Here is a 144,179-nt window from a genome sequence, read left to right on the forward strand (position 1 = left end):
ATACGAGTCCTCACTATATTTGTTGTAATCATAACTCTATGGATCATATTCAAAGCATATAGGCTTGAATTTTCATATTTGAATTGTAATTTTTTTCTACGAATCTAAATAATTTAAAATTTTAAGCGTGTATCTTAAAAAATAGAATAATCTAATAAAAATATCAAAAATGGTTTTTGCAAGAAATAAATTGACCAAAATAACCCTGAAATGTTTTGGGGGTATTTTGGTCAATTTAGTTTCATAAATTATTTTTAAAATATTTTTATTATATGCACTTTGATGAGAAGAATACATGTATAAAATTTCAAATTATTTGGATTTTTAGAAAAAACATTAAAAGTAAAATTAGAATACGAAATATGATTGTGACTGTCAGATCAACCTAGATTCAATCTGGGCCGTTAGGTCCACAGGCTGACAACTACAATGTCAGCCAATGGCCCAGATTTAATATGAGCCTAATCAAATGGCTAAGATCTCATTTCGTATTTGAACTTTCATTTTTTTTATATAAATCCAAATCACTTGAAATTTTGAGTCTAATCTTCAAAAATAGGAGAATATAATAAACATATAAAAAAATAATTTGTAAAATATAAATTGACTAAAATACCCCCGAAACTTTTCGGGGGTATTTTGGTCAATTTAAAATTTTCAAATTATTTTTTTTATATTTTTATTAGGTGCCTTGATGAGAATAATGAACGTCTAAAATTTCAGGTGATTTGAATTTGTGGAAAAAAACGAAAATTCAAATACGAAATAAAGTTGTAACTGTTAGATCGACCCAGATTGAATCTAGGTTGTTGACTGACACTATAGTTGTTAACTTGTGGGCTAAGAGGATCCATTTCCATTTATATATATATATATATATATATATATATATATATATATATATATATATATATATATATATATATATATATATATATATATATATATATATATATATATATATATATATATATATATATATATATAACAATATTGGGTGCGCCCACTAGCTCATGGAATAGTATAAGCCCACGGCCCAAATTGAATCTGGGCCGATCTGACGAACACAGATGTTTGATAGTGTTTGAATTTAATATTTTTTCTACAAATCCAAATCACTTGAAAGTTTAGGCGTGTGTTCTTCTCATCAAGTCGCACCTAATAAAAATATAAAAAATTAATTCACGAAAAACAATGACCAAAATACCCCCAAAACATTTTAAGGGTATTTTGGTCTATTTATTTCATATAAGATAGTTTTTTGATATTTTTTGAAGATTCACATATTTTTTATATACACAAGCTCCAAATTTCAAATGATTTGGATTTGTAAAAAATTAAAATTAAAATTCAAACACTACCGGACATCCGTGATCATCTAATCGGTCAGATTCAATCTAGGCCATTGGGCTCAGTTTTTCCTATGATCTAGTGGGCTCACCCTAGTATCTTCCTATATATACTGGTGGGAGGAATACTGCTTTGACAAGGGGTTGCGGTATCCTTCTTTTTTGGTGAGTGGCCCTTGGAGCTCACTTACCTTTCCCTTTCTTATTGACAGGGACATGTTAACGTGGCTGGTACGGTCTTGGTGCCATGTTTTCTTGTCGAACTACCTCTTTTTTTAGGGCTTTCATCCTATTGCGCCCTTGGTAGACCTGCCAAGGTTGAGATGTCGAGGTTCTTCTAAATTAGAGGCTTCGAGGGGTGGACCCGCGCTTGGTAGTGTCACTTTGCCGGTATCAAGAATTGTTGAATCGGGGCCTTCATTAGTGGGTGCCGGCAGCATCACAACTACCTAGCCATTAGTTGTGAGTTTTCTTAACACAGTCATGAAAGCGCGACATTATGAAATGTCGTGTCCCCTATAGTAGTGGTAGGGGCACCAGAGGTTCTCGCACCCTTGAGCTATGCATCTCAGTTCCTTGAGTGGAAGCGGATGGATCATCTCATGGTTAATCAACATGTCGAATAGCACGGGAAGGAGTTAGGCGGATAGTTCTCTTGGGTGTATTCCCCGAGGCTGCTCCTCTTCAACTGTGACCACATGGGAGGCCTCGGCCGCCTCGAATGCCTTTTTGAGATTGTCTAAATGAATTTGGCCCTTTTGGATCAAAGCGTCGATATGATCTTTAAGGGTGAAGCAATGTTGAACCACATGCCCCACCATGTGGTGATAAGGATAGTACCTCTTGTTATTTGTGAGGCTAACCTCATTAGGTCTTCTCGCATTGGGGAGGGCAATCATCCTTTGCTCCAACAACATATGAAGGATTGTTGAGACACAATCCCTATCAAAGCTAGACTTCTTGTTCTTTCTTTCTTCGAAATAATCCCTTTGATAGAAATTTGGAGGCAGAGGCACCCAGTTATAGGCTTGAGGCTGCTGCTTCCTTTGCTGGGGCCCTCCTTGGGTTTTCAACTGTGGCATTCCTCGAGAAGTGTCCAAGGTCTGGAGGGTTGCTTGGTCAACATGTGGCTTAGGATTGGTTGGTGTGAACTAACAAAATCCGTTTGCTAGTTATTGTGGGGGTTAGAACAGTCATTGGAGGGATGCGATTGGACATATGGTGATCGAATAGGCTCTCGGTGTGCATTGCCTTGGAGATCATGTCAAAAAAAGTTAAGGGGTTCGATGCTTCAACATCGAGGGAGATCTTTGGTCGCATGTTCTAAATGCAGGTCTGGACCGCATCCATCTCAGGCATGAGGTTGCTTTGGTATATGGTCAGGTCTCTCGATATCTTGGCGAACTTGTCAACTGACTCATTTGGACCTTAAGTCATCATGAGAAGTTATATGGCATGAATGTCCCTTTCGACTTCGTAAAAACGCTTATAGAACAAGTGTTCCATTTCATCCCAATAGTGGATGGAATTCAATGGCCGGTGAGCATAACACTTGAAAATCATCCAGCGTCTCCACAAATCGATGAAGGAGGAGTCTACTATTGGATGCCGACTCTTGATGTGCCACATGTTGTTGGGGTGAGTCGGTGTCATTGAAGACCGCATGCTGTGATTAACCATGGCCTGAATATCTTCTTGAGTGAGTGCAGGAGAAGCAGTTTGCGGAGTCGGCATGGTTCGAGTATCTTAGAGAGGAGGGGTCTGTGCCACTGAAGGTAGTGGTGTTCTTTGCATCTCTTCCATAGATGGTGGCACGAGGGGTGAGCGGCCCCCATAATGAGAAGAATTCACCGGTGGTCTGGCATTTTCGACTTCTTTGAGTCTCTCCATGATCTATTTGAGAGTCTTATTGATCTGGGCCATTGGGTCTTTCGGTTCGTCATTGGCTTGGCTGATCACCATAACATCAGCCCTCTCTTCAAGGAGGGGTGCCCCGAGTTTAGTGGGGGCCTTGTGCCGTTTGGTACCTCGATTAAGGAGGCCAATCATAAGAGGTTGAGGAGGCCAATCATAAGAGGTTGAGGATGCCTCGATCAAGTTTGGGCTTGACTTAGGGATCGAGTCATCACCTCTTCTCGATGGTCTTGGGACCGTGGGATCTGGTGACTCGGGTCTTAGTTACCATGCACTGGGCCTTTCCCTTGATCTTTTACTCTGCTGCCAGCTACAATGGGCAGAAAGGTTTCTTTCTTTAAAAGGTCCAGTGGCTCAACCACTGTTGCTGCCTTTCACTTCTTAGGGGGAATCTTCATGCCCTTCTTGTGCTGGATTCTCAAGCTCCAGTACCCTCTCTCCCATAATCAGAATTGAGAGTGAGATTCTAGCCGATTATCCCTCCTTAGATAGGTATGCGCCACATCCATCAGCTGGGGTCGGGTATGGGGACCTAGGGAAGAAGGTTTCATTGCTACTTTGGACAACTCATGGTGAGAAGAGACAGGGGTGGTCCGACTCTCTTGAGAAGAGGGGCTTGGCCCCAAGCTTTTCCTCAAGCACTAGTGGGCACATGGGACAGTCGGGGAGATGAGAGAAGGGTACTTGGGGGGGAAGTTTTCGAGTACCAAGTTGGAAGGAGATTGGGAGGCATAGGGGGTGCGCAGCACCGACCTTTGCCCTCAGAGCTTGGGGAAGTCTTAGGGTCATGGATGTGTGCACGGTTCGAGGGGATGGTCCAGGTGGCTTTGGAGAGAGGATGGTCAGGCCTTAGTAGTGTCTGTCTCACTATGGAGTGTTTATGATGGGGTGACCTTGTGGCCTCTACTCACAATGCGTACAGACATGTGCGGTTGTGACTGACGACTGAGTCATCAGTCATGCACTCGTTCAAGCATAGCCTTTGAGCTGCCCCGAGCCAGGTGATTGACATGTCGTGTGGGTGGGGTGGCCTTTGGGTGGTCCTTGAGTGTGGGGCCAGATCCTGAGAGGCCCGGCTTCTCAAAGAGAGACGAGGTGACCCTTAGGTTGCCCCAAAATGTCACGCCGGCAGCTAGGTTGCTAGTCCTTAGAGGTATGTTAAAGGGAGCGGCCCTAGGGCCTCTTCCTTGTGTCTGACTGGTGATTGGGCTGCCAGTTCAAGTGGATGAGTGTGGGGAGTGACCTTCAGGCAACTCAGATGTGATGGGCCAACGATTGAGTCACCGATTTGATGTGTGTGGAGGGAGGTGTTAGGAAAAATGCTAACACACACATGAGGATGATGAGGTGGGCCTTTCAGCTGCCAACAGGAGCAATGACTGGCAGGCTGCCGATTATAGGAAGGTGAGGGGTGGCCTTTTGGCTGCGATGAGCAACAAGACTTACAGATGAGCTATCAGTAGCGAGGTGGATATGGTGAGTGGTGGCCTTTGGACTGCCAATGCAGGTGATGCCAACGGCTTGGCCGTTGATGCCGAGAGATGGGGATTGAGGGACCTGAGGGTCCCCTCTCACATAAGGTCGAACCGGAGCCCAGGAGCGTGCAACTTGGTTTGCATGCGGAAGGGGCGAGAAGCGAGGTTTTAGAAATCCCGTAACTTGAAAATAGAATTGTGATAACTCCAATGCTATGTTACCATGTGTATGTGGTGCGCAATAAATTGACAAACTAACTAGATCAACTTTGGGGTGGTGTGTCCCTAGCGGAGTCGTCAGTTGGTTGACCCTCAATCCCATCGCGACCAGGGATCCGATGTGAGGTCTAGCGTGAGATCGCTTTCTCGAAAACCGCAGTGCGCATGTGCGTGCATGTGCGGCTAGAACTAATAGAAAGAAAGATTTAGGGTGTGAGGTGGGATAGGCTTAGGTTCGTGACATGCCCGGGCGCTCAAGCTGCCCTCTTAGATCATGAATGCAGAAAGCCCCCTGCCTCTTGGCCCAGTTTGGCTCTGGTTCCCTTGCGCTGCGTTGCGCTTTGAACACACAGTTAAGAGATGGCTAAGTAAAGGGGTCAACAACCTTGGCTTATCCTTGGAAAGAAGTTTGAGAGTGGTAGAGGGGATAAGGTTTGGGCTAAAGTAGAAAAGTGGGGAAGGGGAGAAGAAGAGGAGGAGATTGAGGGCAAAGAGAAGAGAATGAGATCACTCATCAATCTGACAGCCTTCCGGCGCCACCTCTCCTAAGAGGTATTACCGAAGCAACATAAAAAGGTATTAGACTGAAGTCCGAATACCCTGGAGGATTCACAAAGTGCTATGTTAAGGGATGAACCCACTGCAACATGCATCCCATAAGAGCCTAACAAAGAGTGATTGAACAAGTCGTGAGTGAAAAGGTACTTGAAAGCGAAGGAGGAGTCAATGAAATGAAGAAGAGAGAAGAAGAGATGAGAAGGGAAGGGAAGACCTCTCAATACTCGGACAGCCTTCTGGCGTACCCCCCTCTCAAGGGGTATTACCTCGACGGAAAGGGTATTAGGTCGAAGTCTAAATACCCCAGAGGATTCACAAGGAACTATGTTAAGGAACGAATCCGATGCAACATGCACCCCAGAAGAGCCTCACAAGAGCAATCTGAACAGAAAGAAGTGGAGCAGAGGATGAAAGAACGATAAAGAGAGAAGAAGTAGAAAGTAGGTGAGAAGAGAGAGAATAAAAGAATATGAGGGAGAAAAGAGGAAGGGGGAAGAGAGGGATAGGTTGAGAGAGAGAAAGGGGTGAGAGGGAAAAAGAGAGATTGAGTAAGAGGGAAAGAGGTCGAGAGAGAGAGGGGGAGATCAAAATTATAGGGGAAGAGGATGATTGAGAAAGAGGAAGAGAGGTCGAGAAAGAGAGAGGCATGAGAGAAAGGGAGGAGAAGAGAGGGAGGAGAGAGAGAGGAAAAGAGAGGGAGGAGAGAGAGAGGAAAAGAGAGGGAGGAGAGAGAGAGGGAGAGAGAGGGAGAGAAGGCAGAATCGGTGGCTTGGCTATCGATTTGGTGGAGAGAGAGAGAGGGCCGAACCAGTGACCTAACTACTGGTTCGATGTCAAGAGAGAGAGAGAGAGAGGGCCAAATCAATGGCCTGGCTACTAGTTCGGGAGAGAGAGAGACCAGGAGAGAGATAAAGAAAATAGAGAAGAGAAAGAAGAGAGGGAAGAGAAAGAAAGATGGGAAGAGAGATAAGAGAATGAAGAGAGAAGAGAAAGAGAGATGAGACGAGAGAAGGGAAAGAAGAGAAAAGAAAGAGAGAGAATAATCAGGTACTTACTGGCGAGCCGATGGCTCGAGCCCAGGTGCTAGGTTTAGTCCCGATAGCCTTTGAGTGCTCCTTGAGTGTGGGCTTGGGTCTTGTTATGGAGGGTTAAGGTATATGGTTGGATGGATATGAACCTAGGTGAGCTAAGGTGGATAAGATTTTGAAGGTGTAGGTCTTTGATGGTCTATGGGCTATAATGAGGTCAAGTAAGGACTATGGCTCATGGTAGGGAGTTTGGTAGCCTATGGAGTATGGTAAGGTTAAGTGGGGACTATGGTTTATGATTTGGGATTTAGTGGTCTATGGAGTATGATGGGGTGTCTATGATTTGGGTTTAGTGGTCTATGGAGTATGATGGAGTTAAGTGAGGACTATGGTTTAGGGTAGGAGGTTTGGAGGTCCAAGGTTATGTGCTCAAGTTAAAAAGTATTCTCTCTCTTCTCTCTTGAAGTGAAAATAAAAGCACAAACACACAAAAAATCTTTATCTCAATCTGAATCTCAATTTAGCCAACTTTTCAATTTAGCCTACAAATGAGGAAAAAGAACTAATATCGAACGATCCCATAACAAGAGTGGATACTCAAAACTATGTCTAATTACCAAATAATACATTAAAATAAATTAAAAAGAGAATTTCATTTTTATGTGAAAATGATCATTTTGCCCCTCCATACTTTTGTATAAATGACAAGGCCAGCCCTAAAAAGGGGCCGCTTGCCTTCCCTATGGTTCAAGCCCATTTGTTATGCATTCCGGTGGCATTCTGAATGAACCAATGTCATAGAAACGTTGGTCCTCTCAAGACGATCGATTTAATATGCATTTTGAGGATTGAATTGAACTTTTGATGATGAACTCAAAATCCGGCTAATCCTTAAACTTGAAATCTTCAATATTCAATCTTGCATGCTTTGTCGCGTTTTTTTGTCATTTTTCTCATCATAAATCAAAGGGGAGGTAGTTGTGAATATTTGGCAACGAAAACCCTTGATTTGGAGTCCATTTGGTCCCTTTTCTAATTTTCCTGGTTGTCGAAAAATGGGATTCTGGTGACTGAGAAATGTGCTTCTTCTGAGTTTGAATGGGATACTTTCTAGCCTCCATTTCAAGCAAATAAATACTCAAAACGAAGCCTTTCGAGTGAAGATCGCAACAGACCTAACCTTGAAGTCGTAGGAGTCTAAAATCTATCGTTGGAGTGATGATATATGTTGCTAGAATTTCTTGCAATTTAGTGTTTTTTAGCTAACTTCTCTCTAAGATTTCTCATTATCCTGGACTCCCCATAATACGTACCACTTGCCAAAACGTTGGTCTCGATGAGAGGAACAACATACTCAAACTTGGAGTCTATCCGCTTCAAGAAGAGAGAGAACCAAGCTTCACAATTTACCCTGTTTTTGCAAAACACAGTTACTATAAATAGTAATTGGTTCAAAGGGTTTCAAGTGAATAGTAAAAATCTTGTCATTTTTAAAAAATAGGACCTAGAAAAAGTCCATTCGAGCTAAAATTTGGAAGGGGGACCATTTTCGGTCTTCTTAATCCGTTGGCGGTGGTCCCATAGTCACTAAAAGTATCTAGAGTAGAGTTCTAGCTGTTGGACATCGTGGTCATGCTAATAGCCTGGGCTAAAAACTGGCTTTGCACCTATTTCTTCTATTTATACCCGAATTGGTCAAAACTTGGAGGCTACCTTAGAAAATCATAAGAAGCTCATGTGCTCGATTTGGAGCTAAAAGGACATCGTTATCAAGGATCGTCAAAATTAAGATTATTGAATCAGGGGCCTCCATAGTCCCTAAGCATTTTTGGTACCTGTGGGACTAGGTTGCAACTGGCTCCTCCCTTATTCGTACCGAAGATACAATGCATCAAAAATACCCTACTAACAACTTTGCATGATATCCATATTTAAGATGGATGTTCGTGGGTCAATGCGCTCTTACACCCACTGAGCCATGAAAAACTTTTCCTAAGATAAATTCTTTTTGGCAGTTCAAAGTTCTAACTAAAGAACGCTCAAACAGCCATCGTGTTTAAGTGAGGCCTAATATTTGAGGACTGCATTTAAATAATATTTTGTGTTTTTCTCAAACTCCAATCCTTAACCTAGACAGGTGGTAGGTTTAGAAAAATTAAACTATTTACCATTTCACAAGACTCTAATGGGTCGTTTGGGACCTTGTATATACAAAACCTAATTTGTATATTCGTATTTGTAAGTCCGCCAACCTATTTGGATCTACTTTTGCCACCAAAACCCGGATTTAGCAATCCTCAAAACACAATAAAATGACGGTTAGCTCATTTTTTATAAAAAAAAAATTGAAATGAGCAAGATCGCGTTTTGTAAGGGTGCGGTTTCTATAAGGTTGCAACCTTAAACAATCCAATTAAAGCGCACCTCCAAAATTTATCATAACATGTAATTTTGATGAAAACAATTCTTAGATATATTTGAAAATCTATTCTCATGTCTAATACTTATAAAAATTCAAAACTCCAAAAATGGCTAAAATCAAGTAGATCTACAAACATATAAAAATCTTGAAAATGGACGGTTTAGACAATGTTTTGTAAGCTGCACTATTTATGGGACTCAAATATATTTTTTTTCCATATTCATACATCTCGATGACGAGACTATCAACTAAAGGGCATTTCAATATTAAAATAATACTTTTCGGATTTTTGAGGTGCATCCGTAATTCTACGTTTTAAGGTTGCAACATTATATAAACTTTTTCCTTTTGTTAAAGGGAAAGGTTTCTATGCTTCCCCTACAGCATAGAAGTTCTATCCTCCCACTACCATCCAGCCATCCAATTTTGATCAAGGGAGCCACTCACCATTTGATCTTAGATCTGACATCTCAAAGTATTTTATTTTTAGTTTTGTTTATACAAATTGTATGAATATGAAATTTGATACGTGTCATCTTCTCATTTGGGCGCACCTATAAAAAATACTAAAAATAAATTTTTGATAAAATATAAGGACCAAAATACCCCTTGAAGCTTTCAAGGGTATTTTGGTTATTTTATTTTATTGGAAATATTTTTTTTATATTTTTTGCTACCGCAAGTTTAATAGATGAATGGACATCCAAATTTTGGTGTCAAAATAGTTTATATAAAAAAATTTAAAATCAAATAGTGTAGAGGGGTGATATTGTGATTGGGTCAATCTTAGCCCTCCATTCAAAATGGACGGTTGGATAAGGGGGAGGATAGACCTATGCTGTAGGGGAAGCATAAAAAGCTTGCCCTTTGTTAAAGACTAGTTTTCATTGAAAAAAGTGTCGCCCGTTGCAGCTCGCAGACATCTTCTCTCTCTCGAACTCTATTTCTTCCCCACCCTTCCTCCGTCGTTGCAGCTCCTCCAACCCAAACGCTTGTCTAGTTTCTTCTCGGTTTCAAAATCCACTCTATTGTTATAGAGGTTTTTGAAGCTTTTTGGTGCACAGAAAAAAAAAAAATTTTTTTTTTTTTTTTTTGAGTATATCTTTTAACTGTGGGCATCAGTTTGCATGAATTGGTGTTGATAAGGTTAAATTTAGGAATTAAATAGGATAAAGTTAAATCTAAAGGGAGTTTTATCCTTCATGCTTTTAGGATTTGGATAAAATGTGAAAAATCTTATCTTTTTTTTGGTACATGATGGGTACGTGATGGTTAAAGAACGAAGATAAAGATGATCAAGAAAAAAGGTTAAGGGAGATAAAATAGAAAAATCAATTGTTTATCTTTTTTTTTTTAAGTCTATTTAAAGGGAGATCTCCCTTCATTTTAAATTAGTAAATGAGTTAATAAAATTTGGTCTCGTTAAGAGATTATTTTGGGATGGATTCCCTTGCAGACCTTGAGAGAGGGTATATTCTCTCAGCTTTTATTTTTTTTGTTTGTTCTTTTTCCTGTGTTATTTTCTCCCTGCATCAATTTGCATCGATTGGTGTCAGAGCAAGTTAGGTCCAGAGTTTACAATACCACTAAAAGTAAATCAAGCTAATCCTGCTCCGACTATAGACGATCGTTGAGGAGAAATTTTGACTAAATCCCTAAAAGATTTTCGAGCTGAAGTACATGAGATGAATCAGGAGATGAATTGATGAATCAGAGGTTGCAATGCCTAGAGGATTTTCGAACTGAAGTACGTGAGAGGAATCAGAAGATGATCAAAGAATGAAACGGTTGGATCAGAGGTTGCAGCGGTTGGAGAATAACCTTCTTCTTAATCTTGTACTAGTAATTCCACGACAAACCCAGAATGTTGATTTCAAGCGTACTGAAGAAATTAGCAGGCCAGATCCACATCCTATAAAGCGCGCACGAGATTTTAGTATTAAAATCAATCTCCCAAAATTTCATAATCAAGAGTGTTCATCAATTGAATATAGTGATTCTTTGGAGGTGGATCCATTCCTAATTAGGAATAATTAGCCCAAGCTCAGATTCAATTGGTAAAAAGTCTTATATTAGTCTTGAAGAAATTGAAGAAAATATGCCGAGGCGCATGGTGGGATTACATCATCAATTAGCAAATGGTGATTACCTTCAAGCTCGAGGTTGAGCTTCTCTCAACCCCGGGAGCCAGGGTCAGAAATCAATGGAGCTTTTCACTTTTCTCTATCTATCATTTGTCTTCTCGTATTTCTATGAATTTGACCTCTTGTATCTTGCAATATCCACTTTATCGATGTTTTTGAGGTGTTCCATTACTCAAGGGACTATGTTGACCCCAATATCTCCTTTTCGCCAGGCTTGAAACTATGATTTGGGAATGGATTTCTTTGATGGATCATAAAGATTTACAAGCGTGAATGAGGAAGATAAAATGGGTTTCTAAATATCTTTGAGAGATTGAAGCCATGGAAAAAGTGCTGCATCTCTCTGTTTTGGGGCAGAGAGAGGGAGGTTTCAGGGCATATGTCTTTGAAGAATTGAGACTGAAATTATGATACAGAACTCCAGCATAGAAACCGGGTGCTTCAAAGAGGAAGACACCCAAATAAACAGGAAAGATGAGAACAGGAAAGGAAGTACTAAACAAATTCAACAAATCTATAATTTAACACACTAAAATATAGACAAGGAAATTTTATCTTGTGATACAAAAAGCTTCGCCTTTTTTTAAATTTCCAAATTCATCTCCCTCTTTTACATGTGGGTGCAGTCAAGGCCGTCTGATCTTCTAAAGAGGTCTTCCTCTTACTACCAATGTCATTAATCTCCTCTTTTGAATCACAGAAGACATTTCTGTTCTCAACTGAAGCGTTCTGTGATCCTGCATAGGTAAATGTTGAGACCACCTTATATAAATAAAATGAGAAGAATTAAAATAAGTGAGAATATACGAATTCTAAACAAAATAAGAGAGAATATACGAATTCTAGACATTTTTCTTTTGTGTGAAGAGTAAAGAGAGAGGACACAAGCTAGACAGAGAGATAGGCAGATGTGCCCTGTTTCGACAAGGTTCGATGGAGAAAGCAATTAATAGACACACACAAGCTCAATCAAAGCAAAGATACCAAAGAATTTCACGAAGTACAACTCACCTCTGCTATCGAGGACACAGAGAGGCCTCCCATCAACCAAAATAGCATCGTGCAGATGATTACCAGTCGAAAGCCCCTTGGCCTCAAAGAAAGAAAGAATCGATCTCCAAGGAAGAGAAGAAACAAAATCAGAGTCCCTGCTTACAGAATGGCCATTGATCTTCACAGAACAGGGGTCAAGCCCAAAGCTCTTCGCTATAAACCCTAAATCTATCCTTTCATATGCCGACACCATAAGCATCAGGAACTTGGTTTTGCAGTGGAGATTAATGGCTATGTCCCTGCAATAAAAGCTATGATTATCACCGGTAATACGAGACATTGTAAAGGAGCCTTAGAGGAGAAGAAGAGCACCATTTCACTTTATTTTCATGGCCTCAGTTCAAATAAATTTCAGGAAGCTTCAAGTGAAGAGGTGGTGCCATTTTTATCCGGACCCGGTTTCTATGCGCCAAACCCGCATATGTAGAAATGCGGGCCTATTAAAGATGGATTTTTAGACTTAAGTTTTTAAAAACATGTAGTCCCTAATATGAAGATCATGTGGCAGTTTTATTCGGACCCTGTTTCTATGCGGCCAAGCCCGCATATATGGAAATGCGGGCTTATTAATAAATCTATTTTTGAGATGGATTTTTTGGACTTAATTTTTAAAAACTAAAAATAAGCATTCCGGTAAGAAAACATTTGGACCTTTAGTTTTCATTATTTTTATATGTAACACCTACTTGCGTCCTTTATTTTTAGATGTAACACCTACTTGCATTAATAGATTGGGAAATTACATTTTGAAGGTGCTAATTGGCGGGCTTATTAATAAATCTATTTTTGAGATGGATTCTTTGGACTTAATTTCGGGCCTATTAAAGATGGATTTTTAGATTTAATCTTTAAAAACATGTAATCCGTAATATAAATATCATGTGGCATTTTTATTCGGACCCGGTTTCTATGCGGCCAAGCCTGCATATGTAGAAATGCGGGCTTATTAATAAATCTATTTTGAGATGGATTTTTTGGACATAATTTTTAAAAACTAAAAATAAGCATTATGGTAAGAAAACATTTGGACTTTTAGTTTTCATTATTTTTTATATGTAACACCTACTTGCATCCTTTATTTTTAGATGTAACACCTACTTGCATTAATAGATTGGGAAATTACATTTTGAAGGCGTAAATTGGAGGTGCCAGCGGTAGGAATGGATAGTACAATGTAGTAATTGGGTATTGGAATGCTACCACCACGACCACAACCCCTTTCCTTACCTACATCCATCTTTACGATGGATGTTTTACCTTTTTTAGATTGCATATGTAGTCATCCAATCCGGCCAACATGAAATAAATTTTCCTTGTTTTTCGGAAACGGTTAGCATGCGGGCAGCTCGCGTATTGTAGAAATACGAGTTTGGCCATAAATATATATTTACATATAATTTGATCTTAATTTTTTGAGTATATATAGTCTTTAACATAATGATCGAATATAAAAAAAAATATATGAAAACTAAAAATAGTATTATATTAAAAAAACATTTGGACCGTTAGTTACAATTTTTTTTAGATGGACCACTTATTTGTACCCATCTTTAAGATGGATGCTTTATATCTCTGGACCGTATAATGTAGAAATGCGGTCCAATCCACATGAAACAATTGTTTTTTTTATTGGACACTATTTGACGATAGAGGAATGATCCAATGCAACCGTTGTATCTTAATATAATGAGGCGGTGTGTTGGCCACTTTTTGGCCATTGGATTCTATTGAGTCCACCTCATGCCCGCCTCTATCTACCGCCTAAGACATAAACCAGAGGAGTTGAGAGAGAGACATGGAGACCATTGGGAGGGAGACAGAAAAAGAGGGAGGGGAGACATTTTCTACAGCCATGCAAAAGTCTTTATTTCTTTCTCTAAGTACTCTCTCTATCGGTACTATCTCTTTCGCTCTCTAGATTTGCGGCATTTCTCTGCATCTTCACAGGCCAACACGCCATTACCACACCACTCCAATCTTTCTTCCATTTAAAAAGATAACAAAACCGTTGTTTCTAAGACCAGGTTTCTTTGAAAGCTTTTTTATCTCATACATTGATCGTCAACGTCCATCTCAACTTGAGTCAGTTCATATCCTCTAGCTTCTACTGTATGCCATAGTCTCCATTTCTCATAGGCTTCTTTAGTTGCAGAGAGAAGAAGCACTGTTATGATCAAAACATGGCGTTGAAAATGAAGGATTTTTTAGTGTTGAATACAGTAACTTCTACAAAACGTGTTTTACAGAGCATTAGGTGAAGGGACCAGGTCCTGTTTGAAGGCTTCTCATCTCCATGGCCACACCGTCCACCTCATCTTCCGAACGGTTCAAATTTCTCTGTTCCTGCTCTATATGTGCTTTTAAGATCCATTTGAGCATATGAATGAGCACAAGGGGTTCATAGTTGCAGAAGAAGATGCGTTTTTTAATACAAAAATGGCTAGCAAATGAAAAGATTTTGACTGTTTTGAATCAATCTGTACAAAAATTACCCGTCTATTTCAGGGATCATGGAATAAATCAGTACAAAAAGGTACAAAACTGCTTTAAAACTCAGGCTACTGTATAGTTTTCTTTTCAAAAAATGGAAGGAAAGTCTGGAATTTGGTGTGAAGTATCTGGTTTTTAGTGAAAAGTTAGTGTTGAATATTAAGAAGGAAGGAGATATCGAGGTATGAGATAACTAAATTAATACGGTTTTTTTGTCTATTTTGGTATTCTTTATGTACTTTAATCCTTGAAGTTGAGATTTACTCCTATGCTTGGATTTCACTTTTGATTTCAAGGGATAAGACTAAACTATGCACTTTTGGCAAGAAAATGTCAATTTTCAAGTGTAATTTACTATGATTTTCACTGCAAAGGATATCCAACTACATTTCTCAAAATATGTTTTGATCAGTGTTTCTTTTCACAGATTTTAATCTCTGCAATATGCATTTATTGTTCAGTAAAAGTTATGTAACTTTTGGTAGCAACAATATGCATTTATTTTTTAGAATCTCGTGATGCTTTTGGCATATAAATATAGGAAATTTAAGCAATATCTTTGCCAGAAACCTTGATAGTACTGAACTATTGATGTTGCTTAACATGAAATATCTCTTTATAGCGTTAAATAAATCCGTTTTTGAACTATAAATTGATAATTTCACTTAACCTTGTTGAAATCTGTAGAAATATGGAAGATATAATGGCTTCATTGAATATAGGAGATTGTTCAGGGTTTAATTTTTTGGGTTTTCTTTTCTTTTTGGTTTTTCTTTCTTATGAATTGAGGAACTTTGTGATTTGTTTTAAGGTTTTTTTTTTTGGAATTTTAGTGGAATGTGCTACTGCCTTTATCCTAAGGAAAACATCTAATGAAATGTAATACCCCAATCATTCTGATTTGTAGTTGTAGAGTAGAATCAACAATTGATTCTTTTCTTTGATAAATTACATCCAATCAACATTTTGCCCCCCAATATGCAAGTTTCCTCTATGTGGCAGAAGCTTAAGGGTTGGTTCCTTGGGAAATACGTGAGTTATCGCCAGAATTTTTGAGAAGTGTGATTTTTTAATGTTTATTGAATGTTTTTGGGGTCTGTTTTTTTGTAGAATGAGTTTAATGGCATGCAACTATTTAAAGGTATCTATTTTATGTCAAAGCTTAGAGATTTCTAGGAACTTGTACAATGTTCTTGGTGAGTTTAACCTAAAAATATTGCTGCAATGGAATTCAAATGTTTTTTTTTATCAATTTTTCATAAATATCCTGACAAATTGGTAGTTCTGCCAAGTTATATTTTGGATCATTCAATGCATTTATTGGATCTTTGTAAACTTTTTGGCGAATTTCTTTTATGGTTTGTGCATGAAGTTGATTTGTTTTATTTTCTTCTATCATTGCGAAACTCCTAAATTTTTTAAGCTCCCCATTATTTTCTTGGTATTGTATTCGGAAAATTTAAAAATTGCAAAGTCCTCATGGGAATGATGTTTTTTGCATAGGTTATTATTGCATACATATTGTCATGGATATTGACAAATATCAGAGTCATGCTGTCACCAATGCTGTTGTAAGTTACAATGAGATGAATTCTTGGGCCATTACTCCTATTGTAGGTGAGGATGAGTATACAGTTGAAAATATGGTGGAAGCTTCTCATTATGTCAAAGATGATGATAGAAGATAGAAAATTCTATGGTAAAAGTTGTAATTGAATCTGACAAAAATTTTAAGTTTGAACCATTTGAAGGAATGGAATTTGAATCTCAAGAATCTACGAAGGAGTTCTATAATGAATATGCTAGGAGGGTAGGCTTTAGCATGTGTGCCAGTAGCCTTTATTATACGCATGATGGAATTGCTAATGCTAAAAGATTTGTTTGTTCAAAACAAGGATTTCAAGAGAATAAATATATGGACAATGAAAATAGAATTAAAAGACCACATGCAATTACTCGAGAAGGGTGTAAGACAATGATGATGGTGAAAAAAATTGATAGTGGAAGATGGGTGATTAGGAAGTTTATAAAAGATCACAACCATTTGCTAGCTAAGCCAGAAAAAGTTCAATATCTATGATCACATAAGAAGATGACCAACACGACACAACATATTATAGACACAAGCACCAGTGCAGGATTACATCCGCGTCTTACAATGTCTGTGCTTAGCAAAGAAGCGGGTGGAAGTAACAATCTTGCATTCACTGATCGTCATTGTTGAAATCACATTGCCAAAAATCGGCAAAAGAGATTTGAAAAAGGAGATATTCAACTTGTCCTTGAATACTTTAGAAATATGCAATTTGATAATCCGACATTTTTCTATGCGATCCAAGTAGATGAGAATGGACATTTGACTAGAATATTTGGGTTGATGCTAGATCAAAGATGAACTATCAATTTTTTGGGGATGTTGTTGTGTTTGACACAACTTATTTGATAAACAAGTATCGAATGCCTTTTGCGTCATTTACAAGAGTAAATCACCATCGTCAATCTGTGTTATTTGGTTGTGTTTTACTAGTTGATGAAAGTGAAGAGTCATTTGTTTGGCTTTTTAAGACATGGCTTCAAGTAATGTCTGGCCATCATCCAACTTCAATAATTACTGATCAAGATCTTGCTATGGGAGCAGCCATTAGACGAGTATTTCCAAATACTTGCCATCGCCTTTGCTTATGGCACATTTTGAAGAAAGTACAACATAAGTTGTCTCGTGTATGTGCGAAACATGGAAAAAGTTTTAGTGATGATTATCACAAGTGCATCCATAATTATGAGACAATACAAGAGTTTGAATCACATTGGCAAACAATCATTGATCGCTACAATTTAAGAGAGAATAAATGGCTAATCAAAAGATATGGCATTCGTGAGCAATGGGTTCCGGCATTAACACGTTTTTTGCAGAGATGTCTACAACCCAACGTAGTGAGAGTGTGAATTCATTTTTTTATTGCTTTGTAAATGCAAAAAACACTCTAAAAGAATTTGTTGAGAATTATACCCTTGCATTAGATAGTCGGTTTAGAAAGGAGAGAGATGTGAACTTTGAAACAATTTACAAAATGAAGTTTTGAAAACTTATTTTCCAATGGAGAAAGAAGCATCATGTATTTATGCCAAAGCAATGTTTGAAAAATTCCAAGAGGAATTGTGTCGCAGTATCGAGTATGTTGCGATAGAATCAAAGAATGATGGAGAAATCATTGTATTTAAAGTCTCAAAATATGACGAAGAGAAAAAGGTATTCATTGTTACATTGAAGTACTTGAAATCAAAGCAACTTGTAGTTGCCAATTGATTGACGTCGTTGGATTACTTTGTGGACACATTTTAATTGTTCTTAGAATGAAAAATATTTTTAAAATCCCAACTTGTTACATCTTGAAGTGATGGACAAAAATCCAAGAAAGGGTGCGCAATAGATGAACATGGTCATACAATGCATGTTGATTTGCATGAATCCTTGACTGTGCGACTCAATGAATTATATAGAAGGGCGATAAACTTTGCAGAGAATGGAGCTATGCATAAAAAAACATTTCAAGAAGCAATGTGTGTTCTTGATGAGGGCTTCAGAAGAGTTGCAATTGTCGAAGAAAATATTTATAAAATACATCAAGAAGCAGCCCAAAAGATTCCCAAGTTTTGCAATTAAATGTCAATATAAGTAAAGATGTGAATTTAATAAACAATAAGAGAGTGCTTGACCCCATGCCAGTGAAGACGAAAAGGAAGCCTCCTAAGCATCGGTTGAAATCCTTCTTAGAGAATACACAAAAAAATGATAGGAAATGTACCATGTGTAAAGGTAGTGGTCATGATAAGAGGAATTGCCCAACTTTGAGGAGTATTCTGAATACCGAAGAATGCAAATCAAGAGGTACTTAAATTCACCCCTTTTTTAAATCCATCATTTTCAATTGTTGATGAATTTGTAATTGATCTCTCTCTCTCTTTCTCTTCCCCCCTCTCCCCTCTCCCACCCCGCCACCCTCAATTAATTAGCATTTTGTTTGTAACAGATTCAAGTGACAATCATGCTCCTTATGTTTGAAGAGTATTGGAGAAGTTACATTAGTAATTACCGGTAATTAAGGTTTACTGCATTGTTAACTGTTATTGTAAATTGGTTTTGTGATCTCAAGTATAAAAACCAATTGCATGTTGCAGGAAGTTGCTATTTTGGTCTCATGAAAGTCAGCTTATTAAGAACAATTGAGGGATCTCTCATTAGCACCACTTCTTGTTCTCAAGAAATTTCTCTTTTGATAGAACTTGTGATCTCTCATTAGCACCACTTTTTATAAAGAATGCTACCTCAAGCACCATTTTTTTTTGTTTTGTACATGTTGCCATTTTCTAAAGGGTACTTTATTTAATAGAATGTCGCCTCAAGGACTATTTTTTGTATATGTGGCCATTTTCCATGGGGCCTCCAACACATATAATTTTGGACTAAATAGAATACAATCCAAGGTTTACTGCATTGAATAGTTTCTCTACAGTTGGTGGTAAACTTTTTGTAAGTCAGTTACATTGAATCAATAGATGAAAAGCTTGTCATTTGCTTTGATTTGCGATCCATTAAATTTATGATAAGATCTCTCTTTCTTTCTCTCTCTCTCTCTCCATGTTGTACAGAGCATCATCATGTTTTATATCTAAAACAATCTTCTCTCTCTCTCTCTCTTCATGTTGTGTAAAGCATCATCAAGTTTTATGTCCAGAATAAACACCCTAATTTCTTCAAACCATCAATGAAATCTGATTTTCTTTATAATAAATTGTATTTAACATAACCCCAACTGTATAATGAAGTATGGTTTGTCACATATAGGGACCACACAATTGCATGAATGAAATTCTAGTTGTAAAGAATAGAATAATCCAAATGAAAATATATTGATAAGAAACTTCTTTACAATGAAGTAATGAAACATAATTTAGGCTGATCACCACTAATTTGGATGAAATACAAAAAAGGAAAGGGCAAATTGTTTAGTCATTTCTCTCAAGTACTGCAATGTAGACTTTTAACACATGCCCTCTTTTCTTTTCAACACATGCTTCCTAGAAACCCCTTGCAAAGCCTTCCTCTAATATTGACAAAATTCCTTAAGAGAGTTGCTTGATGGATTGGTTTGGAAGATAAGCAACCAACTCATGATTGTCACGTGCAACCAAAAAATTGATATCATCATGAAAGAACACTCGATAGATTTTCTTAGGATCCACATTGATAACTTCCACGATACGTAGATACAAGTATTTAGTCTCTTTTCTTCGCTTTGGGATAGAGATGTTTAACAACAAATATCAGTAGAAAATACCATTAAGATCATGAACCATAGTGTGGACATTCCTCACTAACTGTGAGAAAAATTTCTCTCTCTTACACACACACTCAAATAACTAGAGCGTTACTAATTAACAACCAAAAGGCTAGTCAAGCACTACTCAAGCAAGTATGTTTACTAAGAAAAGGGATTATATTACACATTAGATAAGATAAATTTGCAAGCATGATCTGGACATAAGAACAAATTGAGAAATAACTCTAAATTCTCAACTCTAATAATAACTACTTTTATTTTCCAACTGTTTAACGGTAGCGCAGGGTTGTCGCATCACTTTTGGAAATTAATAGATGAAAGGAAAAAAAAACAAGTAAAGAGAAAATCCAACTAAAGATAAATAGAAAATGAAATTTTGTATCCCTTTACTAAACCATTAGCAAGTGTAACCTTCCGATTTTAGCATAAAAGTTCCTCTGCAGCAAGTTTGTTAAGAAAATGATTTATAGGATACATTAAATAAGATGAGTTTGTAAGCATGACCCAAACATAAGAACAAACTGAGACATGACCCAGCAAATCAGATGATGGACTGTTTGATGAACTATCATGCTTCCAGATTGTTGAATCAATGAAAGAAGAAACAAACCTATATTGAGCATCTCAAAGAGGACCTCAGTTGCCTCACTGATTTCTTGGGTCTTGCAAAACCCATGAATCAAAGCTTTATAAGTGAACTGGTCGAGTTTGAGTCCTCCTTCCAACATCATATTTCTCCAAGCAAACACCATGTCCGCTCTCTTGGAATAGGCATCGATCAAAGTATTGCATGAAGTATGCCTAAGTAAAACTAACTAGAATTGTGCCTAAGTAAAATACCCCAAGGCATAGAATGTCCTAAGCGAGAAGATAAAAGTGTTGTCTCTAACAAAAACTCAACACAAGCCCCATTAAAGCACTTCAACAAAATTGGAGAAAAAAAGAAACAAGAAAGATGGCATACCACATAGATTGGTAATAGCATTTGAAATGGCCAACGCCGTGCAGACACCCTTTCCAGACCCTGACATATTTTCACCGAGCAAAAGCTTGGAAAACCTTTCTTTCTTCATCTCGATTTCTATAAACCCAAGTAAGAATCAAACGAGTAATATTGGGCTAAAAAATGAGAAAGAAGAAACAGAAGAAGTGAAAGAGAGTGAAACCCAGCTAGTTCTTCTTCAATTCATGTGAAAATTCCATACCAACTGAAAAAAAAAATCCACTTGCCTAGAGAGAGTCAAAAGCTTGGGTGCTTGCCTAAATTCAAAACATTTATCAAAAACCCAAAATCCCATCATATCTAGTTTTATAAAAAATAAGGGTTCTTGCCAAAAAACAGAATTTTAAGGAAAAGCCCAAAACCCAATTTCTTTCTCCATTACAATAACTAGCGAATAAATGATAAACGTTCATACAAAGCTTGAGAGAGAGTCTTCAAAATGCCCAAAAATTGCAGATAAAATCAAAAAAGAAACTCACCTGAATACTTGAGTTCATGTTTCTCACTCTTCACCTCTTTAACAACACAATCTTCCTCACCCAATAGGTGGGGACTCTTCAGAGCAAGTACTACTGCAACCTTCATCATTTCCATCTCTTTGCTGCTCACTAGTTGAAGCCTCAGAACAAGTGCTACTCTCTACTATAACCTGCCCTCCTTCTCTAACTCTATCACCATTAGCAATCTCACCAACTTCCACCCACCAGTGGATCACATCCATCAATTTCCACCCCATTCGTTCAATCCCCCACCTCCCCCATCTTAAAACCTCCAAATAAACCCTAATATGAATTGGGTCTCTTTGAAAAAGCTCAAAATCTTCCTCAGCTGCTTTCAAAAGAGAAAAACCAAAGGTGGGCAAGCATAAGCAACCATTGCAAGCAAAACCCTTCAAATATTTCGATACCTAGAAACTCAAAACCTGAATACAACTAGAAAAGGGAGAAGGCTTTCTGTTCACCAGATATGAGAGTTTCAATGCTTCTTTAATGGCGGAAAGGTCTTTGTCATATGCTACCCAAAACCCAATTAGTAGAACATGAAGTAGGGGACGCATATGCCTTTGTGGAGCTTCGTACTGCGTATAAGGCCATGGTTTAGGGTGTGAAAGGCGTGCATAGAGCTCAAACAACACATGATAATATTCTGGATGTGAAATGACCATGAATACTGATGAACGCTCTGCCTTATTCGACTCCTCCATTTTCTCTTTTCCCACCTTTTTTTCTCTAAGAAATCAGCAGAGAGAACCCTTGGTGGTCACCATGGAGAGAGAGAGAGAGAGAGCACCCACCGTTCGTCACGGGGAGAGACCCCACAGGTTTGAAAGAGGGATTCCACTTCAAATTCAAATTTTGAAATTTATAGAATAACTTTTTGTTGGTTACATGTGGACCATCAGATTAAAGTAGATCATATGGTTGAAATAAAGCCACGTCACCCTCTCATTCTACTATAATGCAACCGTTGCATTGGATCATTCCTCTTGACCATAATGTCCATGATCTTCTCTTGAAAGGTCTCCTCGGACATAATCAATGAATAGGTTTTGCCCTTTGGCCTTTGGTCTTTTTGGAAAATGTTGTTTAGTTGAGGATGATATTATACATTGACTTTCTCGGGTACAAGACTTTGGGATCTTTTTTTTTAGGAAAATATCTCTCAGCACTTTAGTTTGGTATACCATTTTTTATTTTTATTTTTGACAAATTCAGAATTTTTAAAAATTCTTGACAACATAGAGGTTACATAAAACATCTTTTCTAACCCCCGACCCAATTGACACTTTCTTTTTTTGACAATTTTTTAGCGCAAGAAAAATTTAAACAGATATTTATTTCTTTATAAACCTCTCTCTTTTTCTATAATCTCTCTCTCCGTGAACCTCTCTTACTTTCTCGAACCTCTCTCTCCTGAACTTCTTTGTCTCTCTCCATCTCTCCGCTCACATTAATCCCCGACAGCTATGGGTTTAAAAAAAAAAAAGAGGTATCTTTTTAAATTTTATTTAGGCAAAAAAAGTGAAATGAAAATGAGTCATATGGGTAGAAGATGTATTTTTTGAAACCTCAATGCCGCTAAAAAGTTTTTAAAACTCTATGTATATTGGGGAATGGTACACCAAAATAAGATGTACGAAAGATATTTTTCCTTTGTTTTATATTGAAATTTTGAGAATGATTATTTTTAAAAGAAAATAATTTAGATTTTGAGTTTTTTAATATTTAGATCTCACCCTCTAGAATTTGCATGGCTTCTATTCAATCTTGAGAGTTTTTTTCTTTCAACTACAGTGTGATTTGAAGACTTTTTATTGAGATCAGTCTATATCGAGGTTTTTTAAAACTGGATCGATGATCGAGATTGACCATCCATAAAACAGGGTTGGACCGGTAGATTGAAGGTCTAGATAAGAAAAATGGCTGATCCGGCCTTAAAAAAAAACAAAAAATACCAAAGTTCCTTAAAAATATTGTTTTTGAGTTTCTAAAAAAGGGCTAGTGCATTATGTAGTTTTATAATTTTAAAAAAATACGTGAATATTGAGACATCATTCCCTCTCTGAATGTCCAGTTGACATTACATTCACATCATTTCAAAAAGGAGCTTACGGTTATCGAGGATATAAATACATGATCCAAATTGGAGCATACAACTATTGAAATACAATTTAAAATAAAGGCGGCTTGTGTTGTTAACATTCATTAAAGTGTCTAAACAATTAATTTTAATATAATTATATTATTTTTTGCAAATTAATTATGTATAATTTTTTAATTATATGTAATTTAAACATAATTATATATACTTTTATTTTTATAAATCACAAAAATAAATATCATTAATTAAAAACCTAATATAAGCTTCAATTAAAAAATCCTTTAGATGAAAAAATTTACATGACCCAACCTGAGGGATTTGAGGAGAAATAGAAAGAGAACCTAATATGCAAACTTAATAAAACCCTTTATAACTTGAAACAAGCATTGCGAAAGTGGTACATAAAATTTCAAGAGACTCTTACTCTTACAGGGTTCTCTACAAATAATGAGGATTATTACATATATCAAAATGTCAGCAGGAGTGATGTGGTCTTTATATCATTATATGTGGATGATATGCTAACTGTTAGTAGCATAATTGCTCTAGTAGTATAGATGAAAAATTTTCTTGCATAACACTTCAATATGAAAGATCTTGGAGAAGCTTCATATGTATTAGGAATCAAGATAATAAAAAATAAGAGAGAGAAGACTATCCAACTTTTCCAAGCAACCTACTGTAAGAGGATACTGGAAAAGTTTGATATGAGTATGTCTAAGCCCATGTCTACCTTAATAGACCAAAAGATGAAGCTTAGTAATAAAATGTGTCCTACTGAAGACATGGATATAAGATGCATGAAGAAAGTGCCATATAGGAGCGCAATTGGGTCCCTTATGTACGCCATGACGAGAACAAGACCTGACTTGTCGTTCATCATGAGTTTGATGAGCCGTTTCCAAAGCAATCCAAGAGAGGAGCATTGGAAAACAGTAAAAATAATTATCAAATATTGAAAGGGGACTGTAACAATCCTAAACTTTCAATATATATATATATATATATATATATATATATATATATATATATATATATATATATATATATATATATATATATATATATATATATATATATATATATATATATATATATATATATATATATATATATAATATAAATAAATAAGTAATTCTTTATAGTGTGATGGTCCATATAAGTATTATAGTCCTTAGGGACCATCACCACTTTTGTTAACTTTTTCCTTTCATTACCACGTCCTTTAGTGGACGTGGGCTTTAAACGTTTCATGTCTAATATAATTGTTACACCTCATGTATGAGGTGTAACTTAATAAAATAATATAATAAGGTATCTTAAGAATTTAAATAGGAGAGGCGAGGACTCCCACCCTAGAAAATTTTTGAGATCTTTCTCTCTCTAGTCGAAACGCAGTGAGCTCTTTCTCTCTTTAGCCGAATTTTTATCGGAAGCTCCCTCTCAAATATTTTAAGTAAGTGACTTCATTATCTTGAAAAATAATATGTTCTTTTTAAAAATGAAATGAAATAATTACTTCTGCTTATTATCATGAATTTTAGGCGTGATAAATTTTATGCGCAAGCGACCTCATTATTTTGAAAAATAATATTTTTAATAAAATTGTGATATTTTATCTATGTTAGAAATCTTAAATGCTGTAAATTCTTAGAAAAATAAATTTATTTATTTTTCTTGTCTATTGTTAGAAAATTTTAGATACTGTAAAATTATTAAAAATAAATGTGATATTTCTGCTTTTAGTAAAATTGTGAGATTTCTTTCTACTGTTTTTGAATATTTAGACATTGTAAATTTCATGTGCAAATGACAGCCTTATTATTTGAAAACTGATATTTTGCAATTGATTATAGCATTGTCTGTGAAATATTTATTTGCGAATTAACATCCCATAAATTGTGATAATTCCGTATTCTTGAATTTCTATAAGAATTTTCCTATACATATTAGATTGGCAATTATACTAGAATGTCTTTACGAACCACTACCTTTTTAAATTTGAGCCCAAAATATTTGACTGGTTATTTTTGAAATGTTATTGAAAGTGACTGTTATTAATGGTTTCAATGAAATTCATATTAATAATTTCAGTGATACGTTGAGTACATGATATTGCTGTTTTTTGGATGTTTAAATAGATTTAGAAATACTTTAAGTATGCAAGTGGACTCATCCGGTTCGCTGGTGAGGTATAAGTGGACCTGCAGAGATTAAGTGGACTTATCTGAGACGCCGATAGGGATTAAGTGGACCCATCAGGACGCTGATGGGGTATATAGGTGACCTACTTGGGACGGCAGTAGGGTAATTTGTAAAATCCTTTGAATTATGCACTGTCGTTAAAATGTTATATGCACTTCAATTATTCTGATTATACTTAATTATGTATTTTTTAAAGTGAAACTGTTAATGCATTTCTGTTAATAGATCTTCTTTTTGAAAATATTGATATCTTTCAACCAAGATTATTTTTAAGATTATGATGATCACTTACTGAGTAGCCAAACTCATCAAATTATGGTAAACATTTTTTTTCAAGATAATTGTGGTTTCATTTTGAGTGCTCGTCAGGATCAACTCTGGAAGATATTGTAGTTGTGTTTAAACTTTCTTTTGTTACTTTGTAAGAATTCGCCACTGTAAATTTGTCCTATCAAGAGATGTATAAGTGTTTTGACTCTCACATCTCAGGAATATCAGTATTGTAAATTCTTGGCGCATGACAGGGACCATGAACTTTACACTCACATATAAAGGAGGAACTGAAATAACAATAGAGGGATATTCATATGTAAGCTATCTCGCGGATCCAGATGATGTGAAGTCTACAACTGGGTATGTGCTTATGCTAGGAGGGGGTACAGTTTCTTGGAAGTCAAATAAACAAGACATTGTGGCTTTGTCCACCATGAAATCCGAGTATGCGGCATGCTGTTTAGCAACTAAGGAGGCTGTGTGGATTAAGAAGTTTATTAATCAACTTAATTTTCATCCTGTATATTGTGAGGCAGTGCGAATTTTCTACGACAATACGGTGGCTATATGTGTCTTTAAGGACCTCAGTTTCACAAAAATTCAAAGCATATCAAGTCATACTTCTATCACTTGAGAAATGAGGTGAGATTGAAAGAGATCGAGATCAGCTATATATCTAAAGATTTGATGATTGCAGACCTTCTGACTAAGGGAGTTGCCCCTAATATTTTTGTAAGACGTGTAAGAGAGATGGGGATAAGAGAAAGTGAGGAAGAGAGAATGTAAGGCCTTCAAAAGGCCAAGTGGGAGATGTTGGGTTTATGTGGCCTTTAAAGACCTTGTGAGTGTGTAATGAAAAATATTTGTTACAGTGAAATATAAACTTAGTGGGAGTGTGGTTGTAACAATCCTAAAATTTCAAAAAAAAAAAAAAAAAAAAAAAAAAAAGGAGAAAATATGCTTTTAAATAGGTGATGTTCTGTTTGAATATGATGGTCCTTGAGGACCATCACTATTTTCAAAAGATTTGCCTTTGCCTTTACTTTTTTTCTTTTGCCTGCTTTTGCCTCCTGCTGCTTGCAGCTGGCAACGTCCTTTAGCGGACGTGGTTTTCGTACGATAAAAGTCTGCTTTTAACGCGACACCTCAGGTATGAGGTAGAGCGTAATAAAACAATATAATAATACATTATAAGAACTTAAATAGGGGATGTGAGCACTCCCACCCTAAAACAAAACTTTGAGATCTCTCTTTGGTCGAAACACAGTGAACTTCTCTCTCGAACTGAATTTTTTTATCGGAAGCTCCCTCTCAAATAATTGTGGGTAAGTGACATCGTCTTCCTGAAAAATAGTCTATTTTTAATAAATAGTGATATTTCCGTCTAGAATCTTTATTTTATCAGTTTTATGTGTAAGTGACCTCATTGTCTCGAAAAATACTCCATTCTTTTTAAAAATAAAATGAAATAATTATTTCTGCTTATTATCATGAATTTTAGGGGCGATAAATTTTATGCGCACGTGACCTCATTATCTTGAAAAATGATCTTTTAATAAAAATTGTGATATTTTATCTATGCTAGAAATTTTGAATGCTGTAAATTAGAAAAATAAATTTATTTATTTTTCTTGTCTATTGTTAGAAATAAATGTGATATTTCTGCTTTTAGTAAAATTGTGATATTTCTTTCTACTGTTTTGAATATTTAGACATTGTAAAAATTCATGTGCAAATGACTGCCTTATTATTTAAAAATTGACATTTTTGCAATTGATTATAGTATTGTTGTGAAATGTTTATTTGTGAATTGATATTCCATAAATTGTGATAATTCTGTATTCTTGAATTTTTATAAGAGTTTTTCTATACATATTAAATTGGCAATTATGCTAGAATGCCTTTACAAACTGCTACCTTTCTAAATTTGAGCCCAAAATATTTGATTGGTTATTTTTGAAATGTTATAGAGAGTGACTGTTATTAATGGTTTAAGTGAAATTCATATTAATGGTTTCAGTGATATGTTGAGTACATGATATTGCTGCTTTTGAATGTTTAAAGAGATTTAGAAATAATTTAAGTATGCAAGTGGACTCATCCGGTTCGCCGGTGAGGTATAAGTGGACCTATCTGGGACGCCGGTAGGGTTTAAGTGGACTCATCAGGTACGTCGGTGAGGTATAAGTGGACCTGCAGGGATTAAGTGGACCTATCTGGGACGCCGATAGGGATTAAGTGGACCCATCAGGACGCTGATGGGGTATATAGGTGACCTACTTGGGACGCCAGTAGGGTATTTTGTGAGATCCTTTGAATTATGTACTGCCGTTAAAAGTGTTATAAGCATATCAATTACTCGGATTAGACTTAATTATGCATTTATTGAAAGTGAAACTGTTGATGCATTTCTGTTAGTAGATCTCATTTTGGAAAATATTGATATCTTTCAATCATGATTATTTTTAAGGTTATGATGATCACTTACTGAGTAGCCAAACTCATCAAACTATGGTAAACATTTTTTTCAGGATAACTGCGGATTCATTTTCAGTGATAGTCAAGATCAACCTTGGAAGATACTGTTGTTGTACTAGCTTTCTTTACTTACTTTGTAAGACCTCGCCACTGTAAATTTGTCCTATCAATAGATGTATATATGTTTTGTCTGTCACATCTCAGGAATAACAGTATTGTAAATTCTTGGGGTGTGACAATTATGGTATCAGAGCAATAGGTTTAAGATCCTTAGGAAATTTAAAAAGAATATACTTAAAATCACATTTATTGTGTGTACAGACCGGGATAAAGTCAAGGTCCAGAATGGCTGAAGCCAATATGGAAGGAATTCACAAAGCCTTGGAAAATATGGTTGCTCTAATGCAACATCAGATGGAAAATAACAACCCACCCAGGCAGTCAGTTACAAGAAATGGTGGGAGTAATATCGAACAATTTAAGAAATTAAACCCACCTTCTTTTAAGGGTGCTGTAAACCCACTGAAAGCCGAGGGATGGATTATGCAATTTGAAAAGATATTCGAGGTTATGGAATGTCCTGATGATAGGAAGGTGGCCTTGGTAGTTTTTATGTTAGAAGGTGAGGCACAACACCGGTGGCGAATGGCAAAAGGAGTATTGATCAAAGAAAATAAAACCTTGACTTGGGAAGTATTTCTAGAGGCATTTAATGAAAAATATTTCCCAGATTTTATTCGAGACCAAAAAGAAATGGAATTTCTAGAATTAATCCAAGGAAATAGGACAGTAGCACAGTACGAGGCCAAGTTTACTGAATTGGCCAGGTTTGCACCACATATGATTAACAATGAGGCAAGAAAGGTGAAGAAATTTGAAAGGGGTCTCAGGCCAGCTATTAGAAGCAGAATATCAGTCTTGAAATTAAGAACTTATGCTGAAATAGTGGATTGTGCCCAAATTGTCGAAAAAGATTTTGAAGATTACCAAAAGACGAAAAATCAGAACAGTCATGTTAGACCTACATCATCTAATCGACAACAGTTTGAAAGGCCAAACAAGAAGCCAAGGCCCTCGCCATTTCAAAACCCAATAGAACCATGTAGAAAATGTGGGAAAAATCATGGATCAAGCCCTTGTTATTGGAATACCGGAGCCTGTTTTAAATGTGGAAAATTGGGACACCAGATTAAACAATGTCCTAGCTTACAGACACAACAGCTTCCAAAGCAGGGAGAGATAACTCCAAAGCTTCAGATGAAGGGAAGAGTATTTGCGATTACCGAGCAAGAAGCTCAGGCCTCAAAATCAGTGATCCAAGGTACTCTTACTATCTTCCAAAAAGTAGCTCATATTTTGATTGATCCTGGATCTACTCATTCATTTGTGTCACAACACTTTGCATGCCACTTACAAGTAGAACCAGAACAATTAGAATACATTCTAGAGGTAGCCACACCGATGGGAGATTCAATTAACACCAATATAGTGTACAAATCATGTGTAATAAAGATAGAAGAAAAGGAACTGTTGGTTGATTTAATACTCCTAGAAATTCAAGATTTTGATGTAATCTTAGGCATGGATTGGCTTTCTGCATACCATGCAAGTATTGATTGTTATAAGAAAATTGTTACCTTTAGTATTCCGAATCAACCAGTATTTTACTTCAATGGTGTCAAAGAAGACTCCCCATCATATTTAATCTCTTGTATTCGAGCTAATCGCCTCCTTCGAAAAGGGTGTCAAGGCTTTCTTGCCTATATCAAAGAAGATAGGAAGGAAGAAATAAATTTGGATACCACTCCGGTTATCCGAGAATTTCCCGACGTTTTTCTTGAAGAATTGCCAAGATTACCGCCTGACAGGGAAATTGAATTCTCCATTGAATTATTGCCAAGGGTAGCACCAATTTCTAAGGCACCTTACAGAATGGCTCCTGCAGAACTTAAAGAACTTAAACAACAATTAGAAGAATTATTAGATAAAGGTTTTATCAGGCCTAGTGTGTCACCTTGGGGTGCTCCAGTACTGTTTGTCAAAAAGAGAGATGGGACTATGAGATTGTGTATTGATTATAGACAGTTGAACCAAGTGACAGTGAAAAATAAGTATCCATTACCTAGAATTGATGATTTATTTGATCAATTACAAGGATCACAAGTGTTTTAAAAAATTGATCTTAGATCTGGATACCATCAGCTTAAGATTAAAGGTGAAGATATACTCAAGACAGCTTTCAGAACAAGGTATGGCCATTATGAATTTTTAGTTATGCCTTTTGGATTAACTAATGCACCGGCTGCATTTATGGATTTGATGAATCGAATCTTTAGGCCCTTTTTGGATAAATTTATTGTGGTATTCATCGATAATATTTTAATTTATTCCAAGAATCAGAAGGAACATGAGCAGCATGTAAGAATGGTATTGCAAATATTAAGAGAAAATAGATTGTATGCCAAACTTAGTAAATGTGAATTTTGGCTTGAACAAGTGACATTTTTAGGACGTGTCATATCAAAAGAAGGTCTATCAGTTGATCCTTCAAAGGTTGAAACCGTTGTTAATTGGAAACAACCAAGTAATGTGACTGAAGTTCGAAGCTTTTTGGGATTAGCAGGATATTACAGAAAATTTGTAGAAGGATTTTCTGGAATCGCAATCCCATTGACTCGATTAACACAGAAAAATGTCAATTTTGAGTGGACAAGTGAATGTGAGGAGAGTTTTCAAGAACTAAAAGTTCGATTAACTTCAGCACCTATTTTAACTATTCCTGAGGGGAGTGGGGGATTTGTAATTTATAGTGATGCTTCACATAAAGGTTTGGGCTGTGTATTAATGCAATATGGGAAAGTAGTGGCATATGCATCCAGACAGTTGAAAGAATATGAGAAAAAATATCTAATTCATGATTTGGAGCTAGCTGCAATAGTATTCGCTTTGAAAATATGGAGGCATTATCTATATGGTGAGCAATTCGTAATATACACGGATCATAAGAGTTTGAAATACCTTTTCTCTCAGAAGGATTTAAATATGCGGCAGATAAGATGGATGGATTTCTTAAAAGATTATGATTGTACAATCCATTATCATTCAGAAAAAGCTAACGTTGTGGCCGAAGCTCTAAGTAGAAAATCTACGGGAGTCTTAGCTCATCTAATGATCCAAGAAATGCGATTGTTAGAGGAAATAGTGGATTGGCATCCAACTCCGTCCATTAATGGTATGGTAAGTATGATTGCCAACATTAAGGCGAAACCCCAATTAATCCAACAGATTCGATTGGCACAAAAGAAAGACCCTCAGCTTATAACAATTATAGAAGAGGTGAAGCAAGGAAAGAGAGATGAATTCTCTATATGTAGTGAGGATTTGCTAAGATTCAAAGGTCGGGTTTGTGTCCCGAATGATGAGAGTGTAAAGAAAGCTATCTTAGAAGAAGCACATCATTCTCGTTATACGATACATCCCGAAAGTATTAAAATGTATCAGGACCTGAAGAAAACCTTTTGGTGGAATAATATGAAAAAAGAGGTAGCACTATTTGTGTCTACATGCCTAACATGCCAACAAGTAAAAGCTGAACATCAAAGGCCCGCTGGGTTGTTGCAGCCTTTACCGGTGCCAGAATGGAAATGGGAGCACATCTCTATGGATTTTGTCTCTGGCTTGCCTAGAACAAATTCAGGACATGATAGCATTTGGGTCATTGTGGACCGGTTAACCAAAGCTGCCCACTTTCTACCGATTCGCACGACGTACACTTTGGATCGACTGGCTCAGCTGTACATTAAGGAAATAGTGCGGTTGCATGGAGTTCCTGTCAGTATTGTATCGGACAGGGATACTCGGTTTACTTCTAAATTTTGGGCTAGACTACAGTCAGTCATGGGGACGAGACTCGCCTTTTAGTACTGCCTTTCACCCCCAAACTGATGGACAATCGGAGAGGACCATCCAAACCTTGGAAGATATGCTGAGGGCCTGTGTTATTGACCTTACAGGAAGCTGGGATGACCATTTACCCCTGATTGAGTTTGCTTATAATAATAGCTTCCAAGTCAGTATTCAAATGGCACCATATGAAGCCCTGTATGGAAGAAAATGCAGGTCACCCATATGTTGGGACGAGGTTGGTGAAAGAAAGCTTTTGGGACCAGAAATTGTCCAGATAACCACAGATAAAATAGCATTAATTCGTGAAAGGCTCAAGACAGCTCAGTGTCGGCAAAAGAGTTATGCCGATAACCGAAGAAGAGATCTTGAATTTGAGGAAGGTGATCGAGTTTTCCTAAAAATCTCACCAATAAAGGGCATTATGAGATTCGACAAGAAAGGAAAGTTGAGCCCACGTTACATCGGACCATTTGAAATCCTGGAAAGAATCGGAGGTGTCGCTTATAGACTTGCCTTACCACCCGAATTGGCAAATGTCCATAATGTCTTTCATGTATCTTCACTACGAAAATATCCGCCCGACCCATCCCATATCTTAAAATATGAACCTTTACCGATCAGGAAGGACCTATCCTTCATTGAGCAGCCAATTTTGATACTGGATAGAAGGGTGCAAGTGTTGCGTAACAAGGAGATTCCTTTAGTCCGTGTATTATGGCAGTACCATTCAAGAGAAGAGTCGACTTGGGAACGAGAAGATGAAATCAGATAAAAATACCCCTATCTTTTTTAGCAATCAGGTACACAAATTTAGAGGACTAAATTTCTTTAAGCAGGGAAGAATGTAACAATCCTAAAATTTCAAAAAAAAAAAAAAAAAAAGGAGAAAATATGCTTTTAAATAGGTGATGTTCTGTTTGAATATGATGGTCCTTGAGGACCATCACTATTTTCAAAAGATTTGCCTTTGCCTTTACTTTTTTTCTTTTGCCTGCTTTTGCCTCCTGCTGCTTGCAGCTGGCAACGTCCTTTAGCGGACGTGGTTTTCGTACGATAAAAGTCTGCTTTTAAAGCGACACCTCAGGTATGAGGTAGAGCGTAATAAAACAATATAATAATACGTTATAAGAATTTAAATAGGGGATGTGAGCACTCCCACCCTAAAACAAAACTTTGAGATCTCTCTCTGGTCGAAACACAGTGAACTTCTCTCTCGAACCGAATTTTTTTATCGGAAGCTCCCTCTCAAATAATTGTGGGTAAGTGACATCGTCTTCCTGAAAAATAGTCTATTTTTAATAAATAGTGATATTTCCGTCTAGAATCTTTATTTTATCAGTTTTATGTGTAAGTGACCTCATTGTCTCGAAAAATACTCCATTCTTTTTAAAAATAAAATGAAATAATTATTTCTGCTTATTATCATGAATTTTAGGCGCAATAAATTTTATGCGCACGTGACCTTATTATCTTGAAAAATAATCTTTTTAATAAAAATTGTGATATTTTATCTATGTTAGAAATTTTGAATGCTGTAAATTAGAAAAATAAATTTATTTATTTTTCTTGTCTATTGTTAGAAATAAATGTGATATTTCTGCTTTTAGTAAAATTGTGATATTTCTTTCTACTGTTTTGAATATTTAGACATTGTAAAAATTCATGTGCAAATGACTGCCTTATTATTTAAAAATTGACATTTTTGCAATTGATTATAGTATTGTTGTGAAATGTTTATTTGTGAATTGATATTCCATAAATTGTGATAATTCTGTATTCTTGAATTTTTATAAGAGTTTTTCTATACATATTAAATTGGCAATTATGCTAGAATGCCTTTACAAACTGCTACCTTTCTAAATTTGAGCCCAAAATATTTGATTGGTTATTTTTGAAATATTATAGAGAGTGACTGTTATTAATGATTTAAGTGAAATTCATATTAATGGTTTCAGTGATATGTTGAGTACATGATATTGCTGCTTTCGAATGTTTAAAGAGATTTAGAAATAATTTAAGTATGCAAGTGGACTCATCCGGTTCGCCGGTGAGGTATAAGTGGACCTATCTGGGACGCCGGTAGGGTTTAAGTGGACTCATCAGGTACGTCGGTGAGGTATAAGTGGACCTGCAGGGATTAAGTGGACCTATCTGGGACGCCGATAGGGATTAAGTGGACCCATCAGGACGCTGATGGGGTATATAGGTGACCTACTTGGGACGCCAGTAGGGTATTTTGTGAAATCCTTTGAATTATGTAATGCCGTTAAAAGTGTTATAAGCATATCAATTACTCGGATTAGACTTAATTATGCATTTATTGAAAGTGAAACTGTTGATGCATTTCTGTTAGTAGATCTCATTTTGGAAAATATTGATATCTTTCAATCATGATTATTTTTAAGGTTATGATGATCACTTACTGAGTAGCCAAACTCATCAAACTATGGTAAACATTTTTTTTAGGATAGCTGCGGATTCATTTTCAGTGATAGTCAAGATCAACCTTGGAAGATACTGTTGTTGTACTAGCTTTCTTTACTTACTTTGTAAGACCTCGCCACTGTAAATTTGTCCTATCAATAGATGTATATATGTTTTGTCTGTCACATCTCAGGAATAACAGTATTGTAAATTCTTGGGGTGTGACAGTGGTCCATCAGGGACCATACTAAGCAAACGTTGTTTGTTGATACCAAATTGTGCTTGTCGATCTAGGCCAGTCGGTTGGAAAACCTAAAGTACCTAGGCATAAAGAACAAACCGAAAAAGGTTTGGGGTTCGCCCTTGATGAGGTTGGAGCTTATGCCTGGATGAGTGAGCCGATGGACTGTGTCACACTTTATGTGTGATGGTAGGCCTACAACTTCGGGGGCCAAATCCTCATTCATGTTCCATCACTCGGCATGCATATCGATAGATCGTTTGAAAAAGTCAGTTATCCACCTTTCGGTGAAGCGTATGCATATGCGAGAGATACCCATATACACTATAAAGCTGTGGGCACATTAGGTCGTTGTGACATTGACTCGTCTCTAGGGGAGGACCTGTAATCCACAAACTGGGATTGCGATCCCTTGGCTCATCGACCAGACTTTGGTGACCTGTTAATGAGCCTCTGCTTGGACTGTGGATCATGGGAAACACTGGGTCGGTTTGATAAAGCAAGTGTGGTCTGTAGTCCACAATTGAAGGTGGAGTACCCCGTGATCGTTGATAGATTTTATTTTAGATTTACTATTGAAATTTTTATAAGTCTTTTGATGATTTTTTTACTTATAAAAATGAAGTTATTTAAAGTTATAATGTTTTAAAATTCGTTTTGTTTAATTTTAAAATATTTATAAAAATATACATGGGGGCCCATAGTGCACATGGGCCCACCATGTGGGTATTAGGTGGGGCCCCACATGCCTTACATGGGTGGCACGCCCTGTCCTTGGATACCTTCCCTTGTTGCTTGTGTTCAAGTTAATTAAATATGGTAACTTTATCTTGTAGCATATTGTCAAATATTGATTAGGAAATATTGACCATATCTTATCTTGATTATTGAATGTATATATTAACATGATATTATTTGATATATTCTTATGGAATACACGAGATGGATTATGCATTTTTATGGAATGCATAATATTTTAAATAGATTTAATTTATTGAAATATATTGATAGGAAAATGGTTTAAGGAAAGGGGGATAATGGTTCATGCACCTTCCATAATGTTGATGGCCCATCTATGGAATTGATGGCTCAGATTTCTCACCCCATAAGTCAACTTGATCAACAGTCTATATTCAATCTAAAAAAATATGCAAACTATGGGAAAACCCTAAACCTAAATTTCAATATAAATTGGGATGCTCTTCCCCATCAGCATACACCTCTCACTCTCCCATAAACTCTCTCTCTCGTCCCTAGGGGTCACGCCCCACTCTCTCCTCTATGACTTTCTCTCTCTAACTCTCTCTCCTAAAAACCCTAGGGGGCACGCCCCAACCCTAGAGACTCTCTCTTTCTCTCTCTCATGACCTAATATAATCTAAGGATTGGGAAAAATTAGGGTTTGAGCCTAATTATTTTGGAGTTAGGATTTTGTAAAGATTTAATGATGGTTACCTAGTTTGGCCGAAATTAGCTTTTTCTGATCGAGATTAAAGCTAGACCGCTGATCTCGCGCCATTGGATGTGATGACTCGGTGTGGGGTGTAATAAGCCTAGTTGACTCTGACATCTTCTCTTTTACTTTTTTGCTCTTTTATTTTATATTCTCAAGTATAATATTAAGTTGTAAAAATGGCATCACGCGGTTGAGTTTTATTTTATTGTTGTGCTACTTTAAATATTTATTAGTTGTAATAAGACCATTTGAAAGTGATCCATTTGCCAAAATATAAAAGGGGTGTTTATCATCATTAAAAAAAAAAAGAAAACTGCATTCCCCGGTAAATGATCACATAGGTCTTTCGTTCACCAAATTGTTGAATTTGATGCCTAAAAATCTGTATCCAGAAGGCTTGAATATGGTTTTTGTGCAAAACACTAAAAAATGGTAGCTATTACCATGGACGCAATGTGAGAAAAGAGCATGGACGCACCTGAGAGTTTGCGATTTTGTGCCAAGAGAAAGATAATGAGTAGAGAGAGAGAGCGGATATAGTGTAGAGCTAAAATTGGGAAAGAGAGAGAGAGGGCGATTTGGTGTAGAGAGAGAAAGAGACAGAGGGGTATGGCATAGAGCTCTCAAATTAGGGGGGACAGAGAGAGGTTGGGTTTGGGGTTGCTTGGGCATGAGAGAGAGATGGACGTACATGTCCTTATAGGACGTGCATGTCCTTATAGGACATGTTTGAGGCAAATAAGTTGCTCAAAACGGTTCAGGGGGTTAGAAAATATGAAACTGACAAAGTTAATGCCGCTAGAAATGTTTCAAATTTCAGGGTTCAAGGAGAAATCAAATATGAAATTAGGGTGTATGGTAAAAATTTTCCTATAATATAATATAATAGTAAACGATGAATTTAGTATTTTATTTTAATATATTATAAATTTTAATTTTTCCCTTTTTATGTGTTTTAATTTTTCATTATTTTAAAAAAAAATTGAATTGTTAATGTCATTATATTATACAATATAACATAAACAAGTATTATGACTGAGAATGTTTTTTTTGGGTCATAAATTTATGGACAGATGATATATAATGGATGGATGGATGTGGGAGGATAAATAGTTCGATCTATTAGTAGGTCGATGGTTGGATGATATACTTGTAGATGTATGGTGAATGAATGGCTGGATGGTTTAATTTTGAGATAGTTTCTCTCTAAACAATTTCAAGTTACTTTCATGCTCTAAAATTTAAATTTAAGATAGTTTCCCTCTTTCTTTTAGATTTGATATAGTTTCTCTCTAAAATTTTGAGATGCTTTCTCTCTCTAAAATTTGAAATTTTGAGAAAATTTATTTTTTAAAACATTTTTTGGACATTTTCTCTCTAAAATTTTTTTAGTTATTTCTCTCTGAAATTTTAAAATAGTCTCTCTAAAATTTGAAATTTGAGATAGTTTCTCTCGCAAAAAAATTTCAAGCAATTTCTCTCTTTAAAAGTTGATGTAGTTTCTTTCTATAAAATTTTAAGATACGTTTCTCTATAAAACTTTAAATTTGAGATAATTTCTCTATCTAACATTTTGACATAATTTCTCTCTATACAAAATTTCAGGTAGTTTATGTCTCTAAAATTTGATTTAGTTTTTCTCTAAACTTTTTAGAAACTTTCTAGAAACTTTCTATATCTAAAACTTTCAATTTGAGACACACTCTCTCTAAAAAATTTCAAGTAATTTATAGCTTTAAAGTTTGATGTACTTTCTCTCTCTAAAATTTTAAGATATTTTCTCTCTAAAACTTGAAATTTTAGATAGTTTCCTCTCTGAAATTCTCGAGATAGTTTATCTCTTTAAAAAATTTAGGTAGTATCTCTCTTTGAAATTTGATATACTTTTCTCTCTAAAACTTAAAATATGCGATAGTTTCTTTCTCTAAAATTTTCGAGGTAATTTCTCTCTAAATTTTTTTAGGTAATTTCTCATTCTACAATTTGATATAGTTTTTCCCTCTCTCTAAAATTTTAAGATATTTTCTCTCTAAAACTTAAATTTTGGAAGAGTTTCTCTTTTTAAAATTTTTGAGATAGTTTCTCTAAAAAAAATTAAGTACTCTCTCTTTAAATTTAAAAATTGATATAGTCTTTCTCTAACAATTTTCAAGTAATTTATTTCATGAAACTTAAAAATTGAGATAATTGTGATAGTTTCTCTCTCTAAATTTTTTTCAAGTACTTTCTCTCTCTAAAACTTAAAACGTAAAATAGTTTCACTCTCTAAAATTTTTTAGATAGTGTCACTCTAAATCTTTTTTTTGATACTTCTCTCTCTAAATTTCGATATAGTTTCTCTCTCTAAAACCTTGTGTTATTTTTTCTCTCTAAAATTTCAAATCAAATAATTTCTCTTTATAAAAACTTTGAGATAATTTATATCTCTGATTTTTTTAATAATTTCTCTCTCTAAAAATAGAAATAATCTCTCGTAGAGATTATCTAGTTGGGCCATATAGACATGGAAGCTCGTTGATAAATGCTACAACCAGTGCTTGATGCGTTATAGCTCAGGCGAGAGAGAGAGAGAGGTGCATGTTGATATACACATATCATAGAGATGTATATGGATTTATACAACGGTACATGTTTATATAACAAAGTGAGAGAGCCTCAGCCATTATAATATAAATATTACAAAGGGTATGGCTTCTATAAGGTTGCAATCTTAAACAATCCAATTAAGACGCACCTTTCAAATTTTATCGCAATATGTAATTTTGTTGTAAAGCATTCTTAGGATTGTCCCAAAATCTATTTTCATATCTAATTATAAAATTTTAAACTTCAAGAATGGTTAAAATCAAGTAGATCTATAAATATATGAAATTTTTGAAAATGGACGGTCCAAATAATATGCTGCAAAATGGACTATTCTAAGACTAAAAATCTTTTTCTTTTTTCATATTCATACATCTTGTTGTCGAGATGATCAATTACAAGGTTTTTCAACATTAAAACAAACTTTTCCAATGGATTTTTGAGGTGCATCTATAATTCTGCATTTTAAGGTTGCAACCGTATATAAGCTTTTCCTTATTATAAAATGGGAAATAACCTTGTGAGACCCTCCCACATCTATGTGTGTAAGACCCCAAATGATCATCATTAAATTTGGTATTGATCGCTAGAAAAGTTATCAGTATGAGACTTGATTTTTTTAGAGATCTGTACCAAATTTAATGGTGATCCTTTGGGGTCCTACACACATGGGTGTGGGAGGGTCTCATAGGATCATTACTCTTATAAAATATACATAATATATTTTATTGGACCGAGGCTCTAAACAATGAAATTACTTCAAATAGTATCGAGAAATATGGTTTTAATATTGAAAATCTTTATGATAGCCTTAAAATACATTTTCATGTTTAATGGTAAAATTTAAAGCTTTAAAAATACCATATATCGAGTAGATCTATAAACACTTTGAAAATGTTGAAAATTGACGATCCTAAAATGTGTTATAAGATGCACTATTTTCAAAACTTGAAACCCATTTTTTTCTCATGTCCATGCATCTTGATGTGGAGAAGATCAATTTGAATATATTTGGACATCAAAACAACCTCTTATATTTTATATGGTATAATATATATTATAATATATCTTATATTATAATATAACCTTTTCGAGCTCCAAAGCTAAAAGCATCTTGCACATGAGTAGTGTACATGTAGTCTATCACATAACATAAACCTAAATAATGTATAACTAAAAAATCGAAATAACTTTTTATGATTTCAGCTACTATATTAAATATATCTTATATAAATTACTAAGAAGTATTTTTATGGGATAAGATATATATATATATATATATATATATATATATATATATATATATATATATGATAATGTAGAGCTACGGATGCAGCTCAAAAATCCATCGGAAAAGGTAGTTTTAATGTTGAAAAACCCTTTGATTGATCATCTAGACATCGAGATGTATGACCATGAAAAATAAGAAGATTTTAAGTCTAAAAAATAGTGCATTTTGCAACATATTATGTACATCGTCCATTTTCAAGATTTTCATATGTTTATAGATCTACTTGATTTTAACCATTTTTGAAACTTAAAATTTTATAATTAGATATAAAAATAGATTTTGAGATAATCTTAAGAATATTTTACATCAAAATTTTATATCATGATAAAATTTGAATGTACACCTTAGCTCTACAGCTACGGATGCATCCGTATGCCAACTGCACCCATATATATGGAAAAAGTTTATATAGAGCCTATAGGCTCTAAACAATCAAATTAGAGCCTACCTCAGAACATTCACTAGAAGAGGTTGTTTTGATACCTAAATATCCTCAAATTGATCATTTTGACATCAAAATGCATAGACATAAGAAAAAAATGGATTTCAAGTTAGTGCCTCTTGTAATGTATTTTTTGACTGTCAATGTTTATGATTTTCAAGTTTGTCATAGATCTGCTCGATCTACACTATTTTTGAAACTTTAAATTCTATAATTAAAGTTGAAAATATATTTTAAATCTATCACAAATATTTTCAATATTGAAACCAAATTTCTCGATACTATTCGAAGGTGGACTCTAATTTGATTGTTCAGAACCTAAGCTCTATACAAACTGCAATATATATATATATATATGAGAGACACCACCAAAAGTACATTTTGTTTATGAAGCCGGCGATGCTTTTCTTGGTCGTACAATATGTATGCGGAAGTTTTTTAAGCCAAAAGGACTACAAATATGTTTGGAAGCAAAATCTTATACGGAATTTTTATTGTATCAACACGTACTTTTAAAATGAACTCGTGCTTTATATATAGAAGGTATATTTTATTAGAATAAACTTTACAATAGCTAGGCATCAATAATGAATAATAATATAAGTAGAATCTCAGCCGTCAGATTTTTATCATGTGGTTCAGAATGTATATTTCTATATGAATTTTAATTTTTTTATAAGTATGATTAAGATAAAATTTTGAGTGTATATATCTTACACTATTGCGCACCATATAAGAATATAAAAAATTATTTTCAATAATTTAAAATGACCAAATTACGCCCATCATATTTCAAAGGTATTTCGGTCATTTTTTATTTTGGAGAATATTATATATATATATATATATATATTGTTTAATTGTGTGCCCTATTTTTTAGTACACATGTCTAAAATTTCATTATAATATAATTTTTAGAAAAAATATTAAAATTTAGATAGTGATATATATTCTGAATCACATAATAAAAATTTGATGGCTGAGATTTTATCTATATTACTATTCATTATAGCTGCCAGTTATTTTTAGCTTTTTCCTATAGTAGCTTGACAGCTATAATGAATAGTAAAATAAATGGAATCTCAGCCGTCAGATCTTCATTACGAGGTTCATAATGTATATCACGATATGAATTTTAAATTTTTTTCTATATACCTAACACATACTATATAAAAATATAAAAAAATTATTTTTAATAATTTAAAATAACCAAATTACCCATCATTCATTATACGTGCCATAGCTTTTTTGCCAATTTAGGATAGCTCATCTCCACAAGATTTGCACTATTTTTTTGTTACAAATTTTATAACGAGAGTGGAAAAATAATTTTAGAACTAACAGTACTTTTTGTACGATTTCACGAGGTGGAGCTTTACTTTTTCTTTCCTAAGGCCTAGGCTTTATAAAAACTGCACCCTTCATGGAAAATATTTCCTGGCCGTACTGAATTTATCTTACATGGTATAAAGGCTTGCTTGCACCCAACGCCACGAACCAGATTCTAGAGAGAGAAGATAGAGTGCAGTGCAGGTTGATGCGGTAATGGGTGGGCTCTCTCTTGTTTGTGGAGAATGTGGGGCCCATCTCAAGACTGTGGAGGAAGCGCAGGAGCACGCGGAGCTCACTTCTCACTCCCATTTCTCTGAATCAACAGAGGCTGTGAGTCTCCAAATTATTCCTTCCCAATGAGTTGCATGATCCTCAATTTCTGTTTATTTCATTTTTTTGTGAATATTCCATTATTACTGGTTCATGATAACTCAATTTGAGTATGTTTTCTTTTAATTTTTCTCTTTTTCCAGGTTCTTAATCTAGTCTGCACCTCCTGTGGGAAGCCATGTCGCTCAAAAGCAGTATATGCCTTTCTTCTGCCTTTTATCCTATTGAATCTGTTCTTTAATTGAGATTCTCTTTCTCTCTCTCCCCTATCTTCAATTGGATCCGAAATTATTGTTTAAGGTTGCAATTCATTGGATTCTAATGTTAAAGGAAAGTGATTTGCACACAAAGAGAACTGGACACACCGAATTTACCGATAAAACTTTGGAGGAAGCAAAACCAATTGATCTGGAAAGTGCCCCAAAAGTGCCTCTGGTTCCTGGAGATTCATCAGAAGCCACAGCTAGTGGGAGTACTGCTCCTGAAGGTGAACTTTTTCTGCATAGTTTGAATACTTCTTTGTTGTGAATTGTGATATATATGGGGTGAGAATTTGTGAATTCCTTTTCATGTTTGCGAAATGGGTTTGTAAGCTCTTCGTATTTGACCCTTAGATGGATGCTTCTTTAGATATGGTTGTCCCTGAAGTAAATAAGGAGCTGCTTAAGGAGCTTGAGTCCATGGGTTTTCCAACAGCCAGGGCAATGAGGGCACTTCACTTCTCCGGTGAGTGATTGCAACTGGTCGTGCAATTGTTTTGTTGCTTTGGAAACACAATGTCCTTATTATGTTTGTGAAAACTTGCCGTATATGTCCTCTTTAACAGAACAAGGAGGATATTTCTCGGAAAAAAGGTGTCATGGAAGGTCCATTGTTTTGTAGAAAATAACTAATTCTGATGCCATGTTTGAAGTTTGAGGCTAAATTGAGCACACCAGTCTTCGTAGTTGTAGAAGCCCAACAATAATGACCATGTCCAGATACTGCATATGGATGTCGATTTGGCATTTCATAATTACTCAGTTACTTGGAAAAGAGGGCTCAATTATGTGGGTTTTATACAACTTAGGTTTATCTATGAATCCTAACTGTTGGTGAATAATTCATCCATCTCATACACCAAGAAATGTTCAGATTTCCTGACTTCTGTTTGAAGTTTTGGTTATTGCGTAAGTCAGAGAAAAAGAAGACCTTCGTATGTGACATAGCTATTTTTCAGCGACTCCTTTATCTATGATGAGATATTTACTTAAACATGAGTATCAATGAACAATTCAAACTACTTTCTGGTAAAAGGATGATAATCATTTTAATGAGATATCTCACTTCAAGATGCATACCCATGAACAATTCGAATGATTGAAGGGCTCATGGTCATTTTACTTAGGTTGCAATGATACTTAGTTACTCATTTTCTTTCTTGGATGTCTCTTCTACTGATTAAGGTCATCCAGAGGGATTTCATGTCTTGCATCCAATAGATACCTGAGATGGCTGGTGGAGAATGAGTCGTGTGAAAGTCCTTGTTTATTGAGGCCATCTAGTTTTGCTATTAGCATTCACCCTCCTTCTCAACAGAACTTTTTCATAAGGGAAACTCTTGAGATGAATTTTGATGGAGTAGGTAACGGATGTTGGGGCCTGGAGCGATTTTAGAGGTGTCACTAAGACTCTTTGAGGTGCCATCCTGGCTTTCTACAGAATTTGGGCTTTGGGATTTTGGTCAGAGATTTTGCAGGCCTAACATTAACCAAGGTGGTTCCTGGTTACGTTGCTTGTTGGATCGGTTGAATGCCTTCCCTTCCTCCCACCCCTATCCACACCTACACAAATAAAAATTAATAAAGCCTTCAAACTACAAATAATATTTTTGCAGAAATTTAGGCTTTTTGAAATACTTATATATGAGGCAATATATGGCAGTTCATAAGTCACCCAATTGGGCTATATCTATGAATAGCATAATAGGGTTGTGGGATCTTATGCCATTGTAGATGCCTTTATTTTCTTTGGGAATCTTGTTTCTCTGTATAGTCTAGTTTAACTTAATTTTTCTACCTATTAGAAAAAAGAAAAGAAAATTAGCCTCTTATCAAGTATTTTTAAATCCTTAATGTTCCCAAGCGAAAGAACTGGGATTCATCATTCATGAACTTCACCATTGGGTTCCATTCAGAGTTTCCATGTTTGTGCACCAAATATCTGAGGAAAGGATAGTTGGATGATGTGCTTCTCATCTTTAATACCAAATAATCATAAAATCCATGCGTGGCTTTTCCTATGCTTAGGGAGCCTTAGAAATTGGCTTCCTCGAATTTCTTGGAAAACCGTAATACTTCATTCTTCCATGAATATCTGACTCTACTGGTTTTGCCATCCTGGAGCCATATTGCTCCACTTCAACTCCCCATTGTGGGCTTCCACCTCCACTCACACCATTTACTTTCCTTGATAAATTCTTCTTTATATCTTTCTATAAAAGTGCCTTTTCCCACATCCTCCCTTAATAAACCATCATCCTTCATTCTGTTTCTCCTCTATTATATGGCCTTTCTAATCCTTTCAGTTGATATTCTACCCGTTTTGCTAACTGAACTAACCCAAGATGGCACCTCCACTGCTTCAAGGGCCCTTGACATTCTAGGGACTACGTGAATACTAGCCTAAAATGATGGCCATGAATTGTATAAAGACTTGATACGATTTGTGTATGAGAAATTGATATCAATAAATGAATTCACAAACCAAATCTCTTTATAAATGAAATGAGCTCTAGGGAATGTGTACAGTTGGTCAAATTTTTGATGCATGCTCCCATCAGAACGCATTGATATCCTCCTCTCACCTTCCCAGCTTGAGCTTTATATGCAAGAAGCTGGTTCCAATGAAAATGAGAGCACATGTAGGTTCCTGAGAACCAAGAGAGCTGAGAGAGTTCTGCAGAGCCAAGAAGAGGTTGCATTCCTGGCTATTGTGAAGGTGCAGCTTCCCTAGTTTAAGAAGCCTAGGAGCTGTGGGCCGTGTTTATCAACTGGTCTAACATATTGGCAAATGCAAATAGGAAATCAGTAGCAATATTATATGCTGCTTAATCTGCCAGCTGCTCCAAATGTGGTATTTAGCTTTCTGTGGATATTATGGGGCCATATTATGTACACCTAAAGTGCAGTATGTTCCCTTCATAAAAAGGATACATGAGTGAAGAAATGGCTGGATTAGGTTGCACCAATCCATGACCATCATGCCCTTATTTCCACTTATTTTGTTTCTGCATTTAGGAATTTCTCCATAAAGATTGTTGCTAACTTGCCAGTCCCCTCAGCTTTTTTTTTTTTTTAATAATAAGTTTGCAGGCACCTCAGTTTTGAGTCCTTTCAAATGGGATAATGAGGATTTCGCAGTCCTTAGTCATAATGAATTATTGTAGAGAGCTTGGTGTTGAATGGAACTTGTTCACAAGTTTCCTAGATTGTGGACATTTCACTCAATTGATTGAAGCGCAAAAGCCTTTAGTTCCTAGCTCTTCAAGAGTGGTATGAAGAGCAAGTTTTTAAGGCTGATGTGCCATTGAGCCTTTGTTCATGTCAAAGGCATGATTTATGCTTGGATATTTTTGTAAAGTTTCAAAGTGTACCTTTAATTCTCAAATTTCCAAAGGAAGAAGTGGTTTACGAATTTGGAAACCCACTTAATCTTAATATGAATTTAACAAATGTTCGGAACTGACATTCTTTGTTTTCCTTAACTAATACTAACATCTCTGTAGGTCTTCATGTTCCATTAGGTGGATGTCATTTTACGATTATCAGTATGTGATTTCTTGAATGTATTGGAGCCAATGAAAGGCGTTGACGAATGCTATAATGTGTACTTTGGGCCTCAATATTTGCCCAATTAATATGTGGCATTTGATAAGCTTTCACTAACTAATTTTCTGGTTCATACTGTCATCCCTGAATAATTAATTCTAAAAACCTTGTGGAGGTTTAGAAAATACTGACTATGTCGATCTTTTGGCATAATGTATGTTGGTCTGATTATGAAATCTGACATTTGTGCAAAGTCCCTTTCATTTGTTTTATTGTTTTTCCTTTTCAGGCAACAGCACTCTTGAAGCTGCTGTGAATTGGATTGTTGAACATGAAAGTGACATGGACATTGATCAGATGCCTATGGTATGCTCTGTTTTTTTTTGATACTCTCTATTATTACTTGTTTGCATTTCTCAGTTTCTTTGACGAGTTATAATTTGTTATTGACTCAAAGTGTGATACTTTTTTTCTCATATTGAAAATTATTTCACAGGCTTAGTATTTATTCATCTCTATTGTGAAGATGGAGGAGTCCATATGAGCATCTATGGTTCTTGCTTGAAGCAGTAGAACTCAAAGTTGTGAATACAGAATGACAATAGTGTGTGCAATGATCTTCTATTGATAAATGTTTTTCTTTAGTGTGAAGCTTATAGTCCCATTTGTTGCATCAGTGAACAATTTGTAGCAATTTTTTATTTTACTGTTTTAATCTTCTTTGATAATTGGCCTCATTTTGTTAGATTCGTGTATAGTGTGTACAGTACAATATCATCTATCAGGACGTTTATGATAAAGTTTTTGGGGTTTTGAGTATTTTATTTAAATGAAATGTTGCCTTTTTAGTTATTGGACGGATATTGGTCCGAAGTTCTTGCGCAAGCAATGATAGAGGCCTACTTTAGGGAAATGAATACTCGACACATACACATGCACACAGTCCCATGTGCACACTCTCCCGCACGCATTCACGCAAGCGAGTCATGGTTACTTTTTTTCTATGATGCCATAGTTTATGAACATCATTCAATGATTTGAACGCCATGCTTAATACTAGCCTAAGCAAAATTCTTTCACAAGATGTCTCTGTTGGTCCCAATATGCTGATTCTTATGTGATTCGTAGGCAATGCCTATTGAATATGTGTTATCTTTGTAGTCCCACAAATGCTTTACCTCCCCATGCAGAATCTGGCTTCCAGACCTGCCTTTCAGTTCTCCCAAGTATTGGAAGATATCTTTGAATGGGTCATGCACTTTTTTAGTTCTTTCTTGTAACAATTCTTTCCTTGTCTTCTAAATGTGCTCTTGGCCCTCCAGTTTTTGACAATCGGTCACTTTTATTTATTTGTACTTGTGTCCATTTGCACAATTTACTATTATTAAGAGCAATGGAGGAGAAAAATTAGTCATGTCGAGCTATCTTTGTAAGTGAAAAATTCTTTCGACGCCTTCTCTGGTAAGGGAATCAGCCAAAGAATTTGCTTGCTGTCAAGTGTGTACAAATACTATGTTCCTCTCTATGCATCGCTTGAATCGCTTCATTGAAGATATTTGCAAGCCTCCATGGATGTTTAATAGTTTTTTAGTCCAAGCAATGCTATATTCCTGTCTGTGCTCTTGGCCTGCCTTGAAATTGCTTTATCATTGATTACTTTAACCAGCATCTAAAAACTGAGTGATAGCGAACTGACTAGGACTCTCCAGAGTCACTCAAATCCTGCACCTTACCGGCTTTGCCTGACTCGGACTATCCAAAAGTTGATTAGGTCCTCACCAAGTCTGTTGAGTCTTGACCAAGGCTGCCCTGCTCTTTAGAAAAAGCCTGTGAGCCTGGTTCAAGTCTTGACTGGTCAGACTCGGTACTTGGCTAGTCAACTTCGACCCACCCCCTGACAGGATTTGTGCCAGGTACGTGTTTGTAAACACTGCTTTGGATTGATCTAGCTTGTCAATGTCTTGGATTCATTGGAGTGCCATGTCCATTGTCGACATCCAACCTGCCTCTTTTTGGTTACAGTGTTCACATACATCGTCAAATCTTTTTCAGCAATGACTGTAGTGACTTTGACTTTCACATCTTTCTTCTACCATCTACTGAACCTCTCTGTATAGCCAATATCTTGGAGGATTGACTGTATGTATGGCCAAATAAGGGTTCAACATGTCCATTTGGTTTGCATCTCAAACTGCAAAGTTGTGATTAACTATCCAAATAAGGAAAAAGGGAAAGTTGTGAACCACTATTGTTCCAAGGATGTATGGTTATGGTCAGGAGATAAGTTCCTCAGTTGCTCGTCTTTGACATAGGTAATTTTGTTCCCCCAAATTGCCCTTGTAATAAGTAGTTGGTGGGCCATCTCTTAATTTATTTTATTGTGGAATGTGGTATTTGGTCTCGTTTTTTTCCTTTTCTGAAGAAATGGTTGATTATGCGAACCTCTGGTGCTATTACGATTGAGACAATGGTATTTATCTTAGAAGCCACGACTTTGATCTCTTCACTCCTTTGCCCTTCTTTGAGGTTTAGTGGAAAGAGAAGAGCAATGTTTGGGTGTTTTTCTATCTCCTAAAGTGGTGAATTGGATGGTGGCAACCGAGAAGATAGTTTATACGGAGTTGGAAGGTCTAAAGGGCAGGGATATTGGAATGTGCTCTGTTGGTGATCATGCCTAAAGAGAAGGTTCATGAAGATCTCTTAATATACTATGACGGTTTTCTTAAACATCCTGAGTGGGTTGTCAAAGGGGATTTTCGGTTATGTGGGCATCGACAGATCGTCTTTCTCCAATCAATCAGAAGAAATATGGGAGCTTTCAAGAGGTTAAAGGTAGCTTTCTGAATCTCAAAGGTGTCTGCCTGGTGATTACCCTGCCCTATGTTTTATGACGTGTTTTTGATGAAGTTTGGTATTTTGCTGGAGCGTAACCTTTTTATTCTTTTCTATGGAGACACAAGCATAGGGACAAAAACAAGCTTATCTCTTGGCTGAGTTTATGTGTATCTTAGTCTAGCCTTGAGAGGAACTTGCTTTTTATGGTACCTTTTCTTTTCTATTAAATGCTTTGTAAAGTGTGCATCTATGTACTGCACAATGTGGCTATATTATTATTATTATTATTATTAGTAGTAGTAATAGTTGTTGTTATAGTATTGTTATTGTTATTGTTATTATTATTAGTAGTAATTGTGTTGTTCTTGTTATTATTGTTATTATTACTGTTATTGTTGTTGTTGTTATTGTTATTGTTGTTATTATTATAATTATAATTATTATTATTTATCTTGTTGTTGCTGCTGCTGTGATGTCTCTGCATTGTTATTTTCATAGTATTCTGAAAAGTCAAACTTCTGTTTGTGTTCCTCAGAGACTTCGTATTTTTGTTCCTAATACATTCATACTTTGAAATTATCTTATCTTTATCTAACTCATCTGCCCATGTGATTGAGAACATCTTGTGGCACGTTTTCACTGCGTCATGTTTATAAATGCTTTTCAGGTACCTGTTACTAGAGTCGAGTCTATTAAGCCATCTTTGACTCCAGAGGAAGCGAAAGCCAAAGCGCAAGAACTGCGGTTTGTTTTTACTGCACCATTATATGCATGAGAATATCCAATATGATTTCTACTTTTGTCCAATTATATTAATGGTGTCATTCGGAATTTGGACATTATTTTTGTTGACTCTAGCAATTGTTTGTTTTTTTTTTTTTTTTTTTTTTCTGTGTTTGTGGGAAAATGCAATTGCTTGCCAGGACTCATATTTCCCAGAGTAAGTTTGTTTCCATCTTTGAGAAATAAGATTCCTAACTTTCTCTAGTGCTTCATTTTTTTTGTTGTTTTAACCAAAACCATTTGGAAGGAAAATGTCTTTCGTGTGTCAATTCATTTGAGGATATTTTTAGTGATTGCTTGTCCGATTTCGTCTTCAAGCTGCACGAATTGCAACATTAATGTGTTCCTTTTGGGTGTTATATACAATACTTCGAAAGGATATGTTAGTTTTCTAGGCTTTGAAAGTTTATCACCTTGGGTGCATAGATTGACATAATATGATTTTTACAAAAGAATGACATTTTCTATTATGTTTTCGTATCCATTTAAAATGTTGAGGTGTCTCTCTTTGAAAATTGATAAAAAAATTGTGCATTGGTTTACATACATATATATATATATCCTCATCATTATTTTAGCTTTTTCCCAATTAATCGGGGTCGGCTATGTGAATCCTGGTTCTCCATTCTGCTCTATTAATTGTCATATCCTTAGCGAGGCCATAAGTCCCTATATCTTTTCGGACTACTTCCAACCACGCCTTTTTGGGTCTATCATTTACCTTTTTTAGTCTTTCCACTTAAACTAATTCATACCTCCTAACAAGTGCAGCACATGGTTGGCGACACACATGGCCACCCCACCTAAGTCTACTCTTTCTCATTTTATCACCTATTGGTGCGACGCCTAAATTCTCTCGATTAGATTTGTTGCGAATTCTATTCTATCTTGTCTTGCCACTCATCCATCTCAACATCCTCATCTTTGCTACACTCATTCTATGGGTATCAATGTTTTAAAATGCGGGACGTGGCCAAAAGCGTTGGGGGGGCTGATGCGGCGATGCGGTCTGGATGCGGGTGCATCGCGACGATGCCGTTTGGATGCAGGTGCATCACGGCGATGCGGTTAATAAATATAAAAAAATTCTAAAAAATTAGGTTAATGCATATAAAAAAAATATGGAGGTGATATATGTGATAATAAGTATTTTAGTTTATTCATTAACTCCAAAAATATTAGCTGACGGAGATTTTGTATCCACTATCTCTTGATAGAAACTAGTTTCTAGCTTCATAAAACATTCAACAATCAACAACTATAAGTACAAATTTGCAACCACAAACTTTAAAGTTATAAAATAGTGATACTACAAACCAAAAGTCCATGTCTCCATGAAGATTAAAGAGTTTTGAAGTCAAGCTCAATAAGAGTTAATACAATCATCCATTCATTATAGAAGTCATCTTGAGAATCAATTTTGAAGTCAATTTTTCAAATACTAATTAGAGAAGTCATCTTGAGAGTCTTCATGTGCATCATCAATATCATCCTCGACGGCCTCCACGTATTCTTCTTCCTCGGTCTCCTCTGAGTCAGCCTCCTCCTCCTCGACCTCTGGAGCTGATGTGCGAGTGCGACTAGACCCAACTCCTCTACTCCTTTGTGCTCTAGTGTTAGGTCGATCTTCTTCATTATCCCCAGTTGTTAGCTCGACATCGAGCCATGTAAGATCCTCACCCTCAAACACACGCTCTTGTCTTGGATCCGTGGTCCACTCACTTGTAGACTCAATTGAATAGGGTTGAGCTTCATGCGATTTTGATACCTCTCCCTAAGCCGCTCATTATGTCGCACATAAACCAAATCATTCAACTTTTTCTGCTCCAACCTATTTCTTTTTTTGGTATGGAGCCATGTAGAAAATTGAAATTAGATAAATTAGAAAATTGAAAATTGAAATTGAAATTCAAGAAATAAGGACTAAGGAATAAGGAGTTAAGGACTTACATGCTCAAATGCACTCCAATTTCGTTCACAACCAGATGAGCTACATGTGAGATTTAACACTTAGCGAGATGTTGTAGATTTGGTGTCTCGCTTCCATATAATGCCCATCATGCAGATGTATAATATTTTATAATTTAGATTATAAATAAAAATAAAGGGTAAACAAATAAACAATGGAACTATGCATAAAGTTATAGACAAGTAAGGGTACTTTTAGCCTTTACTTGGATCTGTAGTGTCCCTATTTTGGGTAGCAATTTCTCTCTCAAAGTTTTCTAACCCTAACTTGAACTTAATCAATTCATGGCTCTGGATATCATTTTGGATATCTTTGTCAAGCACCAACCTCTCAAGCTCATCTAAGAACCCACCATTTATTACACGATCTGACTCAATGGATGGGTGCTTGTAGTGAAGAGATGGGTTTAGAAAGTAACCGGCTGAATGGAGGTGCTTGTGAAGTTGGGTATCCCATCTCCTATCAATAATTTCAAGTATAGCTTTGCGCTTATTTTCATCATCTTTTAAAACATTTTTAATCTCTGCTCTTGCCCTAGTCATTGCCTCATGTATGTAGCCCATAGTCGAAGCACTCTCACTAAAGGGCGAGCCACCTCTAATGCAATAATTATTTGACTAAAAAAAGATGCATTTAGAATAATTTGTTCAACCTTTCTCCCATCCTTATGCTTTGACCATTTACTTTGACTCCATTGCTCTGAAGCAAACATAGTCTTCAAGGCACTTTTTTGCTTGGCTAGGCTTCGAAGAGTGAGAAATGGCGTGGAAAATCTAGTGATACTTAGTCTTACTAATTGTCTCTTCTTTGTAAAATACCTCATCATGCTTAGGACTATGGTGTGATTGTAAATAAATCTAACAACAAACATAGCTCTTGAAATCACCCCACTAAATAAAGATGTTGTACCCATTTCCTATAAGATTAACACAATGAGTTGCGCAAGGAGTCCAAAACATTTGCGTCCTCTTCAAAGTCAAGAAATGCCCAGCTACAGCATAATTGGCACCATTGTCGGTGCCAATTTGTACCGTATTTTTCTCTCCAACAAACTCTACAATCTCATCCCTCAAGCCACATAAGTATGTAGCATCATGTGACTTGTCTGATGCATCAACAGACTTAACAAAAAAAGTACCTGTTGGACAGTTAACCAAAAAATTAATGAATGCCTTCGACTTCCCATCGGATCAACCATCACACATAATAGTGGTGGCCCCATATTTCTCCCATCCTTCTCTTTGAGAAATTAAAATTTTATTGACATCAAATACAACATCCTTCAATAAGGGCTCCCTAATTTCATGTAGTGAAGGAGGAACAAGTCCTGGGCCATATTGCCTAATTGCCTGAACTATACATGTAAAACTATCAAGGGTTATAGTATTAAAAGGAATGCCGGCCATGTAAATCTACTTTGCAATCCACTTACATACCGACTTCCTCTGTTCTTTCTTGTATCTATTTTCAATTGTGGTTTGTTTTGTTTTTTCTTCCTCTCCTGAACCACAATTTTGGGGCTAGGGGTGAAAAAAAATCCATTGGCCCCTTAGAGAGAGGTGTTCTTTTTTCAACACTACCGCCAATATTTATAACTCGTTCTCTTGAGATTGGAGTACTCTTTTGCCTCATTGCAACTTGAGATATATCATCATTATCATCATCATCAATATCATCAAATAATTCTTTTCTTTTCATTTTTGTCTTCTCTTTATCTTTTTTCAAGCTATCTATGTATTCTCTAATCTCCCTTTTTATCTTTTCGGTAGCTTGTGGGCATGCTTTTACATTCCTAGAAATTTCGGCTAAGTGTTTTTGTTGTCAAAAAATACCACCCATAAAAGTATTTCCACAGAGTATGCAAATCATGCAATTTCGATCTTTTGGATTTTTTAGTTTGTCATATTTCCAAGCCGGATCCTTATTACTAGAAGATTGGGAAGACGACATTGCCCCAAAAAAAGTATTACTGTAGAAGGAAAAAAAAGTTACCGGTTCTTGAAGCAAGTATCGATTTCTTCATGGCCTTTGAAACCCTCGATTTGTTGTCACAAGTTCACCTAAACTTCCCCAAATCAACAATCAAAAGATTCAAATCAATATCCACGTATCAAAAAATCCCCAAATCCAAGATCTCAACCAAAAAATTTCCACCTAATTTTTTTTTTTGCTCTATTTGATCCCAAGAAAACCAAGAATGTGGTTGAAAATGGTCGTTTAGGGGGTTTAATACGCCCCCAAACTATTTCCCCCATATTTTGATGGTCAAAGAGACCATTTTGCCCATGCCTGAGGTGCACAGTTGAAAAAATATCGCTGAACACTATGCGACCAGATGCAGAATGTTGCGCCATGCGACTCTGATGCGGTGCATCCCTCCAAACCGCATATGCGGTCATTTTAGATGCGCTGCCCAGCGCATACCACATGATGCAGTCGCATTTTAAAACACTGATGGTTATATTATTTTTTGTTCGCCCAACATTCCACCCTATAGAGCAAAGCTAGTCTCACCTCTGTCCTATAGAACTTGCCCTTCAGCCTCATTGGTATGCGGCGATCACATAAAATTCCAATTGCACATCTCCAGTTTGCTCACCCAGCTCTAATTTTGTGTGCGACATCTTCCTCGATCTCTCAATTTTCTTGGATTATCGACCCAAGATAATTATATTAAGAATAGAGATCCCATGTATTTTCAATAGAGTCTCAATACTATCAAAGAGCTCAGGGAATTCTCCTTATTCCATGGGGTCAGGCTGAATAATTATATTAAAAATAGAGATCTCATGTATTTTCACATTTTAGACTTTTTTCATGATTCAGGAGATGATATGGTTTTAGATAACGAGATTGATTTGGGTGGACTAATGACAGCTCAGGGACTTGGGATTTTCTGCCATTATAAATGTTTCATAATGTTACTTGTATTTCAAAACTTTTCATAAAGCATTATTGCTTATCAAAGAGATAAAAAACAACTGACTCTCAGTGTTAAATAGAATAATCACTACATATGAAAATTTCATAGACCATAGGAGAAAGAAAAGCTTTGCAACAAAGAAATTTTACAGAATACTTATCGAAGAAGTGAAATATAAAGGCACTCTCATAATTAGAGGAACATAAAATTTACCATCCCAAATTCAACAAGTCTTCAATATCCATCGGCAGTAGCTCAATTGTGTCAAATGTTAAAAATTCAGGTATCAACTAATTTCACTTTACATCTTGTGTATTAATCAAATGAATTCCAGTACAAGTGAAAAGGATAGGAACAAAAATAGCAAAAAGAATGTATGTACATGTATGCATGTATGTATATATATATATATATATATATACACACTAGTGTACGAACAACTAGTGGAGAGACGAGTGAGTTTTCAGTGACAATAGGTCTAGATCAAGGGTCAGCACTGAGCCCGTACCTCTTTGTCTTAGTTATAGACGACTTAACAAGACACCCACAAGATGAGGTACCGTGGCGCATGTTCGCAGAAAACATAGTTTTGATTGATGAGGCTCGAAATGACATCAACACAAAGTTAGAACTTTGGAGGGATGCTCTAGAATCCAAATGTCTGAGACAGTGCATATGGAGTGCACCCTTTAAGATAATTGATAAGTGGCTTATATAATCAGTGTGCCTCTTTAAAATTTTTCATATAACAAGAAAACTCACCTGTAGAAGAGTGAAAATTTTCGTCATCGTTTTGTCCTTAGCTTAAGCTAAGAAGCCCTGATTAACTTTTGACTACTATTCTTTAGCAAAGATCATTAATTGCTATGCTCTTTTATTACCAATTAACAATGCACTGGCACAAGAATTAGCATTGCAGGGGATTTGAAAGTATTTATGTATTCTTAAAATGCATTTTTTTTCTTTCTTGTGTCATAATTACTAAGTATCTATGTTTCAAATTGTGCTAGATTTATTCCTATACATATGACTGGAACACTTTTGTGGTACATGTTTCCTTGTTTTGCTTGACCTCTTCTGTTAGATGTGGTGCTTGTTTCCTTGTTTTGCTTTAACTCTACTGTTAAATAATTTAATGTTCATTCTTTAGAGAACGAGCTCGCAAGAAGAAAGACGAAGAGGAAAAGAAAATGGAGAGAGAAAAAGAAAAGGTAATTCCTCTATAGTTATCGTTCTTATTTTATTAACGAACTGTTTAGAGAAGATTGAAAAATTTGCTTGAACATTCTCTTGATAAATGTCATTGGTTTGTGAAAACCAATTCATGAACCATTGTGGTTGCAACTGATTGGTGGGATGACGAAGTATTGTGCTCATTAGGATTGGGATCTTTTGGGAGTGTAATGTCCACCTTTCTTTATATTCCACTTTGTGAATCGTCATCAAAATCAGCTAAGTCTACTCGGACTCGTCCGAGTCATTCAGGCTCGACACCCTGCATGCCCGAAACACCACCCTCCTCCTCCCCCTACTACTACTACTACTACTACTCAAGTATGAGGGCATTGTAGATTTACTCTTCTCAGTTTGTTAGAACTCAGCAAGTTTCTCACAAACTCGGCGAGTTTGTCAGAACTCGCTTAGTGGGACACTTTTTTTTAAAGTAAGAGGGGACCGGAAATCTAATGTGCTCCCTTTTCCTCATTTGTCTTCAATCACACACTTGATCAAGCGTAAATTTCAGATGTATGATTGTTTTTGCACGATCTACCATTTGAATAGATCAGATTTTATGGATTTGGGATATCAATTTTTTTCCCACTATTAAGATATTGAACTTTTTGATGTAGGTTTTTGCCGAATTTGAAAAGATGCGATTTCTTTGCAATTGTTGCTTGATCTTGGATGAAAATTGTACATGAGCCTATTTTTGGGTTCTTTCTTGAATCATAGGCTTTGTTTCTCACAAAAAACCACTAAAAATCTTGGATGTGAGATTTGTGTTTCGGAATTATTTGCTCACCCAAAAATTTCAAGTGTTTGGATCAAGTAAATCCGAAATTGAATCTCAATGCTGGTTTGGGAGTCTCGATTTTAGTGTTTGAGGATCCTTTGACAAAGATTAGAAGGTTCTTTTCTCACTGGGTGCAAACATTAGAGGATCGGCTTCAAGATTTTGGGTAACTTTCATTTTCTTCAATTCCAATTCATATAACTGATTTTATTTTTCAAGGACATCATTTTTTATCATTTTACTTGTTGTATATACATTTTATATTTTATATTTTCTAGTTTTTCTTTATTTTTTTATTTATGAATTTGCTCAATAGCTTCGGCATTTATCCCAATCAACTCGGTGGAAATTCGGCGAGTCCATTCGGGACTCTCCAAGTTGACTCACTCAGGGCTCATGTCAAGCTCGAGAGCAACTCTGATTTTTCCAACCTGGATTCTCATTATTGTGTAGAGATATTTCAATGGTGATTTTCAGTTTTGTTAGTCAAAGGCAATAGTGAAGTAAGTCATTTGCGCCCTATGGAATTTTAAATTTCAATGTGGAGCCGCATGTGTGTTGGCAAATTCTCTTTTAAATTGTTTGTGAAAGATATTTACATTTTTATAGATATCTAACCCGAAGGTGCACATCTACTTGCACAGAGAGCATATCGATATACAAGTATACTTTGAAAAATAGCAATAGGAGGGAGACAGAGAGATACAAGAGCTTGGGGTATCGGAGGGGAGGGTAAGAGAAAGTGATGGGTTAGGGAGAGGGGGGAACTAATTAGTAAAATAAAGGAAAAAATGCTAACCACGAAACAAACTGGCAAACAATGTCTCTTCCTTTTCTAGTTTGTGAAATAATTATCCAGAATGCTATTTTATCATTATGTATGTGAATCTGAGTGGAGAAATTGGTGGCAACTTGAATACAAATTACCATGTAATCTCGGTGGTCATTTCCTACCGTTTGTACAATGTAAATCTCTCGGGAGATTGACGTACACAAAATATTGGAGGTAGGTATGTGTTGTCCTCATTGGTTCTCCATGAGCAGTATATCACCCTCCTATACTTTGCATTATGTTATTCATGAGAGTGTGATTGACCAATGTCAGACCCCCAGCTTGGTGCATGCATGTTGACTGAGAGCTTGGTGCATGAACCCCCTTAATGTAGAAAGGAGCCCACAAACCCTGGGAGAATTTGCGCCACTTGGCTATACGAAACTATCAGGCTTGGTGGTCCAGTTCTTTAAGCCCATAAACTTCTATTAGGGGAGGTATTAAGGCCATGGACTGACCGATCGATTGTGACAGACAAGGCCTCTGCAGGGTGTGGAGCATGGAGGCTTAGGCTTTCATGCTCAAGCGTGCGCATAGGGGATAGCCTGTGGGATGAGGCAATGATGGCGCCTGAACTGGGACATGCGGCCTTGGTGGGAACGACAGGTTCAAATTCAAAAGGGGAAACATCTAGGTCATGAGAGGCCTGTAACGGTAACTGACCGCATGTCATATAGCATGATGAGATGGTTGGAGCTTGTGGGTCGCTTGTAACGTTCTTTTGCCAGGTTTGGTAGTGGTGAGCCGATAAGTGTCCCTTTATATTTGAATTTCATATGTTTTAATTGGGATATGTGTAAACCTCTGGACTAAACTCTTAGCATCTGCGGTGTTATAATTGTGATTTTATAGAAAGCAACATATTAGTTACAGCCCTTGACCCTTTTGTGCCCCTTGTGCGTGTAGTGCTAGTGTGTTTATGGGGCGTTAGAAGGCTGAACTTGACCCCAAGTAGCATACTTAGGAGCCAAGATCACACAGTTTGACTAGATGAAAAACACCACCCTCATAGCAGTTGGTATTAGAGCCAAGGATCGTTGGTTCTCCAAAAAGTTGGCCCCTTTAGTATCTGATTGCTTGACTCAGGTGGAGGAGTGACTTGGACAACTTGACCAAGTGCTTGCTCGAGTCACTTCCTTGGAAGAGGGTGCTCCAGCTCTCACTACTTGACTTGATAGAGTGATGGCCACCCATGAGGAAATTAGTTATTGGGAAACCTGCATGGGGGACCTTGAGGCTGATCTTGCTGCATGAGGGACCTTGAGAAACTGAAGATGCTCATTAAGGAGCTCAACTTGGTAAAGAGGACCAAGCAACCAAGGTGTCAAGTACCTGAACCAAAGCCATCTGAAGGAACTTGGAGTACGAAAGAGTTAGAAGATCTATTCCTTGAGGACATGGAGTACTACTTCCTAGTTGTCCGTGCTCGAGGGGAGGACCGAGTGACCCTCACCACCATATACCTTATTAGAGATGCCAAACTTTGGTGAAGAACACACACTATCAATGGTTCAAGGCTTATTGTTGGATGGGAGGACCTCAAAAGGGAGTTGGAGCAATGCCTTCTTGCAAACGCTGCCTGGACAGCAACAGAGGCTTTGAGGAAACCCATGCAAAAGTGCGTAAAGCAATTCTCTAGCCTCATGCTTGACATCAACAGCATGTTTGAAGAGGACAAGTTGTTCCAGTTCATGGCTAGGTTGCAGTCATGGGCTCAGGTCGAGATGAGGTGACATAGAGTGGGATCTTCTGGCAGTTCTGGCTGTGGTCGAGAGTCTTGCTGAGTACAATCTCAATGCCTCGTTGGAAATTGTGTGACCAGACAAAGGTAAACATTGGAAGAAAGCTGGTGGAGACCCAAAGCACTAATCTATTGGGTGGCCTAGAGGAGAATCTTTTGGTAATTTAGGGGCTGAGAATGACTTCTCGGGCTGCTTCATATGCAAGGGTCACCACAGAGCCAAGGACTGCCCTCACAAGCAGTCCCTTGATGCTGTCTACATGGAGAATGTGGTCGTAAGATGAGGTCATGAGGCCACTCTTCTTCAGCTTCATGCTATGCAGAAGGTGTTGAAGAAAGTTCTCACCAAAGGTGGCCATATGTATGTAATAAGGCCCGAGCTATGGCAACTACTGGTTCTGCTCATAACTTTGTGGCAGACCCGGAGGCAGTAAGGTTAGGCCTCAAACTGGTCAGGCACCCAAGTAAAATGAAGGTTACGAACTCAAATCACCCGCTCCCAGATAGTTGTAGGGGTAGCTCATGAAGTGCTAGTGAAGGAGAATGGAGTGGATGTTTGGCATTGATGGCTGTTCCTCTAGATGATTTTGAAGCCATTCTTGGGTTGGAGTTCTTTATGATTGCCAAGGTTTTTATGGTGACACACATTGCAATGGTGGCTGTTTTCGATGAAAACTGCCCCTTGGACTGTCCCTAATGTTTGCAAGGAGAAAGGAAACGCATGGTATCTGCTACAGCAAGGGTAAGTGACTTAGCTAGCCTTCTTCATGATCAAGGAGACTAGGGATGCTTGGTGGTGCCTCTTGCAGTCAAGGGACTCTTGGAGGAAGATAGTGATCTGATGCCTCCAGAGCTCCTTGAGACCCTAACTTCGGTGAGTTGTCGATCATCACATCTAGCTAGAGCTTGGTGCATGACCACCGGCTAGAGCTCCTTATCATATGGCCCCTTCAGAGTTGGCAGAGTTGCAAGCATCTGGGTGAGTTGCTAGATTTAGGGATGATCCAGCTTCCCAAGTTACATTTTGGTGCACTGGTGTAGTTCCAACAGGAGCATGATGGTTTGTTGAGGATATACGTGGACTGCTACACCTTGAACAAGTTAGCACGGTCAATAACTGTTATCTACTATGCTTATTGGTAACCTATTTGACCGACCAGCCAAGGCCAGAGTCTTTAGCAATCTTGAACGGGACTCAGGATATTTGGCAGGCTCGTATCGTAGAGGGTGATGAGGAAAAAATTGCTTGTCTAACCCTCTATGGGTCTTTCGATTTGTCTGTAAAGCCATTTGGGTTAACTAGTACCCTGGTAACCTTTTGTTTTCTAATGAATGATGTTCTTACGGTGTACATTGACGTTTTTGTTCTTGTGTGTTAAATGACATAGTGGTGAACATCCAGACCCTAGCTAATCATGTTAAGCATATGAGGCTGGTGCTAGAAACGCTAAGGGCCAATCAATTGTATGTAAAATGCAAAAAATGTAGTTTTCCCAGGAGGAGAGCATGTTTTATGGGCAGAAGGATGATCGGAATGGAAGATCAAGAGGTGCACCATTCTTGATTTGTTGCAGACCAGTGATATCCATGAGCTATGCTCTTCTTTGGTGCTAGCCTATTATTTTAGGCAGTTCATCGAGGGATACTCCAGGAGAATCGTGGCCGTGACAAACTTTCTCATGAAGGAGATCAAGTGGGACTGATTAGAGGTTTGTGAGGTGGCCTTTCGGAAGTTGAACAGGGCGATCACCAAGCTGGTGTTGCTCCTCCCTGACTTCCATAGGTCCTTTGAGGTGCAAACAGATACCTACCACTAAGCGATTAGGGGAGTACTGATCCAGGATCGGCGCTCTATGGCTTTTAAGAGCTAGAAGCTCAATGCGATCAAGCAATGATTCTTGGTCCATGAGAAAGAGATGAAAATGGTGGTGCATTGTCTAAGGGTGTTGTCCCAGCATATGCTCAAGAGTAGTGTGGGGACAAGGTACTTCTCAACTTAGAGACCCATAAGTAAGCTTAATGGCAAGAGTTCTTGGCCAAGCTCAACTTTGACTTGGAGTATAAGCCAGGGACAGCCAATGTGGTCGCGGATTCCATGAGTTCGGTAATGGACCATCTGGTTGCAGCAGCGGTCTGAGTAGAGGGGATCTACCTGGCACATTCATGAAGAGACCTAAAGTGACCCTGTGGCTCACAGGCTGATGCAATAGGTCCAAGTGGGACACACCACACTATTTTGGCTAGAGGGTGGTGTCCTCTATGCTAAAGGAAGGCACATCTATGTGCCTAAGTGGAGTACAAAAGGAATTGCTTAGAGAGTTTCATGATGCTTGCGTTGTGGGTCACTTTAGTCAAGGTAGGACCGCTCTCCTGGCCAGGACTATTACTAGCCTCATATAGAGCATTGCATTGAGCACCATTTCCACACTTACTTGGTGTTCCAATAGGACAAGATTGAGTGGCACAGGCCAGCCGGACTACTTCAGCCCCTCCCCATCCTTGATAGTCCATGGGTGAGACTGTCCATGGACTTCATTAATGCGCTGCCAAAGGTGAACAACATGAGCCAATTCATGGTGGTGGTCGTGGACAGTTTCTTCAAGCACGATGCCTTCATTGCTATGCCTACCATTTTATAGCCAAGATGGTGGCCTAGTTGTTTCTAATAAATGTGGAGAAGTTGTAGGTTGTGCGAGAGGACGTAGTAAGTGACCACGATGCTCGGTGTACAAGGATGTCTTGGAGGCATGTGTTTGAGCTGATTGACACGAAGCTGAGTTTCTCGACCAACAACCACCCTCAGACGAACGATCAGATCAAGAGGGTGAATGGTATCTTGGAAGAGCACCTCTACAATTATGTGACAGCCAACCAACAGAATAGGGTTAGCATGCTATATTTGGCCGAATTTTGCTATAACATTCATCAAAGATCTTCTTTTTTGAGAAAAATTGCATCAATGCTCTTTGACGGGGAAGATCGGATTTGAGCTGGCTACAAGCGGACAATCCTTGGTGCCACATGATGTGGCTTTGCAGCAAGGTTGGTGGTGCCCAGCTATATTGAGATTGGCTTAGGCGAGGGAGGTGCAGTTAGAGGTGTTTAAATACCTTGACCAAGCAGTTTGGTGCATGAAGAAGCATGTTGACTTGGCGACACCTTGAGTTCTAAGTTGGGGACTAGGTGGTGCTCGAGCTCATTCCTTGAATATGGAAGAAGATTAGCATCAAGATGGCACATTGTGGCCTAATCCAAAGATAAGGTGTTCCTCTTGAGGTGACTAGGCGAATAGGTAAGATGGCTTAATGCTTGGCCGTCCCTAACAGATCAAGGTGCAACTGGTGTGCCATGTAAGCTTTCTGGAGCATATCATCGCAATGAGGATGAGACAAGGATTTAGGCAGTTCGAGCCCCACTGAGCGAGTTCTTGGCCAGACCCCCAATGAGGAAGTCAGAACTCATGGTGGTGGAGGCTTGTCATGAACCTTCCATGGCTAACATGCAACGGAGAAATGACCTACAAATCCTGCAAGAACTTGTACCACTTGGATGTACAAAACTATCGCACCTGTTTGTCCAATTCTTGAAGCTAACAAACCTTTATGAGGGGGGTTACTAACACCATAGACCGACCAAATCCAATTATGGTGGACAAGACTTGTGCGGGGGATGGAGGCTCAGGCCTCACGCTCATGCATGCACACAAGAGACACTGTGTGGTGCAAGGCAATGATGGCGCTTGACCTGGGACAAGCAACCTTGGCAGGAAGGATGGAGTCCAAATTCAGAAGAGGCAGCATCTAGGTCATAAGTGGCCTGTAATGGTCACTTGCCTGCATGCCAATGATGGTGCTTGACCTGGGCCAAGCGGCCTTGGCAGGAAGGATGGAGTCCAAATTCACAATAGGCAGCATCTAGGTCATAAGTGGCCTGTAATGGTCACTTGCCTGCACGTCAAATGGCACAATGAGGTAATGCCTTTTGGCAGGCTTTGGTAAGGGCTGGCTACCAAGTGTCCCTTTGTATTTGGAAATCATATGTTGTAACTAGGTTCTATAAACCAGTGTTGGAAAGAACGAGTTGGGCCGACTTGTCGGTCATGGCCTGAGCTGATTAGTAGGACCTACTCTAGTCGGCCGATTAGTGCCGAGTTTTATACTGAAAAAACAAATGGGGGTAAAATATCCCAAAAGAAGGTATAAAAGAATTGTAAATAATATTGAAATTTTATATGTATTGTTTATTTATATTGTCACATGAAATAAGTGAAACAAAAAAATACCATAGGCATAATTGGGTTCCGGACATTACGAACCTGAAGTAATACTTTTTCAGTGAATTAAAATTTTTTTACACTAAAAAGCTAATTTTAAAAGCAGTTTTATAAGTTATTAAATTCACATTGCATTTTAGCAATTTGAGAATAAAAGCAGATTTATTTATTTTTTGTATAAAACATTTAATTTGAGAGGAAAATAGAGAGAGAGAAACCGAGAGAAAGAGAGGGAAACCGAGAGAGAGGGAGTGGTAGGGAGAGAGAGAGAGAGAGAGAGAGAGAGAGAGAGAGAGAGAGAGACAAAGGTATTAGAACAATGCAAAAATTCATCATTTTTTTCAATAAATCACCGATTAGTGTACAAATCGGCCAATTAGTGTTGATTAGTGTATAAATTAGCTGATTAGTGCACTATAGGGAAATTCCCAATACGTGGCCTATGAAATCCGGCATACTCGGGCTTGGCTGGTGCCCGAATCCGAGTTAGTCAGCCAATTTTTGAAAAGTTGGCCGACTTTTCAAACAGTGCTGTAAATCAGAGGCCCAGACCATTGGTTGGCATCTTCAGCATTTTACTTGTAATTATAAAGAGGGCAATAAAGTTGGCCCACGGCTCTTGACCCTCTTGTGCTCCTTTTGTGTGTAGTGCTTGTGTGTGCTCATAGCATGTTAGGAGGCTGAACGTGAATTCAAGTAACCATACTTGGGAGTCAAGGCCGCACAGTTTGGCTAGATGAGAAAAAATCTTGTGATAGTTGCTTTAGATCTGCATGTGGCATTTATTTTTGTGGTTGAAGAAACCATATCGTAGTGGCAGTTAACATATAAGATATTGTCCAATGCTTTCTCATTCAATATTACTATAGCGTTTGAATAAAAAAATAATACTATAGCATCTCTCACGCTCCATTTAATCTAATGTCATCTTCTATTTTTGATTGTTGCTTTTCTTCCTTAAAATTCATTCTCTTCTACTTCCTGTATATCCTCCATGACATAATTAATGGTTGAGGAAAAGTTGACATAATTGGTGTGATGAGCCTGGAAAAAATTGAGACTACAATGATGCACTAAATAATCAAATATGTATTTCAGGTGTACCTACAACATTATAATAATTTGTGGCTGTTCTGATTTTTGCCAAAAATCTCATAGATGAAGAACTGGAACCCTCTTGGCTGGTTATGCAAGAAAGTATCTATCAGAAATCTTGTTTTTTTCCTTTGTATTGGAATTTGTTGAATGTGTGCTCAATTGTATGTTGTTTGTTCTAGTTTCCAATTAGACTTATAATTGTTTTACTAGTTTCCTATTTTAAGATGCACTTGGCCCTGCAGAAGGTGGTTTGAGTTATCCATCTTCTTTGTTACTCCGGAAATTTCTTAACTCTGTATCAATTGTCTCTAAATGTACTTGATGCATATATTTTAGGAGCGGATACGGGTAGGCAAGGAGCTTTTGGAAGCAAAACGAATTGAGGAGGAAAATGAGAGGAAACGGTTGGTTCACATCTATCATTGACTAGTTTTTGTAATGTTTGTTTTGACTTGCCATTCACTTGGTCCTTTTCTATCCTATGTACTGGTGGAACCGCTTGTTAGCCTCTTTGTGTTATTTCGTTTTGTTCTGTATCCTCTTTATATTCTTTGCCCTATTATGTATTGAGCAATGATTTCATGCAATAGTTGTATCATAGTATGATGCAACCACACTTCTATAAAACCATATTTGTGGTATTTGTAAATTTGGCACACACACTCTTTTCATCTCAATAATCAATCTAAAAATAAAATAAAAAACTACTTGGCACCATATATATGGTCAAAATGAGTCCTCTCCAACAATGAATCTAGACTATCTATTTGATGAATTTCAAGATCTAGGCCTTTTTGAATTCAAAATCATTTTTTTCTTTTTTAATATTGTTATTCCAATGATAGTAAAGTTATCTAAAAAATTTGGAAAGAAAGATCATTCTAAGGTCTTGATCTAAGCATCTCATGAAAATGGATAGCCTACATTAATTGGGCTAAAAAAATATTTTCTAGGTTGCATTTTCAAATTTTTATTTTTTGTGATTGCTCATTAGAATGAAAAGAGTGTATATCTTGAAATTTGGATCAAACAAATGGCTTTTAACATATTTTTTGAAGGTTGTTGCATTATATTGGTATACAACTGTTACATGAAATCACTGCCCGTATGTATTTTACACTCTGGTTTCTCTGATTCTTTATATTTTGTTACTTGTACATATACAGACTTTATTAACTTAAGAATCTGATGTGTGGTCTCTGGTGCAGTATATTGGCATTGCGGAAAGCAGAGAAAGATGAAGAGAAGAGAGCTAGAGAGAAGATCCGTCAAAAGCTAGAGGAAGACAAGGTTCATAGAACATATGCATTTATCTATGTACTTGTATTTCTGTACTTTTATCAGTCACGGTTGATCTCAAAGAGAAAGGAAAAATATCTCATATTAGTTTTTTTGTTGGTGAATTTGATACCACTTTTGGCTGATTATGCATTTATGCACAATTAATGCATCATTAATCTTGTAGTCCTAGACCATGCACTTGCCTCGGAGAGTAGTAAAAATTAGCTCCGCATCCACTTCCTAGGCCACTGTAAAATCATCCCCTTATTTTACTCTATTTTTCTCAATACTGTGAACAACTTTCTCACAATGGGGGTAAACAGAATCCCTTGTACCCTTCCCGATTAGCCTCACTTTTTCTGTTTCCTGCCTTCCAGAATTTTATTATTGTCGCGGATGTTTGGGAACCAATTAAATTTCGGCCTTGTTGATAGTTTGTGACATTCTTGGCTGATGCGAATAAGGTGAATCTTCTCACATCTCCTTTGGTGTTCATACCAAGTTGAATTCCTGGCAATATTGGTCTCCACTCTCAGCAGTTGTCATGGTCCAGGATGCCCACATAGAATTATTGGGATGTATTGATTGGCTGGATTCTTGTACCTATTTCCGCTAGTCTCCTTAGGAATGGATGGTCTAGCAGCCATCTCTATATTCCCATGACCTTATTATCTCATTTACATGCTTCAGAGATCATGACCATACTTTTTATCAAAAAAATACAAAGATCATAACCAGACTCCATATTTAGCTTTTGGTATTGTTGGGCCTTTTGATATTCTAGTTTATTGTAATACAGAAGTATAATTTTGGTCTGCCACCCATCAATAAAAATATTTGCTAGCTCTTATGAGCAAGCTGTAACTGTCTCCACTTAATTACCTCATCAAGTAAAGTCTGAGAAGAGCTTCTATTGCTTTTTCCACAAAAGGCACGAGCACTACAGAAATTTCGTGAACTCAGGTAATCTGCAAGTTCTACCTTATCCTGCCTTCGTTCGGAGAAATGACCCTTGAAGCCCACCATATAGTTATCTGATACCGATGGCAGATCATTTCTTGCTTGTGATAGGGTGATTGATGGCATCATAAGTTTCTAATTTAAGGAAAGAGATTTGAAAGTTATGGTTGTATCACTCCTATTGAAACCTCGGGACTGTATATGCATCGTAAATATACACATTCTCTAGACTCCCCCTCAATTTGTGCATGTTTGTCATTCATGCCCAACGTGCTTGTAATGCTGTGAAGTAATGCTCGACCCACTGGCTTGGTAAAATTATCAGCTAGTTGATTTTCAGTCTTGGTATATTGAGTGGATATTAATCATATTATTTTGTCACTATTTTCCTGGTAAAATAATAATCAACCTCAATGTCTTTTGTCCTTTCATGGAATACAGGATTAGTGGCAATGGAGATGGAAGCTTGATTGTCACAATCCATAGGTATACAATGTGCACTCCCATGTCATTTAGGAGCACTCGTAGCTATAAAAGTTCGCATACAGTTGATGCAATGGCTCAATATTGTGCTTCTCCACTAGACCGTGTGACTATCTTCTTTTTGCTTCTCCATGTAACCAAATTTTTGTCCCGCCATTGTGCAATAGCCAGTAGCCTATTGGTGATCAACTAGACAATCAGTCTGGTGAGCATCTATGTAGCCACATAAATCAAGATACAAATTACACTTGAATCGGAGTCCTTTACCAGGGCTGCCTTTTAGATATCTCAAACTATGTGCAACTGCCTCTAAATGTGATGACCATGGCGTGTGTGTGAACCTGCTGACGCTGTTGACTGCATAGGGGATGTTAGGATGGGTAATGTTTTCTTAAATGAGGCGACTGACCAGCCTCTGGTACATTCCTATATCACTAAGGATTTCTCTTGGAGTTGCATCCATTGTGATATTAGAATCAAGTGGACAGTAAAGTGGTTTGATCATTGTTTTCCCTGATTCCTGTAAGAGATCAAGGTGCACTCTCTCTGTGAAATAAATATTCCTTACTTGGAGGTTGCACCTTCTATACCCCAAGCAGTACTTAAGGGGGCCCAAGTCCTTGATATCAAATTTGTGGGGAAGACGTGTCTTCAGAGAGGATATGCTATGAATGACATCCCTCGTTACCACATCATCATCAACATAGACAAGAAAGTAAGGTCAGGAAAAATTAGTACAAGAAGCCGTAAATACACTTATTGATAATGGGATCCATGGACAACGAATGAGGGATGGTCACAATAAAGTACCTTGTGGTCACCTCTTTATATAAAGCGAATAATCAGAACTGGTGCGGTGGAATCCTATGGCAATCATGACCTTGCTGAATCAATCAGCCATGCTCGTCGTGACTGCTTAAGACCATAAAGAGCCTTTTTCAGTTGACAGATTTGCTAGGAGGCCTCGGAAGAGCCTGGCAATGGCTGGCCTCGCATCTCATATACACTTCCTCCTCTATCTCGAACAAGGAGAGCATTTTTGACATCTAGTTGGAAGAGAGACTATCCTTTACAGCCAACAATGGATAGCAAAGCCCAAATGGTTACATCTTGGCAATGGGTGCAACAGTCCCTTCATAATCAATTCCTTAAATTCTACGTGAAGCCTTTGGCTAAGTAGTGTCTTGTGCTGTTCAATGCATTGATCAGGTTTAGACTCGACCTTGAAGGACTCCCTATCACCCTCTTTCCAAGTGGGAGATCCACTATCTTCCAGGTATCCTTTTTTTCCAAAGAGATTGAATTTCTTCCTCCATTGCTCTTTTCCAATTTGGGTTTTCGATGGCCAAAGTTATGGGTTCTGAGACAGAATCAACAGAAGAAAGGAGAAATTAATACAAAGAAAAGATGGTATACGAAACAAAATGTTCAATAGCATAATACAATCTTTTTTATTTTTGTATAGCAACTCGAAGCTCTAAGCGAGATGGAGAGGATAGACCTTATAAGGATCGGTTCTAGTTGACTCATGAGGAGGTTGATCATTGGATCAGTAGTTGGTATGACATCCTCAACAATGGGTTGCCTTTGTCTTTTTGAATAGGTCAAGATGGACATTTTTTTTTTCTCTCATATTCACTACACTGAGGTGTAGAAGATGCTTCCCCTAATTTTCTAACTTGAGGATCAGAATCCTTTGAAACTAACTAACATCTTCAAGGTCACATGTCTTTGCACATATTATTTCGCCTTCTTGGGGTCATAACACTCAATTCCCCTTTTGAGTAAGTGACTAACTATGAAAACACAATACATTGAGGGTGCATCAGATTTGTCCATAGTTATTTGATCAAGGTGTACAAAACATGTACAACCAAAGACATTTGTCTATAGCTGTTTCATGATTGGGCTACTAAAGTCATCCAATAGGTGATGGGACACAATCCTAGTTTATGGATTGCAGGTTCTCCTTAGGGACAAGTCCAAGGTGACACAGATCTGATGCACACATACAACTCTATGGTGCATATGGGGATTATCTCTCGCACATTTGCATGAATCACCCTCAATGGTGATTTGCTTTTCCAACATGGCTTTCATATGTACATGTCGTGTGATGGTTTAAGATGAGGCTTTGGGCCATATATCTACAGGCTTACCATCACATACAAGGGTCACACAGTCCCTTGGCTCTGTACCCTAGGCAACTCCGACCTCATCAAGGGATAACTTTGCTAACCCTCATCACTTGTGTTCTATGCCCAGGTATTAAGGGTTTTGTAACTCGACTGGCCTAGCTCGTTAAGTCTAGTTTGACTCTCGACAAACTTCATTTTCCAATCTCGGTCCAATTGGACCATACTCCCACTGAGATTTTGTTCCATTACATCGAAATATTGATTACATGCTCTCATAACGCCTTTAAGGGCCATAGAAACCCAGCATTCCCTCACTTGGCCTTTGAAGGTTTTACAATCTGTCTTCCTCACTTTCTCTCAGCCCCATCTCTCTTATATGTTTTACAAAAACATTTGCAGCTAACCCCTTTGTAAGCGGGTCTGCAACCATTACATCTGTAGGTATGTAATTGATGTCTTTGGACTCAAATATTGCGGCCGTGTTGTTGTATAAGATTCATACGCACTCACATCGTACGAGTTCAAAATCAAGCTGACTAAGAAACTTCTTAATCCATACAACCTCCTTGTTTGCCATGCAACATGCCACATACTCTTGACTTCGTGGTGGGTAACACTAGCACATCATATTTCTACGACTTCCAAGAAACAACCCCTTCTCCAAGCATGAATAGATATCTAGATGTGGACTTCACATCATCTGGGTCCCCCTGCTATTTGGCATCGGAATATCCTTGAATAACGATTTTCGATCCTCCCCCATATGTAAGCGTGTAGTTCTCAGTCGCTTTTAGTATCTCGGAACTCTTTTAACTGCCTTCCAATGCTCAATCCCAAGGTTGCATTGGAAATGGCTAATCATGCTCATGGCAAAGGACAAGTCTAGTCTTGTTCTTAACATAGAATACATGAGGGACCCTACTGCACTACTATATAGTACTCTTTCCATGGGTTTCTTTTCATCATTGTCGTTAGGGCACATTTGATTGCTTAGCTTTGTCTTTTTATCTATAGGGTCGACATGGGCTTGCATTTGTCCATCTCAAGCTTTTCTAGCACTCTTTTGTAGTAAATTTTCCTGGGAGGTTGAATGGTTCTCTCTTTTTCTATTTCTTATTATTTTGATACCCAACACATATGAGGCTTCCCTTAGATCCTTCATATTGAAGTGTTGTGCAAGGAATTTCTTTGTTTCCAACACGAGTGCAACCGACTTAGTAACTATGAGCATATCATCCAAATATATGGAAATGAACACTACATCAGTCCCATTGATCTTTTTATAGATGCAGTAGTCTTCCCCATTTGAGGTAAACCCTGCTAGAGACGGCGTCTCCTGAAATTTGATGTATCATTGGCGTGATGCTTGTTTTAGGCCATAGAGAGATTTTGTTAGCTTGCACACAGGGATCCCTTTTCCTTTCTCTTCAAATCCGTTTCATGAAAATTTTCTTTTCTAAGTCCCTATTTAGAAAGATTGTCCTTACATCTATTTGATAAACTTCAAAGTCAAAGTAGGCAGCTATGGCTATTATGATTCTTATGGATGAGAACTTTGCAGCTGGGGAGAAACTTTTTTCATAATCTACCCCTTCTTTTTGGGTGAATCCCTTAGCTACTAGCCTAGCTTTGTATTTCTCTAGTTTCCCTTCTAAGTGTAACTTTTCTTGAGCACCCACTTATACCTAATGGCCTTACGGTTTTGGACATAAAGATACAAACTTCTAGACTTGGTTTTGGGTTATGGAATTGTATTCATCTTTCATGGCTTCTACCAATTGGTTCTTTTCGGAACACGTTATGACTTCTTAGTAAGTTGCAGGCTCATGATCTGGCTCATCCCCAACACTCTCATAGTGTTCCCCCAGGTAGGTTAAGAATTCAGGTGGTCTACTTATTCGGTTACTTCTTCTAGGTTGGGATTCGGGCTCTCAAGACTCAGCCTTGCCACCAGTCATCTCATAGAGATCTGTTTGCTTGTGACTGACTTTTGCTTTGAGGAAATCATCCTTAAAGAAGTAGGCATCTTGGTTCTCATTAACGGCCCTATTTTCGTGGTTGAAGAATCGATATTCCTTACTATGGTCAGGGTAGCCGATGAATGTACACTTGATGGTCTTGGGGTCTAGTTTTGTCCTATTTTGGTATGGGGTTAGGACATGAGCAGAACACCCACATACTTTTAGGCGGTCGAGGGATAGAGTACGATCAGTGGAAATCCTCGCGAGGAGTAGCTTTGGTGGGAGTCTGGTTCAGGATATAACCTCCCGTCAATACTGCTTCTCCCCAAAAGTCTAGGGAGAGCTTTGCATGCCCTATCACACTTCTCACCATTTCTACCAAGGTCCTATTCCGTATCTCGGGAACTTCATTTTGCTCCAGTTTGTAGGGAATGGTATATTGGTGAATAATGCCATGCTCCACACATAGGTTCTTAAAGAATTCGGAGGAGTACTCACTACGCCTATTGGTTCTTAGAACTTTGATGTTCAACTTGTTTGGTTCTCTACCTTGGATTTGTATTCTTTGAATTTTTCTAAGGCCTCGGATTTTGTGTGCATTAAGTAAACACGGCCATATCGCGAGTGGTCATCAATAAATGTGATGAAGTAACTCTTGCAGCTTTTGGTAGCCACATTCATCGGTCCGCAAACATCACTATGGATGATTTCAAGTATGCTAGAAGCTCTTTGTGCCTTGCTGGAGTTTTTCGTTGTAATTTTCCTTGCACACACGACTCACACACCTTTGATAAGTCGCCTTTATAATTTTGCCGAATTCCATCTTTCTTTAGTCTTTTGCATTCTTGTAAATCCTATGTGCCCTATTCGCGTATGCCATAGAAAACCATCCACATCATTCGATTGAATAGAGACTATCTACAAGTAGACCGGTCATGATAATCTCATCGTGGTTTTTCATAATCACCTTATTTTAAGAAGGTGGTGATAAACCCGGCCTTAACTGTTCTTGGGACCGAAACCAAGCATTTCCTCATTTCAGGAGCATAGAGTGCTTGCTTTAGGACCAAAACGTTTCCATTCTTCATCTCAAGAGCATAATCACCAAGACATAGAACATCGGTCTTTTGATACCCCCATGAGTATGTGTTGCTCACTCGGCCCCACGGGTGTAAAAGTGTGGAAGCCATCCTTGGTGTTTGTCACATCAGCCGTAGCTCCTTAGTCAAGACACCAAGATATGCCCTTGGGGTCGGCTAACAAAGTGTTGAAGACCACACATTCAAGTTCTTTGTTAGCCTCAAGGTTTTTGTAGGACCGGCAATCCTTGGCTATCTGACCCGCTCTCTTGCATATGTAACAAGTTCTAGTTTCTCTTTCCCTTATTTTCCCTCTCTTTTCTTTTCCTCCCTCTTCATATTTTTCATTTTACCTTTCCCCTTATTAGGTTTAAAGAAGGGTTGAGATTTTACCATGTACACCACATCTTTTGGTGCTGGTGCGCTACGCACGTTATGCCTCTCCTCTTCAGCTTTGAGCAACGTAATGAGCTTCTCTAGCCTAGGAGCTGTCTCTTGGGCAGCAAGGGATGAGATGAATATCTCCCAAGAAGGAGAGAGAGTATTCAACAGGTGAACTACTTGTATTGGTTCCAGAGGTCGCATCTTGGTCGCCTCCATCTCTCGAACAGGTGCCTTGAAAGTGTGCACATATTCTGATATCATTGTACCTTCGACCATTTTTCAGATTGTTGTACTTCTTCACAGCCATTGATTGACTCTTGAGAGAAGGATGTGCATATTCCTTCTCGAGCAGCTTGTGCATGCCTTTAACAGTTCTTATTGGCTCATACTCAAGATGTGTATGGGTTATTCATGGAACAAAGCAAGATATTCCTTGCACGCATTTTTTTATGCTCCCATTCGGCGTATGCATCTCTTGTAGCCTGAGATGCATCGCTTCGAGGATGATAAGGATTATGCTCAATAAGTATCTCATGCAAACCTTTATCATAAAGCACATGGCCAATTTTGCGCTTCCATGAGGAGTAGTTTGTCCCATCGAATCTTTCTGTCTTTAGGATCTCGAAGATAAAATTGCGTGCAACCATTTTTCTTGTCCCAAACAAAATAAAAGATTCAAATAAAAGAAATAAGACTTCCTAATGGCAGCAAAAAACCTATGATCTAATACCAATGAAAGTTAGACAAGATGAACTAGCATGGTATACGCGGTTTTTACTTTTTTCTCTTTTATACCAACTAGAACACTTACAAAGGTCCAATTACAATTAAATAAATTCAAAATGAACCAAAAAAAATTACAAAAGAGGTTATCACTTATTGCCACTAATAAAACTTATTTTATTCAGTAAACAGAAATCACATAATACTCATGAGAACAAGAAAATAGAAGACTATAAACCATAGAACAAGATAATTGAAGATTACCTCAACTGGACTTTGCACACCTCCTCAATTGGCGCATGGGATTAATGGTCTATCTCATATCTTTAAAGCATGAGAAACCTTGGCCTACAACCCTTGAACAAATATGAGAGCAATGGACCAATGTGCAAACTACAAGCTCTCAATACCTTGTGTATGGGGCACCATAAGCTTGGGGCGTGCCACCTATTGCTACCTTAAAATTATTCTAAGGCAGAGAAGAGAGAGATCTTAGAGAGATGAGAGGGATAGTGACGTGCCACCTAGAGAGAGAAGAGAGGGATAGATGAGAGGTGTAGAGAATGAGCCCCCCTATCTATAGATTTTCTCTAGGGTTAGCCATCCTTATGGAGATTAGATCCAAAGCTGTGGGGTGAGAGTTCTGAGCCATACAATACTTAGATCAGCCATCATGATTCAAAGGAAGGTGCTAGAACCTTATCCTTTAGCTTTCTTAACCTAATCTCATCAAAGAAATAAAATGTGGAAAATTTAATGTTCTTGCGTTTTTTTTTCCATAATCTTCTTACACATCCTTTCTTTGAAAAAATCAAATCTCATAATATTCAAAACTTTCCATATGCTTCTCTTGATTGAGTGCCTTGATGGTCTCATTACAAAAATTAGGAAAGTATATGTAAAAAGAGGGGCGTGCCTCTCATGGTGGCCAAGGGTGGCCCCCACGCACTCCCACATGCACATTTATGGTGGGCCCCACCTCCCATGGTGGAACCTCATAGATAATATGATTTATAAAATTATAAAAATGATTTTTAGAAAAACATAAGTATTTTATCTTTCTCTCTTAATATTAAAGTACTGAAAATTCAGTTTCTCTCTATTTATAAATCCATTTTGAGAAAATGAAATATTCAGAGACTTTTAAAAATTCAAACTATCAATAAAAATTATTTAACATCAAAATAATTAATTCTAAATAATTTATGGGATTCAGACCCAATTAGATCAACGAATTATTAATTTGTTGAAGCACTCCATCTTCTATTGAGGACAATGGTCCACACTCACTTTCTTAAATTGACTCAATGGTTTCTATGACCCACAAACCATCACAAGGGTTCATGATTGGGCCACCAAAGTCAGCCAATAGGTGAGAGGACACAATCCCTGTCAATGGTTTACAGGTTCTCCCTTAGAGCGTGTTTGATAAGTGGGAGTTTTGGGAAGTGGGAGTTAAATGTCCCACTTCCATGTTTGATATGGCTGTGCGGAAGCTGTAAAGGGAAGGGTGGCCTTCCACACAACTCTTTTTTAGTGTTAAAATGAGTTGTTCTTTGGAAGACCTCCCTTCCATAAAAAATGATGGAAGAGTAGTCTTCCATAATTTGTGGAGGAGTCCCTTCTACTCCTAAAAATTCCCTGTGTTAAACGCACCCTTAGAGACAAGTCCAAGGTCACACAGACCTAGTGCAACCACATCTCTATGATGCATAGGGGTCATCTCTTGCACATGTGCACGTATCACTCTCAATGGTGACTCTCTTTTCTAATACAACTATCATATGCACATGCCATGTGATGGTTCAATGATAAGGCTTTAGCCCTCAGCTCTATATGCTACCATCACACACAAGTGTTATACAGTTCCTTGGGTCAGTGCCTTGGGCAACTCCAACCTCATCAATAACCCTGCCAATCCTCCTCGGTTGTACTCTATGCCCAGGTAATTAAGGGTTTTCCAACTCGACTGGCCTAGCATATTAAGCCTAGTTTGAGTATCAACAAATAACTTTTGCCTAGCTCAGTCCAATTGGACCATACTCCTATTGAGATTTTTTTCCACTATATCAAAGTATTGATTACATGCTCTCATAAGGCCTTTAATGTTTAAAAAAACCCAACAAAGTGAACCCTATATTTTATACATATATAAATATATCGTATTTATTTATATAATAAAAAATATTATTAATTAACCTAGGTCTAGACCTGACTAGACCAGATTCACATCCAACTATATTTAGTTGGTTCAGGTCTAGGTTTGGGTCGACCCTGACCCAATCCTACACATTTACACCCCTACATAGATGATTTATAAGCTCTATGAAATTCTATGATCTTTTCTAGCAATAATTAGTTGTTAGCTCAACCATAAATTGTCTGCACTCTGCAGCGGACATCACGTAAGCATTATGCTGATATGCATACTTTTGTTCCATAGGATATATTATATTTTGAACTTCAACTACGTTTTGATGCTTTGTTCAATTTTAGTAGAAAAATCTAAGTGTGGTCTAAAAATATGTTATTTGCAATTTAAAATTGTCAATTGTATTGTTCTAATGTACTAATTTTACAGGCAGAAAGAAGACGTAAACTTGGATTACCACCAGAGGACCCTGTTACTGTTAGACCTGCTACATCTGTTGTTCAGGAAAAGAAGGTCCATTTGATCTTTGATTTCTAGCTCATTTCATTTTAAATAATATTTAATGATTCTTTTTGTACTTTTCTTTATTGATGCACCCACTTTTCAATGGGAGTATAGAGTTCGTTGCCTGTGAGACCAGCTTCTAAAGCAGAGCAAATGAGGGATTGTTTACGGTCACTGAAGCATAACCATAAGGTATTTCACAGTAAATCTGAATTTCTTTTATTTGTTGCCTTTCTTAATGTGTTTTTAATAGATCTAGTACCTGTCGATTGGCTGCTAGATGAAACTTTTTAATACTCCAACATATTGTGATCCAGTCTTAATAACTTACTGAGAATATTTGGAACTTTTTTCCTTACTAGGTTTAGAATAGCTATGAACGCTTGGACAAGAGTTCATGAGCAGTCGGGCATCCATTCTCTTAGGATATATGAACATTCATACAATCATCAGTGAGAAATTTAATCCTCTACATTTTAAGGCTAGAGCTACCTTAACAATGCGGAAGGGGATCAGGCATCTGTTTTAGGTCTTCTATATATTGGGATCTGTGGGCATTTAAAGGCCATTAGCTCTTAGTTTTCTTACATTCTGCCCTCGATGTTTTATCCGAGTATATATCTTTTTTTTTTTGTTTTGGTAATTCCCTGTTCAGTGGTAGTATTGGGTTCTATGTGATTTAGAGCAGTTTATGACATATCATCTTGAGCGGGCTCAGTTAGCAGGCTGTGTGTGACTTATAGCAGGCTGGGAAAATGTTAGTGTACTCTTGGACTCTTGCCTTGGTTTTGCAATCTAGGGCTTTGACTTATAGATTGGATTTGCACCATAAGACTGGTTTGGGTTTTTCCCAAGATGCATATGTTGAAGAGAATTTCACAGATGCCCTGTCAAAGCGGTTGAGTTCACTGGTGGTTTAAGGCTTATCAGTGAACTGATGCATAGGCCCTTTTGTGAAGAATAGAGCATGCAAGGAAAATGGCCTTAACCTCTATAATGTCATTCAAAGGCATGCACACCTGGTTTTCAGATTGACGTGCTCAGACTCTCGGATTTGATTAGCATGAGCATGTGCTAGAGAGATGAGCCTCACTACATGTATTGGTACCTAATATCGGTAGGCAAAAGCTGTTGTGGATATTTTGGCTACACATGACTTGTCTTTGAGGAGTACCTTTCCAATCTTAGGTGAGCTTATAACCCATCTTTCTTGGTTGACTTTGATGGGCCAATCATGAGCACCTTGTGTGAGATGACTTGTGGGTTCTGGGTCCATTTGGTTAGTTTGAGGTTAGGCAGTGGTTATATGTGTTATCTTGGAGTGCCTAGTAGAAATGGAACTTTTCATCTCATGGCATGCTCAATGTTCTAATGAAATCCTTTCAAGCTTCTCCAGGGTTTTTTAATGAAATAAAAATGATTTTAATTTCTCTACATAATCGCGTTAAGTTGTGTGAAGGGAATTTTGTTTTAAAACAAAGTTATTCTTGGAATAACAAATAAGTTTTGAAACAAGGACTATTTTGGGATTAGTATTTTTTTTTCAGAAGGGGAAAATAGGGTGATTAGAAAAACCTCCTAAGAGAACATGAGAGACACGGTCTTGTTGACCTTGGTGTGCCATGCAGCTTTCTTGGCAGAATCACATGGACCCCACTTGTCTTGAGATGCCACATGGCATGCTATCCATGAAAGAAAGACAGATACAAGCTTGAGACTCATGGAGTATGCGTATTACCCTAAATTGAATTCTAAGAGAGATATAACTACAAAATGGTGAAAGATGATAAAAAAAGAATTAATTTTTTGCTGCAAGTTTTTATTTTTTTTGGGAAAACCATAGTTGGATTATAGTTGGAATTATGAGGTTCCTAATTAAATTGAACTTTAAATTTTAAAGTCTAATTAGAACTGGAATTTCTTTTGTAAGCTTCCAAAGGACATTCTTTTGTAAGCGTCCAAATATAGTTGAACTAGAGTTAGAAGATTAAAGGGATGCGCCCTAATGGGGATAGGATGTGTTTTTCGAGTCTTGAACATGATGGCTGATCAAGGGATCGGCAACTTGGATCAAGCTTCTCTCACTCCTTATGTTTCTACTTCAAAAGGAAGGCAAAATGCTAAATTGCAAACTAGTCCTTGCCCATGTCCAAATGAAGGCACCTTCTCCTCCAATAGCAATCACATGATTTCCTTGAGGCACAAAGACCTTGACTAAGGGAGAGCGGTTTATAGAAGGCTTGATGGATTTTGGGTGTTTTTGGAAAAAGGGAGAGTTGAGGAAAGAGGATGGTGCTTGGAGAGTGTGCAGGTTGAGTTTTGTGATTCACAAGAGAGAGAGAACTTTGTGACCAGTGAACTTCATCTACTCTCTGCAAATCAGCAATTAATTCACCTCTGTATTTTGCCTTCTTATTGGGTGTAAAATTGATCTGGGAAGCAATAAATTGGTGTAAGAAGTCCTAGGGGTGACTCCAGGCCCAAATCCAGGTTGTTTTTTTCATTTTTTTGGTGGAATTTAACTGTTTTGGAGTACCTGTCTCAGCAAGCCTTCGTGGTGCAAGGTGCACTTTTCTGCTTCTTTGTTTTTTAGGCTAGTTTCTTGCTGTTAAATTTTAGAGCAGGCACATGTAAGGTCTGGTGTATGTAGGGGTTTTGTTGGAAGGTGTCATGTTTGTTTTCTGCTGAAATTGTTGGAAATTTTTTAATTTGAACCTTGTATCGCTACCACTACACATATATATTTTGCCCTTTTAAGCTTTTCCTATTACCAAGTAGGGAGAATATACTATTGCCTTGGAATGGGTTGCTTTTGCCTTGGGGATGAACTGAAACAGATATGATGTCACGGCTTCCAAATGTTCAATAGTACTCGTCATTCCCTATTGAAAGAGTGTAATAATGAGAATCCTTCCTCTTGCAACTCTTGCCTACAATTGCTTTTGTATGTGGTCCCTATGCAAAACCTTGGAAAGTATCTCTCAGAAGTCAAAGACAAAAGACAACAGACTGTACCTACATCCTTCCAAAATGGGTCCTCATGTGCCCCTCAAAAGTGCACACCCTGAAAGACTCCATGGCATGAACAGCCGATGAATAGCTGGCATCTCCGTTGGTAGTGGCAAGCTGATGTGCTCTTTCCCTAGTCTTCTTAGCTACTTGCCAAAGCAAGGCTGGTTTATTCACTACCCATTAATCACACGTGGCTCATAGCTTGCATTTATTGTAGAAGATTGAAGTAGACCTTTACAAGGGAAATATTTCGACGACAGCTTCTTAATTAAGTGATGCTAGCGTATTTACAAAGTTGAAAAATATGTTTGTCCCATATAGCATGTAGTAAAGTGTGCCTCCACGATATTAATGTATTTGGGATGAGGAAAGTGAAGAACACTATGCTGCATGAAGACTACCACTACTCTGGGGTTATTTAAGTGGAACTGAAAGTGCTTAAAGATGAAAGCTACTGGACTTGTTGATCAGTGGTTTGGATAATTATGTGGTTGGCATATAATGAGCTAATTCATATGTCTCACAAGATCCATGAAATGCTTGTTTGGGCTTGAAGACCTGTGATTTTACAACCAGGTGATGATGACATGGCTATTGAAGTGTATTAGCTAGAAATCTTTCCAGCCAGATAACAATGGGTCCAGCTATTTATTTCATGGCTAGTGGGCTTCCCTGTTATTTACTTGGCAAGAGCACATTGGCCTTACACATGCACACAGATATTCTCTAGTTTTATTTTTTTATTTTTTCTTTTTTTCATTTCTATGCTTTGCTGACGCACACACATGCAAACACACATAGGAAAAGTGTTCCGTTCACTACAGGATGCAGGTCCCACGTATGCGTCCCTTGACGCATCAACCATCCATCGTCTGAAAGATGGATGTTTGGTAATGGTGGTCAGACCAAAACCTAAAATGGAAGGCCTCGGAAACATAAAAAAATATCATTGTTTATCTTCAAATTTTTTTTTATTTTTTTATACAACTCTGCCATGGCTGGTCCCAAACAGGCCATGCCGGTCCCAAGCCCGGATGAAGGAGGAGGGTTGTGTTAGGTAGGGCAGCCAGTGTAAATTGCCACATCTTTTCATGAAAGCTGACCCAAAATAGTTGGGATAAGGTTGAGATGATGACAATGATTATTATTTTCTATTTTGTATATTCATATTTACCATGGTTGAAATTCTCAACCCCTAAATTTTTGTCTCCGAAATCCATTTCTAAGTTTTATTAGAAATGGATTTTGGAGGACTCATGTAAATAAGATGAGATAGAGACCTCATGAAAACCTTATCCCACCCCCCAAAACACATACACACACACACAATTAACAACCCCTGAAAATATCAAGGTTAATGTTATAATAGATTGTGACGAATAAATTTATCAAATATGTGGTTTCTTTTCCAAACAAAGTTACCTTTTATGATAGCTTGCTCGTTAAGGATACCTATGTAGTTATCACTAATAGACAATGGCTATTATTTTCTTTTTTAGAAAGATATGTTGAAATTTTCACTAAAAGACAAGGGTTTTTGTATTAATAAAGTTACGGAACATTTATTTTCAAAATGCCCTTTTTTCTAAGAATTTCTAATTAACCCTTATTACTTAATCATTACTTTTTAACCAAAAAGAAATGCCAGTTCTTGTTAGATACATCCATCACAACCCATATTAATAGTGGTGTCTAGAGCGGGCTTCTGAATTGGATTTGTTGTTTGAGTTTACGCTCAATATTCTTTAGTGTGGTTGCTCAAATTCTATCTTTTCCAATTTTTTCGTGTATGGATAGCATGGATACTTTTCTTTTAGATATATAATATTCAAGCTTACCTTTGTGAATTTCATTAAATTGTGACCACGGCCTTTTTGATTCTTGTCATGCTCCAAAAAAAAGAAAAATCATAATAATAATGTTTTCTTATGAAAAATTGCATCTGTAATAAATTTTTGGATTTTAGGGCTATCTGCCAATCGTAATGAATCCGGGATTCTCTCTCAATATAACAGAAGTCACATTTCTTTCATGGATTATATAGTTTGACGCACCCTGAGACACTGCTGTACAAATGACTTGATCTCTGAATTATGCATTTACTACCAAATTTGGACAGATAAAGGGGTATCACCGTAGTCAGTCTTAAGTGCTGAAACTTCCACCAAGGGTCTGAGGCAGAGAGGGATGGAACTTGGATTCATTGAACATGTTATATTTTTAATGTCATACTATTAATGAATTTGGAGGATAAACTTAGATTATGGCCATAACTACAATTTATTGATCTTTCATATTAGTACACTGTACACCCATGATTTACATGTTCCTTGAGTTCTTTCTTTAAATTGAATAATCTTTTTGCGAGAGATAGGATGATGATGCCAAAGTCAAGAGAGCATTCCAAACATTATTAACCTATGTTGGTAACATAGCAAAGAACCCCAATGAGGAGAAGTTTCGGAAGATTCGACTAAGTAATCCGTCATTTCAAGTAAAGCTCTCTTTCTCTCTCTCTCTCTCTCTCTCTCATGTGTGCATGCATTAACTTGATTTTTATGCTCTTGTATTTGCTAACAGGATAGAGTTGGGAGCTTGAAAGGTGGAATTGAATTTCTGGAGCTGTGTGGGTTTGTGAGGACCGAGGATAGTGAATATTTGTTTCTATCTGTGGAGAAGGTGGACATGGCAATACTGAACACAGCAGGGTCAGAGCTTAACTCCGCTATTGTGAATCCCTTCTTTGGAGTTCTATAAGTGGAGAAGCTATGTGGGATTCCCTTATTATCATTCTACAAGATCTCAAAAATTGAGGATGATTATGGCCAGCATGGGGATCCTGTGCTTCGATTGGACTATAAAATACAGTATGTTTTGTGATCTTAATTTTTCTTTCGTGCTCTGTGTTTTTTTTTTTTTTTTTCTCTCTCCCCAGCCTTTCTTCTGGTAATGTCCTCATGTTTCTTTTAATTGGCACTTGATTGTGCTGCTCTAATGGATATGATGAGAATATATCAGAAAGTCCGTACTTTCATGTAGTTGTAGATACTTTGTGAGGATAGGTTAGTGTGTCCGAATCCACAGCCTCAAGATTGCATCAAGAACTTGTGTGGCTTCAAAATTGAGAAAGGAATTTACGCCTTTAAAAATCATATGAATTTGTAAGACATCTTACATTTCAAGTTCAATGTGGTAATAGAATAGGCATTTGCAAGTGAATCTTATGCATATTGGTGGTCTCAAAGAATTATCGATGTGCTGATATTTCTCGAACATTGTATTATGAAGTGTTGCAAGGATGTGTGCTTCTTGTGGATCGTATTGAGCCAATTTTCATTATAATTTGGTTTGCCAGAAGATTTTAGAATGCCAAAGTTTTGGTGATGTAGCCTCTTCAATTTATAGTCAATTATTCTCTATATGTTTGAAAAAAATAATGCATCAAGATTAAATAGAAACTGTCCAATTTTTGAGGGGTGAGATTCAAGTCTTAGAGACTCAAAATTTGAATTTTTTCTTTTGATTTTTAGGTGGTTCTTAAAATTTTGAATTCACAAGTTAGCCTTTTGCTCGAGAGAGTAAGCGCACAGAATGTGCATCCACAGGGCATAGCATGTGCATCCATTTGATTTAAAAGAGACTATAAAGGAATAGTTGTCTGGGACTAGCTGAACTTCAATGAACCATTGGCTTAAAATCGTTCATGCGTCGTTACCAAGGTTTTTAAAAATGGATCTGTGACCTGAATCATCCATCCAAAAAACTGGGTCAGAATGGCGGATCAGTGGTCTGGATCCAAGAATCGGCCTGATATGCTGAATTTGGCCTTAAATGTTTTTCAAATAATCAATAAATTTTCTTAAAAATTTAGGTTTTTAGACTTTAAAAAAATAAAAAAAAATAATGGTATTGAATTATAGTTAATTATTTTTACAAAAAATATGTAAATATTGAGAACCTGTATCTTGTTTTAGTCTTTGTTGTCTGTTAGTTTCAATTCACAGTCAATAATTCATCTTCCTTACCTTAGTTATCTACATGAATAAATAAATTTGACAATAAAAACCCACACGGAGAATATTTTTCATGCCTTCTAAATCAATTTAAAATATATAAAAAGTACATTCTTGTGACCCTTGGGAGAATGGTTTACTTCTAATCTGGTCTGACTACCTATTTGGGGGGAATTTTCAATTTGGAAACCGTTTTTATTCAATCTTGAGACATTATTTTTTTCGAGTACGTAGAACATGTGCTTGCAAAGATTTTCTCTCTAGAACAACAAAACATCAAGAGAACACCTTTGTGGCATGCATATCTTTTCTCTCCTGCAATATACTTATGGAAAGCACACTTCCTAAGGTTCTCTCTCTAGAGTAACAATGCAGGGCCGTCTTTACAAATTGAGTGAGTTTGTTTTATAGTTTTGTTCGTATTTTGTATTTAAAAGATTACTTAACGTTGGTGAAAAGATTGTATGAGTAAGGAGAAACCTATAGGATATAATTCCTAATTACTTGAATTGATTTCAATGGAGTTTTAACTTAGATATACTTGCTGGAAATTTGATTTGGGTTTGCTTAGATAAGGTTTACGACAAATTGTATTTTACTTTCGAGTTTGTTTTGTTTTCTTGTGTATGCGGATGATATGATCTTAATGTGTCAGTTTTAGAGTATTGAATAGAATTTACAACAACCTATTTTGGATTTGAAGTTATTGAATTTATGGTTAAAACCCCATTTGCATGTTAATATAACTCTATTTGCTTTATGGAAAACTAAAAGATCCGCTGCAATAGGAAGAGAGGTTAATGTAGGGGTGGCAACGGGCTGGGTGGCTAGACCATAAAAAACTACGGCCTATGCTACAAATAGTGGCTCGAGGCTTGGGCCTGGATTGGGCCAAGAGATGCCCAGCCTGGTTCGGTCTGGCCTTTCTTTTTTCAATAATTTTTTTGCTTTCTTCCTGTAATATTAGCTGGTATGACCTGGCTCGGCCCGGCCTTAATGGGTCAGGGTCGAGCATAGGCCAGCCCTCAAGGGAATAGGGCATGGCTAGGGCCAGTGCTGGCCTGCCCCAGGCCCGGCCCATTGCTAGCCCTTGGTTGATGGAAGAAAAATACAGGGAAAGTCAATATTTGAAGAAATATAAATAAAAAGAAAATGCAATATAACAGGAAAAAATGAAGACGAAATATTAGAAAGAAAGTACTGATTATGTCGGAGGGAGAGAGGCCGAGAAGGGGGATGGTGTTGAAACAAATGAAGGTCTAGTTTTGTGGGGGAGAGAGAGCGAATGATTCTCACCACGTTTTGAGATCAAAGTGAACACAGTCGCCTGCAATAGTCGCGTGACAAGGTGAAACCCCCGCAGACGGCAATAACCTTCGTTACCTGCGTTCCTCGCTGAGACGTCGAGGATACACCTACGGACGGTGATGAGTAGCATCATCTGCAAATCTTGTCGAGAGATAGAGATGCGCAAACAGAAGGGAAAAAGGAGCTCGCGCATGGCGCTGCCATCGCCATGCGCGACCTGTTAAACCACAGGAAGGGGAAAAAGAAGAGAAAGAGGCATGCACGGCATTGCCACTGCCGTGCATGGCCTCTAAGGGAGGCTCAGACGAAGAAGAAGAAGAAAGAAAAGAAGAGATAGAAGATTTACCTGAGCTTAAGAGTACTAGTCAAAAGTTTCTCTCTTTACTCTCTCTCTCCAAACATGACCCAACAATGAGAAGGAAAGGGAATTCTATTAAGTAAAAAGTCTCTTTGGTGAAGGATTTCAAGCCTCTTTTGCGTACAATGATGGTACATAGCATATATAGAATTGTGCCCAAACATGAGTGGATGATAAAAATTAAACCTAAATGTTGGAAATTAAGATTTAACTAAATAAAAAAAAATAGAAAATAGGGTGCAAAATGAAGTCGAAAATCTGGGCCTGTCAGTTGAGGAAGGTTTTAGGTGAGACGATCTCATGATGAGACATTACCCTGAAGTCTCTGGCAGGTTAGGCCCTGGGTTCATCAATTTCTTGCCTTCGTGGGGATCTTTAGCATCTTGGAGGGATCTTTTGGTCGTCGTTCTCACCCTTAAGGACTCTTGTTGTTTTTGAAGGTAAAGTGTGGGAGATCTTATGCGGCTCTCATTCCCGAGTGAGCCATTTTGTGTTGTGATTGGATGCTGGCAGTTGAGGATTTTAGGTGGAACTCGTTAGCAAGGATAATGACTGTTTGGCAATTGTGTGTTGGCTGAGGCTGTGGTGTTGTGTCAACCTGCTTTGTTGGTCCAAGTGTCTTTTGTGGGTTTTCACTTGAACAGGGGAAGTGGTGCCGTGAAGACGGTTTTCACCAACTTCCTTTGTTTTCGGGCTCTTTTACTCATGACCTTGCGGCCATGTCCACCCTTTTTTATCCATTTTTATTCACGGTGCCCTTTGGGGTTTTCACCATGCACGGGTTTTTGTTTTCACAGAACTCTTTTACTCATGATTTCGTGGCCATGCCCGTCCGTCATTTTTACTCATGGTGTTCCCTTGTTCAGATGTACACCAAGCCTGTTTTTTTTTTTTTTTTGTGAAGACGTGTTTAGGGTCATGCATTCGAGACATGTGCGAAGCTTTTTACTACCATGCGGCCAAGACATGCACTATAGTTTAGGGTCATACAGCTGGACAAGAGTAGTGAAGAATAGAAGTCTTTGGAGGCCATGTAATGAGTATGATAGTGGTTTTGACTCACTTTGGAGAGATGGCATGAGGCTACCTATGAAAGATGGAAGGTGTATGAATGGTGAGTGAACAATGGTGACCCACTAGCTGACGGTGAGTATAGATGGCGAGATGGTTCGCCATTTTGTGAGCATGAGTGAGACTCATTGGAGAATGATGAATAATGGTAGTGAAGTGAATGGATTCACCGGGAAAGCAATGAAGGTGGTGCACACACACGAATGGGTCGGTTAGGGAAAGCGTGTGTGAAAATGCACGTAAAAGGGGGTGTGCACGTATGTGGGGGCAAGTTTAAGGTCGTTCCTCCGAGAACTATGCAAAGCAGTTTAACGTCATACGGCTAAGACATGCACTATGGTTTAAGGTCATATAGCTTGGATCGTGGTTATACGGTTTAAAGTCATGCAACTAGGACCAGGCAGTTTAAGGTCGTACAACTAGATCTTTGCTACATTTTAAGGTCATACAGTTTGGACCATGATGTTGATCCTTTTAATGTCATGTAGCTATGACGTAGACTATGGTTTATGGTCATATAGTTCGGACCGTGGCTATGCAGTTTAAAGTCATGCTGCTAGGACTAGGCAGTTTAAGATCATGCAACTAGACCTTCGTTATAGTTTAAGGTCATATAGTTTGGACCAGGGCTATGCTGTTTAAAGTCATACAGCGCGGACCATGGTTATGCAATTTAAGGTCACTCAGCACAGACCATGGCCGTGCAGTTTAAGGTCATGCAGCCCTGACCATTGTGTGGGTGGCCATGTAGGTGAAGCTGCATGGGAAATATGTATGTGGATAGCAATTTGACTCCCTGGGAATAAAGATAGTTGAGGCTATACACAAGTAGAGAGATTTAGATGAAGATGGTGGCCAAGTGGAAGCTGACTTCATCGGGGATTAAGAGGGTAAGTGTGACTCCTGGGGCTAATGAGTAATGATGTGCATGTAACTCTGCCGAGAATGACATGTCAGAGTATAGATGCAACCCTATTGGAGGTAGTGGGTTGCAATAGGGTGTGACTCCTACTAAGGTGTTGGTGTGAAACAGACCCACTGGGGATTGAAGGGGTAAGTATGACTCCCTTTTTCTTTTGCATATGTCTAATTCCAGTGGGGATGTTGATGGAATACACCTAGAGAAGGGGTGCATCCATTTCATAGTTTTAAGTCATGCGTGTGGACTATTTATCGTGTTGTTTATCATTTTACTACAAGGATGTACGCTACAGTTTTAAGGCCTTGTAGCTCAAACCATGGCTACACAGTTTAAAAGTCATGTGGCTAGGACCATGCAATTTTAAGGTCATGCAACTAGACTTCCACTACAGTTTACGGTCATATAGTTTGGACCATGCAGTTTAAGGTCGTGCAACTAGACCATGGCTGTGCAGCTTAAGGTCATACGGCAAGGACCAAAGCTGTGCAGTTTAGGGTCATATAGCATGGACCCTTGTATGGGGAGAATGTGACTCCAGGGGGAATAGAGTCGTAATTGGGAACTTGACTCTTGGAGGAATGAGGCTGGGGTGCAGGGAATGAACTTCTTGGAGATGCAAGACGAAGGTCCAGATGGGAGTGTCGTGGCATGCACACGACGCTAAGTTCTGGATGGCGTTCGTGGGGTTAGGCTCTTGATGAAGGGCGCATAGCGTTAGCCACTTGGTGAGGCACACGGCGTTAACTCCTGACGGGCATGCAACGATAGTCCTAGACAAAGGCGCGTGACGATGGCCCTTGATGAAGGTGCGCGGCGATAGCATCTTACGTAGCGCACAACAATTTCCTCTAGTGAAGGCGAGCAACGATGGCCCTTGACGAAGGTGCACGACGATAGCATCTTACGTAGTGCACGACGATTCTCTAGTGAAGGCGCGCGGTGATGACCCTTGACGAAGACGCGTGGCGATAGCATCTTACGCAGCGCATGTCAATTGCCTCTAGACGAAGCGAGCAGTGATAACCTCTGGGCGAAGCACACAACGATAACCCTTTTGGGTCTCGGGCTTGACACGCTCTGACCTGGTCTTATTGCCGTCAGAAGCTGGGGATTGGAGCATCATTTCGAATTTGTGAGGGGCAGTTCGTGGCACTGCTGAGTATAAAAAGGGGGCCCCTTTTACTGTTTTACCCAAGGGAAAAACAGTCAAAGAGAGTTTTAGAGAGAGAGAGAGAGTCGGAGCTTCTATCAAGAGTTTCCTGGCTAGAACTTCCCAACCCAAATTTACAGCAAACAGGCCTTCAAGATTTTTCTGGCGAGCTTGAGCAGGTTGTGGGCCTTCACAATGTGCTGGTGAGTGTTTTCGGAGAGTGCAAAGGCTCTTCTGAGCAAGGAAGAGGGGCTTCTCAAGGGCTCGCCGAGACCTTTCCGGTGAAGCTGCAAGAGTCGCAGCGGTGTTTTGCCGGAGCTGTGGTACTTTTTTTATAGTCTCGAGGCTGAAGGGGAGGTTTCAGAGAAGTCAGGGGAGCTGACGGTCCTCTGGTTATCGGCAGAAAAGGAGTAGCAACAGTGGGTCCATCGAAAAACTCAGTGGAATTCCAGTGAGTTTGTGGTGAATTGCCGAAGTGCGAAAACAGGGAGAAGGGAAATTTGCAGGGTACAGGGAAACTTCTGGGGATTTCTGTGGTTTTTTCGATTTTCCCAGCTGTTGAAAAGGGGAAAGAACATGGTCAGAAGGGGATTTTCAGTGGTCGGATGAGTGTTTGGCGAAACCCGAAGTGTTGTGGGGAGGCGAAAGCTCTTGAGAAGGTGGACTGTCGGCAAGGAGTGACGATTGGGGAAATCAAAGAGGCGTGGGAGTTAATGCTTCCCAGGAATTGGAAACAGTGGGAGTCGGGGCACAGTGAGGGCATGCACGACATTAAGTCGCGTGCAGCACTGCCTTGGTGCATCTCTAGGCCATGTACGACGATAGCCATGCTCGGGAGCATGCCGCTTGTGGTGATAGTCTTGTGCGGCGCTGGCTTGCCTATGGTAATGGTAGCACGCATCATTGAGCTATGCACGACAGTGGTCACCTGCGGCGTTGAGTCCTGATCATGCGCGACATTGAGTTGCACGTGACGATGACCATGGATGGCGATGCCTTTTGGGGGCCAAGAGTGATGGAAAATAAGAAGGTCCGGTCACGTGGTCTTTTGGAAGCCAAGTCCTCCAACACAACAGTGAAGTCCATGTTGTTTTGGAGGAAGGGAATCCATCATGGGCCACTTCCTCGGAAGCTAACCATGCCTCGTCAGATGAATTGAAGCTGACTCGAAAATGGTTGGACTTCTTCTTTTTGGCATGTAACCATCCTCTTTGGTGGTTTTGCTTCTTCTTCATCAGAGGAGCGTTTCTTTTGTGGTTTTGCTTCTTCTTCATGAGGAGAGTATTTCTTTGGTGGTTTTGCTTCTTCTTCACGAGGAGAGTATTTCTTTGGTGGTTTTGCTTCTTCTTCATGAGGAGAGTATTTCTTTTTGGCATGTAACCGTACTCTTATCCTTGGATGCAAGAGTTTTGTAACCTCTCTAATAATGCGATTTTGATTGTGGCTTGTAACTTTCTCTAATGCAATGAAAGAAATGAACTTCCTTTGAGTTGGCTGAATGTTCCTCATCTTCATTTCTTTCTTTTTACCACACGTGTCGCATTTTAGGGATATGTCAAGGATAATACTTCTTTAAGTACCTCCCATTGATAGGGGGCATCGCCTCTCCTCCATTCAAGTTTGTCAGTATATAGGCCCTGTTTGACGTGACATTTTTAATTATGAGTGGACCTTCCCACTTGGGTTCGAACTTTCCTTTACGGTGCCCTTGCATGACAATCGGTCTCTTGACTGTTAAGACTAGATCTCCACGAGCGAATGAGTGAACCTTGATAGATTTGTCAAAGGCTCTTTTCATTCTCCCCTGATTGTGCTCGAGGTTCTGTTGGGTCTCTAGTCTTTTTTCATCAAGGGCATCCAACTCCTGATAACGGAGCTTGATCCTCTTGTCTTCGGTTAGCCCCTGATGTATAGCGACATGGAGCGAAGGTATTTGAACTTCGAGGGGTATAACCAGCTCACCTCCATAGACCAGGGAATAAAGGGTAGAGTTTGTAGCATTGCGAGTGGTGGTGCGATAGGCCTACAGAGCTTCAGGCAGCTTCTCATGCCACTTCTTCTTTGACTTAGAAACTGACTTCCGGAGCACCCTGCACAGGGTTTTGTTGAACGCCTCAGCTTAACCATTGGCTCAAGTGTAGTACATGGTTGAGTAATTTCACTCGAAACCGAACTGGTTGGCCAGGTGATCAACGTGATGGCTTCTAAACTGAGAACCATGCTCAGAGATTATTTGATCAGGGACCCCGAACCGATATATGATGTGGTGGCGCACGAAGTTGCCACATTGGTCCTTGGAATCTGCTTGAGGGGGACCGCTTCAACCCACTTGAAAAAATAATCTGTCGCTGTATGAAGGCATGAAGCAGAAGGAGGATCGATGGGTTCTACAATATCCATACCCCACTGAGAAAAGGGCTATGATGTTACTGTAGGACGGAGAGGCTCCGGGGGCTGATGAATGACGTTTAAGTGTTTTTAGCACACCTGGCATCTAGCATAGTTTTGGGCGTCGACCGCCATTGAAGGCCAATAATAACCGAGTCTGCATATAGAGCTTAGGGTTGGACTGATGCAGTCCGCAGATACCTAAATGTACTTCTTCAAGTACTTTGCTTGCTTCTTTTGTATCGACACATCTGAGGAGAATCTCATCAAATGATCGATGAAAATGAACATCCCCATCGAGAAGGGTGTACTTGGTAGGTATCTGCCGTATACCATTGCGTTTCGCTCTATCCTTAAGCAGCCTTCCATGATTTATGAAATTCTCCAGTCTTCCACTTGTTCTACCTCTGCACACATCGGGTCAAAGAATTCAGGCTCTTACTTCTGGGCCTTAGATTCTTTTCCTCGGGACATTTCCTGCTATTCCTTAATGACATCCTTGGCAACGTGGAGTGCTCCGAACGGATAAGGCGGGTATTCAGGGAAGATATCTCTCTCTTCATATGCATCAACTTCGGTTCTCAAGTCGAGATGTCTCCATTCTGTTACCCAGACAGGTGTGGGCCCTGATGAAGATAATTGAATGGCAGCCCTGATTTTTGAGAGCGCATCGGCCTGCGAGTTCAGCTTCCTAAGGATATGGCTTAGACATAAATCATCGAACTGGGCCATGTAAGATTTGGCCATGTCATGATATGGTTTGAGAGCATCCTTCCTGACGTCATAAATCCCTTTAAGCTGCCGGATGACTAGCTCAGAGTCACCGAAGATGTTTAGCTGTTTCAGGTCTAGTTCCTGGGTGATCTCCAATCCGATTATGAGGGCTTGATATTCAACTTCAATATGAGAAAATGCCTCTGCAAGTCAGAACGATAGAGGAATCATTCCACCGTCGGGAGTCACGAACACGAATCTGATACCCCCTCTATCAGATTGGAATGCTTCGTCAAAATACATCTCTCTCGGTCGTGCTAGTACCGCATAGAAAACTTCTTCATCAAGGAGATCACTTGATAGGGGAGTTTCCGAACGGACTGGATGAGCCGCGAGAAAGTCTGCTAGGGCTTGTCTTTTGACTGCCTTCTGTGGTACGTACATGATGCCGAACTCCATAAAAAATAATGCGTACTTGGCCAGACGTCCTGATGGCATGGTCGGGTCATAAGGAACTTGACTAGGTCCACCTTTGGGATTAATTTGACCTCGTGACCGAGCAAGTAATGGCGGAGCTTCTGCACCACAAAGATCAAGGCTAGGCCATCAAAATGGGAGGGTAATTCTTCTCGGCTCCTTACATCTTGCGACTAAGATAATAGTGCGTTGTTTCCTTCCCCCCATCATTGTTCTGTGCTAGGAGTGCCCCCAATGACTCATCAAGGGCGGTCACATATAGGATGAGAGGCCTTCCTAACACTGGCATAGAGAGCACTGGGGGATTCAACAAATACTACTTGATGTCATCGAGTGCAGCTTGGTGCTCCTCATCCCATATGAAGGGAGTGTCCTTCTTCAGTAGGTGTGAAAAGGGCTTGCATAGCTCTGAAAGGTTTGAGATGAACCTTCGAATATAGGCCAGCTGCCCTTGAAGAGATTGCAGTTCATGCAGGGTCATAGGCGGTGGCATATTATGAATTGCCTTGATTATGACCGGCTCGATCTCCAGCTCACGATACCTCACGATGAACCCTAAGAATTTTCCTAAGCATACGCCAAAGGCGCATTTCAAGGGGTTCATCTTGAGTTGGTGACGTCGCAGCCGTTCAAATACGTTTTAGAGGTCTTGTATGTGAGTGTCCTTTATTTCAGATTTCACCACCAAATCATCTACATAGCACTCGACCTCCTTGTGGATCATATCCTTGAAGATGGTCGTCATGGCTCGCTGATACGTGGTACCGAATGTTCTTCAACCTGAAAGGCATCATAGTGTAGCAAAAGACACCTTTTAGGGTCAAGAATGCAGTGGCCTTTTCATCTTCTAGTGCCATCCTGATTTTATTATAACCAGAATATCCATCCATGAAGGAGAAGATTTGGCAATCAACTGTGAAATCAACAAGCATTTCGACGAACGGCAGGGGAAAGTTGCCTTTAGGGTAGGCAGTATTCAAGTTGCTAAAGTCAATACAGACCCTGATTTCTTCTTTTTGACTGGGACAACATTTGCCAGCCATCTTGGGTATTTGACTTCACATATGAATCTAGCTTGCCTAAGCTTGTTCACCTCAGCATCAATCTTCATTTCGAGGTCTGGTCTAAACCTATTTGACTTCTGCTTTATGAGTTTGACGGTCGAATCAATACTGAGACGATGTACTACGACTTGAGGTTCTAGATCAGGCATCTCATGATAATGCCAGGTGAAGACGTCCCTGTTTGCTCGGAGGCGGTTGATATAACTTTCTTTCTCTTTTGGGGACATTTTTTCGAGATGAAAGTTGATCTTAGGTCGGCTTCATCCCCGAAGTTTATCTCTTCAAGCTCGTTAGTTGTGGCTTGACCCTTCTTCCCACTCTCTGGGAGCCTCTTGCAGCTCTTTGTCTGGGGATTCAGGATGCTTCTCATCAACCTTGAGTGCAGAGGCACACGATGCTGACATTTTTTCTTCTAGGAGAAGCCTAGTGTGAGATATGATTTTTGGTTCCTGGCCAGACCAAGCAAGGCTTCAAACGGGCAGTCCATGACTTTGTGACTAGGGTCACTCGCTACTTGCCCTGAACTGGGTGACGCTTCACGAACTTGAATCAAGTGACAGGCCTCGTGGGAATAGGAGCTTGAAGATGGCTCGGTCTTGGCTTGAGTTGACAGGGTGTCGGCGACTGTCAAGAATCCAACCGCCTGGGCCAGCATCTCTCTTAGGCGCTTCCACTGCGGCCTGCTGAAGCTGGTGCCTCCGAGCTCTTTGTTTAGAGTGTCGAAGTTTGCGTAATGTCGAGCTGCACCTGTGGAAGAAACAGAAGAGGGGAGTAGAAGAAGAGTTAGAATGTCCCGGGCAGCTTTTTGCATCGTCGACGGAATTGGACGTGTGCAGGGGGTATTTTAGGTCTTGACCTTTGTGGGGTGCTTTTAGCGTCGTCACCCATGTTGGACGACTCCCGAGCTGTTGATGACTTAGGGACGTCCATCTGATTGGATGACATGATAAGGCGAGTTATGCCTGAGATGAAGTCTTGTAAGGTTGGCAGTAGAGGAAGGGACCTAAGAAACTCTTCCTCGACTGGTGGATGGGGGAGACGATTCCTTCGGCGAGTGGACCTAGGTGCCCGTCTCCTTTTAGATCCCTGAGGAGGGGTTTGGTTCACCCTATCGGGCTGATGAGTAGTCCTAGCTTGGTGGATTGCCTCACATTTCAGGGATTTGAGCTTACTTCGCCCACGGTAGACTTCTCAGGGCTGAGAAGTTGAGGGCTCTGAAGGGTCTAGTGTATGCTCATATGGGACCTGTAGTGGGGATTCCTCTTGGACGGGAGTGATGGCAGGGAAGTACTCTGGGAGAATGGCACAAATGATGTGGCCTTCCTGTACCTATTGAGTGATTATATCTTCGAACCTAGAGCATTCTTTCAGCTCGTGGCCCCATACTTGGTGATATGGGCACCATAGGTTTTTCATACCCTGAGCAAGGCGTTTAGGCTACCTGGCGGGCTTGGGAGTGACGAGACCCTGTTGAAGCATTATCTCAAAGAGAGCGTGCAGAGGGTCTAGCTCAGTGCTTCCCGAGGCTTGCGTCAGGAATTCTTCTTGCACTGGTAGAAGAGGTACTTGAGGGCATCTTTCTGGATTACCATGAGCTTCCTGGCATTGCTACATCTTCTTTACCAAGATTTCGTGGAAGCCAGTGCATTCGCTCATGTCATGGCCTCGTATCAGGTGATACAAGCACATGACGTTCTCAGTTCCTGGAGGCAGGAACTTGGGCTGCCTTGTTGGCTTTGGCGTGCTGTGTCCCTCTTCAAGGATGATGGTAAATAGTGCACGGAGGATAGCGGGTGCCCAATCATCTTCTTGTATTATCACTATGTGAGAAGCCTCAGTTGCCCCAAACGCTCTTTTTAACTCTTCGAGCTTTATCGATCCTTGTTAATAAGGGCTTCGATAGTGTTGTTGAGCTTATAGTAGTCTTGAGTGGGGTGGCATACTTTCCTATGGTAGGTGCAGTACCTCTCATGCGTCTCCTGTCCAGCTTGTTCTGGAGTGCTGACCTCCGGCAGTTGGATCATGTTTTGCTCCAGTAGTAGTCGACGCAGTGTAGGAGTCCACTCCTTATCGAAGGGGTACACTTTGTTCTGGTGCTGGGTCCAAAAGTCACTTCGCTTTATGTTTTTGGGAGACATGACCTTGTTGTAGAACTGCTGCTCGCCCCTGGGCTGAGGCGTTTGTGCCTTGGAAAGGTCCAGGGTTTGAGGGGCGGCTTTGTTAGTGTCAGTCATGGTGACGGCCGCATGATCACTGCTTTTTGCTAGTTGCCCCGATGGTGACGACCGCATTGATCACTTCGCTTTATGTTTTTAGGAGACAGGACCTTGTTATAGAACTGCTGCTTGCCCCCAGCCTGAGGCGTTTGTGCCTAGGAGAGGTCCAGGGTTTGAGGGGCGGCTTTGTTAGTGTCAGTCATGATCACGGCCGCACGAGATCCGCCATGGCGCCTGGATAGACCCTCAATACGAACTGCTTTAGAGATGAGCTCTGACATGGAGGGTGGATTGGAAGCCTCGACATGCAGGGCGATCTCAGTAAGCATGTTTCATATGCATGTGTGGACAACATCTTTTTCGGTCATGAGAGTGGCATGAAAAGTTGGCAGCTCTCTCCATCAAGCAATGAACTTGTCGACTGGCTCACCAGGGTCTTGAGTCAGAGTGAGGAGCTCGATGGTTTCCATGTTTCTTTGGACTTCGTAGAAGCATTGGTAAAACAACTGCTCCATTTCCTGCCAGGTGTGCACCGAGTTTAGAGGCAGCCGAGCATACCACTGAAAGATTGGCCTCGACGAACTGACGGAGGAGGAGTCGCCCATCAGTTGCCGTCTCTTGGCAAGTCACTTGGAAGTGGACAGTATGTTGGTGCGGGAATGTAATACCGTTAAACAGGGGGAGTTTCCCCTTTTGATAGTTTGGGGGGGGGAACGACACTTGGTCGATGTACTAGGGGTACGACTTCTGATAAAGCTGCGCCTCTTGTATGCTTGGGACCTTGTTCTTGAGGCTATGGGCCACCATGGCATCTATGTCGGTCTAGAAAACCCTGTGAGAAGGAGAGTGGTCTTGGGAGACCGATGGGGGAGTTTTCTTGGGAATTGTGTCTTCGCCAGATGGGGAATCTGTCTCATGGTGAGAAGAAGGGGATCTGGAGGCTTCTAGACGTTCCATCTTTTCAAAGATGGACTGCATCATTACCTTGAACTTGTTCATCCGCTCTTCTTGGGCATCATCCGGCTCGTTAATCACCATGACACTAACCGTTTCTTCTGGAAGGTCAGAGCTAAGCAGAGTAATAGACGGCTGGGGTTGGCAAGTCGCGCATGGCAAGTCGGTTGCAGGGGCTCCGCATGCCCCGACTGGACTTGAGCCTTATACGCCAACCTTGTGAGGACCGGTTCTCAATGGTCTTGAGACCGTGGCTTTTGAGTAGTGATCACTGAGCAATACTCTTGGATTGGCTTGGGCGTTGGGATCTACAGAGGAAAGAAGGGATTACAAGGCAGGAGATCGCGAAAGGTGGTAACCTCAACTACCTTGAGGGCTTCTTTGGTTAGAATCTGCAAACCTTTATTCTGCTTGATCTTGAGGCAGCTATGGACCTCATTACACAATTGAGTCTAAGACTTGGACTCCCCACTTTTCTTGAGCAGGAGAGGGTCGTTTCTATTAGTTGAAGCAAAGAATGGGGTCCAAGGACTGGGGGCAAATAGGGTCGGTGTCTTGGAGGCTGGAGGCTCATGTTTGACATCAGGTTGTTGCCCCGAATTCCTTTGTGGGGCTCGGGTGCACGACTGACCTAAGGGTGGCTCAAGATGGTACCCTTAGGGAAAACCTTTGAGGACCAGGTCTCGAGGTGCTTGCTTGGTGAGAGAGAAGTGACAGAAGAAGGAGTTGGTTCATGACTCCACCTGAGTCAGGGTCGAGACATAACCTGTAAAGTCGGTGCGCGTGCACCTTTAAAGTTAGCCGTCCGGGTAGCTTGAGGGTCAGCCCGGGTTTACTCAACTGGTTCGACCTTAAGAGGTCGAGACCCACGAGCTTATATCTATGAGGGACCGGGTAGAAGTCCATCTCTCTCAGGGTGAAGCTGTGTGTGGTGAGAGGGAGGACAAATGGTTGACCCTCATGTGCTCGAGCTGACACTGAATTGGCGTTGCCCCGAGCTGTGGGATGCATGGCACATGCAGGGCTTGACCTGAGAAGGCTTAGCTTTGAATGCGAGTTTAAGACAGCACGAAGGTTGCCCCGAGGTGTGGCTCAAGTGGTTAGACCACGAGCTCTTAGGTGTGTGTGTGGGGTGGAGACCTCAAGATTTCGGCCTCCGTGTGCCGAGCCTCCAGGTGTAGAGGTTTGATGCAGTGAAGGAGTTCGAGGGGTAGCCTTGCGGTGACCCTCAGAAGCGATGGCCACTTGATTGCCTTTCGCGATAGTGGATAGGGCAGCCTTCTGGCGTACTCAAACGATATGACTGTCAAGGATCTTGCCAGTAGCAGAGTGGGTCCTGTGTGCAGTAGCAGATGTGCTACCAATACAAGGGCCCTTGATAGAGGCTCCACCAGGGCGAGGAAGTGAAGAGTCAGGTACCTTTAAGTCCCTTCTCGCACCAACCCAAGAAAGGACCTGGGAGCCGAACTGCGAGTCCCGACTCAGAAGGAGTGTAGGGAAGGATGTTTGAACGTATTTTTCAACACCTTAGTCCCTGATTAGGAATAAGTAGGAAGCAGGTCAATAAAGCCTACAAAACAGTGGAAATTCCCGACAGTCTCAAAATGGCCCCATAATTAGTCAAGACTTTATTAGAACTTCAAAAGACTACCTGCCAAGTTTCTTCACGATCAGAAATGTATAAGGCAGTGAACACAAAGAAACAATTTCATAAAATCGTTCTCTAACACCCTGAAATGGACACTGTAACTAGAGCTATACTTTTTGTATGTCAAACAGTTGTGGGACTACCGCCATTGGATCCGACACGGTCGAAAACCCCTATGGGTCAAGTTTCAGCTTAATCTAATACTCCAGGACAAAGTTATGGGCAAAAGACTAAAAGGGGTTGGGCTGCACACTATTCCTGTGCGGCCTCACTACACCAAAACACCAATAAAGGTGGCTGTTTTTATAGTCACGGGCGGTCACTTTCGAAGCCTATAACTCACTTGTTCCAAGTCGGATCGCTCCCAAATTTGATGAGCGTGTTCGTCTCATCGAGACGAACAATTCGATATTCGGTACATCCGATGACGACACTCGAGCAGAGAGAAAAGCTCAATGAAAGTCGCTGATCCGTGAAGGAAGTTGCAGAAAATTCAGCAGCAACACGCCTCATTCCAGATCACGACGCTCGCACACCCGATCCGCACTAAACCAATTGCATTATGTGCGTGAGATCCGAGGCTATCTCTGGTCCAAACCTCGCATACGATGAATGGTTGGATTTCACAGATGAAGGCATCAAAGCTGGTGTAAATTTCGGCCGTCGAATTTCAAGATTCCAGTCAAAAACTCAAGATGACGAAACCTTCATCCGGACACGAATTCAAGCTACGTTCGTTGCAATGTGATCTTGACAGCATGCTCAGTATGATTCACGAAGAAACATCAAGGAACGAGCACAAAATTGATCCAAAGTTTTCAAGATTCATCCAAAATTCAAGTCTCATGATCATGGCTCAAAAATATGATTCATTGCTCGAAGTTGGTATCAAAATGAACGTCATGCCGAGCCCTACAGGAAAACAATAATCTTTCAACCAAACGGGCATCAAAACGACCCCGAGTTAGCCACGGAAGATCATGCAAGTTCTCGAGCAGCAGTAGGGACTGTTTTGAAATTCCACAAATTGTTAGGCAGGGGCAAAACAATCCTTTTGCGCCCATTTCTTCAATTCTAGGTAGTTTTTGGGCGTACACCCACGTTTTACCCTAATTCTATATAAACAAGCAATGCGTCAATGTACAAAGGACGGATTCATTCTTCTTAGATCAAGTAATAAAATTCTTATTTTTGCTTGAGCTTGTGGGTACATCTTGGAGAGAGAGAGGAGAGAGAAGAAAAGGTCTGATACCTTCTGGACAGGTAACTTTCTCTCTCCTCCCCTTTTTCTCACTCCTCCCCTCTTTCTTGTCTCTATCTCTATTTGTCTTCTTCTCATCTTTATCTCTCCTCTCTTCTTCTCATATCTATCCCTATCTCTCTTCTTCTCATCTCTATCTCTTTCTCTCTCTTCTTCTCATCTCTATCTCTTTCTCTCTCTTCTCTTCTGTCACAGTCAGCAAACCCTAACGTCAGCTGGATTTCTCTCTCTTTTTCTTCTGTCATAGTCGGCGGAGCCTAGCGCCATCTGGATCTCACTTTTTTCTTCTGTCACAATGGGCAAAGCCTAACGCCGGTTGGATTTCTCTCTCCTTTTCTTCTGTCACAGTCGGCGAAGCCTAGTGCCGGCTGAATTTCTCTCTCATTTTCTTCTATCACAGTCGACGAAGCCTGGCGCCAGCTGGATCTCTCTTTTCTCTTCTGTCACAGTCAGCGAAGCCTAATGCCCGCTAGATTTCTCTCTCCTTTTCTTTTGTGACAGTCGGCGGCAAAGCCTAGTGCCGGCTGGATTTCTCTCTCATTTTATTTTGTTACAGTCGGCCTAGCGCTGGTTGGATTTTTCTCTCTTTTCCTCTGTCACAATTGGAGAAGCCTAGCGCCGGTTGGGTTTCTTTCACTCTCTTCTGTTGCAGTTGACGAAGCTTAGCACCGGCTCGATCTCTCTCTCTTGCTTCTCTCCCATCACAACTGGCGCAAGCCTAGTTCCGGTTGGTTCTCTTCTTCTGATACAGTCGGTGAAGCCTAGCGTCAATTGCTCTTTCTCTCGCTTCTCTTCTGACACAATCGATGAAGCCTAGCATCGATTGCATTTTCTCTCTCTTCTCCTATCACAGTCGGCGAAGCCTAGCACCGACTGTATTTTCTCTCTCGTCTTTCATACTCTTCTCTTCCTTTCTTCTCCCTCCTTTTTGTTCCCTTCTCTTCTTATTCTTTATTCATAACCTTCATTCTATTATTCGACTAAGAGGGATTGAGGTTAGCCTCTCATGTTAGTTTTGTCGTCTAACCGTAATGTTATTGTGCAAAGATTGCTTGGCCTGCTTTATTGCCACGACAGACTGACCATCGTGCTTAGCTAGTCGGTACTGGTAATGATGTCTAGTAGTAATCCTGTGAGTCGGTCTTAGTTATCGAGCCTGTTTTGCTACCACGTCAGGTCAATTATTTACCAGTTTAGTCACCGCTCTGATCCTCTTGCTCATCCAAATTCTTCTCTGCCCCATCTTGCTTCTCTTATTTTTCTTTTTGAATGTGCATGCTTGTGTACATTCATAAAAGAGAAAAAGGGTGAGGTCTGACCCACCTATTTTATAACCTTTTCCATATGTGTGTGATTGCAGAAAACAAGAAAAATACAAGCCAAAGGAGGCGATTTCGAACCAGTTTTATTACTGGGGGGCTTTCTTCATGATTTAAGAAGGCGTCCACGAGAGCCAGCCCGAGTAAGTCCCGAACCCACCTTAAATTCATCTCTCACCGGTTGGTAACACCTACCCCCGTTCTCGAACGAGGTGCCTAAGAGAGCGATCTCAAAAACGTCCCCGGTCTTCCCTTGAAACCTGAGACGTGTGCCGCCCGATCCTCCAAAAGATCTGGAGGGCGAGATTAAGGCACTTAACCAGCTTGGCGACTCCACTGGGGACTTACTACCTTACTCGGATTGTTCTTGTTTGGCTAGTTCCTTCTTTATCTGCTTTCATTATCTTTTTCACATTTTATTTATGGCTCGAGGGTTCTGTAACCCATTTATCCGGGATTTTCTTATCCCCGTATTCGAGAGTGCCCCTAGGGAACAAGTTCCTTCGGCTTCGTCCCCAACCATTCCCTTGAGCAAAAACCCCTTGTCTAGCTCCTAGGTCTTAACCTAGACCGGCATGAGGCGGGACCTAAATATCCCTCACTCCCCATCTCCTCACTCTGGTGGAAACTCCATCAAAGCACCCTGCATCGGCAACACTTTTGTTGCCCCACACAGCATGCGCCCAGCCATCGGCAAGTCACTTGTCGATCGTGTTCCTGAGGTATGCTAGAAGGCTGCCCAATTTCGTTCTGCAAAAGACAAGCAAGTTGCCATTGCTTCTGTGGGTCGCCATAAGGCTACCCTCCACATTTATGTACCATTGGTCTCTATCCCTAGAGGCTCAATACATCAAGGCAGAAACCCCACAGACGCCCTCTCGCCCTCGACTCGGGCCTTCTCATGACTCAATCCTGCTCTGGCCCACTCCTCCTTCATCGAGCAAGCACCTTCAGCCTTGACACTCAAAGATTTTTTTTCAAGAGTACCATCCTGAACTAGCCCCATCACTTTGGTCGTGTCTCTGAAGCTCATAAGAGAGCTCGGGGCATTGACCTGATGAAAGATCGAGTCCTTCACCCTTCCCGGCCCAAGATGACTCCAGTTCTTGGCCCTCATCCATTGCCGCACCTGATGGAGACAACTCTCTCCTGTGCAAGAAGAGCTGACAAGCCGCGACCTAGATCGCAGTTTTAGCGCGAGGTCCATCAAAACCTCAATGTTAGATGTGATAGAGGTCTACAAATTTTGACTAAGGAGGTGACCACGGCAGTCAAAACAACCTAATTCCTTCTAGCCCCTTCAGACGATGAAGCCTGAAGAAGAGCTCCATGAGCCCTGTATTGTGGTTACTGTTGTAGAAGACGACCCAGCCACTCAGCAGCCATGGTCCCAAGACCGTCGAGAACCAGTCCAAATGTGATCAGCATATAAGAGTTGAGTTCAGTCAGGGCATGCTGGCCCCCGGCTGACTGACCTACCACGTACGACCCGTCAAGTTCGCAAGCCCTCAGTTGCCACTAACATTGACATCCATAGAGAAATGGTCAGCGTAATGGTTGTAAGCGAGCCTGGTGATGTGTAGGAAGAGCGCTTGAACAAGTTTGAGGATATGGTGCACGCCATGATGGAAAAGATCGATCGTATCGACACCGCACACCAGTCGGCTAACCATGAGGTCAATTCCCATCACTCTGATGGTGCACCTCCACGGCAGCCCCCTCCTTCTACCTCACAAGACAATTTTGTCTCTCATCCTGTCTCTTAGACAGACATTGACGCTATGGTCACCCATAGCCTAAAGAACAGACAAATCCCGAGGATACAGGGTGCGACGCCTTATCAAAAGCCATACCCCTCCTATATTGATTAGGTCTCGTTTCCCTCAGATTATAAGAAAGGGAAGTTTCCTTTATTCAACGGAACCACGTCCCCAAACCAACATATTGCCCACTTCCAGGCAGCACTTCGAGAAATAACGGCTGATGGAAAACTTCTTCTCCGACAGTTCGTTGAGACCCTCAATGGCCCAGCATTTCAATGGTATGCCCCGACTTCCTCTAAACTCAGCCCATAAATGAGAGGAGATGGAGAAAGTGTTATATCAACGCTTCTATGAGGTCGAGAGAGAAGTTTAAACCATCGAACTTCTCACCCTGACTCAAGACCTCGATGAGCCCGTGGATCAGTTCATATCAAGATGGAGAAACTTGGCTTTCCGGCATCCTAATCCTATGTCTGAGAAGGAAGCAGTCCAAACTTATGTACGAAATATATGACCTGAGATTGCCCTACATATCGAGGCCTCTAATCTGACCTCCATGTCAGAGTTGATCTCTAAATCAGTTCGCATAGAAAGTTTATCACGCCACCATGGTGGGACACGAGAACCATCTACAAGTTCAGCAAACAACTAGAGCAATGGTAACTCTCGTAATAACACATGGGGCAGCCAGCAGAAAGGGGTAATAAGTGCAATCGTCATGGTCGCCGATTCAAAGAAGGCTCCCTCCCAAACTTTGGACCTCTCTAAAGGGGTAAGCACGACAAAGGTAACACCCCAGGTTGGCAAGCAACAAAGTCGTACAAACGGGTACCCCCACCAGCCAACGTTGATCGGGGTGATTATTTCACCAGGCATAGGAACAAGGTCTATCCCTTCGAGAAGGAGTGGGTCCCTGCGCTGTCCGGTTATTATTGGAACATAATATGATCCAGCGTCCAGAAACCAAGTTCCCTGAGCAACATGGCCTGGACACTCAGGCGAATTATTGTGCTTACCATCGGAGGATTAATCATCCCACATATAACTCCTACACGCTGAAGGATATCATCGAGGCTCTGATTCAGAAGGGTCAGATAAAACTTGAAGACTTAAAGAAGGCCTTCGGGGCATTCGAGGCCTCCCATGCCGTAGTTATCCAAGAGGAAGACAAAATGCCTGATATCTTTTACGCCTTCTTCATTATAATGCATCAGGAAGGCATAATCACACTGAAGCAGGCAAGACAATCCCATCGTCTTGCTAAGGGGACTGAAGATCGTTGGTGCCCGTACGATTAGATAAGAGGCCATTACCTGTCAGAATGCACAAGTTTCCTTGACATATTCGCAAAGAAAATACACGAGTGTCAGGAGTTTTATAACCTCCTCGTAAGTGATTCCCAAGTCATTCCTCTATCGGGACAAGAAGATCTCACAAAGCAGGGCCCTCTTATCAATGACTCAGACTCCGCCGAATCCTTGACTTCCCAGCCATGAATAGTCTACCATGGCCGAAGCAGACTCAAGTCCTTAAGGCGACAAGCGGTTCGCCAAGCTAGAGCTGTTCACAAGCCTAGCGAGACGAATCAAGCATCACCTCATAAAACCGGAAAGAGACGGGCACCAAGGGCTACTCGTTGAAGAAACAAGACCGCTCAACCCACAGTCAAGTAGGAATTTCTCAGGCCCCTTCCTCCACTGCCAACTTTATACTTTATCCCTGTCACGATCCTTCTTCCTTCTTCATCCTATCAAGAAAATGTCTTGTGCCATCTCCCACTAAGCATACGTCCAATGAGGGTGACGACATTAAAAGCACTCCCCAACGGTCTAAGCAAGGGAAAGACTTAAAAGACCCCTTGCACCCATCCAACCCTGGTGATGACGTAAAAAGCTGTCCAGATCTGTCTGATGAGGGGAACGACCCCCACTTTCTAACCCTTTTTCTTCTTTTCCTGCTTCTCATTCTCCCTCTTCTACATTCCCTACAAGTACAACCTTGATATGCCCAGACTCCGAGGCTCTTGACCGAGAATTCGAAGGAATCAATATAAGGAGGACGCAGCGGAAACGATTGAGAAAGACCCTGGCACAAGCAGCAGGATTCCTAACAGTTGTTGATGCCCTGTCAGTTAAAGCCAAGGCAGAGCCACCTTCTTCAAAGAAGCACAAGAAGTCGAAGCCAAAGAAACCCCAGTGGCCCCCTGAGCCCGACTTTGAGCATAGATTAAAGGAGCAAAATTTCTACTCTCAAGGAGCTTGCCACATGATACAAGCCAACGCGAGCCAAACGATGCAAATAGCCACTCAAAGACCATGTGATTCGCATTGGCACACTTCTTGCACTATAATAGTTGAATCTCAAATTCCCTATAATCCCCAAGTCGAACTCCTACAGTCCGAGAAACAATCTCTATTCATCGAAGACCCTTCCATTCCTCAATCCGGGGAAGGTGCAGAGTTTATGATTCACTCTAGACCTCTATCGGAAGCAGAAATGTCAGGATCATGCGTCTCTGCGCTTGAGGTCGATCAAAAAGCCTCTGAGAACAAGGAAAAACTGGCATGAAAAGCTTCTTGAAGCACTATAGGCTTATCGTCCTACTACACGAAATGCTACCGATTCCATTCCTTATTATTTGGTCTGTGGGGTGAAGCAGTTTTACCTCTCAAAATACAAATCCCTTCATTGCAAGTCACTATTCACCAAGGAATAATCGAAGATGAGAGAGTTAAGCTCCGATATCAAGAATTTGATGCACTAGATGGAAAGAGGCTAGAAGCTCAACAGAGCATTGTACTCAACCAAGGGAGAATGAAGAGGGCCTTTGACAAGTCTTTCAAGATCTACACATTCACCCGTGATGATTTAATCCTAATCATCAAGAGACCTATTGTTATGCATAGTCGACGTAAAGGGAAGTTTGCGCCTAAGTGGAAAGGTCCCTTTCTAGTAAAAAAAGTCTCACCCAACGGAGCCCACATGCTGGCACCTCCTGAGGAGATAAAGCAATGCCCCCTATCAATGGACGATACCTAACAAAGTACTATCCATAATGTATATTCAAGAAAAAGAGAACACGAAAAGAAGCAAGATAGTCCAAATAAATTCCGACTTTTTTTATTCCAATAAAAACGAGTTACAAGTTAGAAGCTAAAAGAAGCCCATTGTTTAATTCTGGAATGGGCTAATTATGTCCGAAATGGGCTCATTATGTAAAAAAGCACCCTCTCCATAATCCATTTTTTACAAGGATTTTGTGCTTTATTAGTTTGGAATGTATGATCTCGAGCATGTAAAGCATTAATATGTAAAAGGAAACAAATTTTCTTGAAGAAAAATTTTAGACCGTCGTTTTTATTTTGTGGGACTACTACTTCGAGGGTGCAAATGTACAATTGCTTCCCCCAGCGCACAAACCACTTTTCCTTCTGGGATTACCATAAACCCAAAGAACATATTATGATTCACGCTCATCACACATGCATATATGCACACGCTTATGGGCAAGCACCTTGAGATTGCTAACTTTGCAGATTATACTACTTTTTGTTTTTTTTCTGAAAAGGGCATTAATAATCAAAAAGGTAAAATCAATGAATCTTTTATGAGCAACAATAAATCCTCTCTTGCAACGCTTGAAGTCCTCGGGAAGAAAATTTTACAATTTGTACAGAAATTTACAAACAGATCAAATTAAAGGAAACAAACAGAAAGAATTTAAGTCTAAACAGAGGAATGGGCACGGGCACGGGCACGGGCACGCAATTTGTCAGCTACATAAAGAAGGTGACTGATATTTGCAGAGGGATAATTCTGAAGCAATTTGAGGTTAGAAGTGAAATCACCAGCCAGCAAGCGCCTCCTTATGAGGATCAGCATTGCACAGCATATCCGGAGCAACGTTTCCTGCATAAGCACCATATGTTCACACGTCTCCACAACCAATTAACTACACATTACCAAAACTATTCCATGATTTAGGGTTTGCAAGTTTATCTTTGAGGTATACAATGATCCAATTGACCACATGAAATAGGTAATGGCAATCATCACCATCAAATTAATGCGAAAGGTGGAGACAAAGTGGGACCTCATAAACATGACATGAATTCATTTTTGCATCCCACTGTTTATAACAGTCCAATCCATGATTTCAAGCCGATGACCATCATGACCACATATTTCACGTGATCAACTGGATCATGGCATACTTCCCCTTTTTTGGAACGATGATTTGGGTTTTGTGAGTTTTGCAACAAGTACGATGTATGCTATTTCTAGTTAATCTTAGACACCCAAGAAAAAGGTTTTGCAATATGTATGAGAGATAATATCTCTTGTTACATAACTCACTTACCAATGGACCATCAGGGTCGCTCAAAAGAGTGTCCCAAATATGTAGGCTGTCTGCAAAGTTGAACTCTTGAGTCAAGAGCAGTGTTATCCATCTAAATGCATAGAACTGGGGATTAACCTGCAAAAGCCAAACATAGGGCAGCAATCATTTCAGCGTTAAAATAATTATTTGGAGTTTCCTTCAAAGAGAGTCAACACAGTTTTCAGAAGATGCCATTCGAAGAAATTGACTAGTACTACATGGTTTCTGGTACCTAAATGCAGCATAATGTGAATACCGTATTCAAAACCATAACATCTTTTCAGTAACAACAAAGCATCATCTTTCTTTCAGAAACGCGATTTTCATTTAGATGAGAAACAAGGAACAAGCCCAATAATGAATACTGAAGTGTATCCCTGACCACAATTACTTCCCTCGCAAAGAAATTTGCTTATTAGTTTTAGATTAAGACAACATATCAACATATTCTTAGTCCTATAGTATGATAGCACATGAATAATTTTCAAAAGAAACTATCAAGAATGAATGGCAATAAGAACAAAGTACATACTGTCAGAGCTCAAAGCCTACCTGATCTTAATGAGGCTGCACTCGTGTAGCTCTCCTCCATGCACCAAGTTTACCATGTTGCCTATTCTAGTGTGGCTTGAGTCTACTAACTCTTTGATCATACAAGCAAATAGAGGGATAAAAGGAAGCAGATCCAAGTGGCATATAAATATTGTGTATCTGACAAGGATTTCAGAAAATTTCCCTTCATTCATTTTTCATCCCAAGATTGAAGTACTCCACACTAACTTCTACCAAAGGAATTTTTAAAGCTGGTCAAGAGTCTTCTAGAATTCTGTATCCTAGATTTTTGTTTTTTAGGGCTTTGAGATCCTTCCGTATAAAATTTTTAGAGAACCTTCCACATGCCTCTAGAGCTTTCAAAATGCTTAATATAGTGCTAGTATATACATTGCTAGTACAGGGCATTTCAAGGCAGATAATAGTGCTTGTAGGCTCTACTCATTAAAATTTTATCTAATGGTTTAAAGGATATACTCTGACCTGAACCCATAGAGAAAAAGCATAGACCTTAAGTTCATGAAAACTACCGATTTAATAGGTCTAGCATAACATGTCACAATCTCCCCGATCTCATTCAATGGACCCCAGGAAACACTCAAAACCCTGATTCCCATCAAAATCTCGATTCAAAGGTCCATGTGCCAGAATCCACATTGGGTGAAACATGCTCTCTCAATCTCTCATCAGCATAAACCATTGACCCACATTCCGGATCCTCCAATCAAAGAAGGCTTAGCAGGTCATCCATTTCAACAACCACATTGTACCAACTTCATCCTCAAAAACCAGTTCTTAAGATTAGGAAATCATTGTCCAGGTGGATCATCACCATCTCGTAGCTCATTACCATAACAGTTATCAAGCCCAAATGAATCCTGCTGCCATCCTATGCCACAAATCAAATTACTCTACCAGTTTCACCATCCGTCACACTTTGACCATTCAAACTAATCCTCATGGAAAAAAAAATAGGGAGACCTCAGCCCAGGCAGTTTTAGTGATGCTATACAGAATAACTGCCCTGACATGCAAACCACTCTGATTGAGAATACCTAATGCAAAGAGAGCCAATCTCTCCTGGGATGTTGTCCAATTTACTGAAAGGGCAGTTTTCTCAATGATAATAGATGGCTTAGGAGGTTTGCAGTAATATGGAGGTTGCATGTATGTAAAAACCTGTGATTTGCAATCCCCCATTAGTATCATTAGCATCACTAATCATGCAACAAATGAAACTAACTTGCTTAAATTGCTAGGGAGTCCAACCATGGTTACAACTAATGGATATTAATAAGAATCTCAATTTGCTATGGTAGAGTTTATATTGTGCTTATGAAGCACGTTTGTCTAGAACAGATAATTCAAGAAATTTCAGAAAGGAAAGTAGCATTTTTGGTCAAAGGTACTGAACCATAATACTGTACATTGTTCCTCAGGAAAACTTGAGTATAATCCATAACGTTCTCAGTCATGTTCTGCTTGTAGCTGGACATGTATCTGATGTTTCCAAGGAACCCAACCACACTGCCCTAACACCCACACCCACCCTCTCCCTTCTTTTGCTGTGAAGGAAGGCTCCCCTCAAGTATTTCACCAAATAAGGAATATTTACAGTAACTTTTAAAATGCAAAACACAAGGCAAAAACCACAATACAGGTATGATAACGTGATATACTTTCCCATGAGTTATACATCTCAAATGGCAGACAATATTTGCACCAAAAGTCAACAACTTGACAATATGCTAATAATGTTTTCATGTCACACAATATACATAAAATAGAAACATAATTCTTTTTTCTCATATAGAAGATAGTTTTAACAGGTACTATATCACAATGAACCTCGTTTTTAATCCAAGAATCAAAAACATATCACCTCGTAAAGTGGTCATAGTTAAAAGGAAAAGGCTTTATGACCCTCAATGGCAGGTATTAATCGGTAGGGTTTCTATGAAAAAAAGACCATGAGATGCTTGTTCTTAACACTGCACCCATCCAATTTCTGATTATTAAAGAATTATGTATCCATATATGCGCTAGAACCACTCGGAGGGACACTTCCTAATTCTGTCCCCACACTGGAATCCTCTGCTATTTCAAAAAATCATTCTTTTAAACAATATTGGTGTCTGAATACCAATATCTAGATTCTTCAATAGGGATGAACAACAAGCAATAGAATTTAGTAATAGAGAGAAATTCCGAGAAACAATCCTTAGACCAAGTAACCGGCATAAGAGAAGACCCGAGACCACCAGGGCAAAAGGCAAGCTCTTACCAGTCCCATCTTTGATCCCTGAAAACAGACAGTGGAAAAGAACAGTACCCTTCCCATCCCATCTGGGAAATGAACACAACCTCCAACCATTACCCTGTTGTAGGCTTCCATGAACCTTATAGACCTTATGTATATCCAATCGATTACAACCCTTCATCCTTCTGCAGTTAAACCCACAGTTTACCCCCGACTTACCCATTGTAACCATACACCATTATACGAGACAACCATACCAACCCTTTTGCAATCACCCCAAAAGGAGTCACCCCTAGTGTAACATGGACACTGACTCAAGTGTTGTGTCTACAAATGTCAAAGATGTCCAGTACTTTAGCCTAAAAAAACCAATACCGCTAGAAACACCCGTATCATTATTATTTATAAATAAATATTATATTCTTAGTATATATATAATTTTTATATCTATGCCACATAAGTAGTAGATTGGGAGGTGGTTGAGCAAGAGGACAATGGGCCAAAATGCTTGAGATCGAACCCTACCATAAGCCCATCATCCATATTTTTTAATTGTTTTCTATATGCCCAGGCATCATCAAGTGTCGAAACACCACACCAGCAAAAGGATGACGTCGCGGTAACACTGGTCACTACACAGAATGCTTATTTCAGACAAAGGCAACAAAGTAAACCCAAATCCCCTTGAAAAGCCAAATCAAGGAACCCCAAAACCTAAGACCACATACTCCAGGTTAGAGCACCCCAAGGGTTTGTGCATCCAAAGTGATGCTCAACAACTATGATGGTCTTACCTACATTAACAACAGTGACCATATTGTTAGAGAATTGGAGCAGCTTAGGTGGCACTACTTGGCAGCTAACACACCTAGAGATGCTGGAAGAAGGTGGAAGAAGATAAAAAAATGGACTAAAAGGTGATGGAAGAGCTAGAAATATCTTTTTTATTCTTGGGGGCAAGCTATATGCTCTGTGTTAGAAAGAGGAGATTCCATTTCAAAGGCGTGTCACTAAATCTCCAAAAATAAGGCCCTTATACATGCACATGGCAACCCACCCCATGCATGGAATTTTGAGGTCTTCAAGGAAATTGAACCCATGTGGGGCATTTATGAATATTCATTGGAGCTCATTCACAAAAGATGGGCTGGAAAATGCAGGGCTGTTGATTCAAACATCAACCCATTTGAAATCCCCATAAAACAGCTCATTAAGACAACGATAGAAGATAGCTTACACCTCGAGATAGAAGATAGCTCATACCAGTTTTTCTTGAAAACAAACCATAGTTACCCGAAGTGATTCAGAAACCAAATTGATTTTGAGATCGGAAGCGTGGAAACGCCGCAGGCTGAAAGATTCCTGTTTTTAGAATCGACATCACACAAAAGCAATCATAGGGGACGAGATTCCTATTTTTAGGCATTGAGATTCGACCAAAATAGAATTGAAATCCCTACATAAATAGAATCGAGATTCCTAGCTCTTTAGAATTGAGTTTCAAACTTAGTTGGAATCGACCAATATGGAATCAATATTCCTTCATTTGGGGAATCGAGATTCCGACACCTTTGGAATCGAGAGGGAACTAAGAGGAAAACAATACATGTCTCAATGTCATTTATTGACCAACATGCCATACATGCACATCTACACTATTTGTATTACATTATTTCTAACATTTGGAGCTGCAATCTACATTTGGAGTTGCAATCTACATTTGGAGTTGTAATCTCTCCATGGGATTAATACAATGCATACTTAACGAATTAAGAAGAGAACATGGACCACCACTTTGGTTTCTATTGCTCATTTCATGCCAAAAAAGATGACTACATCTTGTAGCTTGAGATTGAGTAGCTAGCTCGAGTAGTTTGATTCCTTGAAAACTTCTAAACTCACTGCTCAGAAAAAGGGGAAAAGAAAAAAAAAAATGACAGCTGGGGGGAGGAGAGTGTTAGAATTCTAGTAAATGTGGAAACCAGTGTTTCAAAAAACGCTACGCAGCACCTAAGCGGTCGGGGGGGTCCAGACCACCAGTAGAAAGAAAAATGTCTCTATAGTCCAATAATATAAGTATAATTGTATAATACATAAGAGTTAGGAACTTAGGGCACATCAAATGTATAATACACAAGTCCACATAGCACACACTCCTCCATACTCCATAAATCAAAATGTTTCACTAACTTTGATTGCTCAATCTCCTAACTTCCACGTCTAAGATGTTTCTAAGGACTCAAAATCTTATAAAAACCCTCTAATAGATTTATAAAACATCCAAAACTAAATCTAATATCAATGGGTGGTGCTTAGATCAATTTCTCGTAATTTTGAGAAACCCTTTGATCTTATGGAAATCACCAAAAACTAGTTTTTTTGGGGTTTTTCTCTATCTAAAATTGGCTCTAATGGGGTTTAGGTTTCAAATGAACATAAAACCCACAATTTTGCCCCTAGATCAAAAAATGCCCTCAACAAGGGGCATTTCTGCCCTTGAGCGAGGCGCATGCCCTCAAGGACCGCCCAGGGTTGGGCGCTGAGCACCCACCTAAGCGGGTTCCCAGGAACAGCTTGCCTAATTTGGCTGCCTAGGCCTGGGCAATGGTCCAAGCCTTTTGGACTGCCTAGAAGCTGAGCGGTCTGCTTTTTAAAACAATGGTGGAAACTAGTTCCAACAAGAAAAGAATCGAGATTCACGAATTGCAAAATCGGGAATCAATAAATGTTGGAAAGGAGATTCTATAAGTGTTAGGATCGAGATTTTGAAAATAAGGAATCAATATTCTAAACTTCACGAAAATGGGTTCCGTGAATATTCCTTATCGGAATTGTGAAATCAGGGTTCCCAAATGGAATTGCGACCTTCGGTGAGGATTCAAGTAATTATAAAACACAGCAAAACCTCAATGAAAAGTGTGTGATTGTGAAAAATCACAAAGAAAGCATACGAAGAAAACGACAACTGATAGATCTCACCATGAAAACTAGGGAACAACCATATCTCATCAATTTGCATATGAAATCAGGATGCTCCAAGGTACAATCTAGATGGGTGCCTATTGGCAATATCTCTAGAGATGATTGGAGATATGTGGACAGAGGCAGAAACTCACACCAAAAACCTAGAAACGCACCAAATTAAAATTTAAATTTCATTCCAACCAAATTCAATTCAAATTTCGAAATCTCCCACATATCCAGCCCGTCATCCTGCATTGATTTCCAATCAACACTCTATAACTCACACTCCCAATCCTCAACAGTTGGCACTAAACCGGATCCTAATCATCACGTCGCACCATTCTCAAGACTCAAGACAACCATTGGTCGACCACCGTAATCCGAACAGCCATCACAACTGTCCAGCTATTCTCTTCACATGGGCAAGAAAATGACCACATATCTCGTGGGACATGAAAATGGTAAATATAGAGTGCAGACTATTCTAGAATTTCAATTATTTTTGGAGTTTCAGGCAATTTTCTGTACTTTCAAGAAGGGACTGGTTTGGTTTTTATTTTCTTTCTATTGGGCATTTTGTTGTGCTTGGTGTTGGATGGGAAGGAGAATAAAATGGGTCCCTCTGTTACAGTTGCAAGACAATTAAAGGTAGTTCCAAGTCTCTTGTGCCTAGAGTTGGATCCCTTTGATGTCGTGCCTTTGAGAGTGTAAAGAACCTACACAGAGCAGATTCTAGTGCAATTGAACACTTTGCATTGGGCTCTCCTTCAAGGTATATATATTGCCCCGATCTGCCAAAGGGATATGTCAAGATAGAGCATTAGGGAAGAAGGTGTGGAGGTAGAAGGTTCTAGTGGCCTCCACTAGGTTGCAGAAAATGGCTGCTTAAGGTTTCTCATCATAGAGATGCGAAGTAACTGCTTGCGTTGCTCCATGGTCAGTTTAAATAATGTGAAAGTATTTTTGACAAAGATTAGGTAGGGGATCTCTTGAGGAATCATGACCCTACTCTCCATAGACGGTTCAGAATCAGCCACCTCTGATCAAGTGGCTGACAGGTGCTAGTGCAATGTAATGATGAGGAGCCAGGGGGTTGACCTTCCTCTCTCCCGACGAGAGAGGCAGATGGAAGGAAACATCAGGGGTTTCTTGGGCCTGGTCAATTGAGTGGAGGACGAAGCTGGGTAAGAGGGCAGCACTAGTTAAAATTATAGTTGCTGGAAACATTATGGGGCGGTTAAGAAACAACATACCCATATAATAAGTGTAGCAGAAATGAGGATGTTGAGGCGGATGAGTGGCAAGATAAAGGGTTCAAATTCAATATGAATACATTCAGAATATTTTAAGAGTGGCACCAATAGGTGTTAAGATGAGAGAAAGTAAACTCAGGTGGGTTTTCCATGTATAGCACAGACCCAGTACAGCACCTGTTAGGAGGTGTGAGTTAGTTACCTATTAGGAGGTGTGAGTTAGTTCAAGTGAAGGCTTAAAAAGGACATGGATAGGCCCAAAAGGACATGGTTGGAAGTAGTGAGACATGGGAACTTATGGCCTCACTGAGGGTATGGCCCTTAATAAAGCAGAATGACGAAGCAAGTTTCATGTAGCCAACCCCAATTAGTTAGAAAAAGGCTTTTGCAATGATGATCCTCAGGAGGGCCGTGACCTCAACTGCAATGGAGTCAACACGACCATTAACCAATAGATTTCAAGGAGCAAAATAGGGTATCCATCTTTGTCTCTGAAAATTCCACAAATACCTGTAGGGCAAGGTTACTCAGGGACCTTGTGACTTTTGGAGACAAGCGAGGAATTTGCAAGGGCCTTAAGTTTAACAAAGCTTGTGAGTTTTGGAGGATCTGGTGGCTTTATTGTTGAACAGATTGAAGTCTCTTCGCTCCAAACATTACCCATACTTTCATTCGGTCCTTTAATGTGTTGGGATAGACTCCTTTCCATTGAATTCTATTCCAAACCACACTCTGCGGAATGCCAAAGGAAGAGAGACCTTGGCCATGGTGGGGATTTGAAAGCTTGGAATAGATGAGGGATAGACTTGAGTGTTCCCCATGTCCATTAAAAAACTTGTAATAATTTTTCCCACAGGCCCCAAGCCACGTCACAATGGGATTGGCATGCCCCTCATTTGTAGTTGGTCCACTGTGAGGGTCCTCTTGGATATGAGGATCCGATTGAAAACTTGGATTTTTGGAGAAATTGAACTAAGCCAGCCTCTGTTAGTGAGGGAGGAGAAAGAGAGTAGGTTGGTGGTTTATGGAGCTTGTGATAGAACGAAGAGACCATGAACTTACTGGATGGGGAATGCATCCAAATCAATCTGTCGTCACCTCCCTGGAGGAATGTTAATTACAGGAGGAAGGAGAGGGATCCAAAGTCAGAAAGTTCATCGACTAACCTTCTGAAGCTTGGCACCGAATTCAAAATGGTCCAAATGGTCCAGAGCCAAGAGGAGGAACAAGTTATAGAGGCGATCTTTTGGAGTGGAATTACTAAACCACAGGTCAATCTAGAATTCGAATCCATTGCCTGCCCTAACCCTAAAGCAATATTAGCCAAGAAAAGGTGGAAGCTAGTAAGCATACAGCGCAGCACCCCAAAGCACTAACCATTTGAGATTCCACTTGGCAACCAGCCTAGTGCTTCACAATGGTACTTGTGTAGAATTACTTCTTGCCATATATGGTTCTCGAGTGGCAAATCGCTACCATCATTTTCCGAAAGGGCCATGTTACATCTTCTAACGCAATGAAATGCCCAGACCTCCCTCTTGTTTTGGGTAGATAAACCAAACCCAAGCAATAAGGTGGTATTTTGTGTTCCCCCAGCTCCAGACCATAGGAAATTCCTCATTAATCTCTCATGTCAAGCCATAATGCGGCCGACATTTGAAAAAGAGACATCAAGTGAATTGGAAGATTTGAGAGGGTTGCCTTAAAGTAAGTTGACCAGCCATTCAAAGGAATCTACCTTTCCTCATAGTTAGTTTGCCATCAAATTTTTGGTAATGGGGTCCCAGAGCTGTCTCTTTAATTGACCAATATAGAGGGGCAAACCTAGGTATTTGGAGGGAAGCTACTCTACCCAACACCCCAAACAATTTGCAAGGTCAAGGATCACCAAGGGATCAATTGCTACACCATCATTTCAGATTTGTCCATGTCGATCTTGATCCTTGTAACTAATTCAAAACAATTTTAGGTATAGATACAGTGTGTCAACTTCTTGTTGGGTACCATCAAAAAAGACCAAGGTGTTGTTAGCGTATTGGAGGTGTGAGATCATTGGGGGTCAGCCAATTCTAAAACACAAAAGCCCTTGCTGGGACAATCTTTTGATGGATCTGCTGAAGACTTCAAATACTATAACAAACAAAAAAGATTTGAGGCAATCGTGTTGTCGTGAGCCCCTTGAAGAGGGGAAGTAGCCTTCAGGGGAGCCATTAGTAAGGATAGAGAAAAAGGGGTTAGAGATGCACCCGCGCATCCAAGTTCTCAATTTTTATCTGAAGCCCATTTTCCAAAGGATCTCGTCAGAAAGTGCCCAATCAACATGGTCGTAGGTTTTTTTCCCCAATCGAGTTTGATGACAACCCTTAAGGTTTTTAAAAGATACATGGAACAAACACATTCAAGGGCAACAAGCGCCACATCAAGAATCTAGATATCTTTGATGAAGGGCCCTTGGGGTGAGATGACCCAACAGAGAACCTTTATGAGGCAAGAGGCTCGAACATTTAATAGGATATTATAGGAGCTATTGAGCAGGGTTATGGGTCTAAGTCATTAAGGTCCATGCTGCCTTCAGTTTTTGGAAGGAGGATGATGAAGGTTGAGGTCACGGTCTTATGGATCATTCCTTTGTGGTAGAATTCATGTAAGAACAAGAGGATATTTAGGCGTTCATCAAGTCCCTGAAAGATTAAAAAGGGCCATCGCGTAACCGTCCAGACCCGGGGCTTTGTCCTGGCCGAGTCCTTGATGGCCCTAATGATCTCTTCTTTTGAAAAAGAGATGTTCCAACCATGCAGCCTTGTCATTTGGGATGGAGAGAAAGGAGAGATTGGTCATTCTCAACTTGCCATGCGTACATTGAGTACAGGTTCTGGAGAAAACCTATGATCTCAGTGTCCACGTCTTGCAGTTGGTCATGCAAATGCAGGCCTACTTTGATTTGGGTAATTATCTCGCTTCTACAATTTGTTCTTTTGAGTAAAATGGTATTGTTTTGGTCCCTATTTTCAACCATTTGACTCCAGAGCATTGGTACTAAAATATCTCTTTTAAAGAACTAACCGGCACTCAAGTTTAGCCCTGATTCTCCAGTTTCTTTCCTCCGAGTTTAGGTTTCTGCTTTCTTCAATGGAGTCCAAAACTTATAGGGTTTCAAGAAGGGTTCCTTTCGTGCTTTGAAAGTTTCCAAGAAGTTGCTTTCTCCATTCTCTAAAAGAGATTTTTAGCAGTTGTAGTTTCTTCGTAGCCGGTAGCCAGCCAACCTTGAACTTGTAGTTTCTTTCGTGTTGAAAATGGGCTAATTTCCACTCTTCATCATGGCTCAATAAATTTAATGGATATGTTTTAGGTCTTCATATATAATAAAAATAAATTATCAATAACATCCACTAAATGTTGTCCACTATTTTTTTATTACTTTATATGGTGCTCCCAAACTAGGAACTTATAGTAAGGTGGTCGATCCAGATACAAGAAGGTATATATCATAACTGCGTTTTCCAAATAATAAGGAACAAAGAAAACACTCTGTTAGGAACCATTAAAAACATAACAAAAGAAGGAGATGCATATTTAACAAAAGTAGTCACCACAAGATTTTCACTAAACAGATGATAAATAGAAACCATATCCCATATTATGTAAAAGACAATGAACAGCAGACACAGTGAGACTGAAATAACCATATCGTAATGCTTGAAAAGTGAAAACAACCATCATGCAAAATTGATCCAGCCACAAGTTATATTTGCAAAATTTTAAGCCAACATACTTTTGTAGTGACCTCCAAATGACGCCAAAGCTCCTCATCATGTTCCCTTAAAAGCTGTGATAGCTTAGTAATCGTGGAACGGATGCCAACAACGCTATTATCAAGTTGTTGACAAAAATGGTCCCTAAATCCACTCAACAACTCAACAAAGCAAAAGAATGCATCCGCTTCTGCATGAGCCTGCATTATAAATGGCAAATAATGACAATGATGCAATAGAATAAGCAGGTGTGACTTTTGAAATGCAAATGTGCAAACAGTTTGGCTATAATACAATCAGTGTAAGTCATGTAATTTAGGAACACAAACTGCCCATCAGCATGCATCAAACATCAATAGAAGGTTGTCGACACAATCTACTAAAAATGCGAAGAAATCTGGTATAACATCTTCAGTTCGCTTCTAGATTAGAGGTATAACTCAGCCAAAATGGAAATGCTCTTCAAAAGTCAATAGTCCAGATTTAGTAGCTACAATTAAGTCACATGAATAGAATTAGAATTAAGAACTAAACCATAGATCCAAAGGAGAAAGCAAGAAGAGGAAACATCTGGCACACTGGAAATTCATTGTTTCATTCAACTTAGGTTTTGATAAACCACTCCACCGCTCAATGTGTTGTTATACATGCTCGACAAAAACGAGAAGAAAACATAGGTGCAAATGGGAAATTTTGGATTTCACTCCACTTAGGTTTCCTTATCCCACTCCCCCATTTAATGCGTTTGTATACATCTTGGTTATGACATTTTAGTCATTGGGCTATGTAATATGCCTCAAAGATTAAGAACCGATTTAAGTGCGTTGACGATGACTTTGCTAATCACCTTGCTGATGACATTGCAAAGGCAAATAGGTCTAGGATCGGCCATAGAAGGGATCCTAAGCCCCATTCAAGGTACTTTCCTCCAAAACCAAAGGAACTTTAACCAAACCTTTATTGGCTACAAATTCATACATAGTATGGCTCAAAAGAAAAAGAAAGCATCTTTTGGAGGAAAGCACACCACTGCGATTACACAAGCGCACCACTCGCGAGATCACGAAGACCACACCACTGCAAACTCACCACTAACACAACCACCACACCACCTCGTATCAGGAGCACACCACTCGATCACATCACGACCATCACCACGAACAAGGGCGCATCACCACACAAACACATGAGCTCAAACCAGAAACACATCACCACGAATCACACAAAACAGCATACCAACTCAAACCAGCACACCACCCGATGTCTCTTTCTTCACCAAGAGCACACAACCACCTGATCACAGCTTGTTCACCACGTACACACCAGCACGAACCATGAACCAGCAACTCTTGGACCAGCAATTGCACAATAATTGATCTGATCAAGGCACAGACACGGGGTTAAGCTCAACATTCACTATCAGGTAGATTAGCGGCTATATTATGGGCAAGCTCCAGGGCTGTTTCACAACTCGTTGTCAAAGTAGAACTCCAGGAAGTCATCAAGACATCAACAAAACGATACAAGTTCCTCTCAACAAAATAAGAAGCTATTCAAAAACTTGATAGGCCATTAATTTCATTGCTATTACATCATGGCCGAAAATATTCTATATACAAGAAATATCCCATCTTTCACTTGCCAACATGGCCAATTACATACCAGTAGGAGTGGCATAATTTCATTAGATAGTTGATCAACCCAAGTTTAAGGTTAAGAAATGCATACATCTCCTATCACTGCTATTCTCTTGGTTCTCCATATACCTAATTTTAACTACAAGTGCGCCTAGGCTTGATAACGTAACTAAATGTCATACTGTATAACCTTTTGCCTTCACATTCTGTTTTTCAGGACCAAAAACTAGAAAGAATAATTATGAAGGGTAGGAACCCCAGGTGTTGTACCTTTATGGAAAAGGCAAAATGATGATATTCTACATCTACGCATTCATACCTCGAACATCCCTCTGCTCGTACCTTCAACCATCATGGATCCTCCTTCCACAAGCAACAAGATATTCTACGTCTACACATGCACACCTCAAACATCCCTCTGCTCGTATCTTCAACCATCTTGGATCCTCCTTCCACAAGCAATAAGATTTCAGTTTTGACCTGTGTCTTCCTTGTGATACCTGTTAGTTATCTAGACACTCTAGCCTCCATTTTAGAATAATAATACCAGATGTGATGACCCATTTCACTTACCACACTGATATTTAAGAACCCATCCCACTTATCGACTCTTGGTTACATACATTGAAATCCTTAACAATGTCTAGAAGAGTAATATATATGTACTTCGCAAAAAGAGAAAAAATAGAAGATATATCTCATGAAAACTGAGAGACAAGATACCCACCACCTTCAAGTTGTTGAACAAAATGATGATGACCCCATTCAATCCCAAGGTCAAAGTCTTTGGGTTGAAGTCTTTATTTTTGTCAGAATTTAAAAACAAAGAAAATACACCCTTAACAACTGTACTGTGCATCATAACTCTCGTCCACAATATGAAGTTGCCAAATATAAGTTACATTTGTTTAAGGTAATTAGAACATCAACGATTCATATGACACTTCCCAAGCATTATTGCTTGAATGCAGTGTCAACTGCTGGTTAACTTTGAAAATTATACCAAAAGAAAAATAAACCCCCTTGATCCCCGTTTGCATGTCTTAGGCTTCACTTACACCATCGGCCCTCCTCTTACCCAATACAACTAACGCCTCGTTAAAAATAGCACAATACACAAATTAAAAAAAAAAAAAGAACTCATGAGGTGCTTTTGCTGGCTATTGTAGAAAAAGGGCTGAGAGCGACGTTTTGATTAAGCGTTTGATGGAAAAGCAGCTGCCCAAAGGTAGCCTATAGACCACCAAGACAATGCCATGTATTTTGAGTTTCTATACAAAAATCCCTTCGTAAAACCACTATTAGGGTGCACACCTGATGTTGATTTACTTGATAATGCAAGTGCATACATACGTCACAATTGCCCCACCCAAAGTTCTCGGTGGGGTATCCTCTAGTATGGACTCTAGCCCCCTCTAGTACATTCTCAGTGGCCTCATTTTACAAAAGACTCATCCAACCCCCCACTTACCCTCTAAATCCTACCGTAGTCCTTTCTAAGGTCTGGTCCACAATTGCCCCACCCAAAGTTCAGACTTTCAACTGGATTGCTTGTTCTCAACGGGCACTCACAGCGGACCAGCTTCAAAAAAGAGGGATTCTAATCCCCAACAGATGTGCCATGTGTTTGAGCAAGGAGGAATCGAATCCACACCTCTTCATCCACTATGAGCTAGCCCGCAACTTTTGGAGTCAACTATCGCAGCTGTTTGGTTTCCAACGGGTTACTCCACCGACAGGCAAGGCCCTAATTTCCTCGGAACATGCGTCACACTGGCCGAAGGCCGGAAGAACCTTATGGAAGGCTTCCATCGCTGCTTCCATATGGGTGATCTGGGTAGAGAGGAATACGAGAATATTCCAAGGTCACAAACTCCAGGTACTGGCACTCTTCCATAAGGTTACTACTCCAGTAACATTCTGGGCATCCAACCACAGGGTGTTCTCGGGCCTTTCAGCAAACACCTTTCTCAGCCAATGGGAAAACATACTCCACCACCATCCACGAAAGGTGCAAAGACCAAGCAATTGGCTGCTACCTCCGGAGGACACCATCAAGCTCAATTTCGATGGTTGCTCCCTGGGGGAACCCCGACCCTGCAGGAGCCGAAGGAGTCTTTAGACACCACCATCGCAATATTCTCTTCATCTATTCTGAATATTTAGGCCACAGAGATTCTCAATAAGCCGAAGCCATGGCCCTGCTGTTGGGTCTCAAAAGCTTCAACCATTCCTGGGGCTCACACTTGTTACTGGACGGAGACACACACAATATCATATCCTAGGCAATTAGGACGACACCACCTCCCTGGTACCTAGCTTCGATCTTTGATGAAATTGCTTACATTTGCAGGGATACGGACGTCTCATGAAAGCATATCTAGAGGACATGCAACAAGTTCGCTGATCTAGCGAAAGACGGGGCTAGGACCCAAGAAGAAGACAACGCCTGGTCCATCTCCTTTTTTGATCAGGACCACGAAAGGCACACAACGTAGAACAGCTCATTGTACTCGGGCAATTCTATAAGCCCAATTTTTTGTGAACCTACTGTAAATCCTTTGTAATCAGGTAGGTTTATAAGCCCACATGTTGTATAGGGTCTACTGACCATTTTTTGTACCGAGAGACCTGTCTAGAGGGTCCTCTCAGACTACCACACATTTGTATCCCAACTTCTCTTAGCAATACAAAGTTAACTTTACTAAAAAAAAAAAGTGATGAGCAGCAACATGTATCATATTTGGTTACTTACCAATATGGCCCCTAAAGAACAATGTTGTACATCTCCTGTAACTTTCTTTTTAATGGCCCATAATTTTATATTTATCCCAACACTTTCATTTTATCCTGAAACCCAATAGTAATTATCAAAAGTTCTCTAGGGAGAAAGTCCGGAAAGATCGTACAAGAGAAAGACCACAATTGTCACCTCATGACATGTCTATGACAATATTAGCAAATGAATCACCTACTGCTACTTCTGTACAAGGACAATGGGTGCTCGAGAAGTCATGAAATTGTTGAAAGCAGAAAGCATTGATCAACACATGTTACTCGAGGAACAATAACTCACTAAATAGTGATGTGTTCGCATCTGCCAGGACTTTCCACCAAATCCAGGTACTTCTCTTGATTTGCCCATTGCTTTTTCCAAAGTAAAAGCAATGTACCCAATTGATTGAGCATTTTAATTCTTCCATTGAAACTTATGCAATACCCACCAACTAAGCTAAAAAATCCCATGCTGCCTACTTCAATGGAAGAAAGCGGTGAAAGATGAAACCCCAAACCTTTATAGTGTATTTGAAAAGGAAGATTTATATTGCTGAAACCCAAAATACTACATTGTGTTGATGGTAGCAGCTTGTCCACGCTTAATTAAGATATTGCTTCCACCCCTATTTTACAATAGAGAAAAAATCTCATGAGTTTTGTTTTTTTTTCCATGTGTCCTATTTGCGGTGACGTGACCACATACTGAGTAAGAGAAGGGACTGATGATGTTCCAAATGAGGCCTTAGAAAAAGGGATATGGGACGTTGTAACACTACCCAAATGAAAGAAATCACTTCGTTTTTGGTGGCTTTTGGATCAAATCGGATGGATCGACTAAGGAATAAAAGAAGAGATTCACCCATAATCATGGTTGAGATTACAAATAAAAGTTCTCTTGTAGGCAAGATGAACATTGTAAAGGTGGTCTTATAGATAGCTACCAACAAATATTGGCCCTTGTACCAATCAGATGTAACTAACCTGTACTTGCATGGCATCTTGCAATCAGTGCATATACAGGCCCTCAAATGACAAAAGAAACTTACGGCATAAAACATTCTTCAAGAGCGTAGCTTGAGAACATTAGCTAGACAAGTTACAGTCCTTTGCTTTAGAGGAGTATGGTGACTACCCCCATTACACTTATTGCCTTTCAGAAGAAGCCATCCACTCCCGACATCTCTCTAGTGGACAGCTCATAGCCATCAAACCAGACTAGGAAAAGGTTCAGAACCACATTGATTGGTCGATTTTGGACAAGATCCAGTCCAAAATGGTTTTAGTGTTGGAGGAGCTGGATTCAGGATTGCATCTCTGACCCCACCTTCTAAGTCCTCATTAATGGTTCGCCCGAAGTTTCTTTCAAGCTTCGAGGGGTCTACATCAGCATGACCCTCTTTTCCCTTGTTATTTGCCATCATGGGCAAGCTTTCTCCAAATCCATCACTAGGCTATATGCGAGAGGGTGTCTAAGTGGCTCAGAGAAGGGCCATTTATCAACCACCTTCTATACATGGATGACACTATCATTATTCTATGACGCCCGCCCCATTCAAATCGACAATCTTTGGATCTTACTCACGAGTTTTGAGATAGCTGTGGGGATGAACGTTGACATGTCCGAGACCAAAATATTGGGCATCAAGATCCGCTCTCTAGCCCAGCATTGGGGTTGTGGCACTAAATCCTTCCCTTCCACCTACTTAGGTCTTCCATTGTGCTTAGGAATCCCTAGGAAGTGACTCTGGAAGCCCATCTTAGTCACATTCAGCAGGACGCTGGCTAACTCGAAAGGGCGCTACCTATCCCATGGAGAAAGTATTAGCCTAATTAAAGCTACCCTTGCCAATATCCTAATGTACAATATGTCTCTTTTCTAGATGCCAGCACCATTCAACTCCAAACTTGAAAGACTTGTGTGGCCTTACTATGGTCTAGTATGGAGGCTGTCCATAAGTTCCACCTCCTAGCCTGAGACAAGGTCTATCGTCTTAAACCTAGTGTACGCCTTGGTATCAAGAGGCTTAAACAAAACAGAATGGCACTGCTAGGCACATGGTGGTGGAGATTTGCAGTCAATAACACGCCTTGGAAGGAGGTCATAGCAGCCAAATATGGCATGGAAGAAGACAAGTGGCTCCCACAGTACCCACGACATCACGCTTTGGTGGCTTGGATGTGTATTGCAAATTGCGGCCAAGATTTCAGAAATTTGGTCAAATTCCAAGTTGATAGGGTAGACAAAATCAAATTCTGGAAACATCAGTGGCCCATAGAACAATCTCTAGGAATTTGGCTACCGAAACTCCTTGATATAGCTAGGGACAAGAACTCTACAGTTGCAAACTCTACAAAATTTCAGGATTGTTGTCTCATTTGGTCCCCCAGTTTTCAGCGGGCCCTCTCAGATTCAAAAAGCACAACTAGTGCACAATTGCACCTCTTTCTGACTTTTCTTTGTGCCCTTAAATGGAGGGATCGGATGCTCTGGTCTCCAAACACAGCCAAAAATCTCTTGGTTGCCTCCTCCTACAAAACCCTTCAATGTTACCCACCTCATATCTCCTTTTACTCCAAAACCTGGACCTCACCAGTGACCCACAAGGTCCAAGCTTTCGCTTGGTTCTGACCCATGGTAGGGCGTTGACAGGGGACTGGCTAAAATGGAGGGAATTGCAGGTGGCCAGTCACTGTGTCATGTGCCACAGCAGAGGAAACCATTGACCACCTTTTCCTCCACTGCAATTTTGCTCGATCTATTTGGAATCCCCTTCTACGTTCCGTCTTCAATGGATCACCCTGGAGACCATTAAGCAACGAATCTTTACTTGCATGACCCAACCATTCCCCAAGTTGGGTCGAACTCTATGGGAATTTCAATTTTTCTCCTCCTGGGGACCTCTGGAAGGAGCATAATGATATGATTTTCAGAGACCTTCGTCTGCTGCATCAAAAGCTCTTTTCGACCAAATCATTTCCAAATCCATCTCTAGGGAGATGTGTACTCCTATATGTAAAAGTTTAGGCTCGGCAGACTTCCACTGGACTTCACTCAACAGAGCGCACCTTGCCTCAGGACCCAGACTTTTAGGCCCTATTGGTCGCCCCCGCACCCAGGATTCCACGAGCTCAATGTCAATGAGAGCTCCTTCGGTAATCCACGTCCTTCTGGGTATGGAGGTACTTTGTCCTACCATGATTGGAAAATACTCTTTTTTTTATAGGGCATTTAGGACATATTGATGCTACCATCATTGGCTGCCTTGGAGGATCTTAAGCATTCGCTCCCATTATTGTTAGACATTGATTCCCTCATAGTGGAAGGAGACGAAAGGAATGCCATTTCTTGGGCTGCTAGGACCCCCGAACCTCCATGGAGAGTAGTTCATGTCATTGACCCATATTTACATGCTTTGCAGGAATACTCATGATGTCTTCCCACATATGCCAAGAGCGGCCAATAGCAATGCGGATAGGTTGGCAAAGGATGGTGCTTCTAGTGGGCCATCGACCCTCATCTCCCCTATGAGGATGTTATGGAAGCAGATCTTACAGTTACCCTTTCTTCCACCCCACACCAACCCCCCCACCCCCCCCCCACTTTCACTCTCTTCTTTCTCTTCTCGTCTCCCCCTCTCTCACTCACCTGGGCAGCCCACAGACTGGGTGCTCAAGAAGCTCGGGCAGCATTGAGAGACAGGGAATGAGAAAAAGAAGAAAGAACTACAAAAGACCGAATACGAAGCAGCTTACATTCCAGTTGCTCCAACAGAAACCTCTAATCTTACAAAAACTGACTACCCACAAATAGGGATCTCGAATACAAAAACCAGGTGAAGCACCACCTGTAAAGCTTGCATCCCACAAGAGAAAGACACCTGGTCCTCCGACTGGTCTTTCTCTTGTGGGATGCAAGCTTTACAGGTGGTGCTTCACCTGGTTTTTGTATTCGAGATCACTATTTGTGGGTAGTCAGTTTTTGTAAGATTGGAGGTTTCTGTTGGAGCAACTGGAATGTAAGCTGCTTCATATTCGGCCCTTTGCAGTTCTTTCTTCTTTTTCTCATTCCCTGTCTCTCACTGCTGTCCGAGCTTCTTGAGCACCCAATCTGTGGGCTGCCTACCTCATGGGATTTTTGTAAATTTTGTGTACTTAAATACACACATAAACAACGTCACTTACCTCAAAAAAGGGATAAAATTTATTGCTATAGGTTGAAAAGATCAGCACTTATAGGAGATAACCAAAACAATAGGACACTAAGCTCACTTGAAAAGAGTATCTGACATAAAGATTTGTGAAAGTTTTGCTACCTCCTTGACGAACACCAATGCATCAGACCCCAAGGCATGCAACTTTTTCCATTCACGCATCATGGCAATGCGTGAAGTACTTGGTTGAATTGCAGCCTGAGGCCCATGTTGAGCACTTTTTAATAGTTATGATACAATTGACTCTAGATGAAGTCATGAAACCCTAGTAGGGATGGTAAAAAAAATTTGTTCATGGTGGTTGTAGGAACTCTAGCAGATCTGTTTTGTTGATCTCTGCATGCACTGGTTGAAACCACAAACAAAACCCAAGAGTATGTATTCGTACCTATAGAAATTCATTTTCCTAGGTTTTCATGTCTTTTAAGATGTATTTATTACATTACTACCAAAAGAATACTTAAAGAGCCACCCGAGGTATCAAACCATATATCCAGTAGAGAAAGAACAAAAAATACCATATATCCAGCAGAGAAAGAGTAAAAAAGATGGACCCAAACAGTACAGGGGCATTTCCACATTCATGGTTTTTTTTTTTTTGAAGGTGAGCACATTTATGGTTATATGAGGGAAAATGGTGTGGGAACAGATGTTTGAGTCGTGCCTCCCAGTGCCTGAATGGTGAATGTAATCCAGTTTCAGAAAAACTCAACCAACTCTATAATGGTAGTAAAGACCTAGTTTGCTTTTCTGACATTTAATAATCAAGGGTCTATGCAATTCTAGTGGTAAGTTATCTGCCAATGGGATTGAACTAAGGGCAGGTAAGAACATGTGGCCCCAAACCAACTTCATACTTCAGGTAACTAACAAAAGTTGAAATGCTGTTGGAGATCCTTCAATGAAATGCCAATAACTTGGTTAGATCTGATTTTTGAAATCTGACTTGAAATTCTGGCTACAATCATCTTGATATAAAACTATACCTCAACAACTAGTTACAGCTTCTAATGATCATCAAAACAAATAACATAAAACAATAGAAAATAGCAAGTTCAGATCTGACTTCTGAAATCTGGCTTAAAACTAAGGGCAGACAAGAACATGCGGCCCCAAATCAACTTCATACTTAACTAACAAAAGTTGAAATGCTGTTGGAGATCCTTCAATGAAATGCCAATAGCTTGGTTAGATCTAATTTTTGAAATCTGACTTGAATTCTGGCTACAATCATCTTGATATAAAACTATACCTCAACAACTAGTTACAGCTTCTAATGATCATCAAAACAAATAACATAAACAATAGAAAATAAGCTTACAACCATGACAATGTCAAAAGAGAAAAAAGAATGAAGATTAACAAATTAATTAAGCAATTTACAATGAGAAAAAAAATAGTTTCAACAACGAATTTGAAAGTTATGATTTTAAAGATGTAAATTTAAAGTGGAAGGATGCATCATACAGCACTTTTCTCATCTGGATCATTTTGAAATACATAGAACAGAGGAGCCAACACTTCATTCATTCCTTGCACATATCTTATTCCTGGATTCAACTTTGCAAATATAAGCAGTATGTTTTTCAGTGCTTCCTGGAAAAAGAAAGCGAAATGAGAAAAATATCTAATAAAAAGTTAGATAGGGCAACCACAACGAGGAAAAAGATATTCATTCAAAGGTCAAATACAAGCAAAGACAAGGTCACATAGCAGGGTACCTGATTTGATCTCGCCAAAGCAGAATCTCCAGAGAAAAAATGCATATCTGGATGGGTACGCTTCACATCACGATCAATCTGCTCCGCAATTTCTGTGTCCTAACAACAGATTAAACTGATATTAAGAGTATGTTTTCCATGCTTAAATTTATTGTTATATACATTACAGAAGTCATCAAACCAGAAACACATCAATCCAAACTTGTTAGACAACAGATCCAATTGGTAAAAATATTGCCAAAACTCCAGAGCAAGTTTGACTCACTGGCTAATGTGAGCTAGTTTATCACCAAACCCATGCTTAAGTTTATTGTTATATACAGTACAGAAGTCATCAAACCAGACGCACATCAATCCAAACTTGTTAGACAACAGATCCAATTGGTAAAAATATTGCCAAAACTCCAGAGCAAGTTTGACTGACTGGCTAATATGAGCCAGTTTATCACCAAATCTAATCAAATTCAACAGGTTCAGATCACAAGCTAAACACAATAAACGTTCAACTGGGGCTTTGCTGAATTTTTGGAGTTTGCAGTCAGTATAAAGCTCTATTGGGTTAAAGGGATCAGGGACCAGCTCCAGGAAAAACAGACATTGTCTGGTCCAGCTCAGTGTTTGTAATAATGCTGAACATAATCCTATAGCTTTCTAAAAAGCATACCTGGAAGAATTGATTCCATACACTACTCTTCCCAAGGCTCAGAGGGTGTTCCCCATGAGTTATTTCGGACCTTGGGAGTAAACCGTGTCCATCACATCTTTGTTCCTCATTGCAATGACCAGCAGATTCCTCCAACCTCCGAGTAACCTCTGACTGACTAGCATAAAACCCATTTAGATATCCAAGAAATAAAATAAACCAGACAACTAATTATCTTTTTCTGAAACAAAGACATAAATAAAAATATATATATAGCAAAACATTTATGAACCCAAGACCAAAAAACTCAAAAATCAAAATCAAAATCATCACAAACCCTTATGGTACATACAATTTATCAAAGACAAACCAAGGCACACAGCTCCTAAATAGTGCAGTTTCAAATGTCCAAGGCAATAAATAAGATAAACAGAAGAAACTTCAACGGGATCATCAAGCAATCAGATATGTCAGAAAAACTACACTGAAAGATAGCAGACAATGAAAGAATAAAGGACATACGAACGGTATGTTTTTGGCACCAAACCTGCTTCCTTAGGTACATGAACGATCCACTCAATGAGGAGAAAGAATGAATGTTATAAATAGGCAATAGAATAACACAAGAGATGGACCCTATCGATGGAAGCTTAAAATACAGGCAGCCAAAACCTTTCACTTTTTTAACCTTACATATAATATGATTATCCACTTGACCAGCAGTTTGCTTTTCTGCTTACATGGTATGCTCTAGTAAAATTGAATTTCACTTATATATCCAGCTTCCAAGGGAAACAGCCTGTTTCTCCAACCAGTAAATCACATGTATCATGTCTCCATGAGAAGCACATGAAAATCAAGCATGATTTAGAAGTACATAGGCCTCCAACAAGTTCAGTCTGTTGGCATTCACGGTCATGCAAAACAATCATCTACTCCACTGTAAATGTCTTTGAAAACACCCCCACACCCCAGACCCATCCCCACCCAACGTGTGGAGCACCTGTAGAACCAAGATTGCCTTTTGAACATCTATCAAAAGTTTTAGAAATCCATTTAGTCGGTGCTCTAATCTATCTGCATTTTCACCTTTAGATTGAAATCTACTGACCACTTGCAGCACCCATCCACCATATATGTAAGTTTGGATTTATTTTAATCTAAAGACTTCTCGCCCAACTAGTCCAACTCCATCATATCCTCTCCATGACATCCCCATTTGAAACATTCTTTGCTTCTGAGCATTTGATTTTTTTCTTCTTGAAATTTATCACATGGCTCTAGGAATGCAATCCCAAAAAAAATACTAAGTCTCCACGTTCACTAGATTGATATCCATTCTCCAACAAGATTTAAGAATGAATTAGATCAAACCCAATAGATTCTGAATAAGTAAATATTTCCCAAAATTATCATGTGATGTTATAACAATGTTTTGGAGTCAGAAACCTCTGTTAAGAGAATGGTTCCAAAAAAGATTTTATCAATGCTACCTACATCAGAAAATCTAGAAACTCTAGGGGGGTGTCCATTCCTACAGTGTAATATTATCAAAGGTAACACCCTCTTCCAAACCACACAACCCAGAAATGTAATATTATACAGAAAAACTATCTACGGGGATGTCTATTCCCACTGTGTTGACCAAAGCCCAAAACCCATTTTCGGATGATTTTAGGACGTCAAATTTTGCAAATGCAACTTGATCATGTTGTGAACAATTCTAAATTAAAAAAAAAATGTTCAGCTGTTAAAATTGTGGACCATATAGTCCACATAGACATGGCCCGGATTTGTAGTTAGAGCAGGAGCTGTCGTCTAATAAATGGACAGTTCTCGAAGCATCCATCAACACTGTAGAAATTTTGGCTCTGTCCATATAAAATTTTCCCTCATTATACATAGCCAGACTTTCATAGGACAATCTCAAGGAAAAAGTGCTAAGGTAGAAGACCAACACCAATGTCTTCCTACAAGTAATGACAATATGGAGCAAAAAAGTAAATTCAAGGAGGTCACATCAACTCTTCCATCGCATCACCTACATTTTCTTCTTGATGGAGGCAACAAACTCACCCCCTCCCAAGAAAACAACCCACCACTTATTATATGAGGATAAAGGCAAACTGGAGCTCTCCAAGCTTGGGCTTCAACTTCACTTGGACTATAAACTTTTAACAAAAATACCAAAGAAATTCCCCAACTCTTTACAGACCAATAGATAATATAGGCAGCTAGTTCAAAAGTAATCATCAACTCTACTTAAAAAGTGTACAATTCCCAACTTCAAAAGATAACATAGAAAACAGATTATATAAGCCAACAGGCTTATACTGAAACATAAGCACCTTGGAAAAGTAAAGGGCTTCATGAAAATCACATCCAAGGGCTGGGCTGAGCCAAATTTGATTTTATGGACTTGGTTGGAATTATTTTGTATTGAGCATTTTTTAAAATTTGTAGCTCAAGCTATTAAATTGGGTTTGAGTTGCATGACATTTGACTCTCCCAGGAAGATAAGGTGGGTTTCAAAGATAACCATTTTGGTTTCCAATGTGAACTTGGTAAAGAATATTACGAGTAAAGTTGGGGTTTTAATCTAGAAATTATAGGGTTGTAATAAAGGAGCTTTGGTCCAATTCTTTAACATTGTAATTTCCTGGATTTAACCAGTGGTAGTCATTGAAGCTTGGCTTCTAAGCTTTCCCTTTTAAAAATCAATGTATCCTCTCCATTCTTCAACAACTTTTGGCTCTAAGATCAAAAGAAGGGAAGTTTTAACTTTTCGCTCCCCTTTCGCATCAGTTGGTATCTGAGCACAGTTTTGAAGACAATTGGAGACAATGATGGCGAACCATGGAGGACGTAGCTATTGAAATGCCAATCGACAATTTGATGGAGATGGATGAAAAGTTGATGTGTAGATAGAGATCAAAACAGCATACTCAAATGCTACGAGATCTACAAAGACAGAACTATATATTGAGAGTTTTCATGGAGATCGGATGTAAATCCGAGGGCTTGATATTATGTTTCATCGTACCCATGGGTTCGATGCATAACTGTGTCAACAAGAGCATAAACATGAAGATGAGTCAAGCAGCCGACCACTTGAGGCCAACATGACCAGCATATAGGCACCAAGAGAGGAGTTATGTGATCGACAGTGATAAGTAAAGTTCAAGCAAAGAGAGTCCGTTTCAGTTATTACTATTGTTCGAAAATTCAGCCGCCCGACCGCCTAGGCGAAAAAAATTTCAAAAGGCCTAAGCGCAGTCTAGGCGGGTGCATTAGGAGTTTTTGCTTCTGGGCACCCGCTTGGGTGGTCTGGGTGGCGCCTAGGCTATTGTCTGGGCGTCTGCCTAGGTGGTGGCCCCGTAACAACTTGCAGACGGTGGAAAAAACCCTCGAGTGAGGGCAAAATATGTAATTTTTCTCCCTTTTAGGGGGTATACTAAACCCCCAATAGAAAATCCATGGCCTTTAGGGTGAGAAAAACCGCTCAAAAACCACTATTTTGTGATTTATCGAAAGATCGATAAGTGTTTTATTTTTTCTATTTCTTCCCAAAACGAAGGCAATAGTTCTTGGGTGGATTTGAAGCTTCTAGTAGTTGATTTTGAGAACTTTTGGCGACCCAATAGACGAGGATTGCACCAACATTGATTTGATTTTGATATTTTTAAAATATTATCATATTTGAAAGAGAGTTTTGATTTTATTTTGCTACAACATTTTATCTTATGAATCATGTGTTTTTTCTTTTACTTTTTTTTTCTTTTAAGTTATATTTATATGTTTGTAGTTAAAAGATTGATTGTTTTGGTGATTAATCGAATTTTTCTCACTTGGACAATATTTGGGTTGGGGGGGGGGGGTTTATTTTGGTGAGCGCACCCTGTCTCTGAGTGCCCACTTAGGCGCTCGAATCCGTTTTTTTGAACATTGGTTATTACAGCTGACTTCCCTTAAATTTATGGAACTCTCTCTAAGGCCGAGAATGAAGGAACTATGTTCACATGAATTGGGTTCTTGAAATCAACACGTTGTACATTGGGACCCCGAACTTTGATGAGTGCCCAAGCAAGGATTTGGATTATGTGAAAAGTTCAATTTTTGACATATGGTTGAAATGTGAGGAGAAATTAAGTTTTGATGAGGAAGATGATGTTGAAGACAATGGTGAAGAGGTAGAACGGGTGGCAATCAAAGGGGGAGGCTGCAAAAGGTTCCTTTCTCTCACAGGTGGCATGGTTGATCCTTATTCTTCCAACTCATGAGAGCTCACACCAAAAGTTGCGCACAGCTGAACTTAGATGCACCCAAGCTCACTGTGCCTTGCCCAAACATGTGGTGCCATGGAAGATGCGCACCACGGACTTTCAGCACAGTTTTCTGCTGGTGACTTCACTGAAGTCTATGTCCATGAAGAAATTGATAATATTACCCTTGATGCTCGAAAGGCAAGCTGAGCATTTGCTTTGTATTGAGTGGAGGAGCCCCAATAGCAACTCATCATGTTCAAGTTGAAGAAGGTCGCGGGTGTATTCATCTTAGCCCATTTCTAAATTCATGGGCGTGATTTCTCAGATATGTTCAGAGCCACTATAATCATGCATATGTAATATAGAGATGTGCGAGATTTCTCTAAACAATCTCTTAAAGCATGATTTAAAAAGTTTAGTGAGGCACTGCTGAAATTTGTGTTCAAAGGAGTCAAGTTGATCATACACTCTTTGTGAAGAAGGATACTACTGGAATTACTAGCTTTATTGTTTATTTTGATGATATTGTTGTCACAGGCAATAATGTGAAGGGCATTGAGGATCTTAAATCTTATTTAAGCAAGGTGTTTGATATCAGAGATTTAAGACCTCTTTAAGTACTTTTTGGGAATTGGAGTGACAAGATCAAACAAATGGATAGTCACCTCCAAGAGAAAATATGTGTTGGGCCTGTTACAACAAACAGGTATATTGGGATCTAGACCTATAGATACTCCAATAGAAGTCAATCATAAACTTCAAGGAGAAAGGGGAGAGCTACTTAAAATATCCTAATCAGCATCAATGAATAGTGGGCAAGCTTATATATCTCACAATCACTCGACCAGACATTTCTTATGCAGTTAGCGTGGTTAGCCAATTTATACATGCACCACATAAACCCCACCTCGATGTTGTACAGAATATTAAGGATATATCAAGTTTGCACCAGGGAAAGGGATATTTTTCTCAAATCAAGGACATCTTGATGTTGCAGTTTATACAAATGCTGATTGGTTTGGTTATTAAACTGATAGAAGATCCACAACTGGTTATTATACCTTCATTTTGGAAAACCTGGTTACTTCGTAAAGCAAGAAGCAAAATGTGGTATATCCTTCCCTTTCTCTTCTTGGACACCAAGTTGGCAAGATCAAGTGTTGAAGCTTACATGGGAAGTAATGTGGATCAAAAGTGTTCTTTTGTATTTAGGTGTTAAGAGTTAAGATTCCCATGACTCTATATTATGACAATAAAGCAGCCATTTATATCGCAAAAAATCATGATTTTCATGAAAGGACTAAACACATTGAAGTAGATTGTCACTTTATTAGATAGAATGTTCTCCCAAGATCATTCAGACTCCTCGTGTTAAGTCTAAAGATCAACTTACAGATATCTTCACCAATGCTGTTGAATGGGATTGATTACATAACGCCACAAGCAAGCTGGGCATGATTGATATATATGCACCAGCTTGAAGGGGAGTTGGAAATATAAGGAATATGCTTTATTGTATTTGATGGACAGAACTGTCATTTATATTTTGTTTAGTCCTTATTTGTCTTATGTCTCTAAATAAAGACAATATTGCCCATTAGCTGTAATTAGTGTTATTACTTAATGTTATAAGAGGGGTAGACGCCAGTCTCTTTCCCTATGTCTCTCTATCTCTCACATGTCTTTGTCTCTCTCTCCCCTCTACTTCTTCTTCATCATCTTTTTTTTCTTTCCACTCTTTCTTTCTCGAGATCCTACCAAACTATTTTATTCTCTACTTTAATTTCAACTTGGAAAACCATTGATGATGTCATGGATGATTTTGAAATCCATTAAATGGGTGAATAATTTTATTCCATGAGTCGCAAGAGGCATGGGCTTTTATTCCATTTAATGGAATGGGCTTTTGCTGAATAATTTTTCAAAATACTTTTAGGTGTTTAGTTTTAGGAAAACCCCATTCATGAGTCGCAAGAGGCATGGGCTTTTAGGTGTTTAGTTTTAGGAAAACCCCATTCATGACTCGCAAGAGGCATGAACTTTCAAAATACTTTTAGGTGTTTAATTTTATTCCATGAGTCGCAAGAGGCATGGGCTTTTGATGAATAATTTTTCAAAATACTTTTAGGTGTTTAGTTTTAGGAAAACCCCATTCATGACTCGCAAGAGGTATGGGCTTTTAGGTGTTTAGTTTTAGGAAAACCCCATTCATGACTCGCAAGAGGCCTGGACTTTCAAAATACTTTTAGGTGTTTAATTTTATTCCATGAGTCGCAAGAGGCATGGGCTTTTGGTGAATAATCTTTCAAAATACTTTTAGGGTGTTTAGTTTTAGAAATCCATTGAAAAATAAAAACTCAAAATAAAATTTGTGGTGAATAGTTTTAGGAAAACCCCATTCATCTTAAGAGTCATGAAACTCGAAAAATCCTTGTGGGTCTTGAATATCATGGTTTGCTCGTTGAATGAATTCAAAAAGTTCAATTATTCAACTTTTTGACACTCATCAAAACTAAATACAACCACTCAAGAACACAATAACTTGAAAGATAATTACCCAAGAAAAAAGAACTGAAGCTATTACAGCTCTAATTGTAATTCCATCGAGCATAAATCAATCCAGTCAAATTCACAGAGAATCAAATTCATAAAGAAGCCACTCATATACAATCACAACTCAATGAGCTAACTATCTATCTCCAAAAAAATATTACTTGGTGAAACAAACATAATGCAAATGTCAAGAGAAGAAGAGCCAAGAAAAAATGAAAACACACTCCATAAATACCATATAATTCATGAAAGCAAACTGAAGAGTAAGCATCGAATGCCCATCTCAAAGCCATGAGTTTTCTCTCTCACCACATCAACAACAACACCAAATTCAATATAAAAAAAAAAAGGAGCAAATGGCACATACCCACCTCAAAACATCAATTTCTCGCACATCACATCACAAACAAAATAAAATTAATGAAAATCGATATCAAAAGAGCAGAACTTAGAACCACCTCAAAACCAACATTTCCTCTCTCATCATCTCTAGAGAAAGAAAGAAAAAAACCCCATGAACTAGTAGCCGAAAACATAACCGGAATACGGGTCAACAGACATTGGCATCTCAATATTCACTTATTTTCAAAATTTCATAATGCACTACCCCTATTTTTCTTAAAAACCTAAAAACTTTATAATGATTTGTTGAGATTTTTTTTGTTGGGACTTGGGGTCATATCATTTATATTGGATTATACACTTCAGAGGGAATGTGTATTGATTGATCAAGGGTTAGGCAATCTATGGCCTTGATCATATTCAAAACCCTTACCCATCAAAAAGAGTTTACAAAATGTCATTCCTTATGATATTGGAGAGCTGTCCAGGAATGAATTGTAGGCTAGGAGAGTTGTGTGGTCTCCTGTATGCAGATGTAGGCCTGTACGAGCGAGGGCTAATCCTCAACAAACTTCCGCGCGATATGTACGGATGACAGCCGCATTGCCTGGAAGCAAACTTCAAAACAGATACATGTATATGTGGATAGAGAGAGTCCCCCTTGCACTATAGGGATATGCGTTTGAGGTGATCTTAACGGGGAATTGTAATCCACATTCGAGAGACAGTAGTTCTGTTGCTCATTAGTCAGCTTTGACAAGCCAATCATGAGCCCTTGCAAGAGACTACAGTTCAAGGGTTTTGTTGGGTCGCTTTGAGAAGATAGTTGTGGATTACAGTCACTGGGTCGGGTGGAGTGCCTTTATAGTTAGTTTTCTTGACCCATTGGTACCCATCCACTTCTAGATACTTCATTTGTCAATGTTGAAAATGTTTCAATGAATTTTTAAAAAAAATTCAGAATTTTCTAAATTTTTTTTTTGAGAATATTTTCTAAGTTGTTTTTCAGTACTGAAAAACCTGAAAAGGGTATTTTTGAAATTGTGTCCCACACCTCATGGGTGGAGCATGGTGCCCATGGGGCCTACATGTCACCAATCAGGGTGGTACACCCCTCTCCACTTTTATTTAAAATGGTGTTTTAATTAATATATGTTTTAAGTAAGTTAATGTTTTAAAAAAAAAAAAAAGGAAAGATTATGCGTGCTTATGATTTTTTTGTTAGCCGGTTTTGACCAAAATATTTTATTTTCACTTCCTACAATTTTAAAGAGATAAAAAAGGAAGTTCTAAAAGGTGTTTAAATTGGTCTTATGTTGTTAGACCAAAACTGGATATGGGTTAAAAAATAAGGGGATAAGGTTCCTAATATTCTTCCCTAAAAGATAATGGCTAATGTATGGGATGATGGCTCAGATTTAATTCTCTCACACCTCATAGATTTCCTAAATCCCTATTGATTAAGATGAGTCATAATTAGATAGGCATACCTAGGGGGGTTGAGGCCTATACAAGGAGGGAACCCCCCTTCGTTCTCTGCACAGTTCCCAAGCCCCTTTCTCTTTCTCGATTTCTCTCTTGTCCAAGCTCCACTCTCTCTCATCTCATCTCTCTATCTCTCTCCCTCCTCTCTCTCTAGTTGGCACGCCACCCATAAGAAAAAGGGTGGGTGGCACACCTAACCTTAGGTTTGAATAGAGGGGGCCACATCCAACCTCAGAAAAGGGAGATGCCTTTATGGCATGCCCTAATTGTTCTAAAGAGGGTTCTAATAAACCCTAATTGTATTTTCCATTCTCTAAACCGTAGTTTGAGAAGCTTCCCGGCTCTGAAATTTCAGCAAGACCAATAAAATTGAAGTGCACCATCGATCAGGAAATTGGATGCAGGATGTATTAAGTCCCATAGGACGACCCTCTGCAAAATCCAGTAAGTCTTCCTGGCATTTAGTTTTAATTTTCAGCCATAGTTGCATGTTTATTCTGAATCTCCAGGAACATTATTTGTACCTCAATTGTTAGTAGAAGCTTGAATGTTAATTATGGATTGTGTTTATTTATTTTGGCAGTAAAAGGAAAGGTCCTAAGTTGTATTTAGGTTTTAATTTTCATTAATAGCAGTGCATTGTGGCACTTGTGAGTGGAATTCAGATTCAATAATACAAAGAAAAAATTTCTATTTTATAGTATTGAAATCCACATGACCACATCTCTCATTCATTCCGCAAGATCGGGCCGATCTACCAATCTAGATTGCCAATCCGCTGATCCCGATTGGTTTACAAGATGGCTGATCCAGATCACTAATCCATTCTTTAAAGCATTGCTAAACCCCTTGGAAAGCATAAGCAAATGATTAAAGCTAAGTTACATTGTTCCGCTCACAAAACTTTCCAGCATCATCCTTGCCAAATGTCCCTAGTTGTGTTATGGTTAGAAGTAAATGAATACATGAAAAATAAGTAGAAATCAACCATGTAAAATAAGTAGCAATCAACCTCATAAAAAAGAAGCGAAACATTACAAATCATATCAGTCAAAAACTGCTTACACCCAACCTTCCATAATCCAAAATATATGAATGCATAAAAGTGCTGAGTGCTGATAGACAACACTCACTGGATTCAATAGAAGCTCCTCCCTAAAGAGTGCATATTGTGAACGCTTCTTCGCCAATTCATTAGCCCACATATCTCGATCATTTGGCAAATAACCCAAAAGCAGCTGCCCCATCCGCAAGAGAAATAAAACAGACATAAGCACCAAACATATTGTACACACATGACATAGATTAAGCAAATATATGAAAGCGAATACACTAAAATAATAATAATTAGCATGTACAACACTACAAACACTGGTCTTTAGTGCATGCTTTATCCCAATGTTGATTAAGTTGCGTAACAGTTTATGAACGCATTTTTCACCAGATTATCTTGAAAATTCATTAAAAATTAATCTTCTTTGAAAAGAATAACAGGAAGAATAAACTGGATAGAAAGTATCCTTTTGTTATTATCAATAATTATTTTTTTAATTGGATCATATTGAACAACCAAAAAGAATAGAAACAAAAGCTAAATACCTTCCATATGGTTGGACGAAGACCAGCACAATCAGGTATACCCTGAGAACCCAATCTCCTTAATTCTCTAAGATCAATCACCTTCCTCGAGAGCTAATTCACAGAAAACCATAACTCAATAAACCAACGGCCAAAATATTTGGAAAATTTAATGAAAAAGGAGTAAAATTTGACGAAAAATTATCAAAACAAACCAATCCACAATAAACCATAATTCAATTGATCAAATACCAAAAAAGTAAGCCAAACAGGAACGTGATTTGACAAGAAAGGATAGAATTTTCACGGAATGAAACTGCAACCTACCTCTGAAAAGAACCGAGCTCGACGATCAACATCTTCAGGCGAAAGGTTAGCATTTGAATCTAGGGTTTCAGGTTCCTCAACAGAAGAAGGCGGAGTCTTTTCATGTGACGTAGAAACCGGAATTGGAGCTTTATCTGCATGTTGAGGTGGAGCCTTCTCATGTGGAGTAGGAACTGCAATTGCAGCTTTATCTGGACGTTGAGGTGGAGGAATGGGATCTGGTTTTAGGGTTAAGGTTTCTTCAGAGGGCTTGGTGGCGTATCTTTGAAGGCGATCATCGGAAGAAGGGTTGGGAGTGGACCAGATGGAGCTATTGAGCCACTCGGGTACGCTCTTCACCATCGCAGATGTGCCCTAGAACTCACCCACAGTTACCCACCATCTGAACAGTATCACTGCACCTCTCTCTAAGTTCTAAACTTTCATTCTTCTTAGGCGCGTTTCTCTCTCTAAAACCTACCTGTATCTCGCAAAGCATGTAATTGAGATCCTTCCAGGTTTTGTGAATGGGGATCACGTGCTTGGGAAGACGGCAAGTTAAGGACGCGTGCATGTCTCTAAATGCAGTATCCTCGAATGGAATGTAAACTAGGAAATACTTGCCATTGTTGCAGGAGATCACAATGGATCCTAGTTATTAGAGGTCAAATTGAATTACTTTAGGGTGTATCATGGAGCTCGAAAAGTTTTTAGTGACCTTCGAAATATAGTCAATGACATAATAACTCAATTTAAAACCCTGCGGATAAGATGAATTGTGCCATCTTGTATTAAAAATAAATATTTTTTTTATGTACTTTTTTTTTTTGTTTAAAAAACTAGGATTTGTCAGGTGAATAGGCCTTAAAAACTCACTTGAATATGTGAATTCGCAAATTGGATAGGTGAACCGATTGGTTTAGGCTAATTGGGCATTAAGAATATTTTAAAAATTAGTTAAGTTACTTAAAAATTAAGTTTTGTAGGACTCCTAAAAATAGAGGTATTATATTATACATATCCATTATTTACCAAAGGGAAAAATTTACATAAAGTTGCAACTTAAAAATGTAGAACTACATATGCACCTCAAAATTCCATCGAAAAAGGTTATTTTAATGTTAAAGAAACCTCTAATGAATCACCTCGACATCGAGATGTATGAATATGAAAGAAAAAAAAGATTTTCAGTCCCAAAAATAGTACATTTTGCAATACATTATCTAGACCATCCATTTTCAAGATTTTCATATGTTTATAGATTTGCATGATTTTAACCATTTTTTTAATTTGAAATTTTATAATTAGATATAAAAATAGATTTTGAGATAATTCGAAGAATTATTTTCACAAAAAATACATGTTATGATAAAATTTGGAGGTGCACCTCCATTGGATTGTTTAAGGTTGCATCCTTATAAAAACCACACCCTTTACCAAAAGTACGTAAAATATTGAGAGCATCTTTCATGTTTGAGTGTTTATTATATTACTGTTTTTGTTGATATTGTAAAAATAAAATTTAAAATGTAATCAATTATAATAAAATGGATATATAGGGATACATAGCTATTAACACTATGGCTACGTAGTTCCAAAGATAAAACATAATATCGAAACAAACTACCAGCTACATCATAGTCATTCAAATCTTGATTCTCACCATGGTACAGTCGAGATGAATTGTTGAATCAATTGATGTATAATACAAGGGTTCCGACTCTTGAGGACCTGGCTAACTATTCCTACCCCATTAATTCAAGATGAATTAGGCATCGCTAGTGTTTCCCATAACTAGAAATCCCCTGGACTAGTGTACCCCCTTATACTTTCCTCCACGTTGCTGCTGGGTCCTTGGTTGAGACTAGGTTCCTTTAAAATCATTCCCTCTCCCATCGCCCACAACTCCTTCTCAGTCTCTCTCAATAAGTGCATGATTACTTACATCTCCTTAGAAGTGCTCTATTTTTGGAGGGTCACCTCCTTCTCCCTATAGTGCTCATCTTCTTCATCCTCTTCCTCCCCTAATGTCTATTGTCTCAAAACGTGCTTTCTTTATGTAGCGCTGGCTTCTTCTCTCCTATCACCCACTTCCCGACTATATTGGGGGTAGATATAGAAATTTTGCATTAGAGAAATACCACATTCTCTTGTTCATATCAAGGCTCCAAAACAATAAAGAATACTTGATTTTGTAGAATGCCTTTCTAGTGTAAGAGTCATGCTAATAAGCTTTTCAGAAGTTTGCGATATGACCACAAAGCCATTGGCTTTTGAATCTCTGATTCTCAACTCACCAAAACAATGAAATAAAATGGACATGGCAACAAGTGATCTAGCTTTGATATCAATGAAAGTTAGACTATGTAATCTGGGCAAGTGTATACTTATTAAAAAAATTATCCTTTTTTTATTTTTACTAACCGAATTACTTACAAATGTTTAAATACATAATGAGAAACAATAAAAACACAAAGAATCCCAATAACTCTCACTTACTGCCACTTTGACAATTCTTTGATTGCCACAAATAAAATTATATAAATTTGATATTGGGATTATTAACTACATAATACTCATAGGAATAAGAGATCACAAGAAAACATAAAATGGAGGATGTCAAAGATTACCTCAACCCGGCTTAATATGCCCCACACCAGATCTCATTCTCCAATAGTGCATGAGATCAATGATCTACAAATTATGGAAAAGCTGAAGGCTAGAATCCTTAACTTCATGGCGGGTATGAAACTACTATGGGCCACGTGCCAAGGCACCTCAATGCCCCCCCCCCCCCCCACCCCAAGCTTAGGTAGGGCTTGCCGCTCCAAGATATTTTGAGAGAGCGAGAGAGTTTCCCTATGGGTGGTGTACCACCCTTTTCTAGAGAGAGTGAGTAGAGAGAAAGAGAGAGGTGTGATAAATATGGGAGAGGAGGTCCATGTTTGTAATTTTTTCTTGGGCTAGGGTTTCCTTAAGGTTAGCCATCCTTGTGTTGATTGAATCCAAACCATTGAGCGTAGAAGACTTGTGGAATGAGAAATCTGAGCTATCCAATAATTAGATCAGCTCTAGATCAGCTATCATGATTAAAAAGAATATGCTAGAGCCTGATCCTCTAGCTTCCTAAGTCTAATCTCATTAAATATTGTAATATCAAAAAATATTATCAATCATTGCATATTTTTCCATAATCTTCTTACATAATATTTTGATTGAAATCAATCTCTCTTAGATTTTAAATCATACCAAAATTCATTAACTTGATTTGAAAGCTTATGGTGGCTTGAGCACAATTAAAAAGTTTTAGTCAATTTGGGTGGGGCGTGGCACCCTTAGGTGGCCTCAAGTGATCCCTACCAAACATCACCGTGTGCATTGTATTATGGTAAGAGGGAGTTTCCCTTAGAGTAGGGCGTGCCATCCTAGGTTGCCACATGTGAGTCCCACTCAATCCCCCATGTGTTTTAATTAATGGTGGGTCCATAGCTTATGGTGGGCCCCCACAAGTTAAGTAAATTATAAAAATTTTAAAAATGAATATTTAGATATTTGAAAACAAATGAGAAACTACTTGAAAATTTGTAGAGATAGAAACTATCTAAAAAAATTTGGAGAAAAATTATCAACTATCTGAAATTTCAATTTTTTAGAGGGAGAAACTGTCTTAAAATATTTAGAAAGATAAATTATATCAAACTTTACTTTTTTAAAGAGAGAAACTATCTCAAAATTTAAAGTTTGATGTGTTCTCTCTCTTTGTGCAAGTTTCCAATTGTGTTTGCCAGACAAGGGTAAAAGCTTGCGCAAGTAATCTTTTCCTATAAACTGTTTACATAAGAAAATATTTTTCTGTCAAACTTTCACACATACCAAACGACCCCTAATAGCAAACTGGTTTTACAAATGATGATCCAAACATGAGATTTCAAAACTTGGGTAGCATCTAAAGCGATCCAAACAAATACTGTTTGCGTAAGCATATTTTAACATAACCAAAGTTTGTCATAATAAGGTTTTCATTGATAAATCTGGCCCTTGAGGGAAATAAATTCATATAAGTACAAACTGTTTTTTACGTAAACTAAGATTTGAGGCCCAAAACAACTTATCATAGAAGCACCTTCGAATAGCCTTTGTAGACAAAGGAGAGATCTTTGAAATGCAACTTGAAGCACCATGGGTAGACACACGATTGAAAAATTATGCTTCTCTAATGATTGATTGCATCACGATCAAATTGTTTTTTTTCTTCAAAATATTAATATAAGTATTAGAAAATTTTGGATCCATTTTTTTTTATAAAGAATGAATTTTAATATAATTATCTAAAACGAACATATCTCCCTGAATATATTGTAATTGATAGAAGGAAAAAGTTTATACAATAATGCTACCTTATAATGTAGAGCTACAGATGCCCCTCAAAAATCCATTGAAAAATGTAGTTTTAATGTTGAAAAACCCTTTTATCGATCATCTCGACATCAAGATGTATGACTATGACAAATAAAAAGATTTTAAGTCTAAAAAATAGCGTATTTTACAGCATATTATCTACACTGTCCATTTTCAAGATTTTCATATGTTTATATATCTACTTGATTTAAACCATTTTTTAAATTTAAACTTTTATAATTAGATATAAAAATAGATTTTGAGATAATCCTAAGAATATTTTACATCAAAATTATATACCATGATAAAATTTGAAGGTGCAACTTACCTCTACACCTACGGATGCATCCGTAGAGATTCTTTAAGGGCTCGTTTGGTTCGTGCGTAATAGTTTGCATATGTAAAACAATTTTCATATGCAAACAGTTCCCAGTGCAATAGTTTTCTAATTCAGTTTTTTTCCATATTTGATTCAACATATCTAGAATTCCTGTGTACCTAGTTTCTTATGTTTGGCAACCCGTTGGTAAACTATCTCCCAAGTTCCTTTTCTCTCTTTAAAAACCCATTTTCTTTGTCTAGAAACCCAATCCATCTTTCTCGCTCTAGAAACCCAATATCTATTTTTCTCTCTAAAAGCCCAATCTCTCTTTCTCTCTAGCACCCAATCTCTTTTTCTCTCTCTATAACCCAATCTCTCTTTCTCTCTCTAAAAACTCATCTCTAAACGCCAATATCTTTTCTATCTCTAAAATCCTATTTCTCTCTCTATAAACCCAATATCTCTTTCTCTCTCTAAAAACCCATTTTCTCTCTAGAAACCCAATCTCTCTATCTAAAAACCTATTTTCTATCTATAAACCAAATCTTTCTTTCTCTCGCTAAAACCCATTATCTGTCTATAGAAACTCAATATCGATTTCTCTTTCTATTTCAATATCTCTTTTTCTCTCTAAAATCA

General features: G+C 39.0%; 3 protein-coding genes across 8 annotated transcripts; 1 reads left to right on the forward strand and 2 right to left on the reverse strand.

Annotated features, from left to right (window-relative positions):
- Positions 1-11,493: 11,493 nt before the first annotated feature.
- On the reverse strand, positions 11,494-12,554 carry LOC18440120 (amino acid-ligase). The gene is made up of 2 exons (XM_006850272.4): positions 12,121-12,554; positions 11,494-11,846 (listed from the first exon to the last, which is right to left on the reverse strand). The coding sequence occupies exons 1-2, from the start codon at positions 12,440-12,442 to the stop codon at positions 11,707-11,709; spliced, it is 462 nt and encodes a 153-aa protein (XP_006850335.1). The 5' UTR covers positions 12,443-12,554; the 3' UTR covers positions 11,494-11,706.
- A 29,842-nt stretch (positions 12,555-42,396) lies between these two features.
- LOC18440118 (ubiquitin-associated (UBA)/TS-N domain-containing protein) lies at positions 42,397-82,732 on the forward strand. 5 transcript variants are annotated; one of them, XM_088869933.1, is made up of 13 exons: positions 42,397-42,559; positions 42,703-42,753; positions 42,860-43,046; positions 43,174-43,285; positions 46,658-46,734; positions 49,871-49,947; positions 56,029-56,089; positions 65,173-65,240; positions 66,045-66,126; positions 76,427-76,510; positions 76,616-76,693; positions 81,888-82,007; positions 82,094-82,732. In XM_088869933.1, the coding sequence occupies exons 4-13, from the start codon at positions 43,174-43,176 to the stop codon at positions 82,268-82,270; spliced, it is 936 nt and encodes a 311-aa protein (XP_088726059.1). In that variant the 5' UTR covers positions 42,397-42,559; positions 42,703-42,753; positions 42,860-43,046; the 3' UTR covers positions 82,271-82,732. The 5 variants fall into 5 exon arrangements, with proteins under 5 accessions (XP_088726059.1, XP_088726058.1, XP_020526534.1 ...); XM_088869932.1 differs by having other exon boundaries at positions 43,190-43,285; XM_020670875.2 differs by having other exon boundaries at positions 42,890-43,046.
- A 23,010-nt stretch (positions 82,733-105,742) lies between these two features.
- On the reverse strand, positions 105,743-139,312 carry LOC18440117 (Ypt/Rab-GAP domain of gyp1p superfamily protein). 2 transcript variants are annotated; one of them, XM_006850269.4, is made up of 9 exons: positions 138,842-139,312; positions 138,536-138,628; positions 138,070-138,174; positions 128,313-128,465; positions 127,649-127,747; positions 127,395-127,523; positions 117,322-117,501; positions 106,500-106,616; positions 105,743-106,048 (listed from the first exon to the last, which is right to left on the reverse strand). In XM_006850269.4, exons 1-9 carry the CDS (start codon positions 139,181-139,183, stop codon positions 105,866-105,868), a joined length of 1,401 nt encoding a protein of 466 aa, XP_006850332.1. In that variant the 5' UTR covers positions 139,184-139,312; the 3' UTR covers positions 105,743-105,865. The 2 variants fall into 2 exon arrangements, with proteins under 2 accessions (XP_006850332.1, XP_020526552.1); XM_020670893.2 differs by lacking the exon at positions 128,313-128,465.
- Between the last annotated feature and the right edge of the window lie 4,867 nt (positions 139,313-144,179).

The sequence above is a fragment of the Amborella trichopoda genome, chromosome 6 (assembly GCF_054954075.1).
Source record: "Amborella trichopoda isolate Santa Cruz 75 chromosome 6, AtrichopodaSantaCruz75HAP2 v2.0, whole genome shotgun sequence".
NCBI lineage: Eukaryota > Viridiplantae > Streptophyta > Magnoliopsida > Amborellales > Amborellaceae > Amborella > Amborella trichopoda.

What these genes read in the sequence shown, in the direction of transcription:
- LOC18440120 (XM_006850272.4), bottom strand. Translation starts at nt 12,442, where the DNA reads ATGTCTCGTATTACCGGTGATAATCATAGCTTTTATTGCAGGGACATA. An exon ending in CTGTGTCCTCGATAGCAGAG is followed by an intron (nt 11,847 to 12,120) that starts GTGAGTTGTACT and finishes TTACCTATGCAG; the next exon opens with GATCACAGAACGCTTCAGTT.
- LOC18440118 (XM_088869932.1), top strand. Translation starts at nt 42,443, where the DNA reads ATGGGTGGGCTCTCTCTTGTTTGTGGAGAATGTGGGGCCCATCTCAAG. An exon ending in AGCCATGTCGCTCAAAAGCA is followed by an intron (nt 42,754 to 42,859) that starts GTATATGCCTTT and finishes TTATTGTTTAAG; the next exon opens with GTTGCAATTCATTGGATTCT. An exon ending in AAAAGCTAGAGGAAGACAAG is followed by an intron (nt 66,127 to 76,426) that starts GTTCATAGAACA and finishes CTAATTTTACAG; the next exon opens with GCAGAAAGAAGACGTAAACT.
- LOC18440117 (XM_006850269.4), bottom strand. Translation starts at nt 139,183, where the DNA reads ATGGTGAAGAGCGTACCCGAGTGGCTCAATAGCTCCATCTGGTCCACT. An exon ending in TATGGAATCAATTCTTCCAG is followed by an intron (nt 127,748 to 128,312) that starts GTATGCTTTTTA and finishes ATCTGTTGTTAG; the next exon opens with GACACAGAAATTGCGGAGCA. An exon ending in GCGACCCTGATGGTCCATTG is followed by an intron (nt 106,049 to 106,499) that starts GTAAGTGAGTTA and finishes GTGCTTATGCAG; the next exon opens with GAAACGTTGCTCCGGATATG.